Genomic DNA, 144,179 nt, shown 5'->3' with positions numbered 1-144,179 from the left:
TAATTTATTAAAACATTAGCTGGCTCTAGTAACAGGTCGCAGCACGGCAGCAAAGACGGGGGAAAGTGTGTGAAGAAAAACGTGCCCTCGTCGATTGAGATAAATATTAAGCTAATCTGTCGTCATGTTCATCCCCCTCTCCCTCCTACCTTTTATCATTGTTTCTCTGTGACTAGTGACAGGAGGCATAAGAGGCCTCTATTTACTCTACTGTACTGCCTGCTAGCACCGATTGGTAGCTAACAAAGACGGCTAAGTACCCACGCTCCTTATTCCTATTGATGTACAACAATGACAAGTAAATGAAATGGTTCTATTAGTGTTTTTATTAGGTTAATTAGCCAGCCTCGGGGGACTCGTTGAATGGGGGAGATCGGAGATTGGTGATAGCCTAGGACTTACTGACTGACAGAGAATACCCAGGACAGGCTCATACACACACACACACACACACACACACACACACACATAAACACACACACACACACAGGTCTGCTAAATTACTAAAATGTAAATGTTGTTGTAATTTGGGCTTGAAGAGACCTTGGTCTCATTGGGACTTTTTGCTCAAATAAAGTAAAACAAATTAAATTAATCTGTGAAGTGTCCGAAGTTGTCACAATGTACAGTGTTCTGTGTCCCTCACCTGGCAGAGCTCAAACCCTATAGAATGTATCTTCCTCATCTCATAAGAACCTCTATTGGCTCACAGTACCTTAGTCAGACCTACACATGGCATCCAACCAATGATTTTAGATCCCAATATGGACAGACACATAGCCCCACCTTCTCTGCATGCACACACCCGCACACACACTCACACACAGACACACACACACACACACACAGGTCTGCCCACCGGGGGAGTGTGGTATGGACTATGGCCAGCCAGGGAGGAGTCCCAGGATGAAAGCCTTATTGATTGGGATAAAGGTTTTTGATGAGGCAGATTGCTCATCAAGGTGGAACGGCATGCTTCTCAGATGTGACACCTTTTCAGACCAGCCCAGGGGCCCATCGACCAACACAGCATCGGGGAGTGTCTGTGTTTGTGTGTGTATCATTCTTGTCCTTTGTGATCACACTTAAGTCCAGACCATTGATTGGTTATCGGCACACACCTGGGTCAGTATGGCCCCGCCTTGTCTCGTCCTCCAAGGAGATGGAGAGACGTGCAGTGAACTTCACGCCTCAATCATGACACACAGACGCATCCGTACATCCACACACACACACTCTCACTCTGAGATTTGGTTCTCTCACCCGGGTAATTTAGGGATAAATTGGTGACTTGGGGTAATGTTTAGCTTTACCATGACTGCTGGAGAGAAAACAGCAACCAAAGGTTGTTTTCTTTCTGAACTGAAAGATGTACAGTGCCGTGAAAAAGTATTTGCCCCCTTTCTAATTTTCTCTACTTTTACATATTTTTGATACTGAATGTTATCAGATCTTCAAACAAAACCTAATATTAGATGAAGGGAACATGAGTGAACAAATAACACAACAATTACATACTTATTTCATTTATTTCATAAAAAAGTTTTTCAACACTGAATGCCCCTGTGAGAAAAATTGCCCCTTTACACTCAATAACTGGTTGTGCCCACCATTTTGAAAAGAAGGTTGACGACATCCGATCCTCGTTTGTTAAATCAAATGACACCACTGGTCCTGCTCACACTGCCCTACCCTATGCTTTGACTTCTTTCTCCCCTCTCTCTCCAGATGAAATCTTGCGACTTGTGACGGCCGGCCGCCCAACAACCTGCCCGCTTGATCCTATCCCCTCCTCTCTTCCACAGACCATTTCCAGAGACCTTCTACCTTACCTCACCTCGCTCATCAGCTCATCCTTGACTGCTGGCTATGTCCCTTCCGTCTTCAAGAGAGCGAGAGTTGCACCCCTTCTCAAAAAACCTACACTCAATCCCTCTGATGTCAACAACTACAGACCAGTATCCCTTCTTTCTTTTCTCTCCAAAACGCTTGAGCGTGCCGTCTTTAGCCAACTCTCTTGCTATCTCTCTCAGAATGACCTTCTTGATCCAAACCAGTCAGGTTTCAAGACTGGTCATTCAACTGAGACTGCTCTTCTCTGTGTCACGGAGGCTCTCCGCACTGCTAAAGCAAACTCTCTCTCCTCTGCTCTCGTCCTTCTAGACCTATCTGCTGCCTTTGATACTGTGAACCATCAGATCCTCCTCTCCACCCTCTCCGAGTTGGGCATCTCCGGCGCGGCTCACTCTTGGATTGTGTCCTACCTGACAGGTCGCTCATACCAGGTGGTGTGGCGAGAATCTGTCTCCGCACCACGTGCACTCATCACTGGTGTCCCCAGGGCTCAGTTCTAGGTCCTCTCCTATTCTCGCTATACACCAAGTCACTTGGCTCTGTCATATCCTCACATGGCCTCTCCTATCATTGCTACGCAGACGACACACAATTAATCTTCTCCTTTCCCCCTTCTGATAACCAGGTGGCGAATCGCATCTCTGCATATCTGGCAGACATATCAGTGCGGATGACGGATCACCACCTCAAGCTGAACCTCGGCAAGACGGAGCTGCTCTTCCTCCCAGGGAAGGACTGCCCGTTCCATGATCTCACCATCACGGTTGACAACTCCGTTGTGTCCTCCTTCCAGAGTGCAAAGAGCCTTGGCGTGACCCTGGATAACAACCTGTCGTTCTCCGCTAACATCAAGGCGGTGACCCGATCCTGTAGGTTCATGCTCTGCAACATTTGCAGATTTCTACCCTGCCTTACACAGGAAGCGGCACAGGTCCTAATCCAGGCACTTGTCATCTCCCGTCTGGATTACTGCAACTCGCTGTTGGCTGGGCTCCCCGCCTGTGCCATTAAACCCCTACAACTCATCCAGAACGCCACAGCCCGTCTGGTGTTCAACCTTCCCAAGTTCTCTCACGTCACCCCGCTCCTCCGCACACTCCACTGGCTTCCAGTTGAAACTCGCATCTGCTACAAGACCATGGTGCTTGCCTACGGAGCTGTGAGGGGAACGGCACCTCCGTACCTTCAGGCTCTGATCAGTCTCAACACCCAAACGAGGGCATTGCGTTCATGCACCTCTGGCCTGCAGGCCCCCCTACCTCTGCGGAAGCACAGTTCCCGCTCATCCCAGTCAAAACTGTTTGCTGCTCTGCCACCCCAATGGTGCAACAAGCTCCCTCACGACGCCAGGACAGCGGAGTCACTCACCACTTTCCGGAGACACTTGAAACCCCACCTCTTTAAGGAATACCTGGGATAGGATAAAGTAATCCTTCTACCCCCCCTTACCCCGCCCCCCCCCAAAAAAAAATAATTGTAAAGTGGTTGTCCCACTGGCTATCATAAGGTGAATGCACCAATTTGTAAATCGCTCTGGATAAGAGCGTCTGCCAGATGACGAAAATGTAAATGTAAATGTAGTCGCTGATCAGTCTCTCACATCGCTGTGGAGGAATGTTGGCCCACTCTTCCATGCAGAACTGCTGTAACTCACAACAGTTTTGGGTTATCAAGCATGAACTGCTAGTTTCAATTCATGCCACAACATCTCAATTGGGATTAGGTCTGGACTTTGACTAGGCCATTCCAAAACGTCAAATGTGTTGCTTTTTAGCCATTTTCATGTAGACTTGATCGTGTGTTTTGATAATTGTCTTGCTGCATGACCCAGCTGCGCTTCAGCTTCAGCTCACAGACGGATAGCCTGACATTCTCCTGTATAATTCTCTGATACAAAGCAGAATTCATGGTTCCTTCTATTAAGGCAAGTCGTCCAGGTCCTGAGGCAGTAAAGCATCCCCAAACATTTTTATTTATTTTTTTATTTATTTATTTTATTTCACCGTTATTTAACCAGGTAAGCCAGTTGAGAACAAGTTCTCATTTACAACTGCGACCTGGCCAAGATAAAGCAAAGCAGTGCGATAAAAACAACACAGAGTTACACTACCACCACCATGCTTGACCGTTGGTATAAGGTTCTTACTGTGGAATGCAGTGTTTGGTTTTCACCAGGCATAATGGGACCCATGTCGTCCATTTTTTTGTTGTTGCCAAAAAGCACCTGGAAGCACCTAGATGATCATCAAGACTATTGGAAGAATGTTGGCAGAGCCCAAACCTATAGAATGTATCTTTCTCATCTCATAAGATAAAGTTTTGGACGACATGTAGCTAGCTAGCTAAACAACCATAATCACAACTCATAACGTTACTACCCTGCATGAATCTACAGGTAGCTAACCAACTAGGTTCAATGTTAGCTAGCTAGCTAACATTAGGCTATATCTAGCAATGCAAATGGATCTGAGATACGAATAACTAGTTAATAGTATGCTTTAACTTGCAATGAAAACGACTTTCTGACAAATTAGAAACGTAGAATATCTGAAAATGTAGCTAGCTAGACTCTCTTACCCGTATACATGGATGAATGTTTCTCCCTCTCCCTCACGAATGCCATGGTTGCCCTTAGTTTGAAGATGTAATGTTTTATACAACAGCCTTCTGTGTGTTCTCTTTTTGACTCCCTCTGCATATTTGCAATCAAACGCCATCTCCTTAACTATCATACTCTGCTTCCACTGATTTCAAAACTCGGTCCTCCAGAAAGTGGAGAGCAATACTTTTACAGTTCTTTGTGATATCTTTCAAACAAGCCGTGTTAGAAAGGATTACCTACACATACTGAGCAGCCCTTTGTTATAGACAGATGCGTGCTACATGGCACTCATCTCTTGTCATGTCCAGCCCATCCATTATCTCAGCCAATCATGGCTAGCGTGAAGGTTCCTGTCTTTTCTGTGGCTAAACCAACTAGGCTCGTAATTAAAAAATGTATTCATATTTACAGATGGCATAAACATTTGTTATTATGGCAAATGAAAGTTCACATGTTCCATAAGGCATTTCTGCCCAAAACACCTTTTGATAAAAAATTAATGTTTATGTTCAAATGGCTCTCCTGTGAAGTAGTGACACGCCACATATGCCTAGTTTCCTGAAACGACTCACATTGGTTGCAGTCATTGCAGCTAAAGGTGGAACAACCAGTTATTGAGTGTAAGGGGGGATTACTTTTTCACAATAGGGAATTGGGTGTTCCCTTTCTCTAATAGTTTTTGGCTGAAGACTGAGAACATTCAGTTTAAGAAATATGCAAAAATAGAGAAAATCAATAAGGGGGCAAATACTTTTTCACAGCACTGTATGTCTGTTTGTAGGATGGTAGAGGTACAGTAAGGTCTGCATGGGCAGGTATAATTTGGCAACAATTGCCATTGGCTGGTTTCTGTTTCCCCTCCAGTCTCTCCCAATTGGTACTTACCTCTGGTCAACCACAAACACTCTCTTCCTTCCTCTCCATCCTCCCCCTTTCCTCTCTCAATCACATTCTCTCTCTTGACTTAACTCCCTCACTCTCTCTACCTGACACTCTCACCCAAGGTCTCCCACTTCCTTTCCCTTTTTCTCTTATTCCCTCTTTTCCCCTCACTCTTCCCTCGCCTTTCTCTCGTTCCGTCAACTCCTCCAAACTCCAATAAAGTTATTCCAAAGGCCAAGGAACCTGAGATAACATAATAACCTGGAGAAGACAATCAGACCACTCACACATGCACAAATCAAATATATTGATGTTCCAGGCCTCTGTGAAGAGTAACTGGGATGTACTCTGAATGTTTCTCTGGGGTTAAGAGATGTGCGAGGGAAGCAGTAATAAAATAAATAAAAGTGGACTTTATCTGCCAGCGGCGCACACTGCACCCACAAGCTCCCTTTTTAGCCTCACGGAGATTCCAGCACTCTTAATAATTGATTATAATTGATTTTAACCAGGCCCTGACCCAGACCAGGATGCAAAGGCAGTGTCGTCCAAGCATGTATGTATGTGTGTGTGTGCGTGTCTGTGTGTTTGTGTGTGTGTGTGTGTGTGTGTGTGAGAGGGAGAGAGAGAGAGAGAGAGAGAGAGAGAGAGAGAGAGAGAGAGAGAGAGAGAGAGAGAGAGAGAGAGATAGAGAGAGAGAGAGAGAGCAAGAGAGAGAGAGAGAGAGAGAGAGAGAGAGGCAGGGAGAAAGGAGGGCAGTGCACAGCTTTAAAAGCTCCAGACGTGTTCCTGAGATAAAATATTTAGGCAGCCGAAGCCTTGACCTCCTGTGCTCGCCGGTTCCCAGTTAGAATTGATTTCTGACAAGGCAACTGGGACGCCATTACAACAAAATGCACTAAAGCCGGCCACGCGTACCCTCTGACACTCTCACCAGCTTAACCCCCTCGCCACAGCCCTCTGTGTGTGTGTGTGTGTGTGTGTGTTAGTGTGTGTGTGTGTATGTGTGTGTGTGTGTGTGTGCATGTGTGCATGGATCTGAAATCATTGGGCAGATGCCATGTGTAGATCTGACTAAGGTGCTGTGAGCCAATAGAGGTTCTTATGAGATGAGAAAGATACATTCTATAGGTTTGGGCTCTGCCAAGTGAAGGACATTGTGAAGGACACGTGAGCGTGTGCGTGTATGCATCAAATCAAATTGTATTTGTCACATACACATATTTTACAGTAATCGGGGGTGTAGCGAAATGCTTATGTTCCTAGCTCCAACAGTGCAAATCAAATCAAATCAAATTGTATTTGCCACATTCGCCGAATACAACAGGTGTAGACATTACAGTGAAATGCTTACTTACAAGCCCTTAACCAACAATGCCATTTTTTAAAGAAAAATGTAAAATAAAAAAAGTGTTAATAATTTTTTTATTTTTATTAAAGCAAATAACTTAAGAGCAACAGTAAAATAAAAGAACAGTAGGGAGGCTATATACAGGGGGGCACCGGCTAGTCGAGGTAATTGAGGTCATATGTACATGTGGGTAGAGTTAAAGTGACTATGCATAAATAATAAACAGAGTAGCAGCAGCGTAAAAGAGGGGGATGGGGTGGGGTGGGGGGGGGGCAGTGCAAATAGTCCGGGTAGACATGATTAGCTGTTCAGGAGTCTTATGTCTTGGGGGTAGAAGCTGTTGAGAAGCCTTTTGGATCTAGACTTGGCGCTCCGGTACCGCTTGCCTTGCGGTAGCAGAGAGAACAGTCTATGACTAGGGTGGCTTGAGTCTTTGACAATTGTTAGGGCCTTCCTCTGACACTGCCTGGTATAGAGGTCCTGGATGGCAGGAAGCTTGGCCCCAGTGATGTACTGGGCCGTACGCACTACCCTCTGTAGTGCCTTGCGGTCGGAGGCCGAGCAGTTGCCATACCAGGTGGTGATGCAACCAGTCAGGATGCTCTCGATGGTGCAGCTGTGGAACATTTGAAGATCTGAGGACCCATGCCAAATCTTTTCAGTCTCCTGAGGGGGAATGGGTTTTGTCATGCCCTCTTCATGACTGTCTTGGTGTGTTTGGACCATGATAGTTCGTTGGTGATGTGGACAGCAAGGAACTTGAAGCGCTCAACCTGTTCCACTACAGCCCCGTCGATGAGAATGGGGGCGTGCTCAGTCCTCTTTTTTTTCCTGTAGTCCACAATCATCTCCTTTGTCTTGATCACGTTGAGGGAGAGGTTGTTATCCTGGCACCACATGGCCAGCTCTCTGACCTCCTCCCTATAGGCTGTCTCATCGTTGTCGGTGATCAAGCCTACCACTGTTGTGTCGTCTGGAAACTTAATGATGGTGTTGGAGTCGTGCCTGGCCATGCAGTTATGGGTGAACAGGGAATACAGGAGGGGACTGAGCACGCACCCCTGACGTGCCCCCGTGTTTAGGATCAGTGTGGCAGACGTGTTGTTACCTACCCTTACCACCTGGGGGCGGCCCGTCAGGAAGTCCAGGATCCAGTTGCAGAGGGAGGTGTTTAGTCCCAGGATCCTTAGCTTAGTGATGAGCTTTGAAGGCACTATGGTGTTGAACGCTGAGCTGTAGTCAATGAATATTATTCTCACGTAGGTGTTCCTCTTGTCCAGGTGGGAAAGGGCAGTGTGGAGTGCAATAGAGATTGCATCATCTGTGGATCTGTTGGGGCAGTATGCAAATTGGAGTGGGTCTAGGGTTTCTGGGATAATGGTGTTGATGTGAGCAATGACCAGCCTTTCAAAGCACTTCATGGCTAAAGACGTGAGTGCTACGGGTCGTTAGTCATTTAGGCAGGTTATCTTAGTGTCCTTGGGTCACAGGGAGTATGTTGGTCTGCTTGAAACATGTTGGTATTACAGACTCAGTCAGGGACATTTTGAAAATGTCAGTGAAGACACTTGCCAGTTGGTCAGCACATGCTCGGAGTACACGTCCTGGTAATCCGTCTGGCACTGTGGCCTTGTGAATGTTGACCTGCTTAAAAGTCTTACTGACATCGGCTATGGAGAGCGTGATCACATAGTCATCCGGAACAGCTGATGCTCTCATTCATGCTTCAGTGTTGCTTGCCTAGAAGCGAGCTTAGAAGTGATTTAGCTCGTCTGGTAGGCTTGTGTCACTGGGCAGTTCGCGGCTGTGCTTCCCTTTCTAGTCTGTAATAGTTTTCAAGCCCTGCCACATCCGACGAGCGTCAGAGCCGGTGTAGTACGATTCAATCTTAGTCCTGTATTGACTCTTTGCCTTTTTGATGGTTCATCGGAGGGCATAGCGGGATTTCTTATAAGCTTCCGGGTTAGAGTCCCACTCCTTGAATGTGGCGGCTCTATCCTTTAGCTCAGTGCGGGTGTTGCCTGTAATCAATGGCTTCTGGTTGGGGTATGTACGTACGGTCACTGTGGGGACGACGTCATCGATGCACTTATTGATGAAGACAGTGACTGATGTGGTGTACTCCTCAATTCTATCTGAAGAATCCCGGAACATATTCCAGTCTGTGCTAGCAAAACAGTCCTGTAGCTTAGCATCTGTGTCATCTGACCACTTTTTTATTAACCGAGTCACTGGTGCTTCCTGCTTTAGTTTTAGCTTATAAGCAGGAATCAGGAGGATAGAGATATGGTCAGATTTGCCAAATGGAGGGCGAGGGAGAGCTTTGTATGCGTCTCTGTGTGGTGTGGAGTAAAGGTGGTCTAGAGTTTTTTTTCCTCTGGTTGAACATATAACATGCTGGTAGACATTAGGTAGCATGCATGTGTGTGTGTGGGTCCAGTGAGATGGACAAAACCCAAAAGCCTCTTCTCTATGAGCCAACTCCCTCCTCCTCTGGCTGTCCTCTAAGGCTACTTGGACAGGAAATCAGAACAGAGTTCGCATGCTCATATACCTTCATACATCAAGCCAAAACACCAATCATATTACACATAGGGACCTGACCAGGATCCAATGGTATAGGTAAGATCTGGTTGATGATGTTCATGGATTAGTTTATGACCTGTTCAAAACTTAATTGACTCATGTCCCTTGCTACTGTTACGATTAAAAAATAGGAATACCGTAAGACAAAGGGTTGGACAATAGGCTTAACATAGCCTCAATAGAGACCTTGAAATAGTTTTCTCTGTCTCTTGGAACAGCAGCTCAGCCAAAGATTGTCTATTATATTGACAAGATAGTCAAGTGACCGCTCTAACAATGGAAATACATTTCCTCAAAGATGGAAGGCAAGCGGGAAGAGGCGAGATCAGGTGGGGTTATTCTAGCCAATGAGAGGGCAGATATGCGCGTGAACAACAGGCCGTAGAGATAGTTAGAGGACGTATCTTTGTATCTGTGCCATTATAGCATCAGTGACCGTTTTAGTTTAATGTAGTCATTTTTCTTCTTCATTGGCTGATTGCGCCCAACTCATAGGAATCCCCACCCAGATGACTACTTTAAAATGGCGGAAGGCCTCAATGGCAATGTCCATGCTAAAACAGGTTATATCCATGATGAGTCTTCTATCTATTTTAATGACAACAGGCACAACTCTGATATAAAGTCGTTTTTTTTTTCAAAGTTGCCGAAATGCCACGTGCATCCATTTATATCAGTGAATTCATAATAACCAAATTATTACGAAACTTAGTTTAGATCAAATAAGCCTCACGTAGCAAATAAGCAACTCGACACTCTCTCATTGACCTCCATACAACAATTCCTCACTTCATGGGCTTATGTTAGTGAACAGATTTTGGGCAGAGTAAACCTCTCTCTTCGCCTCTTCCTCTCTGGTTCAGCCCAGCTGTAGGATCCAAGCAGACAGACAGACAGACAGACAGACAGACAGACAGACATACAGACAGACAGACAGACAGACAGACAGACAGACAGACAGACAGACAGACAGACAGACAGACAGACAGACAGACAGACAGACAGACAGACAGACAGACAGACAGACAGACAGACAGACAGACAGACAGACAGACAGACAGACAGACAGACAGACAGACAGACAGACAGACAGACAGACAGACAGACAGACAGACAGACAGACAGACAGACAGACAGACAGACAGACAGGTCAGGTAATTGTCTACTTGATACTGCTATTGAACCACCAAAATGCAGTCCAGGTAAACAGTTGAATAAAACATTGTCCCCCCAAGCAGAGACTTGTGCAGAAGTACTGTGCAGTGAATTCCACTGTACAGTATGTACGAATACAGACCTCAGAGTGAGCTATAGGCACAAAAGACCAAGGTCATGGAAATATCAGAAGAATAAAAACCTTACACTAAAGATTGATGAATTATACTTATCCACAAAGAAATTATCCAGACGTCTGAGGAAAATGGTGTTCGGTTTGATATTAAACACTAACAGTAAACTATCACTGAAAATAGAAGACAAAAGGAGGAGTAAACTGTCCTGTACAGAAGGTTAATCAGAGTGCATTTTAATGTGAGGTGAGATGGAACGGCTTGTTCTCTGCTGACAATGACACAAATAACAATACAAGTATTTTAATCGCACGAGGCAGGGCCAGGCCACTGCTGTTGCCATGGCACCCCAGATGGGCTTAACCTGGTTGGGCAGACCTGACCTGGTTTACTTCTGGTCAGTGGACATGTGAACGCACATGCTCCTTTTGTTTATTGACCACTGAGTACATTACATACATTTAGTGTAAATGTACCGGCTTTGTAAATGGTCACCAATGTCAAACTTTTAGACAGATGTGGTTGAATTGTTGTTGAACACTTTACGAATGATTACCCATACACTTTGAAGTGGTTATTTTTTTCACCTGCACAATGTTTTTACCATGCTTTTATCTGCCCTGTTTTGTCTTTCACTTGTCTTCTTTGGTGCGATTAACTAAAACCTAAAATGTAATTGAAAAGTGCCCCCTATCTGCATGGTTGTTAGATGCACAGCTGGCATCCCCCTTATATAACATAAGAAGCAAGATGTGTGAGTGTGTATGTGTCTATGTGTGTCTGCCCAGCAGTGGAGGCTCCTCAGACGAGGAAGGGGAGGACCATCCATCCATAAAAATGTTAATGGTTAAACATTTAAAAAGGTATCATTTTTAGATGAAACTATACTAAATATTATCACGTCACTAAATAATTGATTAAAACACACTATTTTGCAAAGAAGGTTTACAGTAGACTCAACAGCACTCTATAGGGTAGCACCATGGTGTAGCCGGAGGACAGCTAGCTTCCGTCCTCCTCTGGGTACATTGACTTCAATACAAAACCTAGGAGGCTCATGGTTCTCACCCCCTTCCATAGACTTACACAGTAATTATGACAACTTCCGGAGGACATCCTCCAGCCTATCAGAGCTCTTGTTGTCCACCCAATCAAAGGATCAGATAATGAATCTAGTACTGAAAGCAAAAGCTACAGCTATCTAGCACTGCAGTGTGTAACATTTGGTGAGTGGTTGACTCAAAGAGAGAGAAAGACAATAGTTGAAAAGTTTTGAACAAATTCATTTCTTCCAAAATGAAGGAGAAGCAAGAGAGAAATAGAGGGAGAGAGAAACATTTCATCATTTATTTTCACTTTCAGTTTCACTTAGCTAGCAAATGCAGCTAGCTAGTTTAGCCTAATGAAACATTTTGCTCACACAGAGGGATGCTATGTTAGCTAGCTGGCTATAACTTTCCAACACAACAGAGGAACTCTTCCAAATCAAGGTAAGCTTTTGGTTTTACTATTTTATTGCCACCGGGCCCGCCGGTGTATCTGCTTACTGACTGTACACTGTAACGTTAATGCATGATTGTAGCGGGTTTACTAACGCATTAGTTCTATTAGCTATGCTGACTATGACGTTATTTTAGCTAATGGTGACAACGATGTAGGCTGTGTGTAGCGGTTTGGCTTGGAAAGGTTTTTCGCCTGGTCACATACAGCTGATTTGTTGTGCATTGAAGTCCACAAGTGAAGGGAAGAGGTGAGAGGAGGAGAGTGCATTGATGCGAGAAGGAATACAACGTGGCTGCTATGAAAGTGAACTGTGTTTACTCGTGATCAGGGGTGTATTCATTCTGCCGATTCCGTTGAAAAATGTTTCTTAAATGGAAGCAAACAAAACAAAACGGGGATTAACATACCTGGAATTTGTCCAATAGAAACTCTTGTTTGCAACTGTTGGACTAATGATTACACCCTATATCAGCTAGATGCATGCAAGAGTGCGCAAGGCGGTATTGAATGTCACTGTCTGTCCATGTGTCACTGTCTTCACCTCAAATTTGTCTCTCGACATGTGTGCACCTACATTGTAAACTTTCATTCATAGGCTAATTTGTAGCAACCTCATGATGGGTATAGGGAACATTTGAGTATCATGTAGTAGCCTAAACCTATCATTGTTACATTGAACTGGGTGAATGGAATATGAATGAGAGTCATACAATATGCTGTAATAGAAAAAAATCGTCCTCCCTCATCTTAAACGGCACTGACCGCCACTGTTGCCCAGCAGTGGATTAAGAGCCCAGGCCCGGTGCACTGTGATGATGTCAGCATGGCTGTAACCCTATAATTAATCATGGTACCACGGTGGAACTCCACATGTGTCTCTGGGCTGGGTCAAACTGGCCAGTAAAAACATCTAGGGACCAGGGTACGGACAGGGGGAGGAGGGGAGAGGAAGGGGAAGGAGGGCGCCTCTGTGGCTCTGTGGTTTTAAGCCCCTTATCCCAAAGGGGCTAACGCTGGGCAAAAGTGCCACAGCTGTACCATACACACACATACAATCACACATGTACAACCACACACAGACAAGCACACATGGACACGCGCACACGCTCACACACACGCCAAACACACACTCTATGACCTCCACATTGGGCCCTGGCCGAGACTGTCCCAGGAGGGTGGGTAGGAGTTGTGAGGGTTTGGGGAACAAAGGTAACTGAGGTAGTGGAGTATAAGGGTAGGTGGGGGATGGAGGTTGTTCTCAAACAAACACCCCTCCCCTGGCAAAGCCAAAGCACAGTAAGAATTTAGAAAAAGGCTCTGGCTTGTATGGGCCTGAGATTTGAGTGTTTTTATCTATGACCTTTAGTTCTCCATGACCTGGATCATGATATCATCTCTGGCTCTCGGGGGAGAACAATTACTATTTACACCATTCATTCTTAAGTGAAGACTCGATAGTGCATTTGAAGCTAAAATGCAGTCGGTTAAGATTTTATCTCACGGATTCATAACATGTGCAGTTTGAGCTACTCCAGGAAGTGTTGTTGCAGGCTAGCTCAGTGCTGGCCACTCTAATTGAGTAATTCAAGATGAAGGCCAACCACGGTATTGCAGGCTGCGATTAGCAACCAAATTATCATTATAACTTATTCTGTGTGGGATTTTTTAAATAATCTGTTCAAGGACATACATCTGGTGTAATAGAAGTAATTATTGGTATAATGATTGTCTTAAAAAAAACATTTTTTACACAAAGATTGACCAAGAAGAATGACATTTTCCCATTCACTATAATGGGGGATTCTTTTTTCCGCAAACAATGTCTTCAGTACCGCGGTCGGCCTTGAACTTCACATGGTTTCAATGAGAGGGAGCATTTGACCCCCTCTCAATCAGAATGATTTCTGGCTCCCAGGTGTCTTTTATACAGGTAACGAGCTGAGATTAGGAGCACACTCTTAAAGGGAGTGCTCCTAATCTCAGCTTGTTACCTGTATAAAAGACACCTGTCCACAGAAGCAATCAATCAATCAGATTCCAAACTCTTCACCATGGCCAAGACCAAAGAGCTCCAAGGATGTCAGGGACAAGATTGTAGACCTACACAAGGCTGGAATGGGCTACAAGACCATCGCCAAGCAGCTTGGTGAGAAGGTGACAACAGTTGGTGCAATTATTCGCAAATGGAAGAAACACAAAATAACTTTCAATCTCCCTCGGCCTGGGGCTCCATGCAAGATCTCACCTCGTGAAGTTGCAATGATCATGAGAACAGTGAGGAATCAGCCCAGAACTACACGGGAGGATCTTGTCAATGATCTCAAGGTAGCTGGGACCATAGTCACCAAGAAAACAATTGGTAACACAATACGCCGTGAAGGACTGAAATCCTGCAGCGCCGGCAAGGTCCCCCTGCTCAAGAAAGCACATATACAGGGCCGTCTGAAGTTTGCCAATGAACATCTGAATGATTCAGAGGAGAACTGGGTGAAAGTGTTGTGGTCAGATGAGACCAAAATGGAGCTCTTTAGCATAAACTCAACTCACCGTGTTTGGAGGAGGAATGACCCCAAGAACACCATCCCCACCATGGAGGTGGAAATATTATGCTTTGGGGGTGTTTTTCTGCTAAGGGGACAGGACAACTTCACCGCATCCAAGGGACGATGGACGGGGCCATGTACCGTCAAATCTTGGATGAGAACCTCCTTCCCTCAGCCAGGGCATTGAAAATGGGTCGTGGATGGGTATTCCAGCATGACAATGACCCAAAAACACGGCCAAGGCAACAAAGGAGTGGCTCAAGAAGATGCACATTAAGGTCCTGGAGTGGCCTAGCCAGTCTCCAGACCTTAATCCCATAGAAAATCTGTGGAGGGAGCTGAAGGTTCGAGTTGCCAAAAGTAATCCTCGAAACCTTAATGACTTGGAGAAGATCTGCAAAGAGGAGTGGGACAAAATCCCTCCTGAGATGTGTGCAAACCTGGTGGCCAACTACAAGAAACGTCTGACCTCTGTGATTGCCAACAAGGGTTTTGCCACCACGCTCTGGATAAGAGCGTCTGCTAAATGACGTAAATGTAAATGTAAAATGTAAATGTTTTGCAGAGGGGTCAAATACTTATTTCCCTCATTCAAATGCAAATCAATTTATAACATATTTGATGAGTTTTTCTGGATTTTTGTTGTTGTTATTCTGTCTCTCACTGTTCAAATAAACCTACCATTAAAATTATAGACTGATCATATCTTTGTCAGTGGGCAAACGTACAAAATCAGCAGGGGATCAAATACTTTTTTTCCTCACTGTAAGTACTTTTTCTTTCCCTATCTCTCTGTTTCTCTCTCACTCTCTCCGCCTGTTCCCTCAGCTAATGTCAAATGGTTCAGTGTTGTTCAATTAAATTTGAGTTGACATGCATTGGAAGTAGGCAGTCCTCTCCGTAATTCAGCCCTCTTTACAGCCAATCTATTTGATAATAAAGGTTCTGAAGAAAACATTATAGTATTGATCTTTATTTATCGATCTGGCCGAAAGCATAGTTAAAGCTGACATAAATCAATCAAAATGAATTTAAAATGATGATAGGCGCATAGGAGGAGCCGGGGAGGTGCTGGGAGCGTAATTAGGGATCTGGTGAGTGGCAACCCAAGGCAATATGAGACAGTAATACACAGGCTGAAACGCTGTTTAGCAGGTCCAGATTAGGAATTTGTTTTGTATTAAATGAAGCGACTGGGAGCCAAGATTAATGAAAGGGCATAGCACTTTAGGCCATGAGTAATCCACAGAAACCCTGCTCTACAACAAATAAGACTAATGGCCTGCCCCTGCCATGCCCACATGGACACACACCGCCAGCGACAACCCCCACTTACCAAAAACAATGGGTATTAATTTGAGAGAGAGAAAGAGAGAGAGCGAGAGAGAGAGATAATATTTTGTATGTGTCTCCATTTTGGCCTCTCCCAGGTCTTTAAACAATGCAGAGTGCATTAACTGATTTTAATCTGAGTAATGATGTCCACCCCAGGGATAGGGAGCGGGAGAGGAGAGGGGGCAGTGTGTGTGCAGGTGTGTCAGGGCTTAACTCTGTCTAGAGGTCTGGTCTGGTCTGTACAGTATACTTGGACTCTCCTTGGACAACAGCCACATAGACAGTCACATGTTCTGCTTTTATGTCATAAGAGATCGTGTTTCATAAACTGGCATAGACCATGTTGGCACAGAGGATGATGACAGCTGGGTAAGGGTAAAGGCGATGTGAGGCCATGTGGCAGACAGTTGGTGTGCTTTTAAATCTGTTGTCAAGATCCAACAGGGAGGCTACACGTGCCAAAAGTCCAGATTGAAGCCTGGTTTCACGACCAACATGTAGTGCAGAGTTTGTACTAGTACAAGTAGTACAACACAGTCCAGGGTAGAGGACAGTGCAAAACATACCTGTCACTCACTGGCCGAGCCAATTCAACCAGGAAAGGAATGTTTCGGCACAATCTTCTGTGTTTTAAAAAGCAATCTACAGGTGAAGTTTACATACCCTTAGCCAAATACATTTGAACTCAGTTTTTCACAATTCCTGACATTTAATCCTAGCAAACATTCCCTGTTTTAGGTCATTTAGGATAACCACTTTATTTTAAGAATGTGAAATGTCAGAATAATAGCTTTTATTTCTTTCATCACATTCCCAGTGGGTTAGAAGTTTACATACACTCAATTAGTGATTGATTGATTGCTTCTGTGGACAGGTGTCTTTTATACAGGTAACAAACTGAGATTAGGAGCACTCCCTTTAAGAGTGTGCTGCTAATCACAGCTCGTTACCTGTATAAAATACACCTGGTAGCCAGAAATCTTTCTGATTGAGAGGGGGTCAAATACTCATTTCCCTCATTAAAATGCAAATAAATTTATAACATATTTGACAAGCGTTTTTCTGGATTTTTTTGTTGTTATTCTATCTCTCACTGTTCAAATAAACCTACCATTAAAATTATAGACTGATCATTTCTTTGTCAGTGGGCAAACATACAAAATCAGCAGGGGATTAAATACTTTTTCCCTCACTGTATACTGCACTGTCTATTAATCGTCCAAACGCTTTCCCACTGTATATTGCTAGAGAATTTTTACAAATGCCTTAGTATACGTCATTACCAAACATTCTATGAATTAATGAAAATTTGAAAATGACCATATCTAAGTTATCTCTTGTCAGAAAATGTAAAAAATAAAAAATAAAAAATAAACATATTTTTCCTGAGGGTTTATATGAACAAATTTGAATATGATTTCATGTTGCTAAAATGCTGTCAGTTCCACTTTAAAGGTCCAATGCAGCCATTTTATTATCAATATAAAATCATTTCTGGGTAAAAAATAAGTATGTGTAGTGTATGGAGAATTATGACTTTGCTAATGTTTTCAAGTGGAACCTGAGAGGATGTTTATTCAGTTTCAGAGGGAGACGTTTTAGAGTGACACCCCATAGAACAGAGAAGTCTGTTTGTTGTAGACAGGGGATTGGACAGTATGGGGAACCCCCCATATTTTGGGAAAGATTATAAGTACTGGGTTTGAACAAAGAACATTAGAGCAGACATATTATTTTCGGACACTGCTCTCCGGATGATCTTGACATCTGTAAACTTATGCTGAAATCTTGTGATATAAATAAAACATATGATCAAAGCTCAGTATAAGCGGACTCCTTTGTTACAGCATAATTAGCAACATTAACTCGACACTACAAATGGCGACGAGTGATGAGGCGGTTTACGTCTCTACAGTGTTTCATTCATGAACAGCGAAGTGACTCTCGCTCAAGACGCCGGCTCATAAGGTGAGATTTCTCACGGTCTTGTGTGCGATTTCGTTCGTCTGGTTATGGGTGTGTGCGCTGAGGAGATGTACCGTAAGGGACCGGTGTGTGCTGCTGTTGCATTTATTGCTGTGAACTAGAGGTCTGGCCTAACCATTCTAAATTTGTTTGCACTGGTAAACAGCGCAAAAAGGGGGGAGTGTCTATAGAGATATTTTGCTTGAATAAGAGTTCAAGAACAATCGATTGAGAGGAATAAGGCCTAGGCATATGTATGTAACTTAGAACCGCTGTGAATCAACGGAAGCCCTTTTTGTAAAGGCGATCTCTAGGATGGGCCAAAAATCCTAATAACGCGTTAGGTAAGGTTAGGTAAGCCCAAGGGGCTTGAGGCTGTGGTATATTGTGATTGTATGTTACCGCTCAGCTGGTGGTTGACGAATCATTTGTTTGATGTAACCGCTCATTACAATTCCGGAGGGACCTCGTGGTAGCATAAATTTAGCAAACAAAAGGAATTTTACGACACGGCGGAGGGAGAAATGCTAAACGTAGCCTGCTAATAATGCTTCATGCTACATGCTAATGCTAATGCTAAATGCTAATGAATTTATTCATGCTACATGCCAAATTTGATACGGGTTACGTTCGATATTTTTTCCTTGGTGGTCCATTGGAATGGGTCGAGCCACCAATATCGTGTTTAGATAGTTTGGGTTTGGTGCCTGATGTTTTGTGAGCTCTGTTAAGTGTTATTGTTTGTCTATAAGGGTAAAGGAGAGGAGGTATAGCGGGACTGCTAACGTTCTGTTGTCTGGAGTGAAGAGAGCTGAGAGAGAGCTACTTCCACTGTGAAATCGTAGTGATGAATGTACTGCGCATGCGTGTGATTTTGTGTCTCTAGAGTGACGTAGGGGTAAATAGGTCACTCCTCTGCTATATTCTGCTGTGGGGAGGCGCAGACGAACGAAGGAACAAAGAGTTAGACATTTAGAGTCTAATGGTGTATTCTGGTTGTTACATCGGCGGTTGTTTGAAGATGAAACTGTTTTCTTGAGACCTATTGAATTGATAAATGAGAGAGATATGTTGACGGATTAAAAATAAAAATAATTAAATAAATAAAATAAAATGTTATTGAGCTATCTATAAATATTCCTGAGTTAAGGTTGCTTATTTCTTAGCGCGAATGTGACTAGAGGAGTATTGAATGGTTGAAATAACTCAGTGACTGCATAAACTACTAAATTCTTGTCTGTTTGTTTGTTCTTTTGTGATATGAGAGACGATAAGAGGAACGAGAGGAGAGAAAAAGAGAGCGGAAGTGCTGACGTATACATCATGTGACAGGGTGTGACGCGACAGAGTCTGCGGCACCGGATCTCGTCAAAAAATCAAGGCTAGTGCTGTTTTGTTTACAAAACCTTCCCCTACAGGATATTTGATATTATGACAATTTGACAAGGACTTGGCAAAAGACTGATCAATTGATGAAAATAAAAATTGCGTATTGGAGTTTTTGTGCATGGGTGGGTTTGATTACAGTTGTGTTGGGAATCGAGTACTGACATTATTCTGTAAGATTAAGGTAATTGGATGCTTATTAAGCAATGGGGTTTATGAGTACTGTAGTGTTGCGGGATTATAGGTATTTTCTTTTTGGATTGCTCTGAAGTTGACTACTTTCCTGTACTTTCCTGATTGGATGTGGTAAGATTGCCACTAATCAATAATTTGGTAAAATAAAAATAAAATGAATAAGTAAATTGATGAATAAATGAATAAATTAATTGATTAATTAATTAATTTGGGGAAGAAAAAAAAAGAGGAAAGAGAGGGAGGAAGCTATAGGCTATATAGTCTAAAATAATAAAATAATTCACAATAAAGGAATATAAAAGAGTTGTTACAATGGGGAAAAAGGACATCAAGACTATGAAGGTAATTACACCTGTTGATATAGTACAAAATAGTAATCCTCTAGTTAATGGTATTGTAAAGGTTATCTGGAAAAGGGAATAAAAGTTGGCCTGACATTGAACAACCATAGCCAGTGGAGGGAATTTTAACCCTGACGTCATCAACATGATGAAAGTGATTGAATAATAGAGAGAGGAGAAGCAGAAATGACCATAAAAATGAATCCAAAACTCCAGAAGTAAGAAAAAAACGAGATGTCTGGAAACTAAGAGAAGAATGAGGTTCGGAAAGATGAAGACAAAGATGAAGAGTGGGAGAGTAAAGGTGCTTCATATTCAAGAGGATTTTATCCAACAATGATTAGCAAAGAAGAAATAGAAAGAGATATAGACTGATGCGTATTATGCCTGGATAAAGCGAATGATTTAGGAGAAGTAAAAGAACTGGAGGAACAACAACTCAAGAAGCTGAAGATACAGAAGAGAAGAAAAAACTGCTGAGAAAAGGATCCCAAGAATTGGAGGAGAAGAATACATTGAGGCCAAGGAAAGAGAGAAAAGTAAGAAGATGATGGAAGATGATATTTCGAGGACAGAACTTAGAATATAAGCTTTTGAAGAATACCGATATGTCAACAACAAGAAAGAACAGGACCAAGAAACTCTCAGAAAACTCAATCAAATACAACTGGTGGAGAAGAAGAAGGAGAAGAGAAGCTTTGGTTATGAAGAATCAGAGTGAATCAAATCAACAATCACTGCCATAGCTTCAACTGAACGAGGTCAAATGCAATTGTACCAGCCACAACTAGAGGTAAAAGTTGTTATCATATCCATAGATAGTTTCTGGAGAGAAGGAATTTCAGAGGAAGATACAGGAGCAAGTGAAGATGATCTGGAGGAGAGGTGAACCTTAAAGGAGCAAGGATTCTAGAGTGCCTAGAAGATCCGAAGGGGGGTGTCAGCTGGTAGCACAAATTAGGGGAAAAAAAGTTTAAAAAATTGAAGTGAAAATAAAAGGACTATGGAGAAGTGATAGTGGAAAAGCTTTTATCTGTGTTCAGCCTGATGAGGTTACACATCTCACTATGGAAAAATTATCTAATTAGGATAGGGATTTGAGAGAGTAAAACAGTTGATTACTCTTAAGCAACCAATTGAGATCTGCTATAAAAATCAAGAAGAAAATTTTAAATAACTCATACTGGTATCAGAACATATAGCTATTGCATTGTGTAAGTTAAACTGTACAATAAGGTGTACACCAGATGGCTGCCTGGTATAATATTTTTTAAAGGAGCCTAAGATTAGGATAAATATTATAAAGGAGTAGGGTTTTTGGGAATCATATTTGCCTATTAGACAATCTGTCTGAAAAATAATGTTAAAAGGGGTGACTGTTATTCTTGGTTACATTCCTACACCAAGAGGGGAATGAGATTTCAAACTAGGCTAAAATATGTTCAATCGTTTGCCAAGTCTGTGTGTAAAGAAGTCAGAAGCAGGTGGGGACTTCCCGATCACATATTCTAATATTAGTGGTAAGGGCTTTTGTGAATAAATCAGTGAAATGGGTTTTTGAAAAAGTTAAGAGAACTAGGGTTGAAGAAACTCTAGGACAGTTAGCTAAGTTTCAATGTTAGTTAGTAGTGAGAGAGAGAGAACTAGTGGTGATAGATGGAAATACAAGTCAAGAGTTCAAAGTCTTAGGTGAGAATGGATGAATTAACAACAATGAGATCAACACTTCAGCCTATTATAACAACAGTGAGAAGCAATTTAACTCTTTCAACATTGATAGTTATTAAAGCCATAAATATATCACATTTGATTACAAGGGAGCCGATAGCTCCAGCACCAATTTTAGAAGAATTTCAAAGTCTGGAAGCCTACCATTGGAGGATAAGTCTAGGAGAGAAGTGGGGACTGGGACTTTTTCCATGGTATGGTGTAACATTTTTGGCAGATCATATTGATAATATTACCTATACTTTGCAGGGTTTTGTAAATGAAACGATAAGAGGTTTTAACCTTCTGTCGAATACTCAAAGAAGTCACAGACTGACGCTGTTGAAACATGATATGGCTCTTGACTATATTCTAGCAAAACAAGGTGGCTTATGTTTGGCTATGAATTTGACAGGGGGATGATTGTTATACTTTGATTCCAGATAGTTCAGATAATATCACTAGTGTTATAGATGCATTGAAGAATATAAGGGATGCATTTGGTAGATCTGAAGGAGCTGGATGGTCAGCGAAGACTTGGTTGCAAGATCAGTTAGGCCCAGTGGGAGCAGTGATGGTTCAGATTTTAGTAGCAGCTCTGATAGCACTGTGTGTGATGTTTTGCTTTTGTACTTTGTTACTGACCTTTGCGAAAGCTATGATATTGAGATGGGTTGGAGTTGTGATGCCTGGAGTCAACACTCAGATGCCGTTGTTGACTGTTCCTGATCTGGATGAAGAGGGACAAGTGGGACTGGATGGAGTATTGATGGATAAATATCCTTTTTGATTATTTGATAATTTTTCAAATGTTTTTCAATATTAGTGCGATTTTAGTATTTTGTTATGAATCAAAGGGGGGAAATAGAATAATGTGATTCATTCATATATCATTTATATATAATTTTTATATTCTTAGTTGATATTGATGTTTTAATTTGAATGTGTTGTTTTGCAAAAGATACTGTTTGGTCTTTTCTTTTCTTCCAGAAGCATATGGGGGAATATGTAGAGATTGAAATACTCAAACAAGGACAATATGAAGGGACAATATGAAAGGACAATATGAAGGGACTGGAGGAGATGGAACAAGGAAGGTGTGGAAAGGTTCAGATTCCATCATCAACGATGCATTGGAAGTCAACACTGCTGAGGAAATGAAGTGTAGTGGATTACATTCCAGTGTCTGCAATGAAATATAGACATATTTGCATGTGTAATACATAATTTGTGTCATATTCTTAGGTACAAATTTTTGTAGAATGATATTTGATGTTATTGGATACATGTGGGGATCTTAGATGTTTTTGTTTATTTCGTGGAAGCTTAGGGACATGGAGTCTAGGCAGGGATAGAGATAATCCACAGTAGGGTCCGATGGGTCGACCAGCCTGAGAGTGGACATTTTGGATAGTATTTTGTTTGCTGGGGCTTTCATGTGTATTTAATGGCATCATAGTTTCAAATGCATTGATAAAGATGTATGAATTGATCTGGAGTACTTAGGTGGTTGCCTGGGGCAGAGGGGCCGTGAGAGAATTTTACTGTCTTGATTGATGGATGGATATTTGGAAAGAAGGCTGCCAGACAGGTTTTTCGCTCTCACACTCCATAAAGATTTGTTCATATTTCATAGTAATGTATTCACACTCCATAAAGATGTGTTATATTTCATAGAAATATATTTACACTCAATAGAAAAATGTTTATGGTTTATTGTTAAAAATAATCAATAAGAGAGATTGTTACTTGTCATAATCCTATTCTTTTTGTTTTCGAGACTTTTAGTTAGTCTCGAAGGGGGGAAATATGTAGTGTATGGAGAATTATAACTTTGCTAATGTTTTCAAGTGGAACCTGAGAGGATGTTTATTCAGTTTCAGAGGGAGACGTTTTAGAGTGACACCCCATAGAACAGAGAAGTCTGTTTGTTGTAGACAGGGGATTGGACAGTATGGGGAACCCCCCATATTTTGGGAAAGATTATAAGTACTGGGTTTGAACAAAGAACATTAGAGCAGACATATTCTTTTCGGACACTGCTCTCCGGATGATCTTGACATCTGTAAACTTATGCTGAAATCTTGTGATATAAATAAAACTTATGATCAAAGCTCAGTATAAGCGGACTCCTTTGTTACAGCATAATTAGCAACATTAACTCGACACTACATACGTTACTGTGATTGTTTTAAATTATAATGGTCTAAAGGAAACAAAAATTGCTTCTTAGCAAACAGCAATTTCTCAAGCAAGAATTTTGCTAGGACTGTCTGGGAGTGGTCTGAGTGGGGAGGGGAAAACTGAAAACTAGCTGTTATTGGCAGAGAGTTTTGGAACTCTTTCTTATTGGTATTTTTTAAACTAATTTGCCACCTTGTGAAACAAGCAGTCAACAAAGGATTATTAGGTTGCCTAGGCAATGCACTTCTCCAAACAGCAACAGCACACATAGAAATATAATAAATAGAATGTGCTTGGAACCTCTAACCTTGGCAATTTGACTGATAAACTCATGGGTACACTCGCAATGGCTGCCTGGTATTGTGATGCAACCATTTCCATGGAAATATAGAATGTTTATTCAAATGATGTTAACTGATGTGTCTCATGCAATGGAATTTATTTTTTGTAATGTCAGATTAATTGAAACAACAAATCACAGCACATATTGATGGGTACAATTCCTGCTTTTACTTCCTGCTGTGACTTGATCAGCTGCTTAGCTTACTGTTGTAGCTAGCTTACTGACATACAGTGCCTTCCAAAAGTATTCATCCCCCTTGGCATTTTTCCTATTTTGTTGCATTATAACCTGTAATTTCAACAGATTTTTATTTGGATTTCATGTAATGGACATACACAAAATAGTCCAAATTGGTGAAATGAAAAAAATTACTTGTTTAAAAAAATTCAAATAAATAAATAATAGAAAAGTGGTGCGTGCATATGTATTCACCCCCTTTGCTATGAAGCCGCTAAATAAGGTCTGGTGCAACCAATTACCTTCAGAAGTCACATAATTAGTTAAATAAAGTCCACCTGTGTGCAATCTAAGTGTCACACGATCTGTCACATGATCACAGTATATATATACACCTGTTCTGAAAGAACCCAGAGTCTGCAACACCACTAAGCAAGGGGCACCACCAAGCAAGTGGCACCATGAAGACCAAGGAGCTCTCCAAACAGGTCAGGGACAAAGTTGTGGAGAAATAGAGATCAGGGTTGGATTATAAAAAAATATCAGGAACTTTGAACATCCCACAGAGCACCATTAAATCCATATTTACAAAATGGAACGAATATGGCACCACAACAAACCTGCCAAGAGAGGGCCGCCCACCAAAACTCACAGACCAGGCAAGAGGGCATTAATCAGAGAGGCAACAAAGAGACCAAAGACAACCCTGAAGGAGCTGCAAAGCTCCACAGCGGAGATTGGAGTATCTTTCCATAGGACCACTTTAAGCCATACACTCCACAGAGCTGGGCTTTATGGAAGAGTGGACATAAAAATGCCATTGCTTGAAGAAAAAATTAAGCAAACATGTTCGGTGTTCGCCAAAAGGCATGTGGGAGACTCCCCAAACATATGGAAGAAGGTACTCTGGTCAGATGAGACTAAAATTGAGCTTTTTGGCCATCAAGGAAAACGCTATGTCTGGCGCTAATCCAACACCTCTCATCAGCCCGAGAACACCATGTTCATCGGCAGGGACTGGGAAACTGGTCAGAATTGAACGAATGATGGATGGCGCTAAATACAGGGAAATTCTCGAGGGAAACCTTTTTCAGTCTTCCAGAGATTTGAGACTGGGACGGAGGTTCACCTTCCAGCAGGACAATGACCCTAAGCATACTGCTAAAGAAACACTCGAGTGGTTTAAGGGGAAACATTTAAATGTCTTGGAATGCCCAAGTCAAAGCCCAGACCTCAATTCAATTGAGAATCTGTGGTATGACTTAAAGATTGCTTTACACCTGCACTGTTGGTTAAGGGCTGTAAGTAAGCATTTCACTGTAATGTCTGCACCTGTTGTATTCGGCGCATGTGACCAATAAAATTTGATTTGATTTGATTTGATTTGACCAGCGGAACCTATCCAACTTGAAGGAGCTGGAGCAGTTTTGCCTTGAAGAATGGCCATAAATCCCAGTGGCTAGATGTGCCAAGCTTATAGAGACATACCCCAAGAGACTTGCAGCTGTAATTGCTGCAAAAGGTGTCACGACCCGGTGCGAGAAACAGTCACTAATAATTGTCAGAACCCAGAAGATGAGGCAGACACAGCTGTACTAGAGATGGTGGTTTAATCAAAGAACAAAATCTTCAGGCAAAGAAACTAAATCCACAATGTCCAAAAATAAAGCCAAGAGGCACAAAGAGGAAAACCTCCAAAAAACAAAAGAAACTCCACAAAGTGGTAAAAACAGCAGGGAAAAACAAACCTCAAAAGACTACTCAAACAAAACACAAGAACTAAACCAGAGAACCTCTGGAAAATCCCACCAGAGAAATATCTATATAAAACAAGGCTTGGGCTGGGGCTGGGTGCTAACTTACAAACACTGAGCAAGGAACTGAGGAACACACAGGGTTTAAATACTAACAAGGGAATGACCTACAGGTGCAAACAATAATTAGAGAAAGAAAAAACAAAAGGTACAAAAAAGGTGCAATGGGGACATCTAGTGACCAAAACCCGAACAGTCATGGCCAAAACCTGACAGAATCCCCCTCCTAGGAACGGCTCCTGACGTTCCTACCAGCCTTCTCAGGGTGGAGGGCCCTGAACTGACGAATGAGGTCAGGGTCCAGTATGTCCCTGGCAGGAACCCAGGAGCGCTCCTCGGGACCGTAGCCTTCCCAGTCCACCAGATACTGCCAGGACCGCTGCACCCGGCGGGAATCCAGTATCCGGTGGACGGTATAAGCCGACTGGCCACCGATGACACGGGGCGGAGGGGGAGGTCTGCCTGCCGGGATAAGGGGAGAAAAAACAACAGGTTTTAATAAAGAAATGTGAAATGTTGGATTGATCTTAAGTGATCTGGGTAAGTGCAGGCGAAAAGTAACGGGATTGACTCTCCTGGCAATCTTAAAGGGACCGATGAACCTCTGGGACAGCTTGCGAGACTCCACCCGTAGTGGTAGGTTCTTAGTTGAGAGCCATACTCTCTGGCCGGGGTACAGGGTAGGACCGGGACGGCGACCTCTGTTGGCTTGTCGTTGGTACTGCTGAGAGGAACGCAGAAGATTAAGACGTGCCTTCTTCCACGTAAGCCGACAGCGTCTGATGAACCTCGAGGCTGAAGGCACTCTGACTTCTGCCTCCTGGTCCGGGAACAATAGAGGCGCATAGCCAAACTGACACTCATGCGGGGACATACCAGTGGAGGAGGAGCACAAAGTGTTGTGCGCGTACTCGGCCCAAACAATGAAGGATGACCAAGTGGACGGGTTGTTGGAAACCATGCATCTGAGGGTGGTTTCCAGCTCCTGATTCATCCTCTCAGTTTGGCCATTGGACTCGGATGGTACCCTGAAGATAAACTGGCCGTGGCCCCTATGAGTTGGCAGAAGGCCTTCCAAAACCTTGAGGCGAACTGGGGACCTCTGTCGGAAACCATATCTTGCGGAATCCCAAAGACTCGGAACACATGGTTAATCACCAACTCAGCTGTTTCCTTGGCAGAAGGTAATTTGGTCAAAGGAACAAACCTGGCCGCCTTAGAAAACCTGTCGATGATGACTAGGATCGTAGTATTACCATGGGACGGAGGAAGGCCAGTAATAAAGTCCAACGAGATATGGGACCAGGGTCGGTGGGGAATAGATAGAGGGTGAAGAAGTCCTTGAGGGCGGAGGTGAGAAGATTTGCCCTGGCAGCACACGGAACAGGCCTTGATGAAAGTGGCAACGTCTTCTTTTATGGTGGGCCACCAGAACTTACGCTGGATGAACTCCAAGGTGCGGCCTACGCCCGGGTGACAGGTGAGGCGAGAGGAGTGCCCCCACCGAAGGACTTGGGACCTTGCTGCCTTGGGAACAAACAACCGATTAGCAGGACCTCCTCCAGGGCCCGGTTCGGTGGCTTGAGCTTGTTTCACGGTATCCTCCACTTGCCACGAGATCGGAGCCACGATCTTAGCGGCCGGAAGGACAGTCATGTCGGTATCTTCTCGAATGGCAGGAGAGTAGATTCGTGACAAGGCGTCCGGTTTGAGATTCTTCGACCCGGGTCTATAGGTGAGGATAAACTGAAATCGGCTGAAGAAAAGAGACCATCGAGCTTGTCTTGCGTTCAACCGCTTCGCCTGCTGGATATACTCCAGATTCTTGTGGTCCGTAAGCACTTGAAATGGTTGAGAAGCCCCCTCGAGCCAGTGTCTCCATTCCTTCAATGCCATCTTAACCGCTAGGAGTTCACGATCCCCCACATCGTAATTCCTCTCGGCCGGGGTAAGCCGGTGAGAGAAGAAGGCGCAAGGATGAAGCTTCTTGTCTTCACCCCTCTGAGACAGGACAGCTCCAACCCCAACCTCTGATGCGTCTACCTCCACCACAAAAGGTTCATCCGCCGTTGGTAGTGTCAGGATGGGAGCAGAGAGGATGCGCTGCTTGAGTCCTTGGAAGGCCGTCTCAGCTTCTCTTCCCCACAGAAACCTTGTGTTGCCACCCTTGGTTACCGCCGAGAGAGGGGCTGCCACCGAGCTGAAGTTCTTGATGAACTTGCGGTAAAAGTTGGTGAAGCCCAGGAAACGCTGAACTTCATTAACGGACTTGGGGGTGGGCCAATCCGCTACTGCCTCTACCTTCTTGGGGTCCATCTGGACTCGTCCGGGTTCCACTATAAATCCCAGGAATTGTACTCGAGAGGAATGGAATTCACACTTCTCCGGCTTAACGTACAAATGGCTGTCCAGGAGGCGTTTGAGCACTTGTCTGACATGCTTAGTGTGTTCTTGAAGGGAGCTCGAAAAGATGAGGATGTCATCCAAGTAAACAAACACAAAGATGTTAAGCATATCCCTAAGCACATCGTTTATGAGCGCTTGGAACACAGCCGGAGCGTTGGTCAGGCCGAAGGGCATCACCGAGTATTCGTAGTGACCAGTAGGCGTGTTGAAAGCGGTCTTCCACTCGTCCCCGGGTTTGATCCGCACAAGATGGTATGCGTTCCGCAGGTCAAGCTTAGTGAAGACAACTGCTTCCTGGAGCAGCTCAAAGGCTGTGGCCATAAGAGGTAGCGGGTAGCGGTTACGGACGGTTATGGCATTGAGTCCCCGGTAGTCGATGCAAGGTCGTAATCCACCGTCTTTCTTGGCCACAAAGAAAAACCCTGCTCCCGCCGGCGAGGTAGATGGACGCATGAGGCCTGCTGTCAGAGCGTCCTTGATGTGGGTATCCATAGCAGCTCGTTCGGGAGGAGAAAGGGAAAAGATCCGACCCCTGGGAGGGCAGGTCCCCGGCAACAGGTCGATGGTGCAATCATAAGGTCTATGGGGTGGTAGTTTGGTGGCCCTCTGTTTGCTAAATACCAGTTTGAGGTCATGGTAACACTCGGGAACTCGGGACAAGTCGATGGATTCTAGAGACTCGGAAGGAGAACTCTGGGAACTCGGGAAGATACAAGTGGCTTGGCACGTAGGACCCCACTGCTTGATAGTGCCCACAGACCAGTCGATGTGAGGGTTATGGCTGTGAAGCCAGGGATAACCAAGGACGAGAGGAAACTCGGAACAGGAGATCAGATGAAAGTTCATCACTTCCTGGTGTTGGGAAACTGAAAGTCGTAAGGGGGTAGTGGCACGAGTGACAAGTCCAGATCCCAAAAGACTTCTATCCAACGTAGTAACCCTTATGGGGTCACTTAGAGGTTCAGAAGGAACGCCATTCTCCTTCGCCCAGATCCCATCCATGAAGTTACCTGCGGCTCCAGAGTCTACCAAGGCTTGAAGAGAAAACTCGTGGTCGTCCCAGGAAAGGATAACTGGAATGAGCAGGCGGGAGTTGGATGGATGGGAGGAGGTTATGTTTCCCGTTACAGTCCTCCCAGGCCTGCACGGGAGAGTGCGTTTCCCTGGAGCCCGGGACACGTGGAGCGGAAATGACCCGGTTTGCCGCAATATAGACAGCATCGCTCCCTCATCCGGCGGTCTCTCTCAGCCTGGGAGATGCGTCCAACCTGCATGGGTTCTGGTGGGGCCAGCGAGGATAAAGGTGGAGACTCGGAGCTAGAACCGATAGGAGCTAGGGTGAGCGGTCTATGGTTTTGTTCTCTCTCTCTCAGACGCTGGTCTATGCGTGAAGCCAACTTGATAAGGGACTTGAGGTTGTCCGGTGGTTCCCGAGTGGCCAGTTCATCTTGGATGGTGTCAGAAAGACCCTTCAAAAAACACACTGTGAGCGCCTCGTCGTTCCAGCCACTTGCTGCTGCCACAGTGCGGAACTGGATGGCATAGTCCGTCACGCTGCGCCGACCTTGGCGGAGAGTCAGGAGCTGTTTGGCTGAGTCAGGGCCGTTGGTAGGACCTTGAAACACTCGCTTGAATTCTTCAGCAAAGGTAGAGTAGCTGGCACAGCAGGGACTTTGGGCATCCCACACAGCAGTAGCCCAGGCTAGGGCCTTTTCCGACAGCAGGGTGATGATATATGCTATCTTGGACCGGTCGGTGGGAAACGACGATGGTTGCAGCTCAAAGGAGAGAGAACATTGGGTGAAAAACCCCTTACAAACACTCGGATCCCCTGAGAACCGTTGGGGAGGCGGCAGACGAGGTTCAGCCAGGGGATTAACTGCCAGGGGCCCTTGAATCGGATGAACTGGAGCAGAAGCGATTGCCGGGGAAAGTCGATCCGAAATCTGCTTTATGGAAGTCAGCATCTCTGACAGAAGTTGAGAATGTCTAGCCATTAAGGCCTCTTGCTGAACCAGAGCAGCTTCGTGGCGTTGGACAGTCCCCTCATGGTGGGACAGCATGGAAAAAAGATCCTGGGTACTGGCTGCCTCTGGGTTCATAATAATGGCTCAGTGTTTCTGTCACGACCCGGTGCGAGAAACAGTCACTAATAATTGTCAGAACCCAGAAGATGAGGCAGACACAGCTGTACTAGAGATGGTGGTTTAATCAAAGAACAAAATCTTCAGGCAAAGAAACTAAATCCACAATGTCCAAAAATAAAGCCAAGAGGCACAAAGAGGAAAACCTCCAAAAACAAAAGAAACTCCACAAAGTGGTAAAAACAGCAGGGAAAAACAAACCTCAAAAGACTACTCAAACAAAACACAAGAACTAAACCAGAGAACCTCTGGAAAATCCCACCAGAGAAATATCTATATAAAACAAGGCTTGGGCTGGGGCTGGGTGCTAACTTACAAACACTGAGCAAGGAACTGAGGAACACACAGGGTTTAAATACTAACAAGGGAATGACCTACAGGTGCAAACAATAATTAGAGCAAGAAAAAACAAAAGGTACAAAAAAGGTGCAATGGGGACATCTAGTGACCAAAACCCGAACAGTCATGGCCAAAACCTGACAAAAGGTTCTGTTTTTCAAGTTTTCTGTTTTTTTGTCTTATTTCTTGTTTGTTTCACAATAAAAAATATTTTGCATCTTCAAAGTAGTAGGCATGTTGTGTAAATCAAATGATACAAATGCCCAAAAAATCCATTTTAATTCCAGGTTGTAAGGCAACAAAATAGGAAAATTGCCAAGGGGGGTGAATACCTTTGCAAGGCACTGTAGCTAACATTAGTTAGATAGCTAGCAATACCTTTACTCTCATAAAAGCTTGCTGCTTAGCCTGTTTAAATTACCCTGAAGTTGTGGACATGCAGCCCCACAATTAAGCTTGACTCAGGAGGCTACAGCAATGACTCGCGGCAGAATAGCTGCGTCATGAAAACACATAATGTTAGCAGCACTACTACAGCTTGCAAGCTAGCTTTTTTTTGGAAGCATTCAACATTGTGTGTGAAGCACTAAGTAGGATGCTGCTTGGTTAGCTGCGTCGTTTCAGTGACTGGCTCAGTAGCAAGAAAATGCTCGACAAATCTATGCTATCTTTCATTCCCATTGTCAAACTTCAGAAATACTGCTCATTGAAGCACACAACTCCTTAGCTAGATGTGAAATGGTGCGACTAAACATCCCTAACCAAAACACGTCAACATTATTTACAGATGTATTTATCAGGAGATATTTTCAAAGGTTAGACAGGACATTGGTGATGTGTCATTCGCGAACGAATGTCTCTTTTTGAACGTCTCTTTTTGGTGAACATTGGGAACCGAACATTGGGAACCGAATAGCATCTGTGAAAGAGCCTTTCATTTGGGTCCCTGATTGGCATACTGCTACTATTCATACTGTTACTACTGTTTTTTGAGCTCCAGAAAATAATTATCTGCAGATAAGTTATAAAAACATTCACTGAAGATTGTAATTCCTCACTGCATGAACAATAGATAGTGAGGAGACAGCCTTTTTCTGGTCCACACACATTTTTGCAGGCCATCTCATAATTTGGTCAGGTAAAAATTTATTTGAAATCACATGTCATGATCTGACATAATGGCAGGGAACTTTGTAGGCTTCACATTAGAGATTTGCTATTTTTCATGGTTTTAGGAAAAAAACGTAAGTGCTACTGAACAAAGAGCCGTTTGGGAGCCAAATGAATGGCTCTTCTACAGTGGGGAGAACAAGTATTTGATACACTGCCGATTTTGCAGGTTTTCCTACTTACAAAGCATGTAGAGGTCTGTAATTTTTATCATAGGTACACTTCAACTGTGAGAGACGGAATCTAAAACAAAAATCCAGAAAATCACATTGTATGATTTTTAAGTAATTAATTTGCATTTTATTGCATGACATAAGTATTTGATCACCTACAAACCAGTAAGAATTCCGGCTCTCACAGACCTGTTAGTTTTTCTTTAAGAAGCCCTCCTGTTCTCCATTCATTACCTGTATTAACTGCACCTGTTTGAACTCGTTACCTGTATAAATGACACCTGTCCACACACTCAATCAAACAGACTCCAACCTCTCCACAATGGCCAAGACCAGAGAGCTGTGTAAGGACATCAGGGATAAAATTGTAGACCTGCACAAGGCTGGGATGGGCTACAGGACAATCGGCAAGCAGCTTGGTGAGAAGGCATCAACTGTTGGCGTAATTATTAGAAAATGGAAGAAGTTCAAGATGACGGTCAATCAACCTCGGTCTGGGGCTCCATGCAAGATCTCACCTCGTGGGGCATCAATGATCATGAGGAAGGTGAGGGATCCGCCCAGAACAACATGGCAGGACCTGGTCAACGACCTGAAGAGAGCTGGGACCACAGTCTCAAAGAAAACCATTAGTAACACACTACGCCGTCATGGATTAAAATCCTGCAGCGCATGCAAGGTCCCCCTTTTCAAGCCAGCGCATGTCCAGACCCGTCTGAAGTTTGCCAATGACCATCTGGATGATCCAGAGGAGGAATGGGCGAAGGTCATGTGGTCTGATGAGACAAAAATAGAGCTTTTTGGTCTAAACTCCACTCGCCGTGTATGGAGGAAGAAGAAGGATGAGTACAACCCCAAGAAAACCATCCCAACCGTGAAGCATGGAGGTGGAAACATCATTCTTTGGGGATGCTTTTCTGCAACGGGGACAGGACGACTGCACCGTATTGAGGGGAGGATGGATGGGGCCATGTATCGCGAGATCTTGGCCAACAACCTCCTTCCCTCAGTAAGAGCATTGAAGATGGGTCGTGGCTGGGTCTTCCAGCATGACAACGACCCAAAACACACAGCCAGGGCAACTAAGGAGTGGCTCCGTAAGAAGCATCTCAAGGTCCTGGAGTGGCCTGGCCAGTCTCCAGACCTGAACCCAATAGAAACTCTTTGGAGGGAGCTGAAAGTCCGTATTGCCCAGCGACAGCCCCGAAACCTGAAGGATCTGGAGAAGGTCTGTATGGAGGAGTGGGCCAAAATCCCTGCTGCAGTGTGTGCAAACCTGGTCAAGACCTACAGGAAACGTATGATCTCTGTAATTGCAAACAAAGGTTTCTGTACCAAATATTAAGTTCTGCTTTTCTGATGTATCAAATACTTATGTCATGCAATAAAATGCAAATTACTTACTTAAAAATCATACAATGTGATTTTCTGGATTTTTGTTTTAGATTCCATCTCTCACCGTTGAAGTGTACCTATGATACAAATTACAGACCTCTACATGCTTTGTAAGTAGGAAAACCTGCAAAATCGGCAGTGTATCAAATACTTGTTCTCCCCACTGTAGCTGAACGGAGCCAAATGAGCCGGCTCACTGAAAAGACTCGGAATGCCCATCACTACTTTAGAGCTACCCCATTACCCTTTGCGAGATATGAGACAGATCAGTGCAGGCGGAATCGACGCACTGATGTAAAACAATGATTATTGACTTGAATAGGGATGCCCGTTGTATTCAGTCTATTTCTATGGCAGCACATACGGTCAGGAGCGGAGGAGAGTAGAAAATGTGTGTCTTCAATTTTTTTTGGGCTATTCAAAAGGTTATTACGGGGACCACGGTCATTTGGCTGGCCAATTACCATCGTCCAAAATTCCATGACCGTCACAGCACTAGTCAGAAACGTACTGAGTATATCATTATGACCATAATACCAGGAGAAACTGAATTCTTTAGAAAAACATGTTCTTCCCAAACCTCTCAACTTCAAAGCTACTGACACAGAAGAGCATCAAACTCATAGAAAACTACTCTCCATTGTAGGTCAATGTCTCTGCCTGTGGTTGTTTACTTAAACCACTTGGAACCCAACTTAAAAGTGAAGTTTCTCCACATCTACCTCTTTATAAAATCAGTCAATTTCTATACTAAGAACAACCGCCGAGCCATCTTAGCCTAGCGAAGATATTAATGAGTTTACAAGGACCTTCCCGATCTAATTATGTCGAGCAACTGCAATATCTTACTGGGCCATGGCTCCCAGGGGAGTACACAAATCTACCAGGCAAGCAAAACTACTCGCCTACTTTGACAAAACACTCTACATGCAGTTACAAATAACACCAAACATCCTTCATTACCATCGTGGCAAGGAGATTAATTTACCACCCCGAGTTTAACTTGAAAATACCTGACTTCTGCTTTCAGATTATCACTATTAGTAAGAATGAGTACAGAGGGACTAAAACATATAGCTCTTGTAAAAAAAAAAAACTACATTAATTTTCACTGCAGAGTACTATGCCTTTCCTTTTACAGAGAGAGAGAGAGATATTGCAACACAGAGGCTAAAACAAGATTACATTAGCTTGTGATCATAGGAGTTTCAGTTCTTCAAGTATATCAATGCTCTACGCTCTTAAAAATAACGGTCCAAGTTGGAACCAAATAAGGTTAATGAGAGCGATACCATAGGGGAACCATTTTAGGGGCTCTGACGACCCATAAATAGGATGGTTCTTGAAAGAACCCTCCAAAAATCCAAAACCAGAAATGTTTCGCCCCTCCAGGACTAGAATTGAATAGCCCTGCTATAGGGTTTTAAGCCTTATTTGCATATTTCCCAGGGTGCCTTTCGAGTGAATTTTAGAGTTACCAGTACCACCCATGACTGTGTTTGCTAGTGACAGAGACATGGTTGTTTCATTCATTCATTTTCAGTGCTTTGGCCTTCACCAAGTGAGACCCTATGTGAATATGTTATTAAAATTAAATTATTTAAGACAATACAATCCATATTTCATAAAGCCTTCTTAGAGGGGCTAGTTTTACCCTAATACAGTGGCCTGAAACTCATAGTTTACAGGCATCATCAGGCCTGCAAGTCACATAATGCTGGCTTGCAATGTGATGTGTAATTCCTATTGGAATCCAACCAGAGTGGGGATATCCATATCCTACATTCAGAAAGACTGCCACGGTTGGGAAGACTAAAATGAGACTACCTTAAACATCTAAACTAGAACAACGATTTCAGTAATGGGTGCAATAAGTCCAAGTAAAAGATTGGAAAAGTTTAGAAAAAATGACGTTATTTATATTTGAATAGTATACTATTAATTACTCAATCAATGTACATGCAAAAACATAGATATTGAAACAAACAATTCTAAAAATCGGAGATGGGTAACAACTTTGCATGAGCGCCCTCGTGGGGGAAACCCTACTATGTAGAAATGTCACGATATGGCCTTAAATGGAGCTTGATGTCACCGATTCAGCTTGATGTCACAGATTTGGGGGGTAGAAGTAGTGAGGATACTGAAGACAGTACAGTCACATTATAGTTCTCTTAGAAAAAAACAACCAAGAGCATGTGTGACGACGAAAGAGTTGCAAGTGAGGAGGAAGAGTAGCCTACTGGAGGGGCGTCAATATTTGGAAAAAGCCACCAGATGGTTTTTCAATACCGTCAATACTGTCAAAACAATTTATTTTTTACGTTTTTAAATATATTTTGAATATTTGTAGCTTATTTTTTAACGTAATACCTGTAGTCAACTTGTACAATACATTAGGAGATAAAGCAGATTGCGTTCTTCATTTCACCTGTCACATTATTTTACATTATGAAGCTTACCGTAGTTCCCCAGAACAGTTGAGCCAGTCACGTGTTCGTTTGTAAATAGCACAACTGGAGAAAGTGGGGACTGGTGAGTCCATAGCATTCTATATCTGTCGGTGAGTCTCTGTTGTGCAGCGCACATGAGGTGATTGTTACACTTGTATGCAATTCACTACTAAATGTTTGCCATCAGATATCTTATTGTGGCTTTATGCCGTGTTTGACTCTGGACGAGTTATCTGTGCAGCTGCCATTTTTTCCTTGTGCTTCCTACTAGCATTTCTTTTCTCTTCCGTTCCTTTCCCCTCTGCTACGTGTACACATGCTGCTCTTCCTTCAGAAAAGCATGCATCACAACTTTGTTAATTTGCACAATTTCTCTCATTCACTTTCGCTTGTAAATGTTTACACTCACCGAAAATGACATTCGGTAGCTACTAGCTATGCTTGTTTTATATTATACTTTGAAAAAATTTAAATACCCTTATTTTACCAGGTAAGTTGCCTGAGAACACATTCTTATTTACAGAAACGACCTGGGGAATAGTTACAGGGGAGAGGAGGGGGAATGAATGAGCCAATTGGAAGCTTGTATAACTTTATGAGCTGGATTTGCCTGTCTTTGAAATTAGTTTATGTTCATATTCGCTCTTTAGCATTTAGCTAATATTGTCCATGCGATTTCTCTATTACTTGTGCTAATTTTATTAGCATTCTGGTAATAGACACCCAATGTTTTTTTGTGTGTTTTTAGCGACCCATTGTGTGCTATGCCGGTAATACCGTAAATCCTGGGATGGCAGAAGAATGGTTTGACAGTATGAAAATCTGGATACCGCCCAAGCCTACTACATACCTCTGCATGCTTGTTTTTCCACTTTCTCTCCTCAAACACGCCTTTGTATTTTGGCACTGAACCAGTCCATGGAAATACAGTAGCAACAGCTGTATCTTTTAGTATCGTTCAGTTTTCAGTTTTCAGCTTGCATATCTCATTCATATATATCCTAGCTGAAGTGCTTGCTACAGACACGCAGCGATGTAAGGTTGGCTGCAGGAGTTGGTACGTCACATTTACTATTTCTAATAGCTATTAACCAACTTCTACATCTCTATGTATCTTTTACCAGAAAACTGTGAAACTTGATTATCTGTATAAAGCGCAGCCAGGGACCGAACACCAGCCTGCTCTTGCTACCATCTCTTTTTCCACTGTGCGTTACTAACTTTACCTGCGATAGGCTAACTCTATCAACTTTCGCACCAGCTCCTTCTCCCACAAAATAAAACTGTGAACCAAAATCAAGCTCCACATAAGGGCATATTGTGTGCAGGGTTTCTCCCACGAGGGAGCACATGGGCAGTTATTACCCATCTCTGCTGCTGTGGCAGTCGATTACATAAAATAATGATATAAAATAAGTACACATTTCCTGACTCAAAAACAACAGTACTTTTTACAAAAATAGCTAATTCGGCCATACGCTTTCAATAAAACAATGAATTTGTCCAGAATTCGTGGATTTGTGAATCATGCATTCACTGACAACGAAGCAGAGTGAGGCCTGCATCCTGCAACGTCACGAGTCATATGACCCGTTTTTGCAGCTGTTTCAGTTCTGCAATCCAGGGAGAGAGAGGGCAAACTCCACTGAACTAGTTTCAATGTATGGAATCACTTGGGAGTTTCTGGATTTTGGGTAAACTTCTCCTTTAATATCCTATATTTTTTTCAGTGTAGTCCATCACTCTGATGTTGTCTTCTGGATGATCAAAATGACTGCTCCTCCATCTACATACCTTATGCAAATATAATGCTGGGATCCATTACACACAGAGAGATGAGTATGGCCAGAGCAGAGCAAGGCCCACTCACACTCAGAGCAAACAAACAAATACACACGCACGCACACACGCACACACACACGCACACACACACTTCTCTGTAAGTCGCTTTGGATAAAAGCGTCTGCTAAATGGCTTATTATTATTATTATTATTATTATTCTCTCCTCTACTAATATAAAAATAAGACACTTGATTCTGCAATGATGGCTGTGACACCTCACGTGGTGGAGGTCATGGAGTATAATGGCCTTTTACATATTTAGAGAGATAGATACTTGCCCGTGGATCTCTTAATATCTCTAAAAGTGTGGTAACGCTTTAGCAACACTACACAAACCATCCAAGAGAACATCACTCTGCCTTTAGTCAGTACATACCTCCCCTGTCTTAGTTTTTATCATGTGGGAGATACAGAAAACATTACCAAGGGATAGCAGGAGGGGCAAAGGGGAAGAGGGAGGGAGAGGGGGATGAAAACAGAGGAGAGCAACAGTGTAAAGCTCCTGTGAGGTCAGCATTTGCCGCTGCAGTTTTTTCTTTGGGAGATGTTTTAAAGTTGAAGTGCAGCCTGAGGGTTTAGCCCCGCTGTTCATTAGAAACCACAGCCTGGTATCACATCACAGACTCAGCCAGGGACAGCATGTACATACACTATAAAAGAAAGGACACAGAGAGGCAGGGCTAACATATTTACAAAGAGTCATCATTAGAATAGAACATAATAAAATAGAATAGAATAGCATATGCAGGTAATATAATATAATACAATAGAATATAGTAGAACAGAATAGAGTAGAGTAGAGTTTACATTAATGGAATGCTGTGGTTCAGATGCTGGATCACTACCGAATTTACGTACTGTGTCCTGGGATAAGTGCTGCAGTATCATGTTGTCTCCTCTGTTTGAAAGGGTTGGAGCGATGGTCAGTGTTTCCTTGTGGGACAGATCCTCCAACCCAGATCTGTGGTGATGTGGAGATCTGCTGTATCCCATATCACAGGACCCATCTTTTATTCATTTGTACTCTATAGAGTTGAGAGGAAAGGAGAACAAAAAAAAAAGTTGCTCTACAGAACGTTTCACACACAGAGATGCATACAAACACAGTGCTTAAGGCAACATTAAAGAGACAGGAGATAACAGTTCCCACCAAACAGCATTCATCACACACAAACACACACATAAACACTTGGCCGTCTATTCACAACAGGGAAGCAAAAGGATAGCCCATGGCTGTGAGGTTGTCATCTTGTCTGTGTCAAAACAACGTGTTTCATGTGTAAAGGGTGTTTTACTGTACCACCAAAACCCTCTAATGTGCTAACGGCAACCAGAATGTACACAGACACCAACTTTCCTGTATCTTACAAAAGCACAAAAACATAGATAAGCAGCACATTGGAAGTAACACAACTTTGCATGATCTTGAGTAACACATTATAACATTAAGGCGGCCAGGCAGTGTTCTGTCTGATTGGGCCTCCCGCGACCCAATGCTGCTGCGGTAAAGGCAGCGTTTTGCTGTTGAATGTCAGTGATAGACATCACACCCTTCTTCCTCCCATGCTCCATCTGGTTCCTGCAGATGTCTCAATCAAGGTAGCATCTGCCTAGTGTCAGTAGTGACTGGGCGACAGGGGGTACGTACTATATTGTCCTGTACTGGCTTCTGTAGAAATATGGGTGTACTGTGTAATACTTTTCTCAGCTCACAGTTTGGCCAGAGTAGAAGTGGTAACTGACAATCCAGCGGCACGCCTCAAAAACCCTCGCATAACTTTTTGTGTTACAAATACACTTTGTTACACTTAGCACAAGATCAAGTTTCTCTCAGTTAGCAAACAACTGTGCTAGAAATCCCATTTTGTGCAATTCTTTCTCTGATAATATAACTTGATGTCCTAAACTTTTCCTAAAGTATTTCTTTGCTAACATGGCGTCATGCTAAAAACACAATTTGTACAGTTTGTTTTCGATAACGTAGCGTCAGGCTAAAACATATTTTAGATAGTTTGTCTCTGCTAGCGTAGTGTCATGCTAAAACCTCATATAGATAGTTTGTCTCTGCTAGCGTCGTGCTAAAACCTCATTTAGATAGTGTGTCTCTGCTAGCGTAGCGTCATGCTGAAATCTCATTTAGATAGTTTGTCTCTGCTAGTGTAGCATCATGCTAAAACCTCATTTAGATAGTTTGTCTCTGCTAGCGTAGCGTCATGCTAAAACCTAATTTAGATAGTTTGTCTCTGCTACTGTAGCATCATGCTAAAACCTAATTTAGATAGTTTGTCTCTGCTAGCGTAGCGTCACGCTAAAAACTCAATTTAGCCAGAACGGCCACCCTATCACACACCCTGCAGGGGGGACACATTAAAGGTAATGTCTCCCCCAGTTTAACTCTCCTTCGTTTCATTCTCCCATCTCTCCTTAATGAACTCCCATGGAATTACCAATTCTCAACATGCTGCGTTTTTATGATTCTATTTGTTTATCCATCTCTGATTTCCTCCTCTTTCTCTTCACCGGGCGCAGCCTCTTTCATTTTATTGGCCACTGTTAGCGGTGGAAGGGCATTGGGTGCTCGTGAACGGAGCCCGTTTTGAGATTAGCCGATTAGGTTGTTCATCACTCAGGGACCCCCATCGAGCCGACGCTATCAGAGCGCCAACCAAATCACAGCATCTCTGGAAGGCATTCCACTAAAATTGAATGTACAATAATTTCCCCATTAATACATCCCTCATATCGCAGTTTATGCATGAAATGTCCACATTATTTGTTGCATTTTGTTAATGTCTTGCTCCTCTTCAGTACATTCAATGGACAGTTGAATGGAGGAAGAGTGAGGGAATGAGTGAGTGAGGAGAGTGGGAGGAGGGAAGAGGTTACCAATAGCATCTCCTATTTTATTTATCCCATATTTCTTTCTTGGATGCAGAAGAAAATTAAAGAAAATCGATCATGGTGGAGCGTCGCCGGGGTGGGTTGCCGTGGTGGTTGCCAGGCCAACAGTAAGTGGCTGATGGTTGACTGTCGCTCTGAGGAGATGATCTGTCATTTTCTTTCTGGGGAATTTATTGATCTTACTCAGTTATTTATTGAAGTGTTAATTAGAAGACTGCAGCATGGGGCTCGGGATACATTTCATTAGAGGATACCTGACTCTGATATACTGTACTGCTAATGCTGCACACACAACCTGGAATCTGATCTCTCTCTGTCGTGGAATATGTTATATATTTACATACACAGGGGTGCACGCACACACACGCATAAGCACGCAAACACACACACGCACGCACATACTCACAAACACACACACAAACTGTCTCTCTTTCCCTCTGTCTCTCTCTTTCTCTCACACATACACACACACAGACAAAATGTAAACAAGGTATTTCGAACAACCTTTAAAAGCAAAGGACAAGCCACACACTCTAGTAGCTCTGATGCAATCATTTATTTTCCAACGTTTCAACAGCAAGCTGTCTTCAACAGGGTTTCATTTCAAACAACCGCAACAACAGGCATGATCCTGTATACAATTTGTTTCCTTGGCATCAGTTTGTTGTAAACTGATACTGTGTCTTCAGGTTCGATAGACTGCCAATCTGACTTTGATTTATTCACATCATCAGACTGCACACACACTGTGATAATTGCTCCGAATGTTCCAAGAATAGACTTCCCGTCAGGTGAAGAAGTCAAACAACAAGTGTGTGTGTGTGTGTGTGTGTGTGTGTGTGTGTGTGTGTGTGTGTGTGTACGTTCTGCACGCGTGCGTGCATTAATGCAGCGTTTCCCAAACTCGGTCCTCGGGACCCCAAGGGGTGCACGTTTTGGTTTTTGCCCTAACACTACATGGCTGATTCAAATTATGAAAGTTTGATGATTAGTTTATTATTTGAATCAGCTGCTCAGATGAAAAGTGCATTTGCCCACTGGCTTGTAAACGGCTGGTTCAGGGGCAGGAAGGATGCACAAGCTAGTCTGTGTGTTAGTGTGTGTGTGTGTGTGTGTGTGTGTGTGTGTGTGTGTGTGTGTGTGTGTGTGTGTGTGTGTGTGTGCGCTAGCATGCACAAGTTTGAATCTGTACGATGTGTAATGTCATTGAAATGAAGTGGTTGTGTGCTCTGAAATTAGTTCCAATAATGAGTTTCAGTTGATGAGTACCTCAACCTAACTTTCAATGCAGCAAAGCAAAACACTAAGCAAACACTTTCTGTCCCTGAGGCATTGGGAAATATGTATCTAAACTATCAAAACTCAAAACAAAACACGGTAGCATGGCCTCTTCACCTCTGCCACGATTCATTTTCCAATTCTAGATATTAATGGTTCAATTAATAAAAATGCATAACGCAATCAGTACATTGATTTCCGCATGCATAAAGTAATGATGAATAGGAGACAAGAAACATGGCCTATAGTGCTAGTGTGTGTGTGTGTGTGTGTTCGTGTGTGTGTGTGTGTGTGTGTGTGTGTGTGTGTGTGTGTGTCCATGTTCAGGCCAGCTCTCTTTTCTGATGAAAACACCAGTCCCTTCCACGGATGACACTCGGAATGCAATGTAACCATTAATGAAAAAGTTAATGGGGCATTTTCTAACATATCAATTTACATTTTTACAATTTGGGCCCACAAATGATGTCTGCCGAGCCAGACCAATATTATTTTGCTCAGGGAAATAGTTCTAATGTGTTTTATGGACATCAAATGTTGTGAATAATGATGCGTCCACAGAAAGCAAATCAGATGACAGTTGATAGGCTGTGATCAACAGTGCCTGCATAAGAGCTTTTTCACACACACACTAAATTGTGTGAAGCAAGATAGCACATCTCCACCGCCACGGCCCTGCACACATAAAGTAGGTTCACACACACAAACAGATATGTACATGAAAGCATGCACACACACAAACTTGTGTGTTTCATTACCATGCGTAGAGCCACCCCCTGCTGTACAATGTGTTGTCTGGTCTGAGTGTGTTCCTGCTCATCAGCATGATCTCACACACACTCGGCTAGAACATTCTCTCTCTCTCTCTCTCTCTCTCTCTCTCTCTCTCTCTCTCTCTCTCTCTCTCTCTCTCTCTCTCTCTCTCTCTCTCTCTCTCTCTCTCTCTCTCTCTCTCTCTCTCTCTCTCTCTCTCTCTTTTTTTTTTCTCTCTCCCTCCATCAAACAGGATCAGTAAACCTAAAGAATACACAGCCAGTTCATCAGAAGAGGTCTTGGGAGTGTCTGATTTCCTTTCTGATGAGTACTCACTGCATCTCAGAGCGTGATTATTAAACGCACACTCACATACCTCGTCTCTAACACGTTACTCACACCTCTCACACGTCTGTCTACGGGTGCCCACACGACAGCGTTACTTTCTAATACATTAAAGAGAAAATATAATAATTTTCTCTGTGGGATGTCCATTTACAACCAGGGCTGAGAATCAGTGATGATGAAGCCATTTTGTCACCCCTCCATCCCCAGGGTGGAGTGCAGAGGGATTGGGCTTTCATAGTGTAAATGTAAATGTAGCAACCATTTGCATGAGATGCATAAACACATTTATACACCCACACACATACACACCATACACACACATACAGTGGGGAAAATAATTATTTAGTCAGCCACCAATTGTGCAAGTTCTCCCACATAAAAAGATGAGAGAGGCCTGTAATTTTCATCATAGGTACACGTCAACTATGACAGACAAATTGAGAAAAAAAAATCCAGAAAATCACATTGTAGGATTTTTAATGAATTTATTTGCAAATTATGGTGGAAAATAAGTATTTGGTCACCCACAAACAAGCAAGATTTCTGGCTCTCACAGACCTGTAACTTCTTCTTTAATAGGCTCCTCTGTCCTCCACTCGTTACCTGTATTAATGGCACCTGTTTGAACTTGTTATCAGTATAAAAGACACCTGTCCACAACCTCAAACAGTCACAATCCAAACTCCACTATGGCCAGGACCAAAGAGCTGTCAAAGGACACCAGAAACAAAATTGTAGACCTGCACCAGGCTGGGAAGACTGAATCTGCAATAGGTAAGCAGCTTGGTTTGAAGAAATCAACTGTGGGAGCAATTATTAGGAAATGGAAGACATACAAGACCACTGATAATCTCCCTCGATCTGGGGCTCCACGCAAGATCTCACCCCGTGGGGTCAAAATTATCACAAGAACGGTGAGCAAAAATCCCAGAACCACACAGGGGGACCTAGTGAATGACCTGCAGAGAGCTGGGACCAAAGTAACAAAGCCCACCATCAGTAACACACTACGCCGCCAGGGACTTAAATCCTGCAGTGCCAGACGTGTCCCCCTGCTTAAGCCAGTACATGTCCAGGCCCGTCTGAAGTTTGCTAGAGTGCATTTGGATGATCCAGAAGAGGATTGGGAGAATGTCATATGGTCAGATGAAACCAAAATAGAACTTTTTGGTAAAAACTCAACTCGTCGTGTTTGGAGGACAAAGAATGCTGAGTTGCATCCAAAGAACACCATACCTACTGTGAAGCATGGGGGTGGAAACATCATGCTTTGGGGCTGTTTTTCTGCAAAGGGACCAGGATGACTGATCCGTGTAAAGGAAAGAATGAATGGGGCCATGTATCATGAGATTTTGAGTGAAAACCTCCTTCCATCAGCAAGGGCATTGAAGATGAAATGTGGCTGGGTCTTTCAGCATGACAATGATCCCAAACACACTGCCCGGGCAACGAAGGAGTGGCTTCGTAAGAAGCATTTCAAGGTCCTGGAGTGGCCTAGCCAGTCTCCAGATCTCAACCCCATAGAAAATCTTTGGAGGGAGTTGAAAGTCTGTGTTGCCCAGCGACAGCCCCAAAACATCACTGCTCTAGAGGAGATCTGCATGGAGGAATGGGCCAAAATACCAGCAACAGTGTGTGAAAACCTTGTGAAGACTTACAGAAAACGTTTGACCTGTGTCATTGCCAACAAAGGGTATATAACAAAGTATTGAGAAACTTTTGTTATTGACCAAATACTTATTTTCCACCATAATTTGCAAATAAATTCATTAAAAATCCTACAATGTGATTTTCTGGATTTTTTTCCCTCATTTTATCTGTCATAGTTGACGTGTACCTATGATGAAAATTACAGGCCTCTCTCATCTTTTTAAGTGGGAGAACTTGCACAATTGGTGGCTGACTAAATACTTTTTTCCCCCACTGTATACCCACGCTGAGGATATTTAATTAGATGCTGCTCTCACCTGGGGGTTCAGGGTGATGGTGTTGGTGTTTGTGTGAGAGAGATGACAATACTGGAGAGAGACTGAATAAGGAGTAAAACTAGAGTCTAAATATCCTAATCCTAGGGTGTCAAACTCAATGTAGGTCCATTATCATTTACAGTGAGGGAAAAAAGTATTTGATCCCCTGCTGATTTTGTACGTTTGCCCACTGACAAAGAAATGATCAGTCTATAATTTTAATGGTAGGTTTATTTGAACAGTGAGAGACAGAATAACAACAAAAAAATCCAGAAAAACGCATGTCAAAAATGTTATAAATTGATTTGCATTTTAATGAGGGAAATAAGTATTTGACCCCTCTCAATCAGAAAGATTTCTGGCTCCCAGGTGTCTTTTATACAGGTAACGAGCTGAGATTAGGAGCACACTCTTAAATGGAGTGCTCTTAATCTCAACCTGTTACCTGTATAACAGACACCTGTCCACAGAAGCAATCAATCAGATTCCAAACTCTCCACCATGGCCAAGACCAAAGAGCTCTCCAAGGATGTCAAGGACAAGATTGTAGACCTACACAAGGCTGGAATGGGCTACAAGACCATCGCCAAGCAGCTTGGTGAGAAGGTGACAACAGTTGGTGCGATTATTCGCAAATGGAAGAAACACAAAATAACTGTCATTCTCCCTCGGCCTGGGGCTCCAAGCAAGATCTCACCTCGTGGAGTTGCAATGATCATGAGAACGGTGAGGAATCATCCCAGAACTACACAGGAGGATCTTGTCAATGATCTCAAGGCAGCGGTGACCATAGTCACCAAGAAAACAATTGGTAACACACTACGCCGTGAAGGACTGAAATCCTGCAACGTCCGCAAGGTCCCCCTGCTCAAGAAAGCACATATACAGGGCCGTCTCAAGTTTGCCAATGAACATCTGAATGATTCAGAGGAGAACTGGGTGAAAGTGTTGTGGTCAGATGAGACCAAAATCGAGCTCTTTGGCATCAACTCAACTCGCCGTGTTTGGAGGAGGAGGAATGCTGCCTATGACCCCAAGAACACCATCCCCACCGTCAAACATGGAGGTGGAAACATTATGCTTTGGTGGTGTTTTTCTGCTAAGAGGACAGGACAACTTCACTGCATCAAAGGGACGATGGACGGGGCCGTGTACCGTCAAATCTTGGGTGAGAACCTCCTTCCCTCAGCCAGGGCATTGAAAATGGGTCGTGGATGGGTATTCCAGCATGACAATGACACAAAACACACGGCCAAGGCAACAAAGGAGTGGCTCAAGAAGAGCACATTAAGGTCCTGGAGTGGCCTAGCCAGTCTCCAGACCTTAATCCCATAGAAAATCTGTGGAGAAGGCTGAAGGTTCGAGTTGCCAAACGTCAGCCTCGAAACCATAATGACTTGGAGAAGATCTGCAAAGAGGAGTGGGATAAAATCCCTCCTGAGATGTGTGCAAACCTGGGGGCCAACTACAAGAAACGTCTGACCTCTGTGATTGCCAACAAGGGTTTTGCCACCGAGTACTAAGTCCTGTTTTGCAGAGGGGTCAAATACTTATTTCCCTCATTAAAATGCAAATCAATTCATAACATTTTTGACATGCGTTTTTCTGGATCTTTTTGTTGTTATTCTGTCTCTCACTGTTCAAATAAACCTACCATTAAAATTATAGACTGATCATGTCTTTGTCAGTGGGCAAACATACAAAATCAGCAGGGGATCAAATACTTTTTTCCCTCATTGTATGCACAGTTCTGATTTGGTTTTAGTCATTTGAAATTATTTTGAGTTTGTTTTCCACCCATCCCAAAAAACTATCAATTGTATGTTTGACACCTCTGTCCTAATCCATTATAACAGTTTATTATAATAGATATTCCGAGATCATGTAACAACACCTCTTTCACATCTCTGAGTTTATCACTTTCATTACTTCAAATTGCTACTTATTCACTGCCGCGGTCATAGAGGCCACATGTATTATCCTATTTACTCTACAGCAACAATTGCAAATGAAGTCACCCACAGTTTTCACTATTTTTTCTTTTATTTTCTCCCTCTCTCTCTCTCACCTTTACTTTATCTCATTAACCCACTCTCTCTTTCCCTCCCTCTCTCTCCTCTCCTCTCTCCTCTGCTACCAGCTATTTCTGACTGCGATGGGCAATAACACAGCACGTTGTTAGCAAGTTAACGCTAACTGCTATGCTAACATAATTCATCAATAGAGACCAGATTGGGTTTGCTGTGATTCGGAGGATCCAATGGTTCTAGTAGTGCACAGGTATTTTTTTCTTCTCCACTAAAATGCTCATTTGCAAGGCCCCCAAGACGGCCAACCTAATGATGGACAAAAAGGTTTTTCCAGCAAATTTCATGGGGCATGATCCAAAGATAATAGGTTTTCAGCCCCAATGACAATCCAATTACCATGCCAATCAAAGCCGATGGCATTCTGTCTAATTGTCAAATTTGGCTGTCAGTTTAAAACAGTAACATGGTTTTAGTCCAATTAATCTTATTTTAAACAAGGGTCAAGCTATACTTGGCTTTTTTTTGTGACCAACTTTTTATTTATTACTTTTTGTAATTACTTTATTTTAAGAGGGGGGGTTACAGGTACAAAAACAATTAGAGAAATGCATACAAAGATAGCCCCAACCCATTCCCCCACCTCAGTCCCCATCTGCCCTCATCCTCCCTCCCCACCCGGAAACCATGTTTCCCACCACTTCTCATCCAACCCACCAACTGAAGTTGCTAGTCAGTCCCCCTCCCACCCATCCATCCCCTGACTCTACTCTTATATTTCCCCCATCCCAGTACCACCCCTTCCCTATGGGCCTGAAAGCAAAAAAGTAACAGAAGTTAAATATAGATATAGATATAGATACAGATGTAGGATCTTAATTTGAGCCAGTTTGCTACAGCAGAAAAATTATCCTGCAGCAACAGAGAATGTGAGATATTACTTGAATTATAATTTATGGACATTTTTGTAGGGGTTGATTCATTTTTTGTTACAGAAAATCAAGTAAAACATTTTAAAATGGAAATTGGAAACTTTAGAAGCCTTTTAAAACCTTGAAAACATTTAAATGTTATATTTCATGCTGTGCATGAAAATTATCAGCAACAAAAGAGTGATCAAATTAAAATCCTACATCTGTAATTGGTTTGTATGTGTAGGGCTTTAGCTGAGATTGTTCTTCACAGAGTCAAATATATTTGTGCAGGCCTCAAGTGTTCCTTGACTAGCGCCATAGATTCTACCTGTCAATAATTCTAATGTTATAATAAGTGTAACTGTATCCACTGTTTAAATGGGAGAGAGTGAGGTGGTTGTCATCAAAAACAATTTTGCAGCAGTGCTGCCTGCTAGCAGTAATCTTCTCTGATTCATTGAGAGATTCAAGGGGCTATAATTGTTAAGAAACATAATACAGTAGATGCAACACATTCAATATTTAAATTCATGCACTTGTAAATGAATTCTGTAACTTTGCTCAAGAAGCATTTACAGTACATTCGGAATTTATTCAGACCCCTTGACTTTTTCCACATTTTGTTACGTTACAGCATTATTCTAAAATTGATTAAAAAAATACAAAAAATCCTCATCAACCTAACCACAATACCCCATAATGACAAAGCGAAAACAGTTTTTTATAAATTTTTGCAAATGTATAAAACATAAAAACAGAAATACCTTATTTACATAGGTTTTCAGAACCTTTGCTCTGAGACTCGAAATTGAACTCAGGTGCATCCTGTTTCCATTGACCATCCTTGAGATGTTTCCATTGATCATCAATTTATTGGACATGATTTGGAAAGGCACACACCTGTCTATATATAGTCCCACTGTTGACAGTGCATGTCAGCCAAAAACCAAGCCATGAGATCGAAGGAATTGGCCGTAAATGTGATATTTCAGTTTTTTATTTTTAATACATTTGCAAAAAAATCTAAAACCTTTTTTTGCTTTGCCATTATGGGGTATTGTGTGTAGATTGATGAGGGAAAAAAACTATTTAATCAATTTTAGAATAAGGCTGTAACGTAACAAAATGTGGAAAAAGTCAAGGGGTCTGTTTTCTTTCCAAATGCACTGTAACTGCAGGGCACTCCCACATTAGATGAAGAAATGTCTCTATCTGATTTAGGGGACACACTGAACAGTTGGGAGTTGGGGCCAATTTCAACGTAAAACGTTTCCTTGGTGTTAAATAAACAAACTTTAAATATATAAATTGATGGTTAGGATTACGAGATGCCAAGGTCATATTTTTCCATATTATGTTCCAGTTAAAGGGTTGTTCAGATTCAATTATATCTGTGGACCATACTTTTTTAATGGCTAGCTCAGAATATGAGCTTTCCAAAAGTTATTTAAATATTATAGAAATCAGTCCTTTCGGGAGCCCAGATAATATATTTATAAATCCCATCATTGGATGGTTAGGTAGTTGGGTTTCCCAAGGGACTCCATAGGCAGCATAGCTGACCTAAGTTGTACATATAGAAAAAGGAGTTGCCTGATTATATGTATCTATCTTTAAACTCTTGGATATTTCTCAAACCATTACTGTCCATGATACACTTACACGTCCACCCATTTAAATATTCATAAAAAAATTTGTCTGTATACTCTTTTTATTTTCCAGTTATATCATATATAGTAAAGTATTCTAAGTCTTGTATCAGTTTATCATTAACTCTATTTTTTGTTTTAGTATGGGCATATTTTGTATCCAGTAACCTCAGAAATGATTCATACCCCTTGACTTATTCCACATTTTGTTACAGCCTGAATTCAAAATGGATCAAAACATTTTCTCACCCATCTACACACAATACCCCATAATGACAGCGAAAACATGTTTAGAAATTTTTTGCAAATTTATTGAAAAGGAAATACAGAAATATCTCATTTACATACAGTACCAGTCAAAAGTTTGGAAATTGGATGCACCTGAGTTCAATTTGGAGTGTAAGAGCAAAGGGGTGTAAGTAATTGCAGTACCAGTCAAAAGTTTGGACACACCTACTCATTCCAGGGATTTTCTTAATTTTTTTAAAGAAAAATAGTGAACACATCAAAGCTATGAAATTACACATCGGGAATCATGTAGTAGCCAAAAAAGTATTAAACAATTCAAAATATATTTTAGATTTTAGATTCTTCAAAGAAGCCACCCTTTGCCTTGATGACAGCTTTGCACACTCTTGGAATTCTCTCAACCAGCTTCATGAATGCTTTTCCAACAGTCTTGAAAGAGTTCCCACATATGCTGAGCACTTGTTGGCTGCTTTTCCTTCTCATCCCAAACCATCTCAATTGGGTTGAGGTCGGGTGATTGTGGAGGCCATGTCATCTGATGCAGCACTCCATCAATTCTTGGTCAAATAGCCCTTACACAGCACTGGAGGTGTGTTTTGTGTCATTGTCCTGTTGAAAAACAAATGATAGTCCCATTAAGCCCAAAACAGATGGGATGGCGTATCGCTGCAGAATGCTGTGGTAGCCATGCTGGTTAAGTGTTCATTGAATTCTAAATAAATCACAGATAGTGTCACCAGCAAAGCACCCCCACACCATCACACCTCCTCCTCCATGCTTCACGGGGGGAACCACACATGCTGAGATCATCCGTTCACCTACTCTGCATCTCACAAAGACACAGCGATTGGAACCAAAAATCTCAAATTTGGACTCATCAGACCAAAGGACACATTTCCACCGGTCTAATGTCAATTGCTTGTGTTTCTTGGCACAAGCAAGTCTCTTATTATTATTGGTGTCCTTTTAGTAGTTGTTTCTTTGCAGCAATTCGACCATGAAGGCCTGATTCACACAGTCTCATCTGAACAGTTGATGTTGAGATGTGTCTATTACTTGAACTCTGTGAAGCATGTATTTGGACTACAATCTGAGGTGCAGTTAACTCTAATGAACTTATCCTCTGCAGCAGAGGTAACTCTGGGTCTTCCTTTCCTGTGGCGGTCCTCATGAGAGCCAGTTTCATCATAGCGCTTGGTGGTTTTTGAGACTGCACTTGAAGAAACTTTCAAAGTTCTTGAAATGTTCCATATTGATTGACCTTCTTGTCTTAAAGTAACGATGGACTGTTGTTTCTCTTTGCTTATTTGAGCTGTGCTTGCCATAATATGGACTTGGTCTTTTACCAAATAGGCCAATCTTCTGTATACCACCCCTACCTTGTCACAACACAACTGATTGGCTCAACCGCATTAAGAAGGAAAAAAATCCACAAATTGACTTTTATGAAGGGACACCTATTAATTGAAATGCATTCCAGGTGACTACCTCATGAAGCTGGTTGAGAGAATGCCAAGAGTGTGCAAAGCTTTCATCAAGGCAAAGGGTTGCTACTTTGAAGAATCTCAAATATAAAATATATTTTGATTTGTTTAACACCTTTTTGGTTACTACATTATTCCATATGTGTTATTTCATAGTTTTGATGTCTTCACTATTATTCTACAATGTAGAAAATAGTAAAAAAATAAAGAAAATCCCTGGAATGAGTAGGTGTGTCCAAACTTTTGACTGGTACTGCAATTACTTACACCCCTTTGCTCTTACACTCCAAATTGAACTCAGGTGCATCCAATTTCCTTTAAGCATCCTTCAGATGTCACTATAACTTGATTGGAGACCACCTCGTAACAATCCTATTGTTTGGACATGATTTAGAAAGAAACACAACTTATATATATAAGGGCCCACAGTTGACAGCGCATGTCAGAGCAGAAACTATCCCATGAAGTCCAAGGAACTGTCCATAGATCTCCAAGATAGAATTATGATGAGGTACAGTGGCTTGCGAAAGTATTCACCCCCCTTAGCATTTTTCCTATTTTGTTGCCTTACAACCTGGAATTAAAATAGATTTTTGGCGGGTATGTATCATTTGATTTACACAACATGCCTACCACTTTCAAGACGCTAAATATTTTTTGGGGTGAAACAAACAAGAAATAAGACAAAAAAAGTCAATACTTTGTCAATACTTTGTAGAGCCACCTTTTGCAGCAATTACAGCTGCAAGTCTCTTGGGGTATGTCTCTATAAGCTTGGCACATCCAGCCACTGGGACTTTTGCCATTCTTCAAGGCAAAACTGCTCCAGCTCCTTCAAGTTGGATCGGTTCCGCTGGTGTACAGCAATCTTTAACTCATACCACAGATTCTCAATTGGATTGAGGTCTGGGTTTTGACTAGGCCATTCCAAGACATTAAAATGTTTCCCCTTAAACCACTCGATTGTTGCTTTAGCAGTATGCTTAGGGTCATTGTCCTGCTGGAAGGTGAACCTCCGTCGCAGTCTCAAATCTCTGGAAGACTGAAACAGGTTTCCCTCAAGAATTTCCCTGTATTTAGCATCATCCATCATTCCTTCAATTCTGACCAGTTTCCCTGTCCCTGCCGATGAAAAACATCCCCACAGCACGATGCTGCCACCACCGTGCTTCACTGTGGGGATGGTGTTCTCGGGGTGATGAGAGGTGTTGGGTTTGCGCCAGACATAGTGTTTTCCATGATGGCCAAAAAGCTCTATTTTAGTCTCATCTGACCAGAGTACCTTCTTCCATATGTTTGGGGAGTCTCCCACATGCATTTTGGCAAACACCAAACGTGTTTGCTTATTTTTTTCTGGCCACTCTTCCGTAAATCCCGGCTCTGTGGAGTGTACAGCTTAAAGTGGTCCTATGGACAGATACTCCAATCTCCGCTGTGGAGCTTTGCAGCTCCTTCAGGATTATCTTTGGTCTCTTTGTTGCCTCTCTGATTAATGCCCTCCTTGCCTGGTCCATGAGTTTTGGTGGGCGGCCCTCTCTTGGCAGGTTTGTGGTGCCATATTCTTTCTATTTTTAAATAATGGATTTAATGGTGCTCCGTGGGATGTTCAAAGTTTCTGATATTTTTTTAGAACCCAACCCTGATCTGTATATTTTTTTATAACTCAACCCTGATCTGTACTTCTCCACAACTTTGTCCCTGACCTGTTTGGAGAGCTCCTTGCTCTTCATGGTGCCGCTTGCTTGGTGGTGCCCCTTGCTTAGTGGTGTTGCAGACTCTGGGGCCTTTCAGAACAGGTGTATATATACTGTGATCATGTGACACTTAGATTGCACACAGGTGGACTTTATTTAACTAAGTATGTGATTTCTGAAGGTAATTGGTTGCACCAGATCTTATTTAGGGGCTTCATAGCAAAGTGGGTGAATACATATGCACGCACCGCTTTTCCATTATTTATTTTGTAGAATTTTCTGAAACAAGTAATTTTTTTCATTTCACTTCACCAATTTGGAATATTTTGTGTATATCCATTACATGAAATCCATATAAAAATCAATATAAATTACAGGTTGTAATGCAACAAAATAGGAAAAACGCCAAGGGGGATTAATACTTTTGCAAGGCACTGCATATCTGGGGAATGGTATAATACCATTTCTAGAGTGTTGAAAGCTTCCAAGAGCACAGTGGTCTCCATCATTGGGAACTACCCATACTCTGCCTTGAGCTGGCCGTCCGACCAAACTGAGCAACCGGGCAAAAAGGACCATGGTCAGCGAGGTGACCAAGAACCCAATGACCACTCTGACAGAACTACAGAGTTCCTTGGCTGAGATAGGAGAACCTGCCAGAAGGACAACAGTCTCTATAGCACTTCACAAATCTGGGCTTTATGGAAGAGTTGCCAGACGGAAGCCACTCCTGAGAAAAAGGTGCATGACAACACGCCTGGAGTTTGCAAAAAGGCACATGAAAGACTCTGAGAGCATAAGGCAAAATATTCTGTGGTCTGATGAGACAAACATTTTACTTTTTAGCCTGAATTCAAAGCGTCTGGAGAAACCAGGCACAGCTCATCATCCGTCTAAAACTATCCCTACCGTGTAGAATGGTCGTGTCAGCATCATGCTATGGGGATGCTTTTCAGCGGCAGAGACTGGGAGACTGCTAAGGATAGAGGGAACAACGAATGGAGCCAAATACAGGAAAAGGAAAACCTGCTTCAGAGTGCAAACAACCTTAGATTGGGGACAAAGATGTACATTCCAACAGGACAATGACCCCAAGCATACAGCCAAAGCAATGCTGCAATGGCTTCAGAAAAAGAATGTGAAAGACCTTGACAATAATTCAAGGAATATGAATAATGTCTGAAGGCGCTGTATGTTGCGCTAACATACACAGATACATTTCAAGTGGTGCTTTTGAATGGCAGAGCTTTGCTGAGATGAGGGGTTTTGCATTTCCTTCCCATGTCTGTCCTGGTATGAGCTTGATTTAAATAAGCTTTAACTCTGTCATAGAAACCTAAAAAGAGCTCACACTGAGACTCCCATATATAGAAGTATATCCCAACACAGAAACACACAGACACACCAACAAACAAAAAAGCAGCATCAATAACACAAATGATTAAACATTCATGGCATTTTCAGTGGAACATCTGCTCTATGTGGGGCTGTAGCCTGAGGGACTGGGTGAATCAAGAGGATTTCTCACAGAGAAGCTCAAGAAAGCAATAAGATGCTAAGAAGACAGCATGAGATTTACACACAAATACACACACACACACACACACACACACACACACACACAGTAAACACAAACAGATAAGCTATACAATAACACAAACACACACAGATATACAAAACACAGACTGAAAGTGTGTACGTGTGTTGTGTGACATTCTATGCTGCTAGCAAGCTAAACGGCTAATCTCAGGTAGTGTCACTTTGTATTCTCTATTTTGTCCTTTATAATTGGAGACTAGTTAAAATATTTGGAGACTGATTCGATGTCTAGAGTTATATAATTGGTCATTGTTCGACTTGAATCAATCAAGTACCAGGGGGAACAGAAACAGAACAGAAAACCAGCAGAGCTGCGGACCTCAATGCCTGGATTTCACTAGCCCTGATCTAGAGAGACTTGGCATGGTGGGTTTGGGCGAAAGGAAGTGAAGCTTGTTTATTTCCTCTTCACCTCTCCGAGCCCACCCACTACACCCCACGACATACACACCCAACTGACCGGCCAGATTAACCACACACACCTTCTGTGGAGAAAACATCTGTCTCCATGTTGTGAAGGAATATTAGGCCTAATAAAGGTATTTATGAGGCCTGGTTTAGGTATCCAGATTATTCAGCCTAACTCCCCACTGAGAGCCCACAATGCACTAGTCTGTCCAAATCTCCACACCAAGGCCGATTCCTAACTTGAGATCTGCTCTCATAGCTCAATGTTTGGGATGTAATTTTGGACAGATAAAAAAAAAAAAATAGTTTTATCACAATACATAATCACTATAACGCCGTTGTCCCTGATAATCTTTTTTTAACCATGTTGAATGAGCCCCTAATCTCTAAACCCTGATATGTCCTTGAGTTACGACCGCAAGGAAGCACACAGCTTGGTGAGAACAGTCCTATGAATTATATCAATTCATAAAGTTGCTCATGTCTAGATTTCATTAGCCGCACATTAGCTGCCTTTTATGTTTATTACCGACGTGATATAATCTATAAATAACGGTTTAGTGAGGACGGATGCCCGGCTGGACATTGGGCTTTAATGGTAAGGAGATTCATCATTAAAACTGACAATGGGTAATAGCAAGCCCTGGGTCAATGGCTACAAATTACAGCAGCACAATTACATCCCATCATTTCTGTTGGTCCAGAGCATTCGCAACTGTGGTGAAAATGATTCAAATTTGAATGTGACCAAAAATACACCCGAACAACAGCTCTGTGTAACCTCACACTAACCCTGCAACTCCCTGAAGGTAGCTATATCAATGGCCTTTTATCATATTAATACTGTGAATAATGGATAAAGCCCAGATACTTAGTCCAAATGGGCATTTTCCAGTAATTTCTCATCTTAAATTATATTGTCATGTACGCAGTAATGTGTCAAATCAATCACACTGCTTTATTTGGACATATATCAGAGCCCTCTAAATAAAAGGCTTTGGCCTTGACAAAGAGGATCATGTGACATCCATGTTATTTTTGTGTTTTCTGCCAATTACAGAAGAGCTCAAGGATTGTGTCATAGACGATAAGGAGGGCCAAATCTACACCCCCACACACTCATTGGAATACTGTATGTGGAGTATAGAGGATCCTGATTCTTGGACCTGTGAGTCCTCATGAGTCATTGATACACACAGTGAGCAACAGGACGAGAGGGGCCAGCATTGATGTGATTAACTCCCTATCTCTGAGTGTGTGCCCAAGAATTAACAGCTTTGCAGTGAGATTCGCCCCACACCCCACGCCCCTGTCCCGTGCGTTCTAAATATTAGTCTAATCGCAAATACATAGTGTAGCTTCAGGGAGAGAGGGAGGGGGTAGAGAGAGACACAGAGATAAGCCAAGAAGCTAAGCTAACATAAATGAATCTGCCTGTTTAACATCATTTCACTGGAAAAATACCCTGACCCTAAAATCACACTCTTCATCTTGATTATTTTCAACAATGGGAAATAACATTGTTCTATTTACTACTTAACCTCTGTTTATTTGGATGTATGTCACCATCCGAATAAACCAGCCAGAGGACCAGCACTGTGTATGTGTGTGTGTGTGTGTGTTTCAAAATCCAAAGCAGTACATACTAGGGTTTAAGGGTACAAACACACACACACACACACACACACACACACTTTGATGTAAAATAGCTCATCAGAGGCATTTGCACCCATAAGCCTTTCCCAGTGTTCCAGGAAGAGGGGAGGAGAGGAGAGGGAATGTTAACTGTGATGGTAACCAACGGTAACCAACCACGGGGGACTTGGCATTCTGCCGGGCTCACCTCAGAACAGCTGGCTGTTAAACGGCCAGGCACAGAGACATGCATGCATAACGGAAGGAATTAAAAGTGCACTAATGACCATGTTGGAGTTTAGCTTCCTCCGTCCATGCACCTCTGATAGATACATACACACACACACACACACACACCTGCAGAAATTGATTCAAAAGGGAAAATCAACCTTAATTGCTGAGTGTGTAACTGTGCATGCATGTGTGTGTAACTGTGTGTGTGTGGGTAGAGAAAGAGCAAGAGAGAGGACGAGGTCAAGAAAGAATGATTATCTGAAAGTTAATGACCACCTTTGTCAATTTCCACATTGAATTTACTATTCTTTCCCCAGTAAACAACATCTACTTCAGCTTTCCCTGCATTGTGTAGCTCAATTTAGTTATTCCTGAAATATGAACGTGAACTGGGGCAAGGCAGCCTAATTTAGTAATTGACCAATCCGGCAATTCCGTTTACCATAGGGAACAAGGCCTTTTACACAGGAAATATTTATCTATTTTGAGAACATGGATTGTTAGAAATATCATTAGTATTTGTAAGCTTCCAATAGGTAAAAACAGAAGAAAGAAGGAAACTACATTTATGTTGAACAGTTGTGTCTGAACAGTTTTCTCTATGAACATTCACTGTTGTTCTGGTGTTGTATTATTTTGGGCCTATACATATGGTATGTGAAAGATTCATGTAACTATTTTTTTGTGCTTCTGTCAATGCCTTCTAAATGGTCCTTGAGTGGATAAATAAAGTTGTATTGTATTGAATATAATCTACATTTTGTTTCTCATTCACCACGACTATACCATCCATCTTCAAATCATAATTTGTTCTTCTCTGTGATTGGCTGGAGGATCGGCTAGGGAATACATAGCAATTCCTTTGCATAGTTCTCCATATTTCACACTAATGTCCATATGTTTCCATTTAGGCCACATTTCTGGCTCTGTTTGATAAAAGAGAGAGTTGATGTAATTACATGTGCATTATGCCATGGATAAATTACTGATTAAAAGAACAACCATATTTTCTACAAATTCTAATAATATCTCATTAAGAAATAATTTGCTGCAGTTACAATAACATTTTATGAACTTCTGAAAAAGTACTTTAAAGAATGTCCCTATGTCTATTCAACTAAACAATCCTACAGTTGTAATGTATGTAACAGGATGTACCCACAGTGTGCCTGCTGCCTACGTAACTACAGTACCAGCATCACTTAATTTAAAGCAGGACCAACCAATACATACTTCCTTCTATAAGCTATTGTCCTCCTTTCTAAGACAAGCAAATGTATTAATAGAGAACATGAATTAACTCCAATGCTATTTAGTCTGTATCAAACAGAGAAGTCTTAAAGCGAGAACCACTCAGGTGGAAATGACCTAAAATGTCAATTAACAAATTATCATTAGGTTTGCTATTCAAATTACCATTGCTTTTTACCATTAATATTATCATTGGTCTCACAGTTGAAAAAATAATTATTTTTTTGTAGTAGTCTTACACCTCTCCCTTTAGACCATTACGGAGTGATTTTTGAGGTATTATATTCATGAGGGGTTTCAGTAATTGGATTAAATTGGTTCCAGAATGTAGCAATTTATATTATAATATCCCATTACTTCTAATACTGTTCTTAATTAATTAGCCATTTTTTCTCCTGATGTGTGTAAGTTGGCTCATGAGGAGACCAGTTTGAGTTGTTATAGTGTCTCCACTAAGTGCTGGTGTCACACAGACACTCGTGGACACAGAAGCAAAAACCATACCCACTCTAACAAGCACACACTTTCTATCTCCTTACCGGTTTATGTACACACTGGTAATAGCTTGCTTATAAAGCTATGTCATGGTTGGAGAGTTCTTAAAGCACACATATAGGTTTCTGTTCTGTTCCATCTTCTCACATACTGCCGCCAAGAGCACGGGGGCAGGTTGGGGGTGTCATGGGAGGTGTGTGCGTGCGTGTGTGTGTGTGTGTGCATGTGTGTGTGTCATGGAAATTAGTGGGTAGAAGGAGCTAGTGTGTGGGTGGAATGAGAAGCCCCAAATGAGCAAAGTTCAATATCATCATCATCATCATCATCATCATTACCTGTCACTCTTCCATCTCCTTAGTATGATTTGCTTTTAATATGTGAAAGTAATTATCCTTTGTCCATAACAAATGTATCACAATTTCCATGTGCAAAAATGTCTACTGTTATGTGAAGCCTGCAGGCTAAAAGTAAATGCTGTGTGTGGGTGGGAGTAGGAGAGTGTGTGTGCTAGTTTGCACCTCTATATCACATTCACAGTGTATGTGGACATTTGGGCCTGTGTGTGAATGTTTAGCATGTAGAAAAAAAACTGAAAGATCAAAGAGCAAGAAAGGTAAGATTCTCATACCAAGATGATTGGAAGTAAATAAAGTTGCTAAATATATAAATAAAATGGACGATGTGCCAATGTGTATAATTACTTTGTTTTCAGATGTGACGGCCATGAATAATTACCTATCTAACAAGCTGCCATCTCAAACATTATCTCAATATTTAATAAAGCAGCACAATGACGACAGTGCCTTTCTTAGAAGAATGCAGGGATGACACCAGAACAAAGGCTGTATGTCTCTTTCATACCTGGTGACTGGCTGTGTAATGACACATGGCAGAAGGTAAGGTATTTACTTGAAGTTTTGCTTCAATTTTGCAATCACAAAACATATATTTTGAGTCCGTCGATTGAAGAAGTCAATTGAAATTCCAATTTAGAAATGGAAAACTCCTGCTTGAGAATAAATGGCAAGTTGCAATTCAAAAATTCTAGTCTCTAAACACCTCTTGAAGTGACTGAATTAAAATGGAATTCACCTCAACCGTGAACACCAGATGCCACTCCTGAATACCAGACGTAGCATAACACTAGCCTAGCTTAGCATAGCTTAGCATAGCTGCTCCCTCCCAAAGATACTTTCCCACCACCAGGGGGACTCTTCCCTATAGTTGAGTGACAGATCTTTGGGTTCTTTGGATTCTTCGATATCCATGTGAAGAAGTGGCATCTGATAGACGGGATGGAGGAGCATCCATATTAGCCACAACGAGAGGTGGGAGGAGGCTCATTTGGATGCTGAGCCTGAGAGCTCTATACTATATGCGCTAATGTGTGAATATTTAATGAGGGAGAAAACATTCTGCTTCCACCTCACTCAGCAGCAACAACACACATTAAAGTGACTGTCAACCTCCAGTATCCTATCCCTATGGTCAGCTTGTGTGAGTGTGTGTTGTAACAATATGCCATGTGCAAAGCTACATGCACAGCTTCACTTGTTAGTCGCCATAGGCAATTGAACAAGCTAATCATGATGCACACAAACAAACAATCATCATGCACGATACATTCGTATTGTTCAAACCTTCTACTTCACAGCTACAGCCTTTCTAAACAAGGCAGTCTAGCTATTGTTGGCTAACATCTTAATTTCACAAAACATGTCTCTCCCCTAGCCAGATAGCAGTGGTCTGAGACAAAGTTATGCATTCACAGAGAGTCGTCATGTCTCACCTTGAGTCATTTGGTGCTATTTACATTTAACATTTTAGTCATTTAGCAGACGCTCTTATCCAGAACGACTTACAGTTCTATTCTTGGAGCTTGTGCGATCGCTCGTCCACCAGATGGAGTGGTGTGAGGTTTTCACACCGGAGTTGCCTAGCCGCTCACAGGAACATGACACGGCGAGCCTGAATACATGGCGGCCGGCAAAGAGACGATGCGGTGGAGGCAGAGGGGACATGGGAGCTAACGATGAACAGAGTCCATGAATACTTCACCTCCACTGTATCACTTTATTCCTCTCTCTCTCATCTCTCTCTCTCTCTCTCGCTCTCTCTCTCTCTCTCTCTCTCTCTCTCTCTCCTAACCTGTTCATCACCTCTGTCGTTTGCCATATGGGACAGAGCCAATGAGAGTAAACAGTGTCATATCCATCGGCAATGGATCATTATGGGATGAGTTTGTTTTCTTTTCGTCGGGGTCACCATAGCAGCTGTAGCCTGCGCTAATTTCTATAGGTACAATTAGACATCTGCCCGGTGTAATAGATTAATCTGAACGGTGCTCCCAGCTATACAGGAGAGAGATTAGAGTTTGTGAAAAACTGATAAACAGAAATGCATCCGGTTAATTTGACGTCTTAGGCAAATACAAGAAAAAGGAAAAGCACAGTTCCACTTGAACGTTTGAACCTAGTGTTGCCTTGTCAACACGAGGAAGGTAAATCAACATTACATGAGGTCAGACACTGACACTTATTGCCATGACAAAACAAAAAATTTAAATTCCATCATGTCAATTAAAAAGCATAAAAATGTGCTTATGGCAGGGCAACTGTTTTCCCAGACCCAAAGAACATGAGTGGAAGTGGCTTTATGGTTTATCGACAGTGGTATAGGGTATGTGTGTGGCACTGTGTGTGTGCCAATAGTACAAGGTGGTGTACGAATAGAAGACGTCAGCATAGCTGCTTGGTTTTGCATTATCCCAGTGTGTAATCCCCACATGTTTCAAGCTGACTACCATCACTCCTGTCCCCAAAAACTCTAAAGCATCCTGCCACAATGACTACCACCCTGTAGGTCTCACATCTGTAATAATGAAGTGCTTTGAAAGGCTGGTCATGGCACACAACTCCATCATCCCATACACCCTGGACCCACTCCAATTTGCATATCGCCCAACAGATCCACAGACGACACAATCTCAATTGTACTCCACTCTGCCCTCTCCCACCTAGAAAAGAGGAATACCTATGTGAGGATGCTGTTCATCGACTACAGCTCAGTGTTCAACACCATAGTGCCCACCATAGGGACTCTAAGACTGAACAACTCCCTCTGCAACTGGATCCTGGACTTCCTGACGGGCCGACCCCAGGAGGTAAGAGTACGCAACAACACCTCTGCCACGCTGAACCTCAACACGAGGGCATGTGCTTAGCCCCCTCCTGTACTCCCAGTTCAGCCACGACTGTGTGGCCACGCACGACTCCCAACTCCATCATCAAGTTTGCTGATGACACGACAGTGGTCGGCCTGATCACCAACGATGATGAGACAGCCTAAAGGAAGGAGGTCAGAGACCTGCCAGTGTAGCGCCAGGACAACCTCTCCCTCAATGTCAGTAAGACAAAGGTGCTGATCGTGGCCTTCAGCTAACAGGGGCGGGTGTACACCCCCATCCATATCGACAGGGCCGCAGTGGAGAGAGTCAAGAGCTTCAAGTTCCTCGGTGTCCACATCACTAAGGACTTATCCTGGTCCTCTCACACCAGCACAGTTGTGAAGAAGGCACGGCAGTGCCTCTTCTCAGGAGGCTGAAACGATTAGGCATGGCCCCACAGATCCTTACGAACTTTTACAGCTGCTCCATCGAGAGCATCCTGACTGGTTGTATAACAGTCTGGTATGGCAACTGCACTGCCTTCATCCAGAAGGTCTACAGAGGGTGGTGCGGACGGCCCAGCGCATCACTGGGGGTGTCTAAGAAAGTTCCCAAAAACTGGTCTTCATGCTCCCGTCCGGCAGATGATACCGCTGCATCAAGGCTCAGACCAACAGACTCCTTAAAGCTTCTATCCCCTGGCCATAAGACTGTTAAATGGCTCACAACTACTGCTCCCCCTCACACCTACGCTGCTGCTAAAATTATTATTGATTAGATGTATTACTACCACTACGATGCTGTTCATTGATTATTGATTGCCATTATCATTAGTACCTATCTATTTCATCCTGCTACTGGTCACTATTATTCCTGTTCACATGTACTGTTTAATTAGTATCTATCTATTTATTCTGCTACTGGTCACTATCACTCCAATTTACATGTATACAGAATATTACCACTAGTATATTACCGTAAGTATTTATATATTCCTGCTACCAGTCACTTTTCAGTCCTGTTTAGATGTATATCTGCCTATCATGCCTACACTGTCACTCTTTCACACACACTCACTATTATTATTATTATTATTATTATTATTATTATTATTATTATTATTATTATTATTATTATTATTATTATTATTATTTTTATTATTATTATTGTTATTATTATTATTTATATTTATTATTTATCCTACTTCCAGTCATTTTCTCATAATCCCCGCCTACATGTACATATCTACCTCAAATACTCCAGTATCCCTGCGCATTGTACATTTGATATTGGCACTGACCCTGTATAAGCTTCCTCTTATATCTCATGTTTTCATTATTTGTATTATTATTATTAGTTATACAATTTTGATATTTATTACTGCACTGTTAGGTAGCGCTTGCAAGTTAAGCATTTCAGTGTACTTGTGCATGTGACAATAAAAACTTGAACTGTGTGTGTAAGAATAGTCTAATGTGGTGTATGAACAGAAGACTTCAGCATAGCTGCTTGGCAATGCATTATGGTACGAATTTGAATTGTTGTTGGGTGTACTGCGCACAGGTCTTTCAAATAACCACCTTGTCTAGCTCTCTTGATCCTGACCTCGTATTACCTGTCAATCATCATTCTAAGGATTCTGGAGTAACATGGTTTTGGGGTGATTTGCCACTTTAGAGGTTTGTTTTTCTCTTATTTTCTCCTCAGAAACATATTCAATAAGACATTTCTAAGTGTGATTAATCTGCAGATATAGGACTCCAGCATTGTTATTGCCTGTGTGTCAGTACACAGCTGTGACTTACATGTGGAAATGCGTCTCAGCTTGACACGCTCTCGCATAGACAGAAACACAATGTAAAGACGATGAGGAAAGAGCCCAAGATGCTTAACGAGAGAGAGACAGCCCTCTTCGCTGCAGGCTCACACAGTTTCAACTTCTGCTGCTGAACAGTAGAGTAATAAAACTATGACTTATTCCATTTTCAGATTACTTAACTCCCCCCATTCACATTCATCATGTTCATTTGATATTCAGAAATAAATGTACCAGAAAAATATTAATGTGCCTCTTGTACGAGAATGTTCATTACCGATACATTTACATGGGATTTGTGTTTAAATGGACAACTCTTTCATAACGTTTATTTCCCCACAATTGTGGAGGAAATGGCACTGTTCAAATTAACTATCAGTGAGCAATGATGAATAGCAGTATAATTCTATCTTCTCTGTCACGTCCCTCTATAAATACAATTTGGTAATCAACAACTGGCTCTATTCACGAGACTGTTCTATTCTATAGCATCTGTTTTATTCTTTAACATCATGCCATAATACTATCTACGACACATATCAATTACACTCATAATTTAATTATCCAAGAGGCACAAAAAAATCCAAGATACAGTATAGAACATATTTCTAATACTTGGATGAAAAGCAGTTTGGATATTTTATCAACATATTACATACCTTCTGTATATTCAAATTTTTGGCTGAGCAACAATATTCAATATCATATCAATAAATCCACCTCCCCCAGTAAATTGCCTTCTTCTTCTATATGTATGAAAGTACAGAGTGGTAGCTTGATGATCAGATTCAATCTGGAGGCTATCATGTAAATAGCCACCCATCTTGGGAAGGTGATGTGCAAAACAGCCCTCTCCTCTGGGTCAGGAACTGTGGAACAACGAGATTAATGGAATCCTAAAAGTGGGAATAACTGCCCTTATCTGGCACAGCGTTCCGAGGAGAGACAGTACAAGCCCTGGGGGAATCTCCATACAAAGCGATTAGGCTGGTTAAAAACATGCTAAGCTCTGCCTACCAAAGTGAAGGGCAATTTTCTTTGATTATCAGGGATGTATTACCACAAGTATGTATGTACTGTATATACTGTATATACAGTACCAGTCAAACGTTTGGACACACCTACTCATTCAAGGGTTTTTCTTTATTTTTACTATTTTCTACATTGTAGAATAATAGTGAAGACATCAAAACTATGAAATAACACATATGGAATCAGTGGGACTATCATTTGTTTTTCAACAGGGCAATGACCCAACACAACTCCAGGCTGTGTAAGGGCTATTTTACCAAGAAGGAGAGTGATGGAATGCTGCATCAGATGACCTGGCCTCCACAATCACCCGACCTCAACCAAATTGAGATAGACGGGGATGAGACGGACCACAGAGTGAAGGAAAGCAGCCAGCAAGTGCTCAGCATATGTGGGAACTCCTTCAAGACTGTTAAAAAAGCTTTCCAGGTGAAGCTGGTTTAGAGAATGCTAAGAGTGTGCAAAGCGGTCTTCAAGGCAAAGGGTGGCTATTTGAAGAATCTCAAATATAAAATATATTTTGATTTGTTAAACACTTTCTTGGTTACTACATGATTCCATATGTGTTAGTTAATAGTTTTGATGTATTCACTGTTCTTCTACAATGCAGAAAATAGTAAAAATAAAGACAAACCCTTGAATGAGTAGGTGTGTCCGAACTTTTGAATGGTATATATATATATAGTGCATTCGGCAAGTATTCAGACCCCTTGACTTTTTCCACATTTCGTTACGTTACAGCCTTATTCTGAAATTGATTACATCGTTTTTTCCCCTCATCAATCTACACACAATACCCCATAATGACAAAGCAAAAACAGTTTTTATATTTTTTATATCATATTTGCATAAGTATTCAGGTGTGTCCAAACATTTGACTGGTACTGTATATATTACCCTACTGGACAGATCCACATGTGTGTATAAATGTGCATGTACGTCAGTGCACACGCAGATTAAATGTATTTGAAGTTGGATATTTGCATACAAATATGCATGCATGCAAATATCCAACTTCAAATACATTTAAACTGTCTGCTATTTTTCTAGTTTTATGGCAGCAAAAACCTGACCGGGAGACTCATGGGCGGCGCACAATTGGCCCAGCGTCGTCCAGGGTAGGGGAGGGAATGGCCGGCAGGGATGTAGCTCAGTTGATAGAGCATGGCGTTTGCAACGCCAGGGTTGTGGGTTGATTCCCACGGGGGGCCAGTATAAAAAAAAATATGTATTCACTAACTGTAAGTCGCTCTGGATAAGAGCGTCTGCTAAATGACTAAAATGTAAATGTAAAAATTTGAACTCAGTTACATTCATTCAACAGGGATTTGATGTTAGTTAGCCAGTTAGCCTTGGCCCATTTAATAGCACATTGAAATAAACAATGATGATGCTAATGTAATTAGCCCACAGAACAAGTGAATACAATGTAAGATGATACAAAATGAAACACCTCAACAAAATTACATAGGAATAGAAATCATGTCTTACAAATCCTGCTAGATCCTAGCATAGAAACCACAATATCATGTATATGTCACAAATACCTTCGCAACACAAATTCCCACACTAACCTATAATACTGCTCTTGGAAAGGCAAGGTTTTTCATATTCCCTGATCCGTTGCTTTGTATCCACTGTCTGTCCGTGTATGAAAGCAAACACACAGCTATTACTTATAGCTTCACATATATATATGCCTTATCAAGTCAGCCTAGGTGAGAGGCAAAGCAATAGAAGCTAGTCTGCAATATGCACTCTGCAGTTTGCATTGTGTGGTAAGGCAATAAGGAATCATCCCCTCACACACATACAAGCACACACACAAACACACCCTGCACATGTACGCATGCATGCACGATGCACGATGCACGGACACAAACACACACTCATACACGCAAACCTGACAGGTGAGAGCAAGCCCAAGACACAGATATATAATTTAAAACGCCATGTAATAGTTTAGTTTAAATAGAGTATGAAAACCAATGTCCCCCTCCCCCCTCCATCTTTATTCATTGAGATCCAATCCGGTGCTTGGCACTTCTCCAGTTCCCCTCGCCGAATTTGAATAATACATGACCTGCCCTCTCTGTGACATCACCGTAGCAAGGCACTCCGACAAGGTATGAATCTTCTCCTACATACACTCCAGACGCTCAGCTGCTCACAATCTATACTGTCAACAATTTATCAACGGGGCCGAGCTAGCGAGTACTGCTGCCAGGCTTGGAGGAGTAGACCATGGGTGTGTGTGCGTGTCTGTATGTGGTGTGTGTAAGTTAGTGTGTGTGAATGTGTGTGTGTGTACGTATGAGTGTGTGTGTGCGTGATCCAGTCCGATCATCTGGCTCCTCACTGCTCCCCGACATTAGCGCAGACAAGAGAATCAGTGGACTATTGAATGCAATTACAGTGCACGGGACAGAAAATAAAGATTGATAGCGCTTTCACCTTTTATCACACACCAAACATACCGGGGGTTAGGGCTCAGAGCCTTGAGCTGCCTGCATTCTAATAATGATAGAAAATATGCCACGGGAGTGGGTAAGGATACATATGAAAAAATCAAGGAATAAAACGAAGAGGAGGGAGGAGGGTTATTTCATATGCATGGTGCACACATAGGCTGGGCGTATTGTATAGTATAATGAGGTTGTGAAGGTTTAGAGGGGTACGAGTGAGAGAGGCCCTAGCGCGCCACTGCCTGTCCGGTGTTAATGATGAATGTTTACACTACATCGATCACGTTGTTTCTTCCGTTTTCTTTGCCGGAGCAATCTGAATGATTAAGAGTGGTGGGAGTCGCCATGCATATTTAAACAAGGCGTAAGATAATAAATGGTTGAGTCAACTCAGTTCAGTCAACAACCCCCCAGCAAATACACAGACCTACTGGAGACATAGTTTACTGACCACAACTAAGACACAAGCTCTGGAATATGGAGAGAGAACATCTTCATTCAAATAAAGTAGACATAGAGAGATGAGAATAGAAAGGTATTTAAGTGAACAAATAATGTCTAACAGAAGGATTTTCACAAGGTGACAATACCATATAGCGTAGCAGATATGCATGCAGTACAGTACTGCAGTACTGTCAGATGACACAAAAGTGACAGAAAAAGAGGAGAGGAGAGGAGATGAGAGGAGAGAATGAGTGACAGAGTGATTGTTCTATTACGTGGCTGACTGGTCACAGCCCTATAACACATTGACGTACATGGAATGCTTTCTCAGGAGTGTGCTGCATGATGATTATTGCATTCCCATTATGTTATGTTATTTGAATCCGGTTTTCCAGAGGCCGGTTTTGTCATATCACTAGGTCACTTTGGATACCTGTTCTTTTGTGATGGCATGGCATTTATCCTTATTAAATGACTACATGTTTATATAGGGAACAATTAACGAAACAATTAATTATACAGAAGAAAAAAAACTAAATACAGTAAATGGACACTAAATATGCTATGGTTTGGCCTGTGCGTTCCTCACTGCTTGAGGGAGATGGATGGTGAGTGTGTGACACAAAGGGGTGGATATTTGCATGCACACCACGGTGGCACACGCAGTCACACTCGGTCACACACACACACACAAGGTGCAGAGCGCTTTCTAGGCACAGATAAGCCAAGCTGGCCTTTTAGCCCAGAACTCAGGATGTGTAATCTGAAAGACTGTCAGACACACACAGACACACACCCTCCTCTCCCTCAGTGAACAGGGTTGAGCCAGATCACTGTGTTCCTACTTTTTATCGCTCTTTCTGTTTGGACCAGGGACTATTACACCCACAATGCATCAGTTTTACCCTCATCACTCCCATAGTGCATCAGGTTTACCCAAGTCCCATTCTCCCCAAAGTGTGGACTTGCTTAATCCTCCTTCTTACTAAAATGGTGCACCACCAAAAGTCTGTATATTTATGACTCTGGCCCTAGTTTTCACCCACTAGTTTTACCCTTGTGCCATGGTTAAATCACTACCTGTCACGTCTCCTCCCGTTGCTCCCCTCCGGCGCTCTGATTCGCCGGTCTACTGAGCCACCACCTCGGCAACACTGGAATGGAAACCCAACGCACGCTAATCACCTCCAGCGCACCTGCACCTCATCATCTCATCACCACCCCTATTTAGCCCTGGACTGTTCTGGATGATGTTGTGTGTGATTGTTAAGCTTCGTGTTGTTTACTCTATCGTTGTTATTTCTCTTGATCCTGCCTCTTCGTATACTCAGTACTCGTCACAGAATCACACACAAAACGAAAATGGATGCAGCAGGAGTTTCCCAGTGCCTCGACCAGCACCAGCAGCAGCTTGCCCAGTTGAACGCCGCCATGCAGGAAGTGCTCCAAACTCTGCAAAATCTTCCCAGCCCGCTCCAGTTCCACCTCAGGGAGCGGCGAGTGCCCCCAATCCACCTGTTCCCGTGCTATCACCCACTTCTGCGGGAACCCTCGCCCTACCGGAGCGCTATGACGGTAAAACTGCTAAATGTAGCGGCTTCCTGCTACAGGTTTCACTTTATCTGGCACGTCAGCCTGGAGCATATCCATCTGACCTAGCGCTGTTAATTTCGCTCCTGAAAGGAAAGGTGCTGGATTGGGCCACAGCAGTCTGGGAAGGAGAGGAGGCAGTGGCGCTTCCCTACCCCACCTTCCTCGCTCGGTTCAGGGCGGTGTTTGATCATCCCATGGAGGGAAAGGACAGGGGTGAGCGTCTCCTCCATCTACAACATAGAGAGGGGCCCGCGTCCGAGTACGCTCTGAGCTTTTGCACGGTGGCGGCGTCTTCCGGCTGGAATGAGCGTGCTCTGCGCACGGCCTTCAGGAGAGGCTTACGGGAGGACATCAAGACGGAACTCGCATGTCGGGACGACGAGATGGACCTTGATACCCTCATCACCACGTCCATCCATCTTGACGACCTGTTGAGAGCGAGACGGCGTTCCCAACACCTCCCGGAGCCTCGACGCTCACCCCATCTGAGCTATGGAAGCCGCCCTGTTTCTGAGTCCTCACCCATGGAGGTGGGCAACACCCCCTACACCCCCACGGACCACACATCTCCTGGTGGCGTCTTATCTAGGTGGTATGACTCCCGTCGGCGCTCCGTGAGTGTTACGTCAGCTCCTATCACAAAACCATTGTTTTTAGTTCCCATAACGGTGACTGGTTATTCCTTCTCTTCCATTTCTACTGCAATGATATATTCCGGATCAGCGGGGAACCTTATAGATAGGGAGCTGGTCTCTGAATGGAGGTTACCCACCGTGCCACTGCTATCTCCGCTACACGTCACCTCACTGGACAATAAACCCCTTGGATCAGGAACCATTACACACGTCACTCTCCCCATCACCATCACCATTCCCACACTACCTGAGCACCACGAGGAGCTGTCATTCCACATTGTCACGTCACCCTATCACCGGTTCGTCTTGGGATTTCCCTGGCTCAGACTAGACAATCCCACCATCAATTGGAGCACCAAGAGGATCACAGCCTGGTCCACCTCATGCCGGAAGATCTGCCTGCCGGTGGTTTGTTGTTCCACGTCAGTTGGGAGTCCGGAGTCCGCCCTCCAGCCCAACATTCCATGTGAGCACGCAGATCTCTCCGATGTCTTCTCTTCATTAAAGGCTACGTGTCTCCCTCCTCACAGGCCCTGGGACTGCGCCATTGACCTGCTGGAGGGACAACACCCCCCGAAGAGTCGCATTTACCCCCTTTCCATGCCGTAGACTGAGGCCATGGAGAAGTATGTGGCGGAGACCCTGAAACAGGGGTTCATCAGATGCTCTACCTCTCCTGCCTCCGCCAGCTTCGTCTTTGTGGCCAAAAAAGACAGAGGACTGAGACCATGCATTGACTACAGGGGGCTGAACACAGTCACCACCAAGTACCGGTACCCCCTTCCTCTGGTTCTGTCAGCCATCGAGCAGCTACGAGGGGCCCGGTACTTTACCAACTTGGACCTGAGGAGTGCCTACAACCTGATCCGAATTCGGGAAGGAGACGAGTGGAAGACGGCATTCAGCACTACCTCAGGCCACTATGAACACTGCGTCATGCCCTACGGCCTCGCCAACACATCTTCTGTGTTCCCGTCCTTCGTCAATGACATGTTCCGGGACATGCTGAGTAGACAGGTGGTGGTGTACATCAACGATATCCTGAGCTACTCGGCTAAGTTCGAGGAGCACGTCATGGACGTCCGAGCTGTCCTACTCTGCCTCCAGGAACACAGCCTGTTGGTGAAGGGGGCGAAATGCAAATTCCACCAACAGGCCATCTCCTTCCTGGGATACCGGACCAGTCCTCAGGATGTTTATGGAAGGAGTGAAGACGGACGCCATCAGGTCATGGCCAGTTCCCACCACCATCAAGGGCCTACAGAGCTTTCTGGGCTTCGCTAATTTCTACCGGCGTTTCATCAGGTCCTTCAACTCCATAGCCGCCCTGCTCACCTCTCTCCTTAAGGGTGGGCCTCAGAAGCTGGCCTGGAACCCTGAGGCTGACACTGCCTTCCAGAGGCTGAAGGAGAGGTTCATTTAGCGCCCACCCTAAAACAATCAGATCCTTCTCATCCTTTCATCCTGGAAGTGGACGCATCGGAGGAGGGCGTGGGTGCGGTCATCTCCCAGCGGCACGGTAAACCAGAGAAAATGTCTCCCTGTGCCTTTTTCTCTAAAAAGCTTATCCCCGCAGAGAGGAACTATGGAGTTGGAGACAGAGAGCTGTTGGCGGTGGTCCTCGCTCTGGAGGAATGGAGACACTGGCTGGAGGGCGCAGTCCATCCATTCCGGATTCTTACTGACCACCAGAATTTGAAGCACATACGGGCAGCGACACGGATGAACTCTCGTCAAGCCAGGTGGGCCCAATTTCCCACTTGCTTCCAATTAATTCTGTCCTACCGCCCAGGATCCCAGAATGTACCATACCGGAGAAAGGAAGGATCTGGGGGGTCCTATCCTGCCCTCGTCTCTCATCGTTGCACCTGTCATTTGGGAAGTGGACGAAGACATCCGCCTGGCGGCTCAGGAGGACCCAGTGCATGCCAATTCCCCTCTGGGGCGCGTGTATGTACCCACCAGTGTCCGTGACCGCCTGCTGATCTGGGCGCACATTACTCTTACGGCAGGGCACTCTGGTATTACGCGCACCCTGCATTCTCTAGCCCAAAAATACTAGCGGCCCACCTTGGCTTCTGATGTCTCCCGCTATGTCAACTCCTGTGTATGTGCCCAAAGGAAGACACCTCGGAATGCCCTGGCAGGCAAACTAGTTCCTCTCCCAGTGCCTCAGCGACCTTGGTCACACCTGTCCATAGACTTTGTCACCGACCTTACACGTTCTGAAGGCTTCATCACAGTCATGGTGGTCGTAGATCGGTTCTCCAAATCATGCCGTTTTTTGCCACTAACTGGTCTTCCTTCTGCTCTCCAGGTCACTGAGGTCCTGTTCCAACATGTCTTCCGGCATTATGGACTTCTGGAGGACATCGTCTCGGACGGGCCCCCAGTTCACCTCCAGAGTGTGGAAGGCTTTCCTGGAGAAGATCAGGGCCACGGCCATCCTCACTTCCGGGTATAGGCCTCAGTCGAATGGGCAGGTGGAGCGCATGACCCAGGAGCTGGGGAGGTTTCTTCGTTGCCACTGTCAGGACCGGCAGGGTGAGTGGGAGAGGTTTCTTCCCTGGGCAGAATATGCCCAGAACTCCCTCGTTCACTCCTCCACGGGGCTCATCCCTTCCAGTGTGTCCTGGGGTACCAGCCGGCCCTGGCCCCTTGGACACCCAGCCAGACCGATGCGCCCCCTGTCGACAAGTGGTTCCACAGGGCCGGACATGTCTGTGATGCCGCCCATGTCCATCTTCAGAGGGCCATTCATCGGCAGAAGGACCAAGCCGACCGCCACCAAAGTGAGGCCCCTGTATTCCAGCCTGGGGATCGTGTCTGGCTGTCCATAAAAAACCTCCCTCTCCGCCTGCCCTGCAAGAAACTGAGCCCCCTGTTTGTGGGGCCGTATAAGGTCCTCCGGCGGATAAATGAGGTATCATACCGGCTGCTCCTTCCCCCTCACTACCGTGTCTCACCCACTTTTCATGTGTCTCTCCTCAGGCCGGTGGTTCCTGGTCCTCTGGCAAACGCCGTCCCCCGGGGTACGCCTCCTCCGCCCCTGGACATTGACGGGAGTCCGGCGTATGCAGTGAGGGACCTGTGGACTCCAGGTTCCATTGGGGACGGCTCCATTACCTGGTGGACTGGGAGGGGTATGGTCCTGAGGAGAGGAGCTGGGTTGCGGCTGGGGACGTTCTTTACCCCAACCTAATTCGGGACTTCCACCGTCGCCGCCCTGACTGGCCCGCTCCTCGTCCTCGGGGTCATCCTCCTGGCCGGCGACGTCCAGCGGCTGGAGCCGCGCGTCCGGGGGGAGGGGGGGTACTCTCACGTCTCCTCCCATTGCTCCCCTCCGGCGCTCTGATTCGCCGGTCTACTGAGCCACCGGTCTGAGCGCACCACCTCGGCAACACCGGAATGGAAACCCAACGCACCCTAATCACCTCCAGCGCACCTGCACCTCATCATCTCATCACCACCCCTATTTAGCCCTGGACTGTTCTGGATGATGTTGTGTGTGATTGCTAAGCTTCGTGTCGTTTACTCTATCGTTGTTATTTCTCTTGATCATTGTTAAGTAAACCTTGACCTTGTTAATTCCTGCATTTCCGTCCTGCCTCATCGTATACTCAGTACTCATCACACTACCAAACATTATCTCTGATTGACTTCATGAATCTATGAATACTTATACAAATTAATACACAGTTTTAGCATTTTATTTTTCTCCACTTTCTCCCAGAAGTAGGTTTTTCCTCACCTGCTTCCAAACTGCTGGTAAGCCTTTCCTGTAATAGCGTTGACATTTCCGTCCTCTTACATCAATGATAAAAGGTTGGTCTTAATCCAAGGATAATTTGTTTGCAGTGTTTAATCCCAGCCACAACATAACACAAAAAGTTAATGACAGATGCCTAATCTGTCCAATGAGCTTCAGTACAGCAACGAAGCAGTCAATATTCTGTTTACCTTGCGTATAAGGTATTAGCATATGAAACAGTTTCCCTAGATAATTCTTCTGAAAATATTGCCATATTAAAAAGGACAGAGATGGTGAATCATTATACAGTAAACTGTACCATACACACATTTGTGCACACACACACACACGCACATACACACCTCAACTACATGTCCCTAACCCCGTCAACCTCAGACACATACATTGGGAACAGTAGCGAAGGGCATAGATTGACTGATAAAAAAATCCAGACACCCATTTAAAAGGATTATATTTTAATAGTAAACATGTAAAATTCTTTCATTTTTTTTGACAAACCCTGTCTGCAGTAGTTGTGAGCTTCCGTTCAGATGCTTATCTGAAATGTCAAAAAGAATTAGGTAGATAGCTGTCTGTGTGAATAGAGACCAGCAGCCCTGACACATTGTGCCTAGACGTGTGCAGATAAGAGCGGACTCTCACACTTTCCCTCCGCACTGGATTTTCTTCACATCTAAAGGAGCTAATTCCCAGCTAAAATGAATATGCCATTTTCAGGCTGAAAGAATGATGGCATCCTGAACTGCGCATCACTTTTTACCTAACCACGACAAAAATGCCACATTAATGTCAGGCGAGATGTAACGATTTAGATTCCGCTGATTGCCTGACGTCAGTGGCACATCTATCGTCTGGGCTGGTTGATTACAGTTAGAACATCAAAGCCTCCAGACTAAAGATAAGGGGTGTAGTGTTAAAAAAGGTGGCCCATTAGGAATTAAGGGACGGGAGAGTTACGGCAAAGTTGTCTCCCCTGCTATCTTTAGGGAGTCTGTGACTCCAGCTAAGGCTTTTTGCATAAAGCAGAGATAATCTAAGTCCATTTAGATGAGTCAATGGAAAGATAGCAAGTACAGTAACTAAAAAAGACTGACTGAACTTCAGACATCATTGTGCATGTGTGTGTGTGTGTGTGTGTGTGTGTGTGTGTGTGTGTGTGTGTGTGTGTGTGTGTGTGTGTAGTTTTCGCATGCATTATGCACATTCTCCATTCCCCATAAATGCACCACACTGTATCTCTATTTAACACAACACCCTGCAGAGGTCAAAGACACATGATAGCACCAGCTGTCTATCCTAAAGAGGAGAGAAAAAAAGAGAGAAAAAGTCCTTCCTCCATTCTAAGGGTCATTAATTATACAACAGGGTTATTTTGCATACTTCCTTTCCTCTGCCCCCTTCACACCATTGTCAGCAGTTAATAGGTTCAAGTGAGGGCTGCATCAAACTCCTGATAAAATCTCCAATAACAATTAAGATGGAAACATGTAATTTGCTGAGGGAAAAAAATCTGTCAATAAGTCTTGTTGCCTGTGCATACTAAACACAGACCTCGGAGGCCTGCTATGATAGAGCAAGGTTAGTTGATGCGGTCATAATGACGCATTATAAGACTTGCTATGTAGAAATATCAGGTGTCAATTATTTTTTTATGTAAGGCTTAAAACATGTATGATATATGTTGTATGGAATTTAAGTATTTGAAAAAGATAGGCCAAAGGATGCTATTTTTGAGACTTTAGTAAAATGAACAGTTACAAGGACCGCGCAAACACACACAAACACCTCTTAATTTGACAGATTTGGATGTGTGTACGTGTACATGTAATGTGTGTGTGGGCGTATGTAGTGTGTGTATATGTGTGTTTTGGGGTGTCAGTGTAAGTATTTGTGAGTGTGTGGGTAGAGTCCAGTGTGTGTGCATATAGTCAGTGCAAGAGCAGAAAAGGGTCAATGCAGGTAGTCCGGGTAGCCATTTGATTAGCTATTTAACGGTCTTGTTTAGCGGTCTTATGATTTAGGGTTAGAAGCTGTTCAGGGTCCTGTTGGTTTCAGACTTGGTGCATCGGTACCGCTTGCCGTGCGGTAGCAGAGAGAACAGTCTACGGCTTGGGTGGCTGGAGTCTTTGACACATTTTTTGGGCCTTCCTCTGACACCGCCTGGAATAAAGATCCTGGATGGGAGGTAGCTCTGCCCCAGTGATGTACTGGGCCGTACTCACTACTCTCTGTAGCGCCCTGTGGTCAGGTGCTTTGCAGTTGCCATACCACGTGGTGATGCAGCCAGTTAAGATGCTCTCAATGGTGCAGCTGTAGACATTTTTGAGGATCTGAGGGCCCCTGCCAAATCTTTTCAGCCTCCAGCTCACTGACATACTCTCGTCAGGATGTCGCCTTGCCTGCCTCTCTTTTGCCGCCGCTTCCTCTTTTGAGTCACGGGGATTAGGGCCCAGAGTAAGCAGAATGTCCAGAGCTGCAGCGTGATCGCTGTTCAAAATGTCCAGAAGCTGTTTTCGGTCATAGGAAATAATAGCGGGGACATTATTTTTACATTTTACATTTTAGTCATTTAGCAGACGCTCTTATCCAGAGCGACTTACAGTTAGTGAATGCATACATGTTTTTTTGTTTGTTTTGTTTTTTGTCATACTGGTCCCCGTGGGAAATGAACCCACATCCCTGCCGGCCAAACCCTCCCCTAACTTGGACGACGCTGGACCAATTGTACGCCGCCCATGTACAAAAACAAGTTACGATCAGCGTAAAACCCCTACAAAATAGTAGAATTGGTCAGGAGCCCATAAGACGGCTGCTATCCACTGCAGCGCCATCTTTTATGAGCTACATATTCTCCATGTGAGAGGCGTGCCTGTTCTGCAAAACACAGTTCCATCTAAACACTCAACAACATTTTGCCTTCCTGGATGTAACAAGTAAGCTAAAATACCACCACACCTGGGTATTCATATCACCACCTCAGAATACTGGGGGAGTGAGCAGTATGACTAACAAGGCTCCAGCACCTACCTACCTACAGAAATCCCTGTCCAACTAACATGTCTTAATTAAATATGGAAATACGTGTGCAGCTCCACAAAGCCGTGGCTGACCTATATCTAAGCTAATGATGGGCCGCAGTGTCAGAGAAGAGACCAAATGAAAGAGAATTTGAATGAAGCTGACCCAAATATATTCCCAGGACCACAAGGAATCATGTTGCACTAAGTAGGCCATAAGGGCCCTTCAAGATTATGTAAAAAAAAATATATTTGAACGGATACACAGGAGGGACGGGAGAGCATTCCTGCTTAGAAGAAGAATCCTGCTATGATAGTGCTGGTGTGGATTAATGGATGTTGGGAATTTTATTGGAAGTACAGTAAGAGTTGGGGAGAATTAGATTTGAAATCCGTTAATTCAAGAGGTGAATGGACATTTTGATTCAAGGATATAAAAAGCTATATTTAATTATTGAATTGAATCTCTTTCAATGAAATGGAATTGACCACAACCTTTTGGGGAATTTTAGAGCTTCTATATATACAGTGCCTTCAGAAAGTATTCACACCCCTTGTTGTTGTGTTACAGCCTGAATTCAAAATGGATTAAATATATATTTTTTCTCACCCACCTACCCCGTAATGACAAAGTGAACGCATGTTTATTGAAATATTAGCTAATGTATTGAAAAATAAATGCAGAAATATCAAATTTACATAAGTATTCACACCCCTGAGTCAATACATGTTAGAGTCAGACTTTCTGTGTAAGTCTCTAAGAGCTTTGCACACCTGGATTGTACAATATTTGCCCATTATTCTTTTCAAAATTCTTCAAGCTCTGTCAAATTGGTTGTTGGTCATTGCTAGACAACCATTTTCAAGTCTTGCCATAGATTTTCAAGTAGATTGAAGTCAAAACTGTAACTCAGCCACTCAGGAACATTCACTATTGTCTTGGTAAGCAACTCCAGTGTAGATTTGGCCTTGTGTTGTAGGTTGTTGTCCTGCTGAAAGGTAAATTCATCTCCCAGTGTCTGGTGGAAAGCAGACTGAACCAGGTTTTCCTCTAGGATTTTGCTTGTGCTTAGCTCTATTCCGTTTATTTTTATCCTGAAAAACATCCCAGTCCTTAATGATTACAAGCATACCCATAACATGATGCAGCCTCCACTATGCTTGAAAATATGGACAGTGGTACTCAGTTATGTGTTGTATTGGATTTGCTCCAAACATCAAACTTTGTATTCAGGACAAAAAGTGAACTGCTTTGCCCCACATTTTGCAGTATTACTTTAGTGCCTTGTTACAAACAGGGTGCATGTGTTGGAATATTTTTTTATTCTGTACAAGCCTCTTCTTCTTTTCACTCTGTCAATTAGGTTAGTATTGTGTAATAATTACAATGTTGTTGATCCTCAGTTTTCGCCTATCACAGCCATTAATCTCTGTAACTGTTTTAAAGTCACTATTGGCCTCATGGTAAAATCCCTGAGCGGTTACCTTCCTCTCCGGCAACTGAGTTAGGAAGGGCACCTATATCTTTGTAGCGACTGGGTGTATTGATACACCATCCAAAGTATAATTAATAACTTCACCACGCTCAAAGGGATATTCAATGTCTGCTATTTTCTCTCTCTTCAAATGGGTGTATAATACAATGTTTTAGAGTCAACTAAGGGCCTTTTACACTGTTAGAATGCCCTTTCATTTCATTATGTGTTGGGACAGCCTGTGGGACCTAACGTTTAGTGAAATTTTAATATAAAGCCAATTTAATATTATTCTCATGTATATACAAATATATTTCTAAAACTGCTTTACTGAGACAGACAGTGGTGAGGCAGACAGTGGTGAGGCTTAGGCAGGCTGCAATGCAGGAGGAGACAGAGGAGGCACACAGAGAGAGAGGTTAGTAGTACAGTGGTTCCCAAACTTGGAGTCGGGGATCCATGTGGGGTCCCCTGAAATTGAAATGGGGTCCCCTGAGAGAATCTGCAATCTTATCAAACACAATAATAACTTGTTTCTCCTCAAATACAATATTTTAGAGTCAACTAAGGTACTTTTACACTGGTGTACTTTAGCAGTTTACAATACAGAAAACTGAATAGCAGTGCAGCTCACATGAAATACTAAGAATATGAACGTGATTAAAAAGATAACAAATTTCAATATAAACATCTCCACATCCTATCTGGAATTTCTAGTGTCCAGTACAAATTAACTATTTTGGGAGGGTGACCTGATGTGCATTTTGTGTAATTTTTACTACAGAAAATTACATTAGGCCTTCCCTATAGACCTGTATGACAATGCAATCAAACAATCCAGTTGTAAAAATGTCATATGTTTTGGTTCATATAAGCGGTTGTTTGTCTTATCTCGATCGCCTACTTGATCGCCTACTCGAGTTTATAGTTTACCCACCTTTTTTTACCACTACATCACTGCATGTATAATTAGGCTGGACAATAGAATTAGTCAAAATTCACCCAAGGCTGAAAAGCGGCAATAGAATGTTGGCTAAGCTGGAACACTAGAGTGCGAGCCCATAGCAAATGAATTGAATCGAATGTTCGCAGAGCCTATTTTGACTGGAATTATGCTCTGATCAGTCCCTACACCCAAACTAGGGCATTGCGTTCATCCACCTCTGGCCTGCTGGCCCCCCTACCTCTGCGGAAGCACAGTTCCCGCTCAGCCCAGTCAAAACTGTTCGCTGCTCTGGCACCCCAATGGTGGAACAAGCTCCCTCACGACGCCAGGACAGCGGAGTCACTCACCACCTTCCGGAGACACTTGAAACCCCACCTCTTTAAGGAATACCTGGTATAGGATAAAGTAATCCTTCTACCCCCCCTTACCCCACCCCCCCCAAAAAAAAAATATATATATATATATATATACAGTGGGGGAAAAAAGTATTTAGTCAGCCACCAATTGTGCAAGTTCTCCCACTTAAAAAGATGAGAGAGGCCTGTAATTTTCATCATAGGTACAAGTCAACTAGGACAGACAAAATGAGGAAAAAAAATCCAGAAAATCACATTGTAGGATTTTTTATGAATTTATTTGCAAATTATGGTGGAAAATAAGTATTTGGTCACCTACAAACAAGCAAGATTTCTGGCTCTCACAGACCTGTAACTTCTTCTTTAAGAGGCTCCTCTGTCCTCCACTTGTTACCTGTATTAATGGCACCTGTTTGAACTTGTTATCAGTATAAAAGACACCTGTTCACAACCTCAAACAGTCACACTCCAAACTCCACTATGGCCAAGACCAAAGAGCTGTCAAAGGACACCAGCAACAAAATTGTAGACCTGCACCAGGCTGGGAAGACTGAATCTGCAATAGGTAAGCAGCTTGGTTTGAAGAAATCAACTGTGGGAGCAATTATTAGGAAATGGAAGACATACAAGACCACTGATAATCTCCCTCGATCTGGGGCTCCACGCAAGATCTCACCCCGTGGGGTCAAAATGATCACAAGAACGGTGAGCAAAAATCCCAGAACCACACGGGGGGACCTAGTGAATGACCTGCAGAGAGCTGGGACCAAAGTAACAAAGCCTACCATCAGTAACACACTACGCCGCCAGGGACTCAAATCCTGCAGTGCAAGACGTGTCCCCCTGCTTAAGCCAGTACATGTCCAGGCCCGTCTGAAGTTTGCTAGAGTGCATTTGGATGATCAAGAAGAGGATTGGGAGAATGTCATATGAAACCAAAATAGAACTTTTTGGTAAAAACTCAACTCGTCGTGTTTGGAGGACAAAGAATGCTGAGTTGCATCCAAAGAACACCATACCTACTGTGAAGCATGTGGGTGGAAACATCATGCTTTGGGGCTGTTTTTCTGCAAAGGGACCAGGACGACTGATCCGTGTAAAGGAAAGAATGAATGGGGCCATGTATCGTGAGATTTTGAGTGAAAACCTCCTTCCGTCAGCAAGGGCATTGAAGATGAAACGTGGCTGGGTCTTTCAGCATGACAATGATCCCAAACACACCACCCGGGCAACGAAGGAGTGGCTTCGTACGAAGCATTTCAAGGTCCTGGAGTGGCCTAGCCAGTCTCCAGATCTCAACCCCATAGAAAATCTTTGGAGGGAGTTGAAAGTCTGTGTTGCCCAGTGACAGCCCCAAAACATCACTGCTCTAGAGGAGATCTGCATGGAGGAATGGGCCAAAATACCAGCAACAGTGTGTGACAACCTTGTGAAGACTTACAGAAAACGTTTGACCTGTGTCATTGACAACAAAGGGTATATAACAAAGTATTGAGAAACTTTTGTTATTGACCAAATACTTATTTTCCACCATAATTTGCAAATAAATTCATAAAAAATCCTACAATGTGATTTTCTGGATTTTTTTTCCTCATTTTGTCTGTCCTAGTTGACTTGTACCTATGATGAAAATTACAGGCCTCTCTCATCTTTTTAAGTGGGAGAACTTGCACAATTGGTGGCTGACTAAATACTTTTTTTCCCCACTGTATATATATTGTAAAGTGGTTGTCCCACTGGCTATCATAAGGTGAATGCACCAATTTGTAAGTCGCTCTGGATAATAGCGTCTGCTAAATGACGAAAATGTAAATGTAAATGTAAATTTTGCCTAAATGGTAAAAATTTTTTTATCACTTTTCATAGTACCACTACAATCTGTTCTTAGACAAAACTGAAAAAATAAAACTTGTGTAGAAAGTAAACATCTGCACCTCGATGGTGTCAAATGTGCTTATGTCTGCGTAATGAGGAAGTAGGGACAAAATGAAAACTTTGGACTATTTCTGGTCTAGTGATTGATGAAAACCGAGCTCGCTGCCCAGACTTACATAATTACAAAGAGGAGATTCTCTTGATTAAAATGGTGTCCGACTTGAAAAAATCATAATATACACATTGAGAGATATTTGGCCAAATAGACCGGTATGCTTCACCATAGGAAAACAATGGGCGGAGTTCAGGGTTCCAAGGGCAAAAAGTGTTTTGGGGCTAGCATTTGACGACAACCGAGCTCGCTGCTCAGAATTACATAATTACAAAGAGGAGATTCTCATGATTAAAATGGTGCCCGATTTGAAAAAATAAAAATATACACATTGCAAGATATTTTGCGAAATAGACAGACATACCTATATTTCCCCTATAGAAAACAATGGGATGACCTCAGAGTTCCATTAGTCATTTTTTGTTGTTGTTGACGTTTTAACTACCAGCGTGGGCAGGTCTCATTGCCAACAATAGCGAAGCAGGCATTGTGACGTAGAACAATGGGCTGGGAATAAAACATTCGGAAGGCGAGTTGTTGCCACGGTGCTCAATAGAACTAATAGGAGCTGGCAGGGTGAAAGATACCCTAAAATAAAGCCAGTTTTTTCGTGATTACTTCAAAACTACGACAAGCAGCTGGGACATATGGTAATATTATGAAACTGGGCTCCACGGCGGATACAATTAACTAGTTTTTATCCAAAAAAAAGTGTTGTTAAAAATGTCATATGTCCAGCCAAATAATGGGAAAAGCAAAGGCTAATGCTGAACATAATCATATACATGCGTTTGGATACACACACACTTAGAAAACTATCTGCATCTTCAATTAAACAAACCTACGGTGCTATTCAATGAAAAATGTTATCCACATCTTCACAAGCTGAGGCACAAGTAGGCTTACATTGTTCAGTCTTACCCTGGAAACTTCTAAATACCCATTTTGATAGAACCAATGTCTCCCATTGTGCCACCTAGGCATGTGCACACCCCTTCTCCCTCTTAACCAATGGGCTTCTGTGTGGAGGTAGTGGAGACTAGGCACCGTGACCCGTCCATTTTATGACTTCATTATTTTCCTTCCCTGCGACGCTCGTTTTCATTTGTGAGAGCCGCACGTTGGCATAATGACTGCTCTATAAAAACGGCTGCTTTAACGTCTGCATACCGTCTCCATTTTCCACCCTCAACCCTTCAGCTAGCATATGGCAGGTAATCAGGTCTGCAATCAGGGCTATGCGTTACACAGGGCCTGCTTTTAGCATGGGGCTATTACCCATCTGTCTCCGGGCACACACACACACACACACACTCTCTCTCTCTCTCTCTCTCTCTCTCTCTCTCTCTCTCTCTCTCTCTCTCTCTCTCTCTCTCTCTCTCTCTCTCTCTCTCTCTCTCTCTTAACACACCACACACCCCCACAAACCTCTGAGGGAGAGGTCACCACTTTCAAGGCAAACTCTTCCAATGCTGTCCAATGCCCAGTTGGTGTGTGTGTGTGTGTGTGTGTGTGTGTGAACGAGAGAGTGCACAGTTTGATATTCACATGATAGACTGTTTAAAAGACGGCTTGTAGTTTAATGTATAAAATATGTGCGGAGGTCTGATGGGTCCTGTGTGTGGCCTTTAGAAGACATAACAAATCATCTAATCTAGAAGCCATGCCTCTCCGCTGCCACTGATCATTTAATACACATTTAATACAATCACATGCATTTACAATGTTTCCATCACCATCACACAGTACATGCCAAGCTTGTGAAAGAGGCTGGGGGGGGGGGGCGGTATATAATATACAGTATATATAATAACTTGACTTTTCTGAAAGAAAACTTCAGGTGTGACATTAAATACATAAAGCATAGTACAAAGTCTTATTTTTATTTACATAATTTGTACTTTTTATAATCTGGTCATCAACAAATCTTCTGAAATAACTGAATTACATTTAAGTAAAATCATTTCGTTATTTAGATTCTAATTATGGATACTGTAATAACAACAAAAGTTGTATCTATTTTATTTTACTCAAACATTACATTGTAGACACATTCTAACCCAACCGGTTTTCTTATAGGGCTTCTACAGTATACTGGTATTTTAGGACAGTGAAATAACACAAGTGCCAGTGTTGGAATCATTCCTGGTGTTGATTGACTTTATAAGAAACGTTATTATACTAAATAGGTCATGGGTGAAAATGAGTGGTGTACTGGAGAACCAAGAACGTCTATTTTCATTGGCAGAAAACAATGGAGCGTAGGCTATGTCCATGCCAAAAACATGATCCAACACATTTCCTCTCTTCTCTTCTCTCCTCTCCATCAGTAAGAGAGTTCTGTTCATTTAGCTATCAGTACAAATCCATTATTACCTCCTAAACCAGGGGTGTCAAACTCATTCCATTGAGGGCCTAGTGTCTGCTGGTTTTTGTTTTTTCCTTTCAATTAAGACCTAGACAACCAGGTCAGGGTAGTTCTTTACTAATTACTGACCTTAATTCATCAATCAAGTACAAGAGAGGAGCAAAAACCCGCAGACACTCTGCCCTCCGTGGAATGAGTTTGACACGTGTCCTATACCGGCAAATAATTCCCTGAAAAATAATCCCCTCCTCTCTCAACTGTTTGGGGTTATAAAATAAACAGAGGAGTGGAGTGAGACAGAGAGTGAGGCACAGGTTCATATTTCAATTTGTAAGAGGTCCGCTTTCAGAATCATAATACCAAAACAATGGAAAACAAAAAAGGAAAGGGAAGGAAATCCAACAATCTAAACTGACGACAGAACTATGGCAAATGAACCCGAGAATCATGACAATTCTGTTATTTGAGTACTTGACATACACACCAGTCAAAAGTTTGGACACACCTACTCATTCAAGGGTTTTTTATTTTGACTATTTTCTACATTGTAGAATAATAGTGAAGACATCAAAACTATGAAATAACACATATGGAATCATGTAGTAACCAAAAAAGTGTTTAACAAATCAAAATATATTTTATATTTGAGATTCTTCAAATAGCCACCCTTTGCCTTGATGACAGCTTTGCACACTCTTGGCATTCTCTCAACCAGCTTCATGAGGTAGTCACCTGGAGTGCATTTCAATGAACAATGTGCCTTGTTAAAAGTTAATTTGTGGAATTTCTTTCGTTCATAATGTGTTTGAGCCAATCAGTTGTGTTGTGACAAGGTAGAGGGGGTATACAGAAGATAGCCCTATTTGGTAAAAGACCAAGTCCATATTATGGCAAGAACAGCTCAAATAAGCAAAGAGAAACGAGAGTCCATCATTACTTTAAGACATGAAGGTCAGTCAATACGGAACATTTCAAGAACTTTGAAAGTTTCTTCAAATGCACTCGCAAAAACATTCAAGCGCTACGATGAAACTGGCTCTCATGAGGACTGCCACAGGAATGGAAGACCCAGATTTACCTCTGCTGCAGAGGATCAGTTCATAACAGTTACCAGCCTCAGAATTGCAGCCCAAATATATGCTTCACAGAGTTCAAGTCACAGACACATCTCAACATCAACTGTTCAGACGAGACTGTAAGAATCAGGCCTTCATGGTCGAATTGCTGCAAAGAAACCACTACTAAATGACACCAATAAGAAGAAGAGACCTGCTTGGGCCAAGAAACACGAGCAATATACATTAGACCGGTGGTAATTTGTCCTTTGGTCTGGAGTCCAAATTTGAGATTTTTGGTTCCAACCGCCATGTCTTTGTGAGACGCGGTGTGGGTGAACGAATGATCTCTACATGTGCATTTCCCACCATAAAGCATGGAGGAGGTGGTGATATGTTGTGGGGGTGCTTTGCTGGTGACACTGTCTGTGATTTATTTAGAATTCTAGGCACACTTAACCAGCATGGCAGCCACAGCATTCTGCAGCGATACGCCATCCCATCTGGTTTGGGCTTAGTGGGACTATCATTTGTTTTTCAACAGGACAATGACCCAACACAACTCCAGGCTGTGTAAAGGCTATTCTACAAAGAAGGAGAGTGATGGAGTGCTGCATCAGATGACCTGGCCTCCGCAATCCCCGGACCTCAACCCAATTGAGATGGTTTGGAATGAGTTGGACCGCAGGGTGAAGGAAAAGCAGCCATCAGGTGAAGCTGGTTAAGAGTACCACCAACAGTACATATTTGTATTGTGGCTGCGGACAAGCACACCTGATTCTACTTCAAATTAAAATAAATCCAAAGTTATTGGTCGCATACACATGTTTAGCAGGTTATTGCGGGTGTAGCGAAATGCTTGTGTTCCTACCTCCAACAGTGCAGTTACAGTGGGGAAAAAAAGTATTTAGTCAGCCACCAATTGTGCAAGTTCTCCCACTTAAAAAGATGAGAGAGGCCTGTACTTTTCATCATAGGTACACGTCAACTATAACAGACAAACTGAGAAAAGAAAATCCAGAAAATTACATTGTAGGATTTTTTATGAATTTCTTTGCAAATTATGGTGGAAAATAAGTATTTGGTCAATAACAAAAGTTTTTCAATACTTTGTTAAATACCCTTTGTTGGCAATGACACAGGTCAAACGTTTTCTGTAAGTCTTCACAAGGTTTTCACAAACTGTTGCTGGTATTTTGGCCCATTCCTCCATGCAGATCTCCTCTAGAGCAGTGATGTTTTGGGGCTGTCGCTGGGCAACACAGACTTTCAGCTCCCTCCAAAGATTTTCTATGGGGTTGAGATCTGGAGACTGGCTAGGCCACTCCAGGACCTTGAAATGCTTCTTACGAAGCCACTCCTTCGTTGCCCGGGCAGTGTGTTTGGGATCATTGTCATGCTGAAAGACCCAGCCACGTTTCATCTTCAATGCCCTTGCTGATGGAAGGAGGTTTTCACTCAAAATCTCACGATACATGGCCCCATTCATTATTTCCTTTACACGGAATTGTCGTCCTGGTCCCTTTGCAGAAAAACAGCCCCAAAGCATGATGTTTCCACCCCCATGCTTCACAGTAGGTATGGTGTTCTTTGGATGCAACTCAGCATTCTTTGTCCTCCAAACACGACGAGTTGAGTTTTTACCAAAAAGTTATATTTTGGTTTCATCTGACCGTATGACATTCTCCCAGTCCTCTTCTGGATCATCCAAATGCACTCTAGCAAACTTCATACGGTCCTGGCTTAAGCAGGGGGACACGTCTGGCACTGCAGGATTTGAGACCCTGGCGGCGTAGTGTGTTACTGATGGTAGGCTTTGTTACTTTGGTCCCAGCTCTCTGCAGGTCATTCACTAGGTCCCCCCGTGTGGTTCTGTGATTTTTGCTCACCGTTCTTGTGATCATTTTGACCCCACGGGGTGAGATCTTGCGTGGAGCCCCAGATCGAGGGAGATTATCAGTGGTCTTGTATGTCTTCCATTTCCTAATAATTGCTCCCACAGTTGATTTCTTTAAACCAAGCTGCTTACCTATTGCAGATTCAGTCTTCCCAGCCTGGTGCAGGTCTACAATTTAGTTTCTGGTGTCCTTTGACAGCTCTTTGGTCTTGGCCATAGTGGAGTTTGGAGTGTGACTGTTTGAGGTTGTGGACAGGTGTCTTTTATACTGATAACAAGTTCAAACAGGTGCCATTAATACAGCTAACCAGAGGAGGACAGAGGAGCCTCTTAAAGAAGAATTTACAGGTCTGTGAGAGCCAGAAATCTTGCTTGTTTGTAGGTGACCAAATACCTATTTTCCACCATAATTTGCAAATAAATTCATATAAAAAATCCTACAATGTGATTTTCTGGATTTTTTTCCCTCATTTTGTCTGTCATAGTTGACGTGTACCTATGATGAAAATTACAGGCCTCTCTCATCTTTTTAAGTGGGAGAACTTGCACAATTGATGGCTGACTAAATACTTTTTTTTCCCCACTGTATATCTAACAATACACAATACACATAAATCTAAAAAGTAAAAGAATGGAAATAAGAAATATAGAAATATTAGGACACGCAATGTAGGAGTCCGGAGTATGAATATACATATATACATGGTGGCTTGCGAAAGTTTTCACCCCCCCTTGGCATTTTTCCTATTTTGTTGCCTTACAACCTGGAATTAAAATGATTTTTTGGGGGGTTTGTATCAATTGATTTACACAACATGCATACCACTATGAAGATGCAAAACATTTTTTTATTGTTAAATAAACAAGAAATAAGAAAAGTTAACAGAAAACTTGAGCGTGCATAACTATTCACCCCCCGAAAGTCAATAGTCTGTAGAGCTACCTTTTGCAGCAATTGCTGCAAGTCTCTTGGGGTATGTCTCTATAAACTTGGAACATCTAGTCACTGGGATTTTTTGCCCATTCTTCAAGGCAAAACTGCTCCAGCGTCTTCAAGTTGGTTGGGTTCCGCTGGTGTACAGCAATCTTTAAGTCATACCACAGATTATCAATTGAATTGAGGTCTGGCCTTTGACTAGGCCATTCAAGACATTTAAATGTTTCCCCTTAAACCACTCAAGTGTTGCTTTAGCAATATGCTTAGGGTCATTGTCCTGCTGGAAGGTGAACCTGGAAGACTGAAACAGGTTTCCCTCAAGAATTTCCCTGTATTCCATCATTCCATCATTCCTTTGCAGCTCCTTCAGGGTTATCTTTGTTGGTGGGTGGCCATCTCTTGACAGGTTTGTTGTGGTGCCATATTCTTTCCATTTTTTAATAATGGATTCAATGGTGCTCCGTGGGATGTTCAAAGTTTCTGATATTTTTTTATAACCCAACGCTGATCTGTACTTCTCCACAACTTTGTCCCTGACCTATTTGGAGAGCTCCTTGGTCTTCACGGTGTCGCTTGCTTGGTGGTGCCCCTTGCTTAGTGGTGTTGCAGACTCTGGGGCCTTTCAGAACAGGTGTATATTGAGATCATGTGACAGATCATGTGACACTTAGATTGCACACAGGCAGACTTTATTTAACTAATTATGTGACTTCTGAAGGTAATTGGTTGCACCAGATCTTATTTAGGATCTTCATTGCAAAGGGGGTGAATACATATGCATGCACCACATTTCCGTCATTTATTTTTTTGAATTTTTTGAAACAAGTTATTTTTTTTCATTTCACTTCACCAATTTGGACATTTTGTGTATGTCCATTACATGAAATCCAAATAAAAATCCATTTAAATTACAGGTTGTAATGCAACAAAATAGGAAAAACGCCAAGGGGGGTGAATACTTTTGCAAGGTGCTGTATGTACAGTATATGTGATGGGATGTATAGACAATTTGGACAGTATATGGATAGAATATTTTACCTTTACATTTACATCATTTAGCAGACACTCTTATCCAGATCGACTTACAAATTAGTGCATTCAACTTATGATAGCCAGTGGGACAACCAAGGATTACTTTATACTATTCCAGGTATTCCTTAAAGAGGTAGGGTTTCAAGTGTCTCCGGGAAGGTGGTCAGTGACTCCGCTGTCCTGGCGTCGTAGGGGAGCTTGTTCCACCATTGGGGTGCCAGAGCAGCAAATAGCTTTGACTGGGCTGAGTGGGAACTGTGCTTCCGTAGAGGTAGGGGAGCTAGCAGGCCAGAGGTGGATGAACGTAGTGCCCTCGTTTGGGTGTAGGGTCTGATCAGAGCCTGAAGGTAAGGAGGTGCCGTTCCCCTCACAGCTCCGTAGGCAAGCACCATGGTCTTGTAGTAGATGTGAGCCTCAACTGGAAGCCAGTGGAGTGTGCGGAGGAGCGGGGTGACATGAGAGAACTTGGGAAGGTCGAACACCAGACGGGCTGCGGCATTCTGGATAAGTTGTAGGGGTTTAATGGCATAGGCAGGGAGCCCAGCCAACAACGAGTTGCAGTAATCCAGATGGGAGATGACAAGTGCCTGGATTAGGACCTGTGCCGCTTTCTGTGTAAGGTAGGGTCGTACTCTACGAATGTTGTAGAGCATGAACCTGCAGGATCGGGTCACTGCTTTGATGTTAGCGGAGAACGACAGGGTGTTGTCCAGGGTCACGCCAAGGTTCTTTGCACTCTGGGAGGAGGACACAATGGAGTTGTCAACCGTGATGGCGAGATCATGGAGCGGGCAGTCCTTCCCGGGAGGAAGAGCAGCTCCCTTTGCCGAGGTTCAACTTGAGGTGGTGATCCACATCCACACTGATATGTCTGCCAGAAATGCAGAGATGCGATTCGCCACCTGGTTATCAGAAGGGGGAAAGGAGAAAATTAATTGTGTGTCGTCTGCGTAGCAATGATAGGAGAGACCATGTGAGGATATGACAGAGCCAAGTGACTTGGTGTATAGAGAGAACAGGAGAGGGCCTAGAACTGAGCCCTGGGGGACACCAGTGGTGAGAGCACGTGGTGCGGAGACAGATTCTCGCCACGCCACCTGGTAGGAGCGACCTGTCAGGTAGGACGCAATCCAAGACTGAGCAGCGCCGGAGATGCCCAACTCGGAGAGGGTGGAGAGGAGGATCTGATGGATCACAGTATCAAAGGCAACGGATAGGTCTAGAAGGATAAGAGCAGAGGAGAGAGAGTTAGCTTTTTAGAGAAGAGCAGTCTCAGTTGAATGACCAGTCTTGAAACCTGACTGGTTTGGATCAAGAAGATCATTCTGAGAGAGATAGCAGGAGAGTTGGCTAGAGACGGCACGCTCAAGAGTTTTGGAGAGAAAATAAAGAAGAGATGCTGGTCTGTAGTTGTTGACATCGGAAGAATCGAGTGTAGGTTTTTTGAGGAGGGGTGCAACTCTCGCTCTCTTGAAGATGGAAGGGACATGGCCAGCGGTCAAGGATGAGTTGATGAGCAAGGTGAGGTAAGGGAGAAGGTCTCCGGAAATGGTCTGGAGAAGAGAGGAGGGGTTAGGTTCAAGCGGGCAGGTTGTTGGGCGGCCGGCTGGAGAGAGAGGGGTGAAAGAAGTCAAATCATAGGGTAGGGCAGTGTGAGCAGGACCAGCGGTGTCATTTGACTTAACAAATGAGGATCGGATGTCGTCAACCTTCTTTTCAAAATGGTTGACGAAGTCATCCACAGAGAGGGAGGAGGGAGGGGGAGGAGGAGGAGGATTCAGCAGGGAGGAGAAGGTGGCAAAGAGCTTCCTAGGGTTAGAGGCAGAGGCTTGAAATTTAGAGTGGTAGAAAGTGGCTTTAGCAGCAGAAACAGAGGAAGAGAAGGTAGAGAGGAGGGAGTGAAAAGATGACAGATCCGCAGGGAGTCTAGTTTTCCTTCATTTTCGCTGCCCGGAGCCCTCTTCTGTGAGCTCGCAATGAATCGTCACGCCACGGAGCAGGAGGGGAGGACAGAGCCGGCTGGGAGGATAGAGGACATAGAGAGTCAAAAGATGCAGAAAGGGAGGAGAGGAGGGTTGAGGAGGCAGAATCAGGAGATCGGAGAGAGAAGGATTTAGCAGAGGGAAGAGATGATAGGATGGAAGAGGAGAGAGTAGAGGGAGAGAGAGAGCGAAGGTTGCGACAGCACATTACCATCTGAGTAGGGGCAGAGTGAGTAGTGTTTGAGGAGAGCGAGAGAGAAAAGGATACAAAGTAGTGGTCGGAGACTTGGAGGGGAGTTGCAGTATATTGTATCTGAAGAACAGTATATATACAGAAATAGTTAAACAGGATAGGCCTTGATTAGAATACAGTATGTACATATGAAGTGGGTAAAACTGTATGTAAACATTATTTAAAATGACCAGTGTTCCATTATTAAAGTGACCAGTGTTCCATTACTATTTGCATAAGGCAGTAGCCTCTAAGGTGCATGGTAGAGTAACCGACTGGTAGCCGTCTAGTGACAGTGACTAAAGTTCAGGGCAGGGTACTTGGCGGGGGCCGTCTAGTGGTGACTATTTAACAGTCTGATGGCTTTGAGATAGAAGCTGTTTTTCAATCTCTTCGGTCCCAGCTTTGATGCACCTGTACTGATCTCGCCTTCTGGAGGGTGGCAGTGTGAACAGGCTGTGGCTCGGTTGGCTGAGGTCCTTGATGATCTTCTTGGCCTTCCTGTGACACTGGGTGCTGTAGATGTCCTGGAGGGCAGGCACCCACCCTCTGGAGAGCCCTGCAGTTGCGGACGGCACAGTTTCCATACCAGGCAGTGATACAGCCCAACAGGATGCTCTCAATTGTGCGTCTGTAAAAGTTTGTGATGGTCTTATGGGCCAAGCAAATTTCTTCCGCCTCCTGAGGTTGAAGAGAAACTGTTACGCCTTTTTCACCACACTGTCTGTGTGGGTAGACCATTTCAGATTGTCAGTGATGTGTACGCTGAGGAACTAGAAGCTTTTCACCTTCTCCACTGAGGCACTGTCGATGTGGATGGGGGCGTGTTCCCTCTGCTGTCTCCTGAGGACCACAATCATCTCCTTTGTTTTGTTGACGTTGAGGGAGAGGCTATTTTCCTGGCACCACTCCGCCAGGGCCCTCACCTCCCCCCTGTAGGCTGTCTCATCATTGTTAAAATCAGGCCTACCACTGTTGTGTCATCTGCAAACTTGATGATTGAGTTGGAGACGTGGGTGTCCACACAGTCACGGGTGAACAGGGAGTACAGGAGGAGGCTGAGTACGCACCCTTGTGTGGCCCCTGTGTTGAGGATCAGAGTAGTGGAGGTGATGTTGCCTACATTCTCCACCTTGGGGCGGCACCTCAGGAAGTCCAGGACCCAGTTGCACAGGACGGGGTTCAGACCCAGGGCCCCGAGCTTAATGATGAGCTTGGAGGGTACTATGGTGTTGAAGGCTGAGCTGGAGTCAATGAACAGCGTTCTTACATAGGTATTCCTCTTGTCCAGATGGGATAGGGCAGTGTGCAGTGCGATGGCGATTACGGATCTATTGGGGCGGTATGCAAATTGCAGTGGGTCTAGGGTTTCGGGTAAGGTGGAGAAGATATGATCCTTAACTAGCCTCTCAAATCACTTAATGACGACAGAAGTGAGGGTTACGAGGCAATAGCAATTTAGTTCAGTTACCTTCGCTTTCTTGGGTACTGGAACAATGGTGGACATCTTGAAGCAAGTGAGGACAACAGACTGCGATATGGAGAGATTGAATACATCCGTAAACACTACAGCCAGCTGATCTGCGCATGCTCTGAGAGCGCGACTAGGGATGCCGTCTGGCCCGGCAGCCTTGCAAGGGTTAACACGCTTACATTTCTTACTCACGTTGGCCACAGAGAACGAGAGCTCACAGTCCACTGTTTCCCTTGAAGCAGGCGAAGATGGTGTTTAGCTTGTAGGGGAGCAAGATGTCAGCGTCCGCGACGTGGCTGGTTTTCCCTTTATAATCCGTGATTGTCTGGAGTCCCTGCCACATATGTCTCGTGTCTGAGCCGTTGAATCGTGACTCCAACTTTTCTCTGTACTGACGTTTGCCCTGTTTGATTGCCTTACGGGCAATAGACTCGACTACATTCCCAGTCACCTTGCCGTGGTTAAACGCTGTGGTTCGTGCTTTCAGTTTTGCGTGAATGCTGCCATCTATCCAATGTTTTTGGTTTGGATAGGTTTTAATCATCACAATGGGAACAACATCCCCTATACACTTCCTGATGAAGTCACTGTGTCAGTGTATGCAGTGCATTCTGAAATTATTCAGACCCCTTTCCTTTTTCCACATTTTGTTACGTTACAGCCTTATTTTAAAATTGATTAAATGTATGTTTTTTCTCATTAATCTAAACACAAGTTTTGCACATGTATTAAATATAAAAAACATAACTACTTATTTACATAAGTATTCAGACCCTTTGCTATGAGACTCGGAATTGAGCTCAGGTGCATCCTGTTTCCATTGATCATCCTTGAGATGTTTCTACAACTTGATTGGAGTCCACCTGTGATAAATTCAATTGATTGGACATGATTTGGAAAGACACACACCTATCTATGAAGGTATCACAGTTTACAGTGTATGTCTGAGCAAAAACCAAGCCATGAAGTCGAAGGAATTGTTCGTAGAACTGCGAGACAGGATTGTGTCGAGGCACAGATCTGGGGAATGGTACCAAAACATTTCTGCAGTATTGAAGGTCACCAAAAACATAGTGGCCTCCAGAAGTTTGGAACCCCCAAGACCCTTCCTAGTGCTGGCCGCCAGGCCAAACTGAGCAATTGTGGGAGAAGGGCCTTGGTCAGGGAGGTGACCAAGAACCTGATAGTCACTCTGACAGAGATCCAGAGTTCCTCTGTGGAGATGGGAGAACCTTCCAGAAGGACAACAATCTCTGCAGCACTCCACGAATCAGGCCTTTACGGTAGAGTGGCCAGACGGAAGCCACTCCTCATTAAAAGGCACATGACAGCCCGCTTGGAGTTTGCCAAAAGGCACCAAAAGGACTCTCAGACCATGAGAAACAAAATTATCTGGTCTGATGAAACCAAGATTGAACTCTTTGGCCTGAATGTCAAACATCACGTCTGGAGGAGACCTGGCACCATCCCTACGGTGAAGCATGGTGGTGGCAGCATCATGCTGTGGGGATGTTTTTCAGCAGCAGGGACTGGGAGACTAGTCAGAATCGAGGGAAAGATAAACGGAGCAAAGTACAGAGAGATCCTTGATGAACACCTGCTCCAGAGCGCTCAGGACCTCAGACTGGGCGAAGGTTCACCTTCCAACAGGAAAACGACTTTAAGCACACAGCCAAGACAACACAGGAGTGGCTTTGGGACAAGTCTCTGAATGTCCTTGAGTGGCCCAGCCAGAGCCCAGACTTGAACCATATCGAACATCTCTGGAGAGACCTGAAAATAGCTGTGCAGCGACGCTCCCCATCCAAACTGACAGAGCTTGAGAGGATCTGCAGAGAAGAATGGGAGAAACTCCCTAAATACAGGTGTGCCAATCTTGTAGCGTCATACTCAAGAAGACTCAAGGCTGTAATTGCTGTCAAAGGTGCTTCAACAAAGTACTGATTAAAGGGTCTTAATACTTATGTAAATGTGATATTTCATTGTTTTATAAATTTACAAACATTTCTAAAAACCTGTTTTTGCTGCGTAATTATGGGGTATTGTGTGTAGATTAATGAGGGCAAAAAAACAATTTAATACATTTTAGAATAAGGCTGGTCAAGGGGTCTGATTTCTTTCCGAATGCACTGTACCTCAATGTTATTCTCATAGGCAACCCGGAACATATCCCAGTCCGCGAGATCAAACAATCTTGAAGCATGGATTCAGATTGGTCAGACCAGCGTTGAACAGTCTTTATCATGGGTACTTCCTGTTTGAGTTTCTGCCTATAGGAATGGAGGAGCAGAATGGAGGTGTGATCTGATTTGCCGAAGGGAGGGCGGGGCTGGCCCTGTAGCCATCCCGGAAGGGAGAGTAACAATGGTCGAGAGTTTTTGAAGTGCGAGTGGTGCAGGCGATGTGTTGATAAAACTTTGGTAGCGTTTTCCTCAGATTTGCTTTATTAAAGTCCCCAGCTACAATAAATGCGGCCTCAGGATATGCGGTTTCCAGAAAAGTCCAGTGTAGTTTCTTGAAAGCCGTCGTGGTATCGGCTTGAGGAGGAATATACATGGCTGTGACGATGACCGAAGAGAATTCTCTCGGGAGGTAATGCGGTTGGCATTTGATTGTGAGGTATTCTAGGTAGGGTGAACAAAAGGACTTGAGTTCCTGTACATTATCACAATCACATTATGAGTAGTTAATCATGAAACTTACACTGCCTTTCTTCTTCCCGGAGAGTTCTCTATTCCTATCTGCACAATGTATTGAAAACCCAGCTGGCTGTATGGACGGGGACAGTATATCCGGAGAGAGCCATGATTCCGTGAAACAGAGTGTGTTACAGTCCCTGATGTCTCTCTGGAAGGAGATCCTCACCCTGAGCTTGTCTACAATATTGTCCAGGGACTGAACATTAGACAGTAAAATACACAGAAGCAGTGGGTGGTATGCACGCCTCCTGAGTCGGACTAAGAGTCACGCCGAATACCTCTTCTCCGCCGGCGGCGTCTTGGAGCATTCTCTGGGATACGTGGAATTGCCTTGGAGGGTACGAACAAAGGATCCAATTCAGGAAAGTCGTATTTCTTGTCGAAATGCTGATGAGTTACCACTGCTCTACTATTCAAAAGTTATTTCCGGCTGTATGTAATAATGCAAAGGATGTTCTGAGCTAATAAGGTGAGAAATATCACCAGAAAATTGCAAAATACTGCAAAGTTGCTTAGGAGCCACGAACAGGGCGACCATGTCTATCGGCGCCATCTTGTAGCCAGCTAATCATCAAGCCCTCAATGAGTTGAATCAGGTGAGTTTGTCCGGGTCTAAAACAAAAATGTATGCTGTTAGGGGTACTTGAGGACAGGAGTTGGGAAACACTGGGCTAGAACATCCTCACTCGTCTGGTCACACTATGTCACACCGCTCAGTCACACATACGGTGCGTGCGAACACACGCACATACACACAGAAAAAAAGACAAACACATACGCAAACATCACTCCACCATCTGACGCCTTCACTTTACAAGTGACTAGTTTAATCGCGGCCAATCACAAAAGGTCATAATTAATACTCCAATACAGACACTAATAAACAAGTTTAAATTGCAAGCATAATCAAATGATGCAAACATCCACGAGTTACAAAAGTTCACAGCCACCACTGTCAATTTCTTAATTGTATTCAGTCATTCATGGCAATTTTATTAACATAGAGCTGATGTCTCCTGCCCTGCCACTGTCACAGCACCAGGGATCTAATTTCATTATTTTCCACAAGATTTGCTTGACTACTACAACCATTCTAATGCAGCGCCAGTCCAGATGTTTATGCTATTTAAATTAGGAAGCAAAGGCTGTTGGGTAAACATAATTAAATAAAGTTTCGTTTTTTTCCCTTGCCCTCCCTTTGTCTTTACCCCCCCACCTTTTATTTCTCCTCATCCTCTCCTCTCTCTCTCTCCATAAATTTAGTTCATTAGACAACTTTCAATTAACACCGGAGCCACATGTTCCCTCAGCCAGCACGACAGGCCTCCACAGCTCTGTGACTACGCTCAGGGCCGTGAAGTGAAGAAGTGGTCTCCTGACTCAGGTGCACACATGCACACACACATAGACGCATACACTTGCACAAGCACGTATAGACATGGGCATGTACACACCATTTCTCATAGTACGGCCTTTTCCCAAGACAATTACAATAGCACACATACACAAACTATCCTATTATCCACTTCAAACCACGCAATTTAAGCCCATATGAGAGTCTTTCAAAGTGTGTGAGTGTGTGTGTGTGAGTGTGTGTGTGTGCGTTCATCTGAGACACAAACCCCTTCAGTGGTCTGTGTTCTGTATTCTGTTATCACCCAGACTGCTGTTCAGGTGATGAATTCAACCACAATTGACCTGTGACTACAGCGTGCATGTGTAAAAGCATCCCCAGCACAGGCCAATCACACATACATTATTATGAATGCTTGACGAATACTAAATAAGCAAGAGAGAGACGGTGAGAGAGACGGCGAGAGAGAGTGAAAGAGAGAGAGAGAGAGAGAGAGACAGAGAGAGAGAGAGAGAGAGAGACAGAGAGGGGGGGATTAAATCACTCATGTCAGAGTGCTAATAGGCCCAGCCTCACTTAAAATGTAATTTCTGAGGCCAGTGTTACACATCAAAACATTTAAAATATATCACAAGAAAAAACTGCCGCAAGAACAATCTATTATAGGCAATATCACAGACAGTGTAACACAAGGGGTCATTACAAGATTATGTAAACTAAGGGAGCAGCATTTCCATGCGCTGGTCATTTCCATGTGATTATTGCGTAAGAGTTATGCTGTAATTAGAAGTGGTGCTTGGTGGGCCCCGGCCGTGCAAACACATACACACAAACTGAGCGACTGCAGGCTGGTCATTTAGGGCAGTGTTTCCCAACCTTGGTCCTCGAGTACCCCCAACAGTACACATTTTTATTGTAACCCTGGACAAGCACACCTGATTCAACTTGTCAACTAATCATCAAGCCCTCAATGAGCTGAATGAGTTGTGTTTGTCCAGGGCGACAACACAAATGTGTACAGTTGGGGGTACTCAAGGACCAGGGTTGGGAAACACTGATTTAGGGAAGGATGTATAAGCGGATACACACATTTGTTTCGGTGTTGTGATTTGGGGAATGCCTCACTTGTAAAAGCGCTCGTTCCAGCACCTGTCCCCCACAGTGGCAGAAACATTCATTTTGTCAATTTGATAGAAAGACGCCTCACAGCCGGTGAGGAGGGTGAAATATGTTTGTGGAAACATTATGCTAAGACCATACGTACGTTTATAAGTATGCAGCATGCGCTACCTTCGATACCCTTTAGTGCACACGAACTGAGTAGCTGTCAAAATTACAACAGGCATCTCAAGTAATTATGCAGATTTATGCTAAACATTAACAAGAAGAATTAAAGACACAAATGAGGTGGCTACACTTGAATTGTTAAGATTATGAATAATTACCATGAATCTTTTTGCTCTTAATATAACTTGTATTTGATAAACAAAGCCTTAATTATCGGAATACTTCCGAGGATTCCAGTGACCTTCATTAATCTTAGAAAACAAGTCTCCGGTGAGACACTGAGGAGAGAGAGGCACACACACACACACACACAGGCACATGCACTCGGAGAGAGATAGGGTAAACACACACATGGCCACGCATATGCTAACCAGCCTCTTCAGCCTGGAGTGTGGAGACAGGTACATCTCATAGTTAAGCCAAGAGTCCTCACTCCCTGGTGGTTCCAGGTAAGCTAAGCCAAGAGTACAGATGCACTAACACACACACACACAAACACACACAATCACTCACTCACACACATGCACACACACGCACATGCACACACACACACAATCACATACACGCACGCACACACACACAGACACGGATCCACACACACGCACTCACACAAGCACACACACTCAGCAGGTGACTCAGCTGTTCCTCTTCTAATTACTGTTACATTTCACTTCCATCTCCCTTTCCTCATTTCTCTTATTCCACTTTCCTTCAACATTGGACATCGTTTTGAAATCGGTACGGTCGTCTACTCACACAATGCTTCCCAATTAAAGGCTAGCTATGTGTGGTGCCAATACCATGTCGAAGTTCCTCCCTAATGAACACGTAGGCCTATTGTTTGCTATCATCAGATAACTAAACCTTAACCCTAAGGATACACTTTCAAATGGCACACTCCAATGACACACTTATCTCCCTCCTCTCTGTTTCCTCTACTACAATCCTTACCTCTCCCTCTTTCAGTACCTTGCTCATGACTCACCAATTACATACACTCTCAATAAACCTCAATGATCATATGGTATTACCTATGCTCCTCTAAGCCTGCTCTTCAATTCTTATCCCACACTCCTCCTCAACCCCTTACCCCTTTTCCTACCCCGAACCTCAATTTGCCCTTGTCCATAAGTCCCAGTAGGAGGGCAGGTGGAACTATAGAGGGGCAATAAGGACCATGTGACCCCTCATCAATTAGCTCTATTCCCAGGGGGGAGAGCCCTAAGGGGTCCTGCCAATCAAACCAGGCCTGATTGTTTTTATTTTGCTGTCATCTCCCCATGTGTTTTTATATTCCTTTAAAATTCCTGTTACTACCCCCGAGGCATGTCTCACAGGAGATGAAGCCAAGTGTCAGTCTCCTCTCCTCCACCTCTGGCTCTCTCGTCTCTCTACCTTTCTGTCTTGCTCTACCCCTCTCTCCTTCATCTATCTCTACCTTCTCTCCTCGCTTCTTTTCTGAGCCCTGCATGCAGATTCACAGACAGGGTCACCTCGCATACACACTCTCTGAACATCAATTGGCTGCATTAAGATGGAAGGATGGAAGATGTGCTGGATCCCAATGGTAAAGCAGGTCTATGGGTCGGGCGTGTCTTCAGACACGCACACACACACTCACGCAGACACATTCACAGAGGCATAGCCCAGGACACATACAGTATGTTATTGTTATGGTAATATTAGAACTAGTGGCAGTGCGGAGGGATGAACTGATGGTTCAATCAATGCAAGGAAACAACTGGAACTCAACTGGAACTCTGTTCACTATAAATGTGTGCTCTGGTATCAATGTGTGTACTCTGGTGAAGATTTGAAGACTGCAGTGGACTACAACTGTACAACTACCAACCTAACTGCTAAACTACTGCTATCATGACAGGTAACACCACTGTTATTATTATACTATTACCATTAGCCTACTACAACTGCTACTTATATTCCTATTACCATGGCACCATGCCACTGGGAGTATCAATCTCTAAAGAACACTATCACTCACCCAAATAGAAAGGAACAAAACTTTCAAATAGCTTTCAGATGCTTTACTGCCCTCTAGAAAACATCAATGTGGGAATATTGGCCCGGTTTACATAAAAAAAGATGGCCGCCGTTAACCTGCTAGACGGGCTCCAGATTTACTGTGTCTATTTCTACATTTGTCTTGCTCGGCTCGATGGAGGAGTCAGGGTGCTTCTCGCGCTAAAGGAGCTAATTTTCTCCAACATCAATACCGCCAGCCTGTACAGTTCACTTCCTTTCCCTCCCTTTCATCCTGGCCACAGTGGGCTGCTTGGTTGGTGCTCTAGGTAGACGTTGCCATTAACCACAGATCTAGGATCAGATTATCCAACCCCCAAACCCAACCTTAACCAGGGGGATGAACAGTTTCTAACCCTGGATCAGTGGTTTGGGGGCAACTCTACCTACTCGGTTAGCAGGAGTTTGAAAACCTATTCACTCCCCTCTTTGCATAGGGCGCTTCCCTGCTGTTTTCTACCGTAGTGACTAAACATAGAGGTGTTGAGCAAAAGGAGGGTGCTAGAAGTTGCCCTTAGGATCAATTTTCAGCCAATGAAACACAACTTTCAACTTTTCTTCAGTAGTTGAGCCCTGTGGAGGCCAAACATCCCATGATGCAGTGTGAGTAACAGTGGTAACTTATGAACAACATATAGCAGATCCACTATCCCTAGCACCGCTCTAATTAGGCCTCGCTGAGGGGTTGTTGTTTTCTTTGTGGCGTGTCTGGATGCCCCTGCCCTGCCACAGTTTCCTGCTCCAACATGGGGCCTGGAGGAAACCCAGTCTGCCAGCGCTGCCATTGGGGCTCTGGTGTGTTTGTGGCAATTCCCCACTCCCCTCCCGGGCAAACATATGTCCCCCTCAGCCACCGCGAGCAGATCCCTCTCAAAGAGCTCTTTAATTATCTGTGAGCTCTCCTCTCTAATAAAACATTAAGGCATCTAATCAAATCTGATGCTACTGACTAAGGCTTCAAAAAAGCCTACACCGAAAGACAGGACAATGCACACGGCATGCACACACACTGGTTTTACTACCCTATATGTATAAACCGTACATACAATTTAATAACAGAAATGTCTGTAAATTCATGTTTGGAGCCAAACTGTGGTAAGAGTGTGGTAACCAATGTGTTATTACTAAAGCACTCTTAATCAAATACTCTCTCTCTCTTCCCCTTCTCTTTCACTCTCGATGTGTGTGGATTTGACCATGGCAGGGTTTATGTGGGAGCTACGCAGAGTGTTTGTGAAAGAAAAGGCATGTATGGGGGCCCGAGCATACCGACCTAGCAAATGTATTCCACTCTCAATAGCGGCCCAGAGCCGAAATTAATGTAAAACGTCAGTAACTCATGATGCTTTTAAAAAAGGACGTGTGATACGAGATAATGACAGAGATTTCAGGCCCATTATAAGAGGCTTTCAAATATTAAATTTCTTTTTTTGCATTTTGGTTGATAAAATCAGCACACTCACTCACTGCCTACATGGACTGGAGAGGTACTATGCAGTTTAGAGAGTCAATAGAACAAACTGTGCAGACAGATAAGCAGGAAGGTAGAGAGAGAAAGAAGTAAAGCGAGGAAATTTTATCAAAGATAATAATAATAATAATAATATGCCATTTAGCAGACGCTTTTATCCAAAGCGACTTACAGTCATGCGTGCATACATTTTTGTGTATGGGTGGTCCCGGGGATCGAACCCACTACCTTGGCGTTACAAGCGCCGTGCTCTACCAGCTGAGCTACAGAGGACCACATTTCTCTGGCATTACAAGACTTTACAGCATGGAAATATTAAAATAATGTTTGGGGTAATGAAAAACTGATTATCAGTCGTGCTGAAAGAAATATAAATAAAATGTAAATACCAACAAAAATGTATGATATTAAGATTTAGGGCCTATAGGCTAGAGAACGACCGATAATCTGCCTTTTCTAGTCTATCGGTCCTTCTCTGTCAGCATTGGCGATATACCCTCTACATAGCAAATCCAAGTGCACTCTCTGGTGTCGACTCCTGCTGTTGTGCCAGCCGTCACTCACTGCCTCAGCCAGGAGCACTGCACAATGATGCTTAGGAATGTCTTGCTGTGGAAATCAGCAGCAGCAAACTAGCTACCTATTTTTCCAACAGAAAGGTGCAGTACTGAGAAACAGATGAACAGACACTGACCAAAATCAAACTCCTGTTGCAAATAATAGTTTAGTTTAATTCACAAATTATAAGGCTTGTGTCAACGTGCCCGGACTTGCATGCAATAAGTAAGCTAGCTAGCTAAGCAGATAGCTATGTGACGTGTTAGCAAAGATTATGATAACTAGCCTAATCCTTTCATCTGTGGTGTTAGCTAGCTAGCTATATTAACTACTATGATAGCTAGACAAACATGGTGAAAAGATATCAGATTCAGATATGAGATTAATGGACAACGAGCCATCGGACTTGAAGTGATTAGGAATTAGGGTTAACTGCCTTGCTCAAGGGCACATTGACAGACTTTTCACCTAGTCGGCTCTGGGATTAGAACCAGCAACCTTTCGGTTACTGGCACAACGCTCTTAACCACTAAGCTACCTGCCGCCCCTGTCGTATTCATAAATTAACAGTTGATAGTCGGATCAGATTATTGTCGTAATAGGGATAAAAAAGGAAGCGTTTTAAAATACCTGAATAAAGATTGGCAATAAGTTTATCTAAGCATCTCCCTGCATGTTTGGACCAAGAAAGCTGAAGACTGTGTGTGCACATTCTCACTTCTCTACTGGCAGACTTGAACATGCATCATCATATCATGTAGATATGTACATTTATGGCTTGCAAGCAAATGTCATCACTGTTGAGCTACTTATCATAGAAGCAGCTGAATTGTTCATTCATTTTCAGATCACGGAAAATGACCATAAATACTAGTTTCAATAGCATCCGTGATCACAAATCCTGAAGTTACGTTCCCATTTGAATAGATTTTATTTTATATTCTCAAACTAACAGCAATGCCTATATGATGTCCTTCCATACAGGTATGTTATTGATCAGTAAACTAATATAAGTCCCAAACAGATTGTCATCTGTAGCACCATAAACTCCACTGAAATCAGCCCAAACAAGCTCAATAGCTCAATGCATGCACACACTCCTATTGAATATGCATTCACCTGGTGTATGCCTATGCCACCTTTATTTATTTTATTTATTTATCAAGAGATTTACAATTTAAATACAATTATAACCATTATGTTGTTATGCAGTTAGATTGGTAAAAACAAAGACAAATGTATTGTTTGATTTAAAAATTGATGCATTGATGCATACATGGCTGTCTCTGGGAAATGTTGTCATCAACATTTTCCAATTTAATTATATTGAATATCGGCATAAAATATTGGCCTCCATAGACCCCGAAAAACTGGTATCGGGCTTAAAAATTCCATAATGGTCGTTCTCTACTATAAACAATTGAATCAGACACTACACTAGAGGAAGGAAATCAAGAAGGTTTTTCATGTCCTGAATTTGTTAAAATCCTATTTTAGGCTTAAGGGTTAGGTTTAAGGTTTAGGGTTAGGGGTTAGGGAAAATAGGATTTTGAATGGGAATAATTTTTTACTCCCCAAAAAGTCCTGAAAATGTATGTACAGTGGGGAGAACAAGTATTTGATACACTGCCGATTTTGCAGGTTTTCCTACTTACAAAGCATGTAGAGGTCTGTAATTTTTATCAAAAATCCAGAAAATCACATTACATGATTTTTAAGTAATTAATTTGCATTTTATTGCATGACATAAGTATTTGATCACCAACCAACCAGTAAGAAATCCGTCTCTCAAAGACCTGTTAGTTTTTCTTTAAGAAGCCCTCCTGTTCTCCACTCATTACCTGTATTAACTGCACCTGTTTGAACTCGTTACCTGTATAAAAGACACCTGTCCACACACTCAATCAAACAGACTCCAACCTATCCACAATGGCCAAGACCAGAGAGCTGTGTAAGGACATCAGGGATAAAATTGTAGACCTGCACAAGGCTGGGATGGGCTAAAGGACAATAGGCAAGCAGCTTGTTGAGAAGGCAACAACTGTTGCCGCAATTATTAGAAAAAGGAAGAAGTTCAAGATGACGGTCAATCACCCTCGGTCTGGGGCTCCATGCAAGATCTCACCTTGTGGGGCATCAATGATCATGAGGAAGGTGAGGGATCAGTCCAGAACTACAAGGCAGGACCTGGTCAATGACCTGAAGAGAGCTGGGACCACAGTCTCAAAGAAAACCATTAGTAACACACTACGTCGTCATGGATTAAAATCCTGCAGCGCACGCAAGGTCCCCCTGCTCAAGCCAGCGCATGTCCAGGCCTGTCTGAAGTTTACCAATGACCATCTGGATGATCCAGAGGAGGAATGGGAGAAGGTCATGTGGTCTGATGAGACAAAAATAGAGCTTTTTGGTCTAAACTCCACTCGCCGTGTTTGGAGGAAGAAGAAGGATGAGTACAACCCCAAGAACACCATCCCAACCGTGAAGCATGGAGGTGGAAACATCATTCTTTGGGGATGCTTTTCTGCAAAGGGGACAGGATGACTGCACCTTATTGAGGGGAGGATGGATGGGGCCATGTATCGCGAGATCTTGGCCAACAATCTCCTTCCCTCAGTAAGAGCATTGAAGATGCTCTTACGGTTGTGGCTGGGTCTTCCAGCATGACAACGAACCGAAACACACAGCCAGGGCAACTAAGGAGTGGCTCCGTAAGAAGCATCTCAAGGTCTTGGAGTGGCCTAGCCAGTCTCCAGACCTGAACCCAATAGAACATCTTTGGAGGGAGCTGAAAGTCCGTATTGCCCAGCGACAGCCCCGAAACCTGAAGGATCTGGAGAAGGTCTGTATGGAGGAGTGGGCCAAAATCCCTGCTGCAGTGTGTGCAAACCTGGTCAAGACCTACAGGAAACTTATGATCTCTGTAATTGCAAACAAAGGTTTCTGTACCAAATATTAAGTTCTGCTTTTCTGATGTATCAAATACTTATGTCATGCAATAAAATGCAAATTAATTACTTAAAAATCCTACAATGTGATTTTCTGGATTTTGTCTCTCACAGTTGAAGTGTACCTATGATAAAAATTACAGACCTCTACATGCTTTGTAAGTAGGAAAACCAGCAAAATCGGCAGTGTATCAAATACTTGTTCTCCCCACTGTATGTATGTGTGTGTGTGTGTATGTCTATGTCAGAGAGAGAGAGTGAGAGAGAGAGAGAGAGAGAGAGAGAGAGAGAGAGAGAGAGAGAGAGAGAGAGAGAGAGAGAGAGAGAGAGAGAGAGAGAGAGAGAGAGAGAGAGAGAGAGAGAGAGAGAGAGAGAGAGAGAGAGAGAGAGAGAGCGAGAGAGAGGCATGACCCTCTCTATTTTCTGCAATTTACGGCAACATGAACATTTGCTACGGAACCTATTAGTTTCATGTCGATAACCTCCCAAGATAAATATACAAAAAAATTATGAGTGAAAATGAAGAAGAAAAAAGAGAAAAATCGAGGTGCAACAGGCACACATCAAAAACTTGCTGGTAATGGGCAGGCTTTCACCCAGACCACCATCGTTCCCTTTATTAGCATGACAAAGAACACAATCATTTTGGATATGCCTGAATGCCGTTTTCATTAACTTTGCAATGATTTATTAACAAAAGTCTTAGGAATGCTCTAAAAGCAGCAGGACTCCACCAAATGAAAAATAAATAAAAAATAAACAGAAAAATGTTACTGAATGAAATAAATCAAGAAATGTAATCTCAATCAAAGACAAACATTTGAGAGAGAGAAAGAGGGGGAGAGAGAGAGGGGGAGGGAGAAGAAAACGAGAGAGAGAGAGAGAGAGAGGGAGGAAAGGTGCATTGTATGTGTACGCCTGGAAGCGTCAGGTCAGCAGGATTTTCTGATTCGATCACTGACATCATGGTGACTGAACTGCACAATTAACAAAGAAAATACCCAAAATGCTAATGTCTCATTTCAATTTAATTATACATGGCCCTGACACATGCACGCTCATGCACGCACACACACATATACACACAAACACACACATTCAACCAACTCCCCACTGTTACCCTGTATCGTTAAGATTGTATCAGTTAATAATCCCACCAGTGTAATAAATTATAAACAACTCGATGAGTGGCATTCAGATAGTCACATGCTCTCCCAGGTGAGAGAGTTGTTCAGGCATTATCACGGCTACCTCATCAATCAACACTGTGGGTCCTACCCTTCAAAAATATGGACCAAAGCCAATGACCCCAAAGTGACGAAGCCAATAATCCTAAAAGACACACCTTGTCAGGGAAAAAGTTACCAGATATTAAAATAAACGTGTGTGGTCTGTACAGTATATGTTTGAAAGCAGAGAAGAATATTACAACAAATGTCTGAATGATCAAATCCAATGTCTTCTGTATTTGACTGATTGGGGTGAGCGTGTAACTAATCATTTTACCATTTCAATGAAGTGTTAGAACTTACAGTCTGATCAATCTGATAAAAATTTACTTAAAGGCCCAATGCAGCGTTTTTTTATTTTTTAAAATCAATTTCAAATCATTGATTTCAATGACAATTAAGTACCTTACTGTAATAGATTTATATTAAAACGGGCAAAATTGTTTTTTAACAGAAACTTTCTTAAGCAAGAATTGTGTTAAGACTGTCAGGGACACCTGAGTGAGGAGTGGAAAACTGAAAACAAATCTGTTATTGACAGAGAGGCTTGGAACTCTCTTTGGTTTTGGTCTATTAACCAGGTTGTTGTATGGTGATGACAACATGGAAAGCCGATACTCCTGCCCATGCAAACCTGCTGAGTAGAACGTCCTGTGTAGATTGTATTTTCAACCAGCAACTATCAAGAAATAGCACTGATTTCAAATGTGTTCACACTTTTACAGTGTTAGTTTCATCAGCTTATTTACAATATGATACAAAACACAGGAGAAAAACAAATGTTGACAGCATCGGGCCTTTAAAGATAATTTTGATAGTTTCCAACTTCACTGCCTTACCTAGCCAACCTTTAGTGGACCAATCCAACCAGAGACGTTTCTGAGATTTAACAGGACAGCAGCATAGACAGAAACAAATGAGAAAACTCCACTTTCGACCGGGCCAAGTTTTAGAGGAGCTTAACTCTGGCCAAGACCTCTGATGAATGACTTTCCCTTTTAGTTCCTTTCAGAGGCAAACGAAAATAAGCTCAACATTGCAATTTAGGGAGCCTTATAAATCAATGGGTGACCACAAATAATTCCACATGGGGAGAATTTATATGTTTAATTACAGTCTGCAGGTGCTGGGCTTTGCTTTTCTCATTACTGTAAGACATATGAAAGAGGCGGGTTGGGATAGCAAGCACAGCGGCAGGACAAAAGGGAGGACAAAGCAATTAGCTGGCTGTTATTTAATGGGAACCTTCGTGAAGTCATTTCAGCTCCGCCGTGGATTTCATGCGTTTCAATCTGCAGAAGAAGTCATTTAAAAAGACCAGTGGCGGTATGGTGCTACAGTTGCAATTAGAATTCACAGAGAATTGAAAGGCTAGCGATTGAAAAGGAGGTGTTAAGCACTGTGTAATATTTGATTGTCCAACTTATTTTTCCCAATGGATTTTCCAGTGAAATAGGGTCTGGGATCCCCTGAAGTGGTATTGTACTGCAGATGCTTTTGGCCACATAGTGGTATAGCGGATGCACCTGGCTATAGTCAGTGTTTGGCTATAGTGTGTGTTTATCACATAGCCTTTGATTGTGCTTGGCTGTAGCTTATGTTTGGCCTGGACAGGGTCTGTGTGTGATGTGTGTGCGCGTGTGTGTGTAACCCAGCCCCTGGACACAGCGCCTGTGTATCCTGAGTGGTAGCACGCCACATGCTGGCTGCCACTCTACAAACCACAGCCCCTGCCATCTTACCTCAGGGCCCTGGACTGGCACCAAAGTGGAACAGGGGCGTGCCGGGGGGGTTGGCATGGGCGATGATAGCCATGTGGTCAGAGTGGGGTCAGTGGATCAAAGAGAGGGACTGCTGGGAAGGGATAACCAACAGGCAATGGCTATAACAATGGTTAGCCAACCGCTAGCTAGCAAACAGACAGCCAGTATAAACCCCATAGACCCCTGGGTAAACAAATCAAGACCCTATCTGTATACAGACACAAACACACACACTTATTTATATTTTTACATTTTAGTCATTTAGCAGACGCTCTTATCCAGAGCGACTAACAGTTAGTGAGTGCATACATTTTCATACTGGCCCCCCGTGGTAAACGAACCCACAACCCTGGCGTTGCAAGCGCCATGCTCTACCAACTGAGCTACACGGGGCCTCACTTATGTTCTGTTTCAATCCAGTTAACCTCAGCCTGAGGATGTTTGGGCACAACAGTCCTGCCAAGTCTTCCCTCCTCGGACAGCGTTTGGCGGCCATGCCAGGGCTAACCTCTTCATGCCCACCGTCTGGCCAACGGCATGTTGGACTTGGCAGGCCCAGCCTTGGCCGGCAGTGTGTGTGTGAGTGTGTGTGTCCAGGTCGGCTGTCTGGCTGGTCTCTGCCTGGCGCCCACTCTGAGCATGTCCTTTGACCTCTGGGCTGTGGGAACAGCTTGGCGAGGCTGGGCCGTACACACACTACAGTCTGTAGCCGCAGGGCCGTTTGGCAAGACAGTCGTGTTGAAAAGCATGAGATCAGTTACATTACTGTAACTCTTCCTCTCATTCCCCGAGCCAGCTACAGTAGCCACCTGTCTCTTTCAAGCGGTCCACAGCCAGCTACTGTACTTGTCCTTCTCACTTTGTCTCCTTATAGGCCTACCTGTCTTTCTCGCTTTGTCTTCTAGACAGAATTATTTTCAGTCCCTTAGGCCTGCTACTACCTGTACCTCTCAGTTTCCCAGCTAGGTATCATATCATTTTCTCCCATACACATACTTGGTCCTACTACTGTCCCCATGTCTCTTTGCAAAGCATATTCACTGAAAGCGTTCAACAGGGATGCTGGTCCATGATGACTCCAATGCTTCCCACAGTTGTCAAGTTGGCTGGATGTCCTTTGGGTGGTGGAAACTGTTGAGCGTGAAAAGCCAGCAGCGTTGCAGTTCTTGACACAAATAGGTGTGCCTAGCATCTACTGCCATACCCCATTCAAAAGGCACTTAAATCTTGTGTCTTGCCCATTCTGAATGGCACACATACACAATCCATGTCTAAATTGTCTCAAGGCTTAAAAATCCTTCTTTAAACTCCCCTTCATCTACACTGATTGAAGTGGATGTAACAAGTGACATCAATAAGGGATCATAGCTTTCACCTTGTCAGTCTATGTCATGGAAAGAGCAGGTGTTCTTAATGTTTTGTACACTCTGTGTAGACTGCATATAGTGTGTAGGCCAGGTGTGATCTACAGCTTTTAACCTCCAGAGTTTGGGAGATTGTTTTTGGTGTGTATGCTCACACCTGAACTAGTTTGGACCCAAATCAAAATAAAATCATAGATCCATTATTGTATCACAATACCAAAGGGATGAGCGTAGGGGAGTTGATGCATATGCACACATGAAAACTCATGCACAGACACACAACAACATTTTAACCTAATTACAACCAACAGTCCAATGCAGATGTGTGTCTGCTGCGGCCACTCGCTGCCCACCCGTAACACTCCAGTTCACTCTTAGCCACCCTAATTCGAGATCGGATGGGCATTTTTCACCAAGGTAATGACTTTGTATAGGGCCTGCCCACCCTTTACCAGAGGCCCAATAGAATCATCTCCATTTCAGATCAGAGCGAGAGAGAGAGGCCTTGATGGAAGCCAACAGACGATGAACGTCAGCCGGCACGACGGACACTGGCACATACACTTGGCACGGCTCCCTACCTGTTTGAGACCAGTTGGCACTCCTCCAGTCAGTGGAGCCGCCCTGTCCCATCTCTTCTCCCAGTCCTACCAGCTCAGGTGTCGTGGCCCAGTTCAGCCAACAGTGGGGAGAGACCCAGAGAAAGAGTGGGGGAGAGATTAGTTCATAATCCTGCTTCGAAAAATCATGCAAAAGACTGTTCATTTGAATGAGTAATACTTTAATATTCAGTAATGTTATTTCTATGAGGGGGGATATCCTACAAAGACATTACCATACAGAAACAATGATGATGACATACACTACCATTCAAAAGTTCGGAGACACCTACTCATTCAAGGGTTTTTCTTTATTTTTACTATTTTTTACATTGTATAATAATAGTGAAGTAATCAAAACTACGAAATAACACATATGGAATCATGTAGCAACCAAAAAAGTATTAAACAAATCAAAATATATTTTATATTTGAGATTCTTCAATTAGCCACCCTTTGCCTTGATGACAGCTTTGCACACTGTTGGCATTCTCTCAACCAGATTCATAAGGTAGTCACCTGGAATGCATTTAAATTAACAGGTGTGCCTGGTTTAAAGTTAATTTGTGGAATTTCTTTCCTTCTTAATGCGTTTGAGCCAATCAGTTGTGTTGTGACTCGGTAGGGGGGAGTATACAGAAGATATCCCTATTTGGTAAAAGACAAAGTCCATATTATGGCAAGAACAGCTCAAATAAGCAAAGAGAAACGACAGTCCATTATTACTTTAAGACATGAAGGATAGTCAATCCGGAAAATTTCTTCAAGTGCAGTCGCAAAAACCATCAAGCGCTATGATGAAACTGGCTCTCAGGAAAGGAAGAGCCAGAGTTACCTCTGCTGCAGAGGATAAGTTCATTACAGTTACCAGCCTCAGAATTGCAGCCCAAATAAATGCTTAACAGAGTTCAAGTCACAGACAAATAGTTCCCACCGTAAAGCATGGAGGAGGAGGTGTTATGGTGTGGGGGTGCTTTGCTGGTGACACTGTCTGTGATTTATTTAGAATTCAAGGCACACTTAACCAGCATGGCTACCACAGCATTCTGCAGCGATACACCATCCCATCTGGTTTGGGCTTAGTGGGACTATCATTTGTTTTTCAACAGGACAATGACCCAACACACCTCCAGGCTGCGTAAGGGCTATTTTACAAAGAAGGAGAGTAATGGAGTACTGCTTCAGATGACCAATTAAGATGGTTTGGGATGAGTCGGACGGCAGAGTGAAGGAAAAGCAGCCAACAAGTGCTCAGCATATGTGGGAACGCCTTCAAGACTGTTGGAAAAGCATTCCAGGTGAAGCTGGTTGAGAGAGATGCCAAGAGTGTGCAAAGCTGTTTTCAAGACGAAGGGTGGTTAATTGAAGAATCTCAAATATAAAATATATTTTGATTTGTTTTAAACTTTTTTGGTTACTAAATGATTCCATATGTGTTATTTCATAGTTTTGATGTCTTCACTATTATTCTACAATGTAGAAAATAGTAAAAATAAAGAAAAACCCTTGAATGAATAGGTGTGTCCAAACTTTTGACTAGTACTGTAAGGATATGTAAAGTATAGAATGCTGTGATTCTGTGTTAGCACCCTTGTTATGGTAGTGGTAGTGTGGTGATTAAACATCATGGTAGTAGAAGCATAGGACTGGGAGGTAGAGAGGGAGGAGAGGAGGGATGGGAGAGGGCAGATAGGGCGGGAGGCTGAATTCCCACTCCCAATCGGAGTGTAATCAGGGCGCTGCCCTCGTGTCATCCCCTCCTCTACACACACACGCTCACACCATCCCCCACAGTGCCCCGCCGTCTACCCATAACCCCTGCATGGGGCTGTGGGCTTCCCCTGACCCACTTAAACACATCTGGATCAGCTGCACTTACCTCCTCACACTCACACACACACACACACACACACACACACACTCACACACACACACACACACGCTTACAGTATGCAAACAAATGCTATCCATACAGGACCAAAACACAAATTCACCTACAGGAAACCGTAACATGCAGTAAAAGCACATACAGACAGTACAAACCCACATACAGAAATACATTCATAGACACAAAACACATATAAAGTGTTGTCACAAGAAGAAGATTCCATTCATAATTGACTCTAGTTTATTCAAGACGAAGACAGTGCCTCATGTAGCTGCAAGGAACTATCTGTGATTATAATTTATGTTGACCGCATCCCTGTAAAATTTTTCAAAAGCTTTGTTTCAATGGCAGAGCTCCAGAAAAAGGCTAAATACACAGCATATGTAAAGAGTATTGTATAAAGTAGATACCTTTGAGAGCCAAAGGTTGTTTTGATAGTGTTCTGCTGGATGTTAACTGGTGGGTTTGAAACACAAAGGGGCCTACGCAGAGGCAGGAGGCATGAAAGGGCACATGAAGAGAACGATTAGGCCCTTGAAACAGGGGAATACTATCGCCGGTATATCGCTTCCAAAAATATGAAACCTTTGAAGTGTGTTTGAGGCGAGGGAGCAAAGGTGTGTGTTTGAGGCAATAGTGAGTTGGCATGTCAGGGTGTGTTTTTTTGTGTGTGTGTGTGTGTGTGTGTGCGTGCATGTGTGTGTTGAAGTCCCTCTTGCCTAACTAAACATACAAAATACAAAACCCAGGTAAATGACATGGTGTCCTCTGCTTATGCCCAGTGGCTTTCATTTTTCTTCACAGACTGAGTTCAGAGGGCCAGTTAGACCTGCATATGCTGGACCCCACAGCCAGCCACAGCCAGCCACCTACACACACACACACACACACAAACACACACAAACACACACAAACACACACACTATTGGCCTGTGGCTAAAGCATTCAAAGAGGTGTGGTATTGAAATCCAGAGGCAGAGGGAACAGTGGGGTTTGCAGGGTCCATGGTAGGGTATTGATCAAGGTTAGTTTACTGGAAAACGGCTCCCTCCCAAATGGGCTGTGGCTGAGGGGCATAAGAGCAACACTCCACTAGGTGTGTGTGTGTGCTTGCGTGTGTGTGCACGTGTCAATGTAATATGTCTACATATCTCTAAAAGTATGTCTGTATCTGTGTGCATGTGTTGTGTGTGGCAACGTGTTTGCGCTTCTGTGTGTGTTTCTTCTGTGTGTGTTTCTTCTGTGTGTGTTTCTTGTGTAAGTGTGTTTCTTGTGTAAGTGTGTTTCTTTTGTAAGTGTGTTTCTCTGTGTGTGTGAGAATACCATAGCTTAAGGATACCTGCTAGTAACTCCAGTAGGTGTCTATTAGATTGAAATAACACAGCTAAAAAGGGAAATATCACAGGCTGAGGCAGGTTGGTGGGGTGGAGTGATAAAGAGAGAGAACACAGTATACTGCAATATCATGGTACTGTAATGCGCAGGCGGCTCAGTCATAGTTAAGGAGAGAAGACGAGGAAAGAAGGATTTCAAAGACTATTGGAACACAGCCGGTAGTGATAACTATTAATCTCATTGGCCTGTAGCGCTGTTGTGCTATTAGTAGACTGCTTTGGTCAGGTGTGAGTTTTAAAGGGAGAGAGGGAGAATCTACACTCTCCTTCATTGAGGATGTGGGACCACTCAGGGGTTTCATGTGCTCTGCAAAACTCACTATCTTTCTCAAAAGAAAACTATTTCTGTCTCTCTCAAACACACGCACACACACACACACCACACACACACACACCTAGCAGAAACACAGATGTGTAAAAGCCTGTCTGCTACACCACTCTGAGCTCAGGGGCCAGGAAGAAACGACCTTCACATGGAAAGAGTTCCTGCACACACAGGAATAAAGTCCTTCTATCAATGAGAGAGGTGAGAGGGAAAGGTAATGAACAGGCCTCACATACAAACTCATACACATACTGCAGGCTCACAGGAATCATGGATATTTGTGTGGTATAAAATGTTAGTGGGCCGTCAAAAGCAAGAAAGCAGGTAGCAACGTGATGCTCTCTCTCCTTTACTCTGTATATCCATCTCTCTTCTCTCTCTCTCTCCCTCTCTCTGGTCAGTCTAATGGATGGTGAATTCCCTGCTTACTCATGCATACCGCTGGCAAATTGTCCCTCTCAGATCACAGCCCTGCTGCCGTGTGATTTGTGAAAGACGGAGAACGTCAAAGCGACAGGGAGAGTCGCCGGCTCATATTGGAAAAGGGCAGCGAGGATATAGACAAACTAGTCCAAAAGGTGCATTTGAAGAAAATTATATATTTCATGGCTCACAGGCCGGCAAGGCTGTGTCCATGTATGCCTGTGAGAGAGAACGAGAGAGACAGAGACAGAGTGCGAGCAAGAGCGAGAAAGAGAAAGAGAGAAAGAGAGAAAGAGAGAAAGAGAGAGAGAGAGAGAGAGAGAGAGAGAGAGAGAGAAAGAGAAAGAGAGAGAGAGAGAGAGAGAGAGAGAGAGAGAGAGCAAGAGAGAGAGAGAAAGAGAGTAAGCGAGAGTAGGAAAGAGAGAGAGTGAGAGAGAGAGAAAGAGAGAGAGAGAGAGAGAGAGAGAGAGAGAGAGAGAGAGAGAGAGAGAGAGAGAGAAAGAGAGAGTAGGAGAGAGAAAGCGAGAGAGCGAGAGAGAGAGAGAGAGAGAGAGAAAGAGAGAGAGAGCGAGAGTAGGAAAGAGCGAGAGAGCTTAGAGAGAGAGAGAGCGAGAGAAAGAGAAAGAGAGAAAGAGAAAGAGAGAAAGCGAGAGAGAGAGAGAGAGAGAGAGAGAGAGAGAGAGAGAGAGAGAGAGAGAGAGAGAGAGAGAGAGATTAAAGAAAAGTGATAGCTGTGACCTTGCTGTGGAGTGCTATGAGATGCCTTTCTCAGGTTATTGTATGCATGTGTGTGCAAGTGTTTTTGTCATCATACTACCGATTGGGTGGAAGAAGAAAAAATACAAACAACCTTCACCTACAGAAGCCCACTATTCCACTCCCAGATGTATAATAACAGCTCCCTGCTTTGTGCTGGTCTACTGATCCCTTGTCACCCAAACTACACCACACTGCCCATCTAGTCCCCTGCATGTCATTTGGGTCGGTAATAGGATCCAGAGTACAAAAAAGGAGGAACCCAGATGGAACCCAGATAGAATATCAAACGTTGGATGTATTGTTGGAAAATTCAATCTCAGGTCAGTGCAAGCCATTGTTTTACTTCTGTATGTCTATATCTAGAGAAGGGCACTGGTTATTCAGCTTAGAGCTCTCCCCGTTGGTTGTGTGATATCTTCACAGTGTTAGAGCACAGGTCAGCCTGGCGAATCGGGTGTAGATTATTATTGCCTGGCCCCCAAGATCAGGCGTAATAGCCGAGCCCATCGGATAGTTGTGACTGAGAGCAATTAGCAAGTGCTCTTAAGAGAGCTTCTAGAGCTGTTAATGACTGGAGCTACGGGGGAAACACTCAGCTCTGCTAGCAGTCTGGAATAACAATGAGACAGGATTACACAGTAAAATACAGTCTGGTGTATCAGCTTCTAACCTGTTGAATGATGGAAGAAAACTTCTGGGTAATAGTGACTGTGAGGAAAGAACTGTGCAAACATTTATACTGTACATTCACCCCCAATGGATCACACTCAAATGCAGAACACACCTACACAAGCAGAAGCACATCATTCTAACCTGTGTCTGTCTCTCTCCAACAAACCCGCAAATAAACAAAAACATGCACACATACACACAGGGACAAACACACACATACACGTGCACAAAAGAACAGGGCTGCACAGTAGAGCTTTCATAAATAAGCCTATTTTAAGGCAAGCCGCGAGCTATCACCCCCAAAAAGAACAAATAAAAGGAAAAGCGAGGAGGAAGAAAAAGGCACTGGCTAATTCAGAACACTAGGTGCAGAATGTGCCAAGTCTGCCTTCCCCTTTGAAAGGAACGGCTGCTGCAGCTTTCCAGCCATAAACATCTAGCGGGGAGGTCTGCTTAGGGACTAGCCACATTAAACATGCTTATTTATAAAGGAATGTTGGCACAAGGACTCCAACTTCTCTTTTTCTTTATTTTCTCGCTCTCCCTGCCCACTTCAAATCTCCTGATCTTTAATCTGGGGGCCAGAGTCTGCTAGACAGATTAGGACAGCAGCTACTGACAAGGCCGTTAAATCTCTGCTGGCTGACAAACCTGGCACGGGAGATGCTTAGGAACGATCCTCCAAAGGGCTGCACAGAGGAAGAGTAATGGGGGAAGAGCAGAGGGAGAAGTCACAGTGTCTGGAATGGAAGACCAGTGTTGGGACCTGTTTAATGGGCCCAATCATGGAAAAGGCCTGAGGAAAATCATGGTGTGTGTGTGTGTGTGTGTGTGTGTGTGTGTGTGTGTGTGTGTGTGTGTGTGTGTGTGTGATAGAGAGAGAGAGTGGGTGTTAACAGTATGTGCTCCAGGGGGAGTCTCAGAGGCGATGGTTTCTCAGTGTGAAAGTGCTGATATCACAACACCTCAGAGCCACTGCTCCAAACTGTCAAACCACACAGCACCAGTCACAATAGACACAGTACATGCATACACAATATGGTGCCCATATGCCTGTGATGACATCCAGATGAGTGGCTTCCAGAGAAACTACTGGTGAGGATCCATTTTGGACAAGCCCCTGAGAGAATAGAATCTGAGGAGGATTCATTTTGGATCAGCCCCTGAGAGAACAGAATCTGAGGAGGATTCATTTTGGACCAGCCCCTGAGAGAACAGAATCTGAGGAGGATTCATTTTGGATCTGCGATTTCAGTCAGACAGCAGGGACTGATATAGAAAATGAAACAAAGAACAGGTCTGGGAGCCTCTGTGCCCTCCTTCCAGGTTGCCCACCCCTCACCAGTGGTAGATTAGAATGCTTAGTGCTCGCTGCAGGCTAGCTAATCACTACGGGGGTGGAGGTGCTCTCATCCCCCCCTCTCCCTTTTCCTCTTCGACCCCCGATCCCACCCCCTTATTGCCCGCGGGGCATCATCACAGTGACAGCGGTGACAGTAATCTTGCGGTAACAGTTTGGATGCGTTGTCATTAAGCCGCCACCATGACACTGAGACGATTGCCCTCAAGAGGATGGCCGTAATGCAGGAGCCAGCCAGGAGGAGAGAAACCATCCCGGGCTAAAAATACTATCACACAATGCATCTCATAATTGGTTTATGCAGTGCAATGCTGTAGCTGCTGCCCCTATCACATAAACAGCCAAATTATATACAATGGGCTGAGATGGGTGGAGAGGTGGATAATGTTGGTACGCCATTCCAGAACAGTGTTCCAAGCACTCGAAGTCATGAGTCAACCAACCCCCTAACATATTATGAGTTATTGTCACTTCCTGATTTACTAGGTACAGTACATGTGCTAGATATATGTCTATGCTAAAGACAATGAATATCAATGCCTCTGCGCATGTGTCAGTAACAAAAGGTATGGAAATGGACAAAAGGAGTGAGCTAGATTTAAGAACACTGTCACTAAGTCTGTGTCCAACATCTCCATAAATCCAAATACCGAGTCATTGCGTGTGAAAAAGAAAGAAAGGGAGAGAACAAATGCATTTTCTCTCCTCTCTCCTCCCCCCAGTGTGTCAGTGTGACCTGACAGGGGAGCAGATGGTGGTTTAAGCAGAGAATTTATGAGCGCCACAATCTTAATGTTGCAGAAAGAAAAGAAAAGGACTTGCATCAAACCAACAGACAAATGCACTTGCTAATATTAATGCACTCCTCATTCATCCAATATGCTTCCTAATTGCTTTTCTGTACACAGTAATATGGCACCTGCTGCTCACCTGCGGTTCACGCGTCAGGAGAGGATAGAGAGAGGGAGGATGGAGGGAGAGAGGCTACAGATCTACAGCTCAGCAGCTCTCTCTCTCTCTCTCTCTCTCTCTCTTCTTTCTTTCTCTCTCGCTCTCTCTCTGGTGATGGATGCACGGCTGTGGATCATGTGCTGGACCTGTCAACGTTCCTAATTAAAATTATATACTTACAGCAGGAAAAAGAGGGGACACTACGGGAAAAAAGGAAAGCACTCAGTAAACAGTCAGTTATACGAGTCAGACATAGGAGGAGGAAGAGGAAGAGGAAGAGGAAGAGGAGGAGTGAAAGGAGGAGAGAGAGTAGGAGGAGGCTTCTCCAGAATCAGCCCCATCTCACACTAGATCCTGGTACTTCATAGAGACAGAATGTGAAACAGGACACACTTCAAGTAAAGTAACTGTCCATTGAAACTCTCACTTATAAAAGTTCATATTCTGTTAACTCATACCCAGATAATGGTGTTGACTTATTCTATACTCATATTTGTGGCCAAAGCATACATTGGAGAAAAAAAAAGCACTTAAAAAACCCCACCTTAAACTTGTATCTCAAACAGACCGTTTACATTTTTTTTTACTATTTCCTCATAGAACATGATATCATGTTTGCTCATTGGCTGAGCTGGCCAATCAGCAGTCTACTTGCATGAATACTTTTAATGACCAGAATACTTTCACATCATTCTGTTGTTGGGGTATGCACATACCAATCAAAAACAGAAAAGCTGCCTTTTTTGGAAGGAAAACTGTTACACTCAGATTGTAATTAATTATAGGAATCTGGAAACATTGGATCGTTACAGTGCTTTCATAAAGTATTCATACCCCTTAATGTATTCCACATGTTGTTGTGTTACAGCCTGAATTCAAAATTTATTAAATAAATAAAATATCTCACCCATCTACACACAATACCCCATAATTACAAAGTGAAAACATGTTTTTAGACATTTTTTCAAATGTATTGAAAAATAAAACACTAATATCTTCATTAGATAAGTATTCAACCCCCTGAGTAAATACATGTTAGAATCACCTTTGGCAGCGATTACAGCTGTGAGTCTTTCTAGGTAAATCTCTAAGAGCTTTTCACACCTGGATTGTACAATATTTGCACATTTCTATTTTTAAAATTATCCAAGCTCTGTCAATTTAGTTGTTGATCATTGCTAGACAACCATTTTCAAGTCTTGCCATATATTCTCAAGCCGATTTAAGCCAAAACTGTAACTAGGCCACTCAGGAACATCAAAGTCATATTGGTAAGCAACTCCAGTGTATATTTGGCCTTGTGTTTTAAGTTATTGTCCTGTTGAATGGTGAATTTGTCTCCCAGTGTCTGTTGGAAACCACACTGAACCAGATTATACTAAAAAAACTTCCTAGTCCTTGCCGATGACAAGCATACCCATAACATGATGCATCCACCACCATGCTTTAAAAATATGAAGATGTACTCAGTGTTGTGTTGGATTTGCCCAAAACATAATGCTTTGTATTAAGGACATGAAGTTAATTTATTTCTTTTATTTCTTTTTTTGCAGTTTTACTTTAGTGCTTTATTGCAAACTGTTTTAAAGTCACCATTGGCCACATGGTGAAATCCCTGAGCAGTTTCCTTCCTCTCTGGTAACTGAGTTAGGAAGGAGTCCTGTATCTTTGTAGTGAATGGGTGTATTGATAGACAATCCAAAGTGTCATTTTTACTCCTGAACTTACAGTAGGGAAAAAAAGTATTTAGTCAGCCACCAATTGTGCAAGTTCTCCCACTTAAAAAGATGAGAGAGGCCTGTAATTTAATAAAGGATTTTTTATGAATTTATTTGCAAATGATGGTGGAAAATAAGTATTTGGTCACCTACAAACAAGCAAGATTTCTGGCTCCTCTGTCCTCCACTCGTTACCTGTATTAATGGCACCTGTTTGAACATGTTATCAGTATAAAAGACACCTGTCCACAACCTCAAACAGTCACACTCCAAACTCCACTATGGCCAATACCAAAGAGCTGTCAAAGGACACCAGAAACAAAATTCTAGACCTGCACCAGGCTGGGAAGACTGAATCTGCAATAGGTAAGCAGCTTGGTTTGAAGAAATCAACTGTGGGAGCAATTATTAGGAAATGGAAGACATACAAGACCACTGATAATCTCCCTCGATCTGGGGCTCCACGCAAGATCTCACCCCGTGGGGTCAAAATGATCACAAGAACGGTGAGCAAAAATCCCAGAACCACACGGGGGGACCTAGTGAATGACCTGCAGAGAGCTGGGACCAAAGTAACAAAGCCTACCATCAGTAACACACTACGCCACCAGGGACTCAAATCCTGCAGTGCCAGACGTGGCCCCCTGCTTAAGCCAGTACATGTCCAGGCCCGTCTGAAGTTTGCTAGAGTGCAATTGGATGATCCAGAAGAGGATTGGGAGAATGTCATATGGTCAGATGAAACCAAAATAGAACTTTTTGGTAAAAACTCAACTCGTCGTGTTTGCTGAGTTGCATCCATAGGGGCGGCAGGTAGCTTAGTGGTTAAGAGCGTTGTACCAGTAACCGAAAGGTCGCTGGTTCTAATCCCCAAGCCGACTAGGTGAAAAATCTGTCGATGTGTCCTTGAGCAAGGCACTTAACCCTAATTGCTCCTGTAAGTCGCTCTGGATAAGAGCGTCTGCTAAATGGCCAATTTATTTATTTATTTAACACCATACCTACTGTGAAGCATGGGGGTGGAAACATCATGCTTTGGGGCTGTTTTTCTGCAAAGGGACCAGGACGACTGATCCGTGTAGAGGAAAGAATGAATGGGGCCATGTATCGTGAGATTTTGAGTGAAAACCTCCTTCCATCAGCAAGGGCATTGAAGATGAAACGTGGCTGGGTCTTTCAGCATGACAATGATCCCAAACACACCGCCCGGGCAACGAAGGAGTGGCTTCGTAAGAAGCATTTCAAGGTCCTGGAGTGGCCTAGCCAGTCTCCAGATCTCAACCCCATAGAAAATCTTTGGAGGGGAGTTGAAAGTCTGTGTTGCCCAGCGACAGCCCCAAAACATCACTGCTCTAGAGGAGATCTGCATGGAGGAATGGGCCAAAATACCAGCAACAGTTTGTGAAAACCTTGTGAAGACTTACAGAAAACGTTTGACCTGTGTCATTGCCAACAAAGTGTATATAACAAAGTATTGAGAAACTTTTCTTATTGACCAAATACTTATTTTCCACCATAATTTGCAAATAAATTCATAAAAAATCCTACAATGTGATTTTCTAGATGTTTTTCTCTCATTTTGTCTGTCATAGTTGACGTGTACCTATGATGAAAATTACAGGCCTCTCTCATCTTTTTAAGTGGGAGAACTTGCACAATTGGTGGCTGACAAAATACTTTTTTTCCCCACTGTATTTAGGCTTCCCATAACATTTCAGCTTTTCATTTTTTATTAATTTTTTACAAACTTGTAAAAACATAAATCCACTTTAAATTATGGGGTATTGTTTGTAGGCCAGTGACACAACATCTCAATTTAAATTCAGGCTGTAACACAACAAAATGTGAAAAAATTAAGTGTGAATACTTTATGAAAGCACTGTACTTTAAGAAAGAACACAGAATAGGGCAAAATCTAAACTGTTGAAAGTATTTGATGTATCCTTCATACTTAATAGATGATGGGTGGGTATACACATACAGTTGAATTCTGAAGTTTACATACACCTTAGCCAAATACATTTAAACTCAGTCTTTCACAATTCCTGACATTTAATCCTAGTAAAAAGTCCATGTCTTAGGTCAGTTAGGATCACCACTTTATTTTAAGAATGTGAAATTTCAGAATAATAGTAGAGAGAAGGATTTATTTCAGCTTTTATTTCTTTCATCACATTCCCAGTGAGTCAGAAGTTTACATACACTCAATTAGAATTTGGTAGCATTGCCTTTAAAATGTTTAACTTGGGTCAAATGTTTTGGGTAGCCTTCCACAAGCTTCCCACAATAAGTGGGGTGAATGTTGGCCCATTCCTCCTGACAGAGCTGGTGTAACTGAGTCAGGTTTGTAGGCCTCCTTGCTCGCACACACTTTTTCAGTTCTGCCCACAAATGTTCTATAGGATTGAGGTCAGGGCTTTGTGATGGCCACTCCAATACCTTGACTTTGTTGTCCTTAAGCCATTTTGCCACACCTTTGGAAGTATGCTTGGGGTCATTGTCCATTTGGAAGACCCATTTGTGACCAAGCTTTACTTTCTGACTGATGTCTTGAGATGTTGCTTCAATATATCCACATAATTTTCCTTCTTCATGATGGCATCTATTTTGTGAAGTGCACCAGTCCCTCCTGCAGCAAAGCACCCCCACAGCATGATGCTGCCACCCCTGTGCTTCACGGTTGGGATGGTGTTCTTCGGCTTGCAAGCTATCCCCCTTTTTCCTCCAAACATAACGATGGTCATTATGGCCAAACAGTTCTATTTTTGTTTCATCAGATCAGAGGACATTTCTCCAAAAAGTACGATCTTTGTCCCTGTGTGCAGTTGCAAACCGTAGTCTGGCTTTTTTACGGCGGTTTTGGAGCAGTGGCTTCTTCCTTGCTGAGCGGCCTTTCAGGTTATGTCGATATAGGACTCGTTTTACTGTGGATATAGATACTTTTGTACCTGTTTCCTCCAGAATCTTCACAAGGTCCTTTGCTGTTGTTCTGGGATTGATTTGCACTTTTCCCACCAAAGTATGTTCATCTCTAGGAGACAGAAAGCGTCTCCTTCCTGGGCGGTATGACGGCTGCGTGGTCCCATGGTGTTTATACTTCCGTACTATTGTTTGTACAGATGAACGTGGTACCATCAAGCGTTTGGAAATTGCTCCCAAGGATGAACCAGACATCATTTTCTGGAATTTTCCAAGCTGTTTAAAGGCACAGTCAACTTAGTGTATGTAAACTTCTGACCCACTGGATTTGTGATACAGTGAATTATAAGTTAAATAATCTGTCTGTAAACAATTGTTGGAAAAATGACTTGTGTCATGCACAAAGTAGATGTCCTAACCGACTTGCCAAAACTATAATTTGTTAACAAGAAATGTGTGGAGTGGTTGAAAAACAAATTCTAATGACTCCAACCTAAGTGTATGTACATTTCCAACTTCAACTGTACATACAATAATTTAAACAGTTGAGTATGATAATCTGCACGTCTAGTGGAGTACTATTGGCTATGTAACATCAAAGAACTCACAGCTGCATTATTGGTTTGGTATAAGACCTTCCATGCCCAAACTCAAAATAAAATGTACTCCGATCACCAAGTAGACGAAAAACGCGTTCATGTATGTACTGTAGAGTAGGTACTGTGAAGAAATGAGTAGTAAAAGGCTTAACCAAATGTCATAAAAGCACAAAGGCCATTATATTAAGCTAGTGAATGGCTATGCCACCTTCAAAGCATTACTCTGATGGCTGCAAGTGATTTTGCAGAAATGCTGCACCCACTGTAAAACTGGCATGCCTACAGCCACTTTCCATTTCTTAGTGTTCGCATGAATACAATGTCAGTTATATTGTTCATACAAGCTTTTATCACAAATTCAGAATGACTTACTATGAGGTCAGAGATCTAAGTTTGGTCTAGAGATTAACATTTATCTTCAGAGGGGAAATAACCAGCCTAGTCTTCAGCAAGCCACCCAATTCATCATTATCTTCTACATTCTTGTTATTCATTTTAATACTGAGGGAACTTTATAATCAATCACAAAAAAAAACATAATTGTTTGTAGAGTTCCACCTTGAGAGGACCCGTTTGGGACCAGCGGTACACCCTATAGCCCTACCATTATCTGCAGACCAGCTTTGTTAAATGCACTAAACTGTAATATAATGTGCATGTGAATTGCAAGCAATTACAGAGTCAAATTGAATAAATCCTTAGAGCAATACATTGTCCTTTCTCTTTACATCGTACTTGATTGATGCATATTTTATGACGATAGCGCATATTACCTAAATAAAGTATGCTTCAATTTGTTGGTTGATGGAGGCCTCAAAATATCCTTTGTATTTTAGACATGCATAATGTTAACAGAATGAACATACCGTTTATAATATTAGTATCACTCTAAAGTCAGGATTTGTTGATCCCTTCTGAGGAATGAAGGAACATGATTGCCTATACAGTAGTACATTATATAGGGCTATGAGTAATACTTACAAAACACTGCTAAAAAAGTATGTGATTTATAACTCCACTAATAGCAACTTCATAGGGGTTTGCCCCCGAACATAATTCAAATCAAATAAATATATGATGCAGCATAATTATTCTTTAATTTGAAAATGAAAAAGTATGCCTATCAATAAGAACGAAAATAAAATCATGCAATATCAATCATAATCATATGTGATTTAAATACAGTTGATGGCTGAGGGGTTTACGAAAATGTGTATTATATTCTCTACGAATAATTTAACAGAATATTCTAAATTGCTCATGTAAATTAACCCCGCCCACATAAGAATGAAGTGCTTATCATCATTTTCAATATTCAAGATTCTCATTAACATATTTGTATCAAGCAATTACTGTAACATGTCAAACCTTTGTTTTATGAAATCAAGGAATTATCTAAAGCAGTAGTCTAAAAGTAGCTATGATTTGCAGTGGCATGACTAAAGACATTGAAAAACTGAAGATAAGCCCCCAGAACTCCTTAGAGTGATTGACACACACACAGACAAGCAAAATACAAGATTCTCATTAATGTGTTTGTATCAAGCAATTACTGTATCATGTCATACCTTTGTTTTGATCAAATCAAGGACTTATCTAAAGCACTAGCCTAAAAGTAGCTAACATTTGCACAATGAAAATAGAGACAGTTGTTGTTACTGCAGGCAACAGTGATTACGGAATTTGTTTCCCTTTTAATTACAAAGTTTTAGAGAGTGTGTTGTCGGCTAGCTGTCAGTTAAACTGTGCAAAAGAAACTGAAACTAACCTAAACGAAAAATGTAGACATAATTCCGAGATTTTGGTTAAGTTTAGGCATTAGGATTAAATGTAGGCATTCACTGGTTAAAGTAGGCGTTCACTGGTTAAAGTTAGGGATTGGATTAGGGTTAACATTTTTAAATGAAAATTACAAAAAGAGTGCTTAGCACTGGGATTGAACCCGCAATGTTCTGAGACGCGAGCCTACTAGACGTTCATAAGCACTCACATTGCCCCTAGTGGACGGTTAGCAATTGCCATGGAAATAAAAGGCCAAACCATCCCTTAACTTCACCCTTCTAATACCCTGTGAAAGTGACGTCATCATACGTCACATTCCCGGGGTCATGTCAGGTCCCATGTTCCAGGTCTTTTGAATGGGCTTCAAGATTATATCATCAAATTCATGAAAACGCTGTCATTTAATATATATATATATATACATATACAATTCTACTCACATTTGTGTATTGATTTACTCATACCTGATGCCTTTTATAAAATATTTGACACTCAAGAAGTAAGACACATTGCAGAAAGCTGTCGAAAGATAGTCATATACACCTAGTAGGAGTTGTAGTTAATGTGTGTAGTTAGAATTAAACGGTTGTAACTTTTTGGCTTCATGCTTCTTCTTGGGCATCAAATACATTTTCATGAATTTGATGATGCAAATTTGGAGCCCATTCTTTGCCTGCTAATAAATGTGAATAAATTTCATAGGGTATAATGCCTGAACAGCGCGCAATCCACTGAAGTTTGCGCTGGATTTGCATTAACATGATTGAAGGCTTTGAAACACTGAAGATACGCACACAAAAAGTCCTTGTAGTGATTCACACACACAGGCAAGCACACACATACACACACACACACACCTGTTCTCCTTGGCCATGTGTGTGTCTGAGGGGTAACTCTGTTATGCGTGAAATGGAGAGCAGTATGCACCTGAAGGCACACGTCAACACAGTCCCAAGAGCAGCCATCAGCCAAGGGCCTGAGTAACATCCAGCTGTTTACACACACACACATACACACACACACACACACACACACACAAAAACACATGTAAATATTGGACTATAAATTGTTCCTACCTGTATTATACTTATGCTAAAATGTTTATTCCATTCTACTGAGCCATTTACTTTATGTTCAAATTCTTATATTTTATTATTTCTTATTGTTATTGCATTGTCGAGAAGGAACCTGCAACTAAGCATTTCAATGGCAAGTGTATCCTGTACATATGACAAATAAAACGTGAAACTTGAAACAATGTACTGTCTATGTCAATTATACTGTTTTTAACTAAAATAAAATATTTACTAGGCCTATTAGTTATTAGTCTCTCTAGGAATCCGGGTTGCCTCCCACAATTTTCAAATGTACATCACTGCCTACATCAGAACCTTTAATGAGCGCATTTCGCAAGTGGCTAGTTTGCATGAACTACCTTCACAAAAACCACTGCAAAGTTTTTCCTGCAAACTTCAGTTTAGAATCACACATTTCTGGCATGTCTGCCTCGTGATTTGTTGGGAGAGTAGTCTTTTCCTTATCGAAGTTGCCAAAAGAGTCCATCAGTCAAACCAGACCCTAGTCACCGCTGTTGCCTAGGATCGGGTTTTAGAGACTAATTATTTATCCACTCTGTCTAGCCTCCCTAATTTATTCATTACTCACTCTGAGTAGAGTAAAACAACAAGGATTTTAGATTAACATTTAGTGTTTTAATAATATTAATTGCATTAATAATATCAACATCACCAATAAAATCCATCGACTTATGTGCATGCTTCAGAACTGTGCATTTCAATACAGGAATAGAGAGACCACTCTGATGTGTATAGGCACATTGCAATGTCAATGTGTCCCAAACCACACAGAACTCTGTCCTTTTCCCCTGTTTTGAGTAGTGGGGTCATGGCGGGCCAGTGCTTTATGGTTTGTGTATTTTGGAATCAGAGGAAAATGGCTTCCCTGAATAAATCAGCACATTTGCGAGCCATCACCAGCACACACAGGGAGATGAGAGCCGCATTGCCCCAAATATATCCCTCACAATGCTTTTCAACAAGGCAACTAATTAGCAGAAGAAAGGTAAAGTAAAAGCAAAGTGTGATTAGAGAGAGAGAGAGCACGAGAGAGAGAGAGCAAGAGAGTCGGGGAAAAAGTAAAAAAAAATTATCTCACTTACATTTAGTCGCTTTTGGACCAATGCCAAAAAGCGATTTTTTTCTCGCCACTAGAGCTGCTAGTAGCTTGCAAATGGTGGCTTCAATATTTAATGAAATGCTTATGTTGCAGCACCTGGACACATTCGCTCAGCCGTCCAACCAGGGCCCTCCCAGGAGGGTCATTACCGCAGCCATTTGCAGAGAGGCCAGAGCCCAGAGCCCAGGCCTGGGTGCCAACCATGATGCCAGTCCTCTGGAATCTACGCTCACTAAAACAGCAGGGAAGGGGGAGGGGGAGGGGGATGCTGCTGTGACCAGCACCTGAGATGGTGTGTGTGTGGGTGCGTGCAAGAGAGAGAGAGAGAGAGAGAGAGAGAGAGAGAGAGAGAGAGAGAGAGAGAGAGAGAGAGAGAGAGAGAGAGAGAGAGAGAGAGAGAGAGAGAGAGAGAGAGAGAGAGAGAGAGAGAGAGAGAGAGAGAGAGAGAGAGAGAAGAGAAGAGAAGAGAAGAGAAGAGAAGAGAAGAGAAGAGAAGAGAAGAGAAGAGAAGAGAAGAGAAGAGAAGAGAAGAGAAGAGAAGAGAAGAGAAGAGAAGAGAAGAGAAGAGAAGAGAAGAGAAGAGAAGAGAAGAGAAGAGAAGAGAGAGTAAAACATGCAGTATATTCCCAGTGAGTGTGGTAGATAGTATAGCCTGGGGCTTCTCTCCTGGCATTTAAACACTGCAGTGGTCCTGCAGGGGGACATTCAGCATGGTGAAAACAGACTGAAGTATGCTTACCTGTCAACACAAAAACCCTTACTGTATGTGTGAAGATGCCTCCTCTGCAACATTCGGCATGTATACTGTACACACTGACACCAACACGCGCACACACACACACGTAAACACATTCTTTTGGGGTCAGCGATGAAACATGGTAGTACAAAAGAGCCAAATATCTGAGAGGTCATAGAGACAACTTGCACTCATGAGTCCTTCACACACAGACTCACGCACACATCTGTACCCTTTTCCCTGGGATGGCCTGGCTGGGAATAATGCTGCTTTAATGCATCCGTCTACCTCCCGGCTGCCTGAATGTCCGGCCCAGACAGATCGACACACACACACACACACACACACACACACACACACACTCGTCCCTGGGTAAGTGAACCCCCAGCCTAATGGAGTTTAATTACTCCCACCACATCCATCACAGATCCAGTAGGAGCCCACAGTATTTTATCACCACTTTTAGGGGTTATTAGTACAAATACACTGTCACACTGCATTACTAGAGGAGTGCTTTAGGTGCCATCCCTCCCGAACATTCATTAATATCTCTATCAATATCTATCAGTGCCCCGCTCCCATTAGAGAAGGCAGAGCAACTCTTCCCCCTCGCCCCAGCCGGCCGCCGACACAGCTCACACCTCTAAAAGTTTTCACTCCATTTATCGCCCCCCTCTTGCTCTCTTCCACCCATAGCCGGGCGATTGATGGAGACAGAGGCTGGCAAGGATACCGGTGGCAGCGGCTTTAAGAGATCACGTCCTGAGAAACATGGATCAGATGACTACTTTTAGTGGAAGCAGGGCACATTATTCACTCTGCACCATTATCAACTGGACAAAGGTGAGGGGATTAAGAAAGACTTTACTTTTGCAAAGATTCTTAAAAAGGGACAGTTTGCAGTTCTGGAGAAAGAACTAAGTGGGGCATCCATCACATAGTATTGGACACCGATTCACAGTACATTACAGTATCAGAACTGACATTCTGACAGAGTCTAATGGATCGTTATGGTTAAGGCCTTTGAACAATGTTGGCTGTGTAGCTACTGCCCATATCTGAATGAAGTGGTTGTACCCTAATAGCTTTCATCAGATAGACAGAGAAGTTGAAAAAGCCTGACACCTCTAAAGTGGCAGCTGTTGTGTACAGGGGGATGCCTCTAAATGTTATTTCCAGGTAAATGCACACAGTCTGGGGCCCTAAGTGGCACAATTAGCATCCTTACATGTCTGTTTACGTATAGGACACACACACCATGTTCCCCTATCATCCCCCTATAAGAAATGCTATCCACCATCCAGCTCCTACTTCCTGTTCATGTCTGTTCCACTCTCAGCTCTCTGGGTCATCAGCTTGAGTGAGTTCCTTCATGTTAGAGAAGAAAAAAGTAGGACTCCAACTTGTCTTAAAGTTCAGTCGTTTCCTTGTTCAGTCCCCCTCTGACCAGGTGCCTGTTTATTCGACGTACATTGTTTTTCCTTTTTTTTCAGCCACAAAATTAAAATCTATAAACAGATTCCCCAAGCTCTCGTTATTCTGTTGAACATATTTTATAATGAAATAAAACGGCAGCGTAATGGACATTGGAATTTGACCCATGCTGCTCAGCCGATGCAAAGGTCAGGGTAATTAATTTTCCTAACTGTTAAGGAGGGAAGACGGAGAAAAATAAAAACAGAGTGATTGAGAAATAAATATTGCAAACACAATCAAAATCATGTAACTTTAACCTCTTTTTTTTAACTGCAAGTATTTCAACAGTTGATGCATTTCATATAAGTCAAATAATCATCACTACACTAGATTTACTTTATTTAATTAGCTGTTCATACGTTATTGAGATCTACATTTAAGTAAATAATATGTTATACATACTACATTCTATGTGTTTGGGTCATTTATAGTCAGTTTCAAAGGTATTGGGACAGTGACAATTTGTTTGTTGTTTTGGATTTGAAATGATAAAATAACTATGAGGTTAAAGTGCAGACAGTCAGCCTTGAGGATACTTTCATCCATATCTGGTGAACCGTTTAAAAATTACAGCACTTTTTGTACATAGTTCCCCCATTTTGGGGGACCAAAAGTAAAAGGATGCAAATCCACTTATATGTGTATTAAAGTAATCAAAAGTTTAGTATTTGGTCCCATATTCCTAGCACGCAATGATTATACCAAGCTTGTGACGCTACAAACTTGTTGGATGCATTTGTTGTTTGTTTTGGTTGTGTTTCAGGTTATTTTGTGCGCAATAAAAATGAATGGTAAATAATGTATTGTGTCATTCTGGAGTAATTTTTTATTGTAAATAAGAATATAATATGTTTCTAAAAACTTTTACATTTATGTGGATGCTACCCTGATTCCGGATAGTCCTGAATGAATCGTGAATAATGAGAAAGTTAAAGATGCACAAATATCATAGCCCCAAGACATGCTAACCTCTCACCATTACAATAATAGGGGAGGTTAGCATATTTGGAGGGTATGATATTTATGCCTCTGTAAATATGAATTAGAAAGATCATGCCAACAAGAAGTATGTTTCACTTCACACAAGTCAGAAGGGTCAAAAGACAAACCAATCATAGCCTTTTGGATGATAATAAACTGTATAAGAGGAACATTTGTATAGCGCATGAATACAAGCCCAACGTATGTCTTCCACTACAAAGGACTTCAAACATATGCTTGAAGACACTTCTAGTGCGGTTGCATCGGGGGAGAAGAGGAAATCTATTTTTGTGTTTTTGGGCGATTGCATTTTTAAATACCCTGCTCTGATCTGAGGCATACTGCTGAACTCAGCTGAACAACAGGCCAGAGTGTGAGGTTATGGGTAAAAAAGAGCAACTGTACACACAGCAGTGCCTAAAACACAGACAAAGCCTTATTGTACTGCAATAGGAATATGTTCACCAAGCAATTATATACAGTGACTTAGATTCCAAATAACTGTATGTCTGCTTTAAAATGAGATAGAATGCTGATGCTGATGGATAAAAAAAATAGCTCTGCGATCAATTAAACCAACCAGCCAAAACAATCAAATAATGCACTGGATAAATGATGCCATCATACAAAATATTAGGCTTATTGTCTGGGCATGTTGCCAATGCACAACACATTGCTACACTTGTTATGCTAAATAGTTGAAATAAGTCTACATGTTTCTGGTAGAAATAACACCCTAGCCATCGACACATCTTGTGCTGTGTGTGTGTGTGTGTTTACATGTCTCCTCAGGTAGTGTCAGGCAGCTAGGCCACGTCTCAGCTGAGAATTCTGGGAGTGAAAAAGACATGCGAGGAGAGGAAGAGGAGGAGAAGGAGGAGGAGAGAGAACCTCTGGCCACCTGCCACTCATCTGGGCACCTTCCTAAGCAGGGCAGAAAATCAAACACGCTGGGAAAGAATTAAATAAAAGAGAGGAAGAAAAATTATTTCTTATAAATAGCAGGGCTCGCCAAAAGGCAGAGGAAATGAGAGCAGTGAGCGCTGGAGAGGAGCTTGAGCTTGACACGGGGCTTAAAATTGAGAGGGGGCGGAAAGAGGGACCTACTGCGCGAAAATGTCTCCAACCAAAGCACGGATTAGTGTTCCAGCCTCCTCCACTGCCAAGATCCGCCAGAACAACTAATCACCTTCCACAGCCTTTTCTCTCCCCTTCTCCTTCCCTTTTTTCTCCCCTTCTCTTTAAAGTATCATTTCCCCCTCACCGTCATTATGCCTAAAATTAAGCAGAGAATGTTCTGCCAGGGCCGATTAGACACATCAGACTATCTGTGCGCAGTGAGGTACTACTGCTGCTGAGTGTTAGTCACTGACTGTCTGTCTGCCTGTCTGTTTGCCTGTCTGTCTGTATGCTGTGGTAAAAGGCAAGTGGACTGCAACTCCAAATGAATCTACATAGAGGTGTAGCAGATAAATGATCTCTCTCTCCCTCTGTCCTTTCCCCTCTCTCTCCATCCTTCATTTTCTGATGACCTTTCATTCTCTTTCATTTTTCCGTCCATCTCCCTCACAATCTATTTCTCCTCGAAATATGGTGGCGGCGATAAGAAATCCTGCAGAAACCACATAAACAAGTCAAAGTGATCACATAAAGATCAGTCGGCAGATCCGAAAGACAGGAGCGATTATGCCTTCATTCTCCCTGGTCGTTGTAGAGCGTTCCAGAATGCTGGGAGTAAAAGAGCCACTTCATAAACAGATGCCTGGCATACAATTTCACCGGGGGAGTGTGAATACATTTCAGCTATAAATACTCCCGTCTCTGTATAGGTGCGAGCAAATGTAATTAGACACTGCAACAGAAAACCTACTTGTATTCCTCTCTGTCTGCATATTTTGTCAACAAATAATGTACTACAAAGGCAGATCATGCCTGCATATTCATTTACAAAATAACAGTTTGCTGATAAGGCCGAGGCATGTGATAATCAATTAGCTAATTGTTAGACAAAAACCAAGCTGCTTTTTGGGCGTTTGGTGTTTGAGAAGAAAACAAAATGTCTACTTCAGCAAAACTCTTTTGGCTCTGAATATGCATTCCACATTAGCCCAGATTAGACCAAAGACAAAGAGGGAAACAGGAGATATATTTGTAATGAGTTAGTTTTGAGGGCTGTTTGACAGTACAAAGAGTTTGTTTTACAGAATGGAAACAGGGTGTCTAAATACACCTGGTATTGCTTGTGCTGTTTCTAAACAGACATGGGTGAAAATGAGCTTGCCACATAAAGGGAGGAAGGATGTATTGACAATCAGAAAATATTTAAGTAAAGATGTTTTGACATTGAAGGCGAATACACTAAATTGATAGACTTGGACATCCTGTATGCAATCTATTTTTGTTTGCAATCTATAGTTGTTTTTCAATACAGTAAGCTAAATAGTTTTCAATATATATCACTTGAGCACAATTTGATAAGAGTGATAAATGTTTTTAGTTCTAGAGTACATTCATGATCCTGGAGAGCATGCATTGAGAAACAAATGAAATGATCCCTGCATACTTGCAAATGTCCCATTAAACATGCAAGTAATTTACCGTTAAATTTCATAACAGGAAAAACTAATTGTACAGCATGTCCAACGTAATTTAATTGTTCTACATGTGCAGTACTTTTATGCATTACCACTGGTACCAGTATTAGTTTATTGTCTATGGTAATACAGTAGTTATCTATCTATTAGTTTGTAATTAGCAGCACTGTATATTATCAGTATTGGTAATAATAATTAGTATTAGTAATAATACTGATTAGATATATTATGACTTACTGCTTCCTATACCTTTAATAAACATAATAATCATAATTATATATATATTGTACATGTTGCCTGATGTTTTCTTTGCATGTTCTAGTCAGGACAACCCTGTGGTTTGTAAAATGCCAAACCACTACTGTACAATTTCTCTCTTGAGCTACAGTACCTCCCCATGCCAGGGCACCTTGCCCTCTGCTGGCCAGATATTGAACTACCACTGACCCTGCCACTGTGTTTCCAGCAGGCAGCCACTGGCAGGGAACAAAGGCAGAGCACTGTGACAAAGAGGGCTATCACTCTCCCCCCAAGGAGGTGGATAGAGGGGGAGGACAAGGGTGCAGGGTAAGAGGCTTCATGATACAGAGGGGTAGTAGTGGAGATGAGGATGGTGGTCCCCTCAGAAGATTGGACTGGGAAAAATGATTTCACTTGGACAACTAAGGGTGGCGTGTTGATGGACATCAGTAAAACTATTCTCACCATTATATCCTAACATTCTATAGCAATCAGACCACAACTGTACCAATCAAAGATCACATAAACTGGACGGCTCTAATCTGAATGTGGTGTGTTTTGTAAATGCAGAATTTTTTGAGATGATATGGAGATTTCGCCAATTTCTCAGAGCTTCCATGAACAACAATGGTACAGATTATGACACAAATCTTAAATATGAACATTACAAAAACCTGAAACGCAGACAAGAATAGTAAAAAAAGTAAGGCAATATAAGGGGGTTTGTTTCACATCCAGACGTCCTTGGCTGAGGCCCAGCCAGGCAGCTGAGAAGGCTTCAGGAGGAAGAGAGTGGCACATTTAATTTCCCCTTTGTTTTGATTCGGCTTCCACGCCAAGGCAAGGTCTTTCATAATGACACCTGGACTGTGAAGAACTTCATCCCAAGCCTCGCTATCTCCGCCATGTGACAAGGCGATGCTTTGTTGCTAGGAGAGTGGAAAACGCTTTGAACTGCAGACTGACAGTGCGGGGGAAGCCGTTCCAAGCGTAAATGTAAATTATTGTTACTTACATGTTTAACCTGACACCTACAATCCCATTGAGGACCCAGAACAGGAATTCTGACATCATGTTGCCCTCTTTTGGTTGGCATGTGCAACTGCAACTCTCTCCTCACTGCAACATGTCCCTTATCTCAACATTCAAGATGAAATTATTAGATGCAAAGAAACATTTATTATAGAATTAACTAAAGCAAGTGACAAATATTACTGAACATTTTAATTGTAGATTAAAATTCAAATTAAAGTACAACTTCCCATGTGTTTAAGTAGCTCACTGATAATACACCAACGAATGATATGATTTTGTTCACCTGGAAAGGGACCAAAAACACAACAACGGGAAGCATTTTCTTCTACCAGTCACAGAAACTAACTAATTAATGTATTAACCTTGCTGTAGAAACACCTGCTAATATTCACACGTCTCTCTATCCACTTGTGCTTGAGGACAGACTGAGTGCTAATGAACTGACCTCCAAGCAGCCATGACTATATAGTCAGACCAGCCTAATTCTGATCTGAGATCAGCAACAATTCACCAGCAGCAGTCACATTAGGAGACGGTTACCAAGGTGATCAAAGAAATCTCAGTTATCTACGCCACACTACAGAGACAGCATGCCCTCTTTCAGCAGGAATTCCACCCTTGCCCGCAACTGTTTAAAATAAATACACCACTTAAGATAACACACTGTTTAACTTCCCCATTTCCTCCTGCTCTCTCTCTCTTTCTCTGTCTCTACTTTCCTAACCCCCTCCCAGTCTCTCTCCACATTACTTTCCCAACTCACCTCCCTCTCTCCTCTCCTCCTGCAGATCCCTCCGTCCAGGTCTCACCTTGGCTCCTTCACTCACTCTCCAGCATCCATCTCCTCTCCATCTTCTGCAAAGAGAAAACATAAACCCGAACCGTAAGTCTCTCTGTATCCTTTCACACTGTCGCCACATCTATCTGTCTCTTTGACTCCCCTGCTTTCTTCCTTGTCTTCCCCCAGTAAGGAGAAGTGGATAGGTGGGCAGTTTATTTGGTAATCTTCCCCAACTGCAGATCTAAATAAAGATGCTCTTCAAATTCCATTACATGTTAGATAGTCTGGTGCAGTGAAAGGATTATGCTGTAAATGTGATTTAAGCACGACACAATAGTGAGAGAGCGAAACAAGACAAAGCTTGTTTGGTGACAGGTTTCCCTGTTGAGTATTCCAATGCCTCATGCAAAGTTGTTTAAAAAGGCTTGGAATTCATTTTCTGGCTGGTGCAATTCAACATACTAACACAAAATCGAAGTGAGTCGCAGAGATTGCCAATAGGCAAACCTCCAAGTCATTTAGTCCAGATGCCTCACAGGCTGAAACGATAAGCCTCTCACAGCATATCATTATTGGCATAAGTATTATAATTACTTATGTTATTAATTTTGTCTTAATATGAGGGTAATATGATATGTAATTCAATCCCTATTGAAGAGAGGTAAAATAAGATAATCACAAATGCATCTCTTATGAAAATCAATTCCAAGTGGATATTCCGATATCACCCAACCACTGCCCTGTGGTTTTCTCATGCATATCAACCAATCATTTTTTGCATTCATCTGGAAAAATATATAAATATATCAACATATTTCACAGTGCCCCTGTCTAACAAAAAAACAATATAGATTTGTATTTCCTTGCAAACTATTTTAATAAAAAGCTATTGATCAGCGATCGAGCGGCTAGCCCATGGGCCCGGTGCACAGACCCCAGTGAGTCTAGATCATTATGTCCTCAACTGCTGGGTTCATTCACACAGATATGGTCAATAATGGTCTGGCACCCTTCAGGCTCTCTTATCGTGATGACTCCACACTGTTCTCAGCTCTGACTGAAGGCCCTGTTCAGTCAAAACCACAACAGTATGTATGACTTCCTAGGTAACTCAGAAATTACATTGATTTTATGCAACAAGACAATATCTGATTTCAATTAAACATACCTGGCATTATGAATGCATTTTTTTTACTTGGATTAACTGGATTTCCTGGTTACCATTTTTGATTGAACAGGGCACTCGGTCTCACACGACAAAAAATGTATCAGAGAGGTGACTACATAGAACTACAACTTTTCACTTCTCTATCATGCCTATAGTAAAACCATAGCATACTACAGAGACAAAATTCTATCAATCCACAAAACAGACGTTTATAACCTTATTTAACCTCCAGTCACTTTGTAAAATCTTTATTCTAGTGAACATATTTTCTAAACGCGAGACTCGCTGGAGAAATGGCAATAATGGTTTGGAGGGGGATCAATGCAGAGACCGGCTTTAATAATAAAATAATTTATCCATTAAAGTGAACCTTAGTCTGTGCCAGAATAGGAGAGGTTGGTCCACTCTTCACGTGCGTGATGTGGAGAATCGCCATATTTTTCCTGAGAGACAGAATTTATGACAGCTTATTGGAAATGAAGCACACTCATTACTTTACTAAAATAATTTATAGACCAATATCTTTCAACGGATAACATGAAATTGATGTTTATGAAGGAGAAATACAAAGGGATACCGTGTAGAATGAATTTGAAAATAAATTAATAATGTGTTTGAAGTACATCTAAAAGCCATCTCTCCCCGGTGTAGCTATTTACAAGACATATGGAAAATGACGTTGGAAATAATGCATTTGGGGTCGTTCCACCTCAAAAAGCACAAGAAAGAGGATTTCGACACCCACCATTTCAAATTGTTCTGAAATTGTTTCCTTTGTTAGAAACTGATAAGATTAGCATTCCTGCAATATTATTTTGTTGACATATAATTTGATCTCTGAGAAACTAATTTAATTGATTGCATGATAATCTTATCTATTTCTAAGTACAGAAATATTTCAGAACAATCTGAAATGGTGGGTGTCATGGCTTGCTGAAATGACATGGAATGACGCTTTGGTCAATTTATTAGCTTACACAGTATAGTTCATATTTACAGTGGGGAAAAAAAGTATTTAGTCAGCCACCAATTGTGCAAGTTCTCCCACTTAAAAAGATGAGAGAGGCCTGTAATTTTCATCATAGGTACACGTCAACTATGACAGACAAAATGAGAAAAAAAATTCCAGAAAATCACATTGTAGGATTTTTAATGAATTTATTGGCATATGATGGTGGAAAATAAGTATTTGGTCAATAACAAAAGTTTCTCAATACTTTGTTATATACCCTTTGTTGGCAATGACACAGGTCAAACGTTTTCTGTAAGTCTTCACAAGGTTTTCACACACTGTTGCTGGTATTTTGGCCCATTCCTCCATGCAGATCTCCTCTAGAGCAGTGATGTTTTGGGGCTGTCGCTGGGCAACACAGACTTTCAACTCCCTCCAAAGATTTTCTATGGGGTTGAGATCTGGAGACTGGCTAGGCCACTCCAGGACCTTGAAATGCTTCTTACGAAGCCACTCCTTCGTTGCCCGGGCGGTGTGTTTGGGATCATTGTCATGCTGAAAGACCCAGCCACGTTTCATCTTCAATGCCCTTGCTGATGGAAGGAGGGTTTCACTCAAAATCTCACGATACATGGCCCCATTCAATCTTTCCTTTACACGGATCAGTCGTCCTGGTCCCTTTGCAGAAAAACAGCCCCAAAGCATGATGTTTCCAACCCCATGCTTCACAGTAGGTATGGTGTTCTTTGGATGCAACTCAGCATTCTTTGTCCTCCAAACATGACGAGTTGAGTTTTTACCAAAAAGTTATATTTTGGTTTCATCTGACCATATGACATTCTCCCAATCCTCTTCTGGATCATCCAAATGCACTTCAGACGGGCCTGGACATGTACTGGCTTAAGCAGGGGGACACGTCTCGCACTGCAGGATTTGAGTCCCTGGCGGCGTAGTGTGTTACTGATGGTAGGCTTTGTTACTTTGTCCCAGCTCTCTGCAGGTCATTCACTAGGTCCCCCCGTGTGGTTCTGGGATTTTTGCTCACCGTTCTTGTGATCATTTTGACCCCACGGGGTGAGATCTTGCGTGGAGCCCCAGATCGAGGGAGATTATCAGTGGTCTTGTATGTCTTCCATTTCCTAATAATTGCTCCCACAGTTGATTTCTTCAAACCAAGCTGCTTACCTATTGCAGATTCAGTCTTCCCAGCCTGGTGCAGGTCTACAATTTTGTTTTTGGTGTCCTTTGACAGCTCTTTGGTCTTGGCCATTGTGAAGTTTGGAGTGTGACTGAGGTTGTGGACAGGTGTATTTTATACTGATAACAAGTTCAAACAGGTGCCATTAATACAGGTAATGAGTGGAGGACAGAGGAGCCTCTTAAAGAAGAAGTTACAGGTCTGTGAGAGCCAGAAATCTTGCTTGTTTGTAGGTGACCAAATACTTTTTTTTTCTCAATTTGTCTGTCATAGTTGACGTGTACCTATGATGAAAATTACAGGCCTCTCTCATCTTTTTAAGTGGGAGAACTTGCACAATTGGTGGCTGACTAAATACTTTTTTTCCCCACTGTAACACCACTGTATCACTGGGCATGGTAAACCTACCGTAGCCTACTGGCTAGATGACTGTAAACACAATGAGGGGTGGAGGATACATAACAAGAACACTTCACAATGTGTATAACAAGCACACTAATCAAATCAAGTGGACTTTCTATATCTACACCCTGCATTTTCTTGCCTTTTCATATGGGAACCTCTTGATTATTAAATTATATTGATATTAATAGATATTAAATCTGTTGTGTGTTTTGGGGGATGTGTACATGTTAGCCTTTAGAGCACATAATGAGAGAGAGCAATGCTGACTGCTGGGAAATGGTTTACCATAGATTGTTTGTCATGTCAATCGGTCCATAATCCATGTAATGTTGTCAGGCTCTGTGACAAGCTACTTTAGTTTGGTGTAGCGGTGCCAATTGCCCTGTTTGATATCAGAGAAGTTAGCATATTGCTCCATGTTTCTGTACAGATAACCACTAAACACTACCCACCCTCCTACTGTACATCCATCAGTCAGCTGTGAGCAGCGGGCTTTAAACAACAGTGCTCTAAAGACCAATACAGAGATTTAAAAAAACATAAAACCTTTTACCTTATACCAGAGTCAGAAAACATTCACACTGAAGTCTGCAGGTTGATTGATAGAGTAGATTAAAGATATGCACACACACGCACGTGCACGTGACACGTGCACACACACAATCCTCTCTCACTGTTCCTTTCCCTGTTGAAACACACTTCTTTAAACACACACACCCCTGACTTCTCCACTAATGTTTTTTTAGGTACTGTAGGTTCCCTGCTGCAACTAAACACTGGTGATATCGATCTGTTCCTAAGCATCCACCAGGCTGATCAAGCCCCCCGTTCCCCTCTGATATTTACCCTCCCAGGGATAACCCTCTCCCAGCCATACATGAGGCAGGCAGGCCTCCCTAGCCCACAAGACATCCAGGGAGAAAAGTAAATTATACACATCGTGCTTGGTCTCCCCGTGGGGAAAAGGAACCCACACTTTCTAATCCGATCAATTCATGTCAGACAGCTGGCTGGATTCAGCCCTATCTCTGAGCCCTGTAATCCAAGCTAAGACTTCACACTCCACGTCGCTCCACCTCAGCTCACCACACATCCGTGATACAGCAAATTAGCGTAAACACACACAGACGCACAGTAATAAACGCACATGTAAACATGTAATAAAAGCACATGCAAACATGGAAACACACACACATACCCACACAAACAGACATGTGCACAGCCAAACAAACAAACAAAAACTTGCATTCACTTAATTCCTAAACTTCAGGGTGAATGCCACAATATAGGCTAGAACAAGCAACATAAATAGCATGAAACCACACAGAAAGTCTTTATAATAATTTATTGAGAAGCTTGCAAGGTAAGAACTAAAACAGAGCTTTTAAAAACAGCCAAGTAATTTGATATGTCAGATAATCAGAGCATATTATAGTACTTGGCAGCCCTCCCTCTTGCAGCATATGACATCTGACTCTTTGCCTTAGAGTTGGGTCCAGAGAGCAGTTTAGTGCTGCTCAACACATCTCTCAGACTGTTGCCCAGTCCTGTCAGTGCTCACAGTAAATCAAGAGGAAGTGTGTGTGTGTGCCTGTGTGTTCGTTCATCTGCCCCATCTAAGAGTCTCATAAAGGGGGCTAAATAAGACGTAGAGACCAAGGCCAGACTCTGGCACCGTGGGCTGGCCTGGTCAGTACTGAGGCTGGGTCTGACTCACTTCATTACTTAAAACATGGAACTAATGCAACGGTGTGGGACCACTCAAATAAAGTACAGCAGAGATCATCAACTAGATTCTGCCGCGGGCTGATTTTTTCTTGAGCGGATGGTCAGGGGGCCGAAACATAATTACAGATCATTTGTAGACTACAAATTGACTGCAAGAAGCCCAAACAGATATAATATTTGACAAAAATATAATAATTTCAAACCTTACTTACATTTGTATACGATCACATATACAGTATCTCTCTATTGCGCATGGGAATACTTTGGAACAGATTTCCAAAATTAAAATCACTTGGAGCTGATGTGCTGCTGTTTGCTCAGAAAACTTAAGGGGGCCAAATAAAATCGGAACCAGTTCAATCAATGAACACAAATTAAAGACAGGGCTACGTTCAAGAACACAAAGAAACAGGGCTACGTTCAAGAACACAAGGTTGACTAAGAAAATAAATACAGAACCTTACACAAGCTCTCACAATATCACGTCAGAATTAGACGTTCATCCATGTTTCTCAAACTTCAAATTTCGAAGTTGTTCCAAACGTCAAATTTCAAAGTGTTTAAGGTTAAGTTTAGGCATTAACTCTACATTTTTAAGGTTTGGGTTAAGGTTTGTGATAGGCTTAAACAAAAATATAAAAAACAACTTTTTTGGATTCGAGCATGCAACCTTTGGAATCAGAGGCCATCCCCGTCCACAACGCAAAACCGAAACCTACTTGAAGGTAACAGCGCTCACTGTTGCCCCTAATGGCCAGTGTCTATGTCTCCCGACGTCCTCAGACATGGATGGACGTTGAATACTAATTTATATCACAAGTGACCTGCCTGTGTTTTCCCCACTTGATAGGTAACTCCTTACATCTTCGTGTTGTCTTTCATTCTATCTATTATAATTTATTCTCTCTTGAAAATAACAGGTTCATACTTTGCACTGATGCAAATGTTTAGTAACTCAGAACATTGATCTAGGCTAAATTACTAACTGTAATTGTCTAGCATGGATGTCTAAAACGCCTTTACAGCAGAGCACACAAAAAAACAAGTCGAAAGACCAGGGTAGCTGGATGGGGGGATCCCATGATATAATTAAGCAATAAGGAAAGAGGAGGTGTGGTATATGGCCAATATACCATGGCTAAGGGCTGTTCTTATGCACGACGCAACCCAGAGTACCTGGATACAGCCCTTAGCTGTGGTATATTGGCCATATACCACAACCCCCAGAGGTACCTTATTGCTATTATAAACTGGTTACCAATGTAATTACAGCAGTAAAATTAAACGTTTTGTCATACCAGTGGTATACGGTCTGATATACCACTTTTTTTTTTTTTAAGCAATGGCTTTTTTCTGGCCACTCTTCCGTAAAGCCCAGCTCTGTGGAGTGTACGGCTTAAAGTGGTCCTATGGACAGATACTCTAATATCCGCTGTGGAGCTTTGCAGCTCCTTCAGGGTTATCTTTGGTCTCTTTGTTGCCTCTCTGATTAATGCCCTCCTTGCCTGGTCCGTGAGTTTTGGTGGGCGGCCCTCTCTTGGCAGGTTTGTTGTGGTGCCATATTCTTTCCATTTTTTAATAATGGATTTAATGGTGCTCTGTGGGATGTTAAAATATTCTGATATTTTTTTATAACCCAACCCTGATCTGTACTTCTCCACAACTTTGTCCCTGACCTGTTTGGAGAGCTCCTTGGTCTTCATGGTGCCGCTTGCTTGGTGGTGCCCCTTGCTTAGTAGTTTTGCATACTCTGGGGCCTTTCAGAACAGGTGTGTATATATACTGAGATCATGTGACAGATCATGTGACACTTAGATTGCACACAGGTGGACTTTATTTAACTAATTATGTAACTTCTGAAGGTAATTGGTTGCACCAGATCTTATTTAGGGGCTTGATAGCAAAGGGGGTGAATACATATGCACACACCACTTTTCCATTATTTATTTTTTAGAATATTTTGAAACAAGTTATTTATTTCATTTCACTTCACCAATTTGGACTATTTGTGCATGTCCATTACATAAAATCCAAAGAAAAATCAATTTAAATTACAGGTTGTAATGCAACAAAATTGGAAAAATGCCAAGGGGGATGAATACTTTTGCAAGGCACTGTAAGTGGTAAAATGTACGATAAACAGGTTATACCAGCAATCACAACAGCATTCAAAAGAATAGCTAAACCAGAATAAACTAAATGCAACCTACATTTTAGACAATAACTTGTTTTGTACATTTAGTCGTTATGCCCATTTCAGCTCTTGCACAACAATATGTCCTATATACACTGCTCAAAAAAATTAAGGGAACACTTAAACAACACAATGTAACTCCAAATCAATCACACTTCTGTGAAATCAAACTGTCCACTTAGGAAGCAACACTGATTGACAATACATTTCACATGCTGTTGTGCAAATGGAATAGACAACAGGTGGAAATTATAGGCAATTAGCAAGACACCCCCAATAAAGGACTGGGGCCCTGTGCTCTTCACAGATGAAAGCAGGTTCACACTGAGCACATGTGACAGACGTGACAGACTCTGGAGACGCCGTGGAGAACGTTATGCTGCCTGCAACATCCTCCAGCATGACCGGTTTGGCGGTGGATCAGTCATGATGTGGGGTGGCATTTCTTTGGGGGGCCGCACAGCCCTCCATGTGCTCGCCAGAGGTAGCCTGACTGCCATTAGGTACCGAGATGAGATCCTCAGACCCCTTGTGAGACCATATGCTGGTGCGGTTGGCCCTGGGTTCCTCCTAATGCAAGACAATGCTAGACCTCATGTGGCTGGAGTGTGTCAGCAGTTCCTGCAAGAGGGAGGCATTGATGCTATGGACTGGCCCGCCCGTTCCCCAGACCTGAATCCAATTGAGCACATATGGGACATCATGTCTCACTCCATCCACCAATGCCACGTTGCACCACAGACTGTCCAGGAGTTGGCGGATGCTTTAGTCCAGGTCTGGGAGGAGATCCCTCAGGAGACCATCCGCCACCTCATCAGGAGCATGCCCAGGCGTTGTAGGGAGGTCATACAGGCACGTGGAGGCCACACACACTACTGAGCCTCATTTTGACTTGTTTTAAGGACATTACATCAAAGTTGGATCAGCCTTTAGTGTGGTTTTCCACTTTAATTTTGAGGGTGACTCCAAATCCAGACCTCCATGGGTTGATAAATTTGATTTCCATTGATAATTTTTGTGTGATTTTGTTGTCAGCACATTCAACTATGTAAAGAAAAAAGTATTTAATAATATTATTTCATTCATTCAGATCTAGGATGTGTTATTTTAGTGTTCCCTTAATTTTTTTGAGCAGTGTATTATCATTCAGAACACAGAGAAAGAGAGAGAGAGAAAAAAGGTGTGTTGGACCAGGCACCCCTGCTCATGTCTTGCCTCAAAGGGATCTGTACGAACGAGCAAGAGAGAGCAAGAGCGAGAGAGAGAGAGAGAGAGGAGGCGGCAAAAAAAGATGGGTGCAGGACCCACACGGTTTAGTTCCAGCCTATTGCATTCCAGAGAAGTGACCATGGCCAGCAATAAACAAAGCACAATAGATAATTTAACTCAGAGCTGGAGCCCAGCACTGGAGGCTGCGGAAGGAAGGACGGAAAGAGAGAGAGAGAGAGAGCACTGTTTATGCACAGGCTCCGGCTATTCTCCAACGCTCAATTGTTTAAGCCTTTTTTCATTTTGAACGCTATTAAGCCAGCCATGTTGCGTGACTGCTGCACTTTACACGTGATGGAGAGAGACAGAGAGAGAGAGAGAAAGAGTGAGGGGGGGGAGAATATCGCTTCCTTCGGCACCGAGTGTGTGTGCCAGGGCTTCTCCTGAAAAGCCTCTTTGCTGAAATCGCCTTAAATTGTTCCCTCGCATTCCCCCAAACAATAAAGACATTTAACACTCACCCGTTTCACTGAGACAGGAGCCCTTCAGCCATTTGAGCGTGGCATCAAAACACACAAGCCCAGATACTCCTCCAGAAAGATGTGTAAACAGCACCAGTAAGGTCTCTCTTTGTTTG

General features: G+C 42.9%; 1 long non-coding RNA gene across 1 annotated transcript; it reads right to left on the bottom strand.

Moving 5' to 3' along the window:
- Nucleotides 1-36,673: 36,673 nt before the first annotated feature.
- LOC121583009 lies at nt 36,674-109,918 on the bottom strand. Its single transcript, XR_006003429.2, has 3 exons — nt 109,842-109,918; nt 38,839-39,005; nt 36,674-38,630 (listed from the first exon to the last, which is right to left on the bottom strand). It is a non-coding gene; the product is annotated as an uncharacterized LOC121583009 (long non-coding RNA).
- Nucleotides 109,919-144,179: the final 34,261 nt, after the last annotated feature.

This window comes from Coregonus clupeaformis, chromosome 1, assembly GCF_020615455.1.
Source record: "Coregonus clupeaformis isolate EN_2021a chromosome 1, ASM2061545v1, whole genome shotgun sequence".
Taxonomy (NCBI): Eukaryota; Metazoa; Chordata; class Actinopteri; order Salmoniformes; family Salmonidae; genus Coregonus; species Coregonus clupeaformis.
This window is presented reverse-complemented; position numbering and strand designations above follow the sequence as displayed.